Source organism: Pseudochaenichthys georgianus, chromosome 8 (assembly GCF_902827115.2).
Source record: "Pseudochaenichthys georgianus chromosome 8, fPseGeo1.2, whole genome shotgun sequence".
Classification (NCBI taxonomy): Eukaryota; Metazoa; Chordata; class Actinopteri; order Perciformes; family Channichthyidae; genus Pseudochaenichthys; species Pseudochaenichthys georgianus.
Window position 1 is genome coordinate 14,325,238 of NC_047510.2, and position 144,179 is coordinate 14,469,416.

General features: G+C 41.9%; 7 protein-coding genes across 7 annotated transcripts in view; all 7 read left to right on the plus strand.

Moving 5' to 3' along the window:
• The window catches only part of stat5a (signal transducer and activator of transcription 5a), a 79,912-nt gene extending 67,889 nt beyond the window's left edge, over positions 1-12,023 (plus strand). The window contains exons 5-6 of the mRNA XM_034089344.2: positions 4,948-5,057; positions 9,311-12,023. Of these exons, the coding sequence (XP_033945235.1) occupies positions 4,948-5,057; positions 9,311-9,760 (560 nt within the window). The 3' untranslated portion in view covers positions 9,761-12,023. The remainder of the gene's footprint in view (positions 1-4,947; positions 5,058-9,310) is intronic.
• Positions 12,024-13,154: 1,131 nt separating this feature from the next.
• Positions 13,155-14,954, plus strand: hcrt (hypocretin (orexin) neuropeptide precursor). The gene is made up of 2 exons (XM_034089345.1): positions 13,155-13,223; positions 14,595-14,954. The coding sequence occupies exons 1-2, from the start codon at positions 13,170-13,172 to the stop codon at positions 14,952-14,954; spliced, it is 414 nt and encodes a 137-aa protein (XP_033945236.1). The 5' UTR covers positions 13,155-13,169.
• Positions 14,955-18,164: 3,210 nt separating this feature from the next.
• Positions 18,165-43,169, plus strand: kcnh4a (potassium voltage-gated channel, subfamily H (eag-related), member 4a). Its single transcript, XM_034088616.1, has 15 exons — positions 18,165-18,240; positions 29,033-29,266; positions 31,280-31,411; positions 31,520-31,653; positions 32,168-32,420; positions 33,878-34,035; positions 35,049-35,256; positions 35,656-35,850; positions 35,941-36,140; positions 37,144-37,393; positions 38,466-38,680; positions 39,723-40,087; positions 40,178-40,257; positions 40,485-40,561; positions 40,891-43,169. Exons 1-15 carry the CDS (start codon positions 18,165-18,167, stop codon positions 41,833-41,835), a joined length of 3,522 nt encoding a protein of 1,173 aa, XP_033944507.1. The 3' UTR covers positions 41,836-43,169.
• Positions 43,170-51,750: 8,581 nt separating this feature from the next.
• rab5c (RAB5C, member RAS oncogene family) lies at positions 51,751-63,514 on the plus strand. The gene is given in 7 exon segments (XM_034089296.2): positions 51,751-51,852; positions 56,694-57,029; positions 61,097-61,248; positions 61,542-61,559; positions 61,562-61,666; positions 61,775-61,868; positions 62,318-63,514. Coding segments are annotated over 6 exon segments (663 nt in total). The 5' UTR covers positions 51,751-51,852; positions 56,694-56,863; the 3' UTR covers positions 62,446-63,514.
• A 1,343-nt stretch (positions 63,515-64,857) lies between these two features.
• On the plus strand, positions 64,858-75,346 carry kat2a (K(lysine) acetyltransferase 2A). The gene is made up of 18 exons (XM_034089235.2): positions 64,858-65,260; positions 65,609-65,732; positions 65,875-66,020; positions 66,129-66,218; positions 66,375-66,556; positions 66,676-66,867; positions 67,776-67,882; positions 68,444-68,548; positions 69,538-69,674; positions 69,755-69,963; positions 71,614-71,740; positions 71,906-72,016; positions 72,101-72,244; positions 72,333-72,447; positions 72,528-72,564; positions 72,881-72,944; positions 73,226-73,310; positions 73,442-75,346. Exons 1-18 carry the CDS (start codon positions 65,036-65,038, stop codon positions 73,633-73,635), a joined length of 2,394 nt encoding a protein of 797 aa, XP_033945126.2. The 5' UTR covers positions 64,858-65,035; the 3' UTR covers positions 73,636-75,346.
• A 1,709-nt stretch (positions 75,347-77,055) lies between these two features.
• Positions 77,056-82,687, plus strand: dhx58 (DEXH (Asp-Glu-X-His) box polypeptide 58). Its single transcript, XM_034089253.2, has 12 exons — positions 77,056-77,162; positions 77,370-77,560; positions 77,658-77,862; positions 77,961-78,151; positions 78,233-78,346; positions 78,787-78,919; positions 79,357-79,539; positions 79,666-79,916; positions 80,742-81,053; positions 81,137-81,327; positions 81,669-81,762; positions 81,875-82,687. The coding sequence occupies exons 2-12, from the start codon at positions 77,384-77,386 to the stop codon at positions 82,061-82,063; spliced, it is 2,040 nt and encodes a 679-aa protein (XP_033945144.1). The 5' UTR covers positions 77,056-77,162; positions 77,370-77,383; the 3' UTR covers positions 82,064-82,687.
• Positions 82,688-109,545: 26,858 nt separating this feature from the next.
• The window catches only part of znf385c (zinc finger protein 385C), a 159,737-nt gene continuing 125,103 nt past the window's right edge, over positions 109,546-144,179 (plus strand). The window contains exon 1 of the mRNA XM_034088464.2: positions 109,546-109,601. The gene's annotated coding sequence lies outside the window, so the exon portion shown is untranslated. The remainder of the gene's footprint in view (positions 109,602-144,179) is intronic.

Here is a 144,179-nt window from a genome sequence, read left to right on the forward strand (position 1 = left end):
CATACAGGAGGGGAAGAGAAACTGTGGTGTTGGGTTGCTATGGCTCTTAATTCCCTCCTCCCTCTCCTCTATCCTTCCTGTATTCAGTTTCTGCCCAGTCATTATTGCAGCTAATCAGTTTAATTTGGGCAGTGAAGCTGACGTGTTGATGAGGATGGAGAGGTGCAGCATGATCCCCCCCCCTGGGCATTATTGATGGCTCGCCATCAGACACACTGCTAATAGGAACCAGATAGACAGCTGGGATGCAAACTCTGGCACCTCCAGATGCTACCACGGTGTGTTGTGTGTGTTTGTGTGTAATCACACTGGCTGATGTGTCTGAACGCATATCCAACCTGTCCGTGCATGAAGTCCATGACTTTCACTCCATATGCTAACTAGCCTGTGCTCCACTGGCTACCAAGGATTTTCTCAATTTTAAAATTGTAACTTTGATTTGAATATTTTCAACATAATTTTCTCTAACAATGAGAAGATCCGGAGTAATAGATGCTAGTAGAGCTTCAACAATTAGTTGAAATAGTTGATCAACATAAAAGTAATCACCAACAATTTTAATAATCAATTAATCATTTAAGTACTTTTCGTGCAAAAATGGCAGAAAAAGCTTTTTTCATACTCAAATATTAAGATGTCCTGCTCTTCTCTGTTTCATATAATTTTGAAATTAATATTGTATATGAGTGTAAGACTGACAGAACAAAACAATAAGAAACATCAACTTCGACCTTGACAAAGTGGGATGGGCATTTTTCAATAGGCGCGTTCACACCGGAGTACTTTTCCCCGTACTTTTCCCATTTAGTTCCGTTAGTACCCTTGATGTCGCGTTCACACCAAAAAGAGTACTTAGTGCCGGGAACTTTTACCCCCATTGTTAGTGCTTGCTAGAGAGGTGGTACCAAAAAAGTACCAATTTCTATTGGCTGGGTGAATTGCAAACCACGGCCCGTAAAACATTGTATTTGCTAGCATTAGCATTATTAGCATTAGCCCCGCGCACAAACGCAGGGAGACTAACTTATGGCAACACAAAAAAAAACATGGGAGCGGTGGAGATGAGGTGTCGGCATTCTGGCGATTTACTCGGAAGGCAAGTCCCCAAGGCAGTCCCCAAGGCAGTCCCCAACTCTGAGGACTTCGGGTGGCAGTATATGCCGTGAAGTCTTTGCAGCTTGCCAGTAAACCCAAAGCAGAAGAAGACGAAGTGACGTCAGCGGCTTCATTTGCCTAATCCTCGCTCAGGGAAAAGTACTCCGGTGTGAACGCGATTGGTACTTAGTGCCCTGGGGTACTAAGTGCCGGCACTAAGTACGGCAAAGTACTTGGTGTGAAAGCGGCTAATAATTAAGAAAAATAGGCATATTGATCGATAATAGAAATATGAGTTAGTTGCAGCCCTAGATGCGAGCAAAAGAGTAGTTACCTTAAACAGGACGCAGGATTTAAATGGGCCATATTGTGCTCATGTTCAGGTTCATATTTGTATGTTGTGCCTCGACTGTGACATGTTTACATGCTTAGAGATGTCCCACCCCTTAGCCTATCACTTACAATGTGTTGGAGCGCTATAGCCAATAGAAGCAATGGAGTGTTACATAGTGATGTCACTATGTTACAGAAGTAAACACAGGACTCCCATTGAGGTGTTTCAGGCAGTGGGGGGGTGTGTGGGAGAGAAACTCCAGCTGGAGGAAACTTTGGGATTTTAGCCTTTGCAGACCATTTTCATGCACCAACACACTACAGGGCCCCTTTAGATTTCTTAAAGAACGTGCATCAATGTGTATTTTACACTTAGGTTGTTCATGCTGCCTTGAACAGGTGCAACTCACTGTATACATTTGTGAGCTGCTGCCTTCCTGCAGGACTGATTTATTCATGACTCTCTCTAGCTGACCACTCCGACTGTTGGTATGGTTTGACTCCATGTGGACTCCATTACCATAAAATCCAAGGGATAAAGACATCTCCCTCCCTTTATCTGCCTTGGCTTTGTACTGCCATTGTTTCCCCAGATCATCAGCAGCTACAAATCCCATTCTCCATTTGCAATGATGATATTCTGTCTAGGCCTCTGCAGTGGGAAACTTGATAAATTAATTAAATCCTGATCCGACTGTATCTCTTCCTCACCCCCTTTCCTATTTTTGTTTTTATCATTTCTTTCCATCAGATCCTGTTTGGATATTCTGTTTGATTTTTTTGTTATTTACTTACTTTCGTCTCTCTCTGCCTGTAGCTGTCCGTTTTCCTTTGCCTGTGTGTTTGGATGATAATAGGAGCTGCTGCAGGATTCATTACAAAGAAAAAAAGCTCTATGCAGGCACTGTAAATCTTACGGTGGTGTGTGTGTGAGCTTTTGTGTTTGCATGAATGTGTCTTGTGTTGTCCCCTCAGTCCTCCTGTCTTTCTCTTTCCAGTAGAGAAGCAAAGCGTAAGATCCTGTCTCATCTGAGTGTGCCATGGGGGCCACATTGTGTTTATTATTATTATGTTTTAAGTGACAGTAAGGAATGGCAACTGTGGGACTGTTGGGGAAAGGAAATGCTTAATGATTGGGAAATTAAATGCTTGAAGAGGCTGTTGTGAGATGTTTCGCCTCCAGCTAATTTCATCTCTCATTCAGCTCTCTGTCTGCCTTTCTCCCCAACTCCTGTGATCGCTGGGCTCTGCTCTGCACCAGCAGCGGCCCATTAACTGCCCCAGATTACAAGATCAAATCAGCCCTAAACCCTGTTAACACAACTTTCAGGCTCTGAAAGAGATATTCTGAAAAGGCCTCACATCACCTGGAAATTAAAGAACTACAGAGGTCCTGGGCTTTTTTGCAAAGTTGAGTTTCATGTGCACTGAAGGCCAGAGATCATATTTCCTGTATGAATTTCTTGATCTCTTGATCGTTTAAAGTCGGCTGCAGATTACTTACAATAACAATTTATAATACAAACATTAACCATTATGTCCTGGTGCTGGAATTACTATTTGCATATGTTTGGTTTGGTTTAAAAGGAAACTGTGTTATTAACGCATACAGTATAGGTAGTCTAGATCTGTAGCCTTAACAACAGGAGTTTGGTAATACAGGGATTTGTGGTGAAATGTAGGACTACCCTGAATACGACTTGTTTGGGCTTTGAAGCAATAATGAGAAATATCTTGAAACTTCAATAACCTTTACACGCACACACCTCTACACACATCAAACAACACCATCTCTAAAAAATAACTAATAATAGAGTCTTGATGATTTGTAATGAATAATGTGGGATTACTATTCCATATAGTGTATCATGGACTATTTACAATGTTTTAGTATGACATACCTATTTTTATAATTTATACATACAAAAATACATGGCAACATTCAAAGCATTCAGGTAGGACCTAATTTAAAAGTTAGAATTTGATTGTCTACACTGATCTTGCCTTTTAACATTAAATTAGATGAGGATGCGTTTGTATATCTATGTACAGTACATTAACTACCTTTTTAAAAGTCATATTTTGTTGTAGTGGGAGACAAAGCTACAGCACAACTAGTGTATTTTCTAAACAAAGCATTACCTATTAAGTCAAATATTGATTTTTTTTTTGTAAACTTTTGCGCAATATGTGTCTTCATAGAAGTAAATCATAGCTGGAGTAGGACACGGTCAGTTGTTAGGGACAGACTGGCAAGTCCGAGTCATATGGCTTTAGCCCAGAGGATTAGTTATGGCCTGCGTGGAGCTGGACTCCCTGATAGATTAATTAAAGGTTAGCCTGCCTCAATTGTACCCCATTAACAATGCAGCACATTGTATGGTAAACTGTACTTGAAGCCATTAAAGGGGCCCATGAGGAGCTGGCTAGCAGTCTTTTATTCTGCATACTTTGCACACTGCAATATTAAAAGGTGACTTAAAGAGCATAAACATTTCCTATTAGTACCTTCATTAAGGATTTCATGTTTTCACTTCTGTTTTTTGTATTATTGGTTAGTGGGATAAGTTGGATATGTGTGAACAGATTTCAATTAAACTTGGAGGAAAGTTAAGTTAAACGGGTATTTTGATCACATCTCATAAAAGAACAAATCAAGAAGCATAGGCGCGTTCACATAGCAGTACTTTTCCCACTTTAGTTCCGATATAGTTCCGAAATGTTGCGTTCACACCAAACAAATCTGGAACAAAAATTAGTTCATGAGAACCTTTTTACCCCCTTTTCCGTCCCTGCTAGAGAGCAGGGACTTTCGTGGGAGAAAAAGGTTCCTATTTCTGATTGGCTGGGAGGAAAGCAAACCACGCCCCGTAAAACTCCCAAAAAGTGTTGTGAAGCCGCCATTTTATTATCCTCGCATTAACATTATTAGCATTAGCCCAGCGCAGAAACGCAGAGAGACTAACCAGCCAGTCCCCAACTCCGGGGACTTCCGGCCGGGGACTTCGGGTGGCAGTATACGCCGTGAAGTTGTTTGCAGCCTGCCAGTAAACTCAAAGCAGAAGAAGAAGAAGTGACGTCAGCGGCTTAATTTGCCTAATCCTTCCCCAGGGACTTATTCCGGTGTGAACGCGATCTGTACTTAGTTCATGAGAACTAAAGAGTTCTCATGAACTAAGTTCTGATGAACCTATGTGGGAAAAGTACTGCGGTGTGAAAGCGCCTATTATGGTATCCAAATCGTTACAGCACATGCCATAGAACTACAACTTCCAGGCCAAATCCCACCTTCAAGGCATGGAAACCCCCCCAAACACACACACATACACATTTCTGCACTGCATGTTTTCTATCAAATAAAGGCGCCCTGGGAGACTTTCTTCCAATTTTACACATAAGTCACAAAAAATGAACTGATTAGATGTCGATGTGTTTTGGCTGTAACTCAATAATTCATATGCTGATAATGACAATTTCACACAAATGTCTAATAGGATGATATGGTGTGTCTGTACCCAGGTCTGGACTTCCATGAGGATCTGCATCGCATCGGAGCGAAGGAAGGTCTGAAGGGCCGCAAACTGCAGAAGGCGATGGAGAGCTACGCCTGGAACATCACCGTGCTCAAGGTGAGAAACACTGAGAAACACTGAGAAAACCACAGCAACAAAGGCCCTTTACTGTACTATACACACCTCTAGTGCTGGCTCATACGTTTGATTGATGTCAACATGTGAGATTATTTTCCAGACTATAATCAGAGGGATGCCAGATCTTGTCGCTGAGATTAAACAACATGGTGTTTTAAGAACGCTCTCTGGGCTAATTATATATGCCTCTACTCTAATCCCTTTATCTCTTAATTAAATGATGTTGATTTCTGACAGTGGTTTATTTATTTGCTCATCTCACCATCTTGACAACACACGATAGGATTGTTCACACTTGTTTGTAGACATGCACTTACTCCTCATGAGGGTACATTGCACATGCCCTGAAGATGTTGCTCAGCACTGACCCGGTGAGATAAAGTTGCCCATGCCTTCATTTCACCGCCCCGATGAACACTAGTGGTGATTGCAGCACTGATAAAAACAGCACATGCTGCTCAGACTGCCCCCTGCACAGTACGCCTGTTTTTCTGAGTAAGGAAAAAGCAGCCAGGATATTTTTATCTCATCTCATCACCATGAAATCATTTAGTATTGAGTGAAGAAGCTCCCTTGGCTGAGCTTTCTGCTTTGGTGTCAAGTTAGGTAGATGTTTGATTGCTTGATTCTTCTTTGCCTTTTCATGCCTGCTTTTTCGGACAGTGAAAAGACATTAGGGCTGAAAGTAACAATACGTTTAAGTGAGAATTAATCCATCAGTAATTGATCGATGACCTGATTAATAGGGCTCCATTTAATGATTGATTCCATTATGTAATACTCTGCAGATTCATTATTTTGTCTTAAAAATGTAAAAAGATATAAAAAATGTCCATCCCAATATATAAAATACAAGGCGATTGTCTTTGAATGTCTTGTTTTTGTTAGCTGGAAACAGGGTTTTATGGCGTTTTGCATGGAAAAATACGCTGTTGCTTATCAAAATAGTTATTTAATGATTATTTTTCTTTCAATTAACGAATGGATTAGTCAACCAATTGTTGCTGCTCTACTGATTTATATACAATTGAAGACATTTGTTTTAAAAATTCCCAGAAATCAGTGCGACATCTTTAGTTGTATTCCAACAGTCTCCATATCTGAATACATTTAATTAAAATGATATAAAACAGTGAATTATTAAAAGCTGCAAATGCTGATTTTAGGGCGCAGGAAGCAGAAGGTTGATAAATGAATAATTGTTGTATTATTAAAACCTTAAAAGTATTTCAAAGTAGTCAAGGTAATGGATATAGCTCTAATAAAGCAGTGCTAACTTTTGTAGCTCTTCACACATACAGCAAATAACATTGTGCTGCACCACGGTTTATCTTAATTAAGCTTCATTGCACCCTCTAGAATTGGGAAACCATGTGCTTAAGTAGAGCAACAGGTGGACCCGTGAACATAATCCCCTTTGCTACCCCCACCCCCAGTTATACCCATCACCCCTAAGCTCAGATCTCGTCTCATCCCTGCGCTGTCACTCCAAACACACACTACCCTCATTCGTCCATCTTTTTTAATATCCACATTCTCAACATTAATGCATCTTGGCGAGCACATTACCCCTCCTCCTCCTCTTCCTCCTCCTCCCATTCTTCAGTTGTAAGCCGTGTCTCATACTAAACATTTGGTGAGAGCCTGGTGCGTGTTATGCCAAGGCTGGCAGCCATGCAGAATTATTTCACTTGTCATCCTCTCCAGATCCTAGAAACACTCGCTGGTAGATGGCGGGGAAGCTGTGAGGAAGATAGAGCGAGAGAATGTGTATTATCCCTGTTTCCAAAACCACCTTAACAACATTAATTTGACCGTTACAGTCAGATCAAAGCTGTCATGGTGAATAAGGGTATTTGCCCATTTCTACTAGTCATACCTGTCACTCATCGTACCTGCTGTCAAGAGAAAAGCAACAACAGAGCGACAGAAAGAGAGGCTGTGAAGCATACCAAGTTACATTTTGAGAAGAAAAACAGGCTCCGAAAACATGGACTCTAGCTGTCTCCCACATCACTCCAGGCTATTGTCAGTTTTTACTGTAATTAACTATTGTTTGAGGCAGTTTGTTATATAAGTAATCTGCTAAAGTAGCTGCGATTTTTCACCATGACTAAGGCCCCTTTTATTCTGACAAGAAATGATTTATTCTGTTTCACTCTTGAGTTTAGTTATCTGTTCAAGAGGGAATTTATAGAGGCCATCAATTGTGAACCATAGCTGTCACTCTCGCTGATGTTCGCTACCGTACCACTTTATCTAGATAGAAAACCTTAAAATAGTCCACAATAAAGGCTTCTTTCAAGGGGATGGACTGATTTTGATAAACAAGTAGGCAATAAGGAGAGATTTTAATGAGGATATAGCAAGGGGATTTGCTCTTGCTCATGCTTAGCCCCCTGTGGTGAGCTTGAGGCCAGCTGTAAGGGTGAATGTGCTCAAATACGAGTGCCATCGTAATTTGGCTCTGGCAGCACAGAACCAGCTTTTCGCTGTCTTATTTTATGCCTGGTGAGTCATGACTTACATAATTCAAGTTTTTTGTTTTTTTTCAAGCGTTTGACTTATTCTTGCTCGTATGTTGCGTGCCGGAGTGGCTCAGGTAAAAGGCCACTTGCAGCGTATTAACATCACCTGGGAATAAAGCGCTGAGTGCAGGGCAGCACCTTTACTCTTTCTACAGTATGTCAGACTGGTGTGCCTCAATAAGAGGATGTTACCATTTTCAGTCAAGTCTGGTGCAGAGCGGTCAACTTCTGCCTCTTCAGGTGGATGTCACAGCGGGTCAAACCAGTCCAGAGAGTCCAGAGTAAAGTTCAGTGGGAGGGAGGGAAAGTATTCAGGTTCACAGATCAAAACGTGCCTGTGAACAGATGTTAAAGGGATGTCGGAGTAAAGACGGTGTCGGACCAGACGGGCGGAAAGAGAGGGGGGTGTGGCAGGCATGTGGTCAGATTCCTTTTTTTGTTTTGGCCAGTTCTAATAATATAAGCACCTCTCACACACATAAATGTCCTGCCTGTGGAGAAGTCGACCACATTTCCACATGGCAGAGACGGCTAGCTTAAGGTGGCAGGCAGCCATGGCAGCAGCCCACATTGACTTGACAGTGCTGTAAAGCAGGATGCCTGCCCTGACCACTTCCTCCACATATGGCAGGAATTCGTCTCTAGGGTGCTCCCAAATAAAGACTAGAACTGTAGTATAACATTATCACCATATGACAGCACTATCCACCAGCTGAGAAGAAGTATGAAGGGCTGGCAGACAACCAAAGGCCTTCCTTCTGTGGCTTGATACTGCCCCCTACTGCATCTTATGAGTTAATGCACCATGGAATAAATGTTTCCCTTTACATCAGCAGTACAATAAATATACAAACATTAAAGAATAATATATATTTTTTTAGATTTTAACAATGGCATTATAGAATATCAAGTGTTTTTCATTTGAGATCAAAATAAATAAATAAAAATAAAATCAATGAAAAATAACAAAAAGAGGTTGATTTGGGCAAAATATGAATGTTCTGCCAAATTCGGTGCAATGTTCATTCCTGAACCTTTTTTTACAAAGATTTCATAAATTATATCATACCAGTGCCAGTCCACACACCGTATTTTTTTATCTTATCGGGACTTGAACCGGCGAAACTCCGGTTCCCAAGCCATGTCCCTACAGACTGAGCTACTACCGCCACATGAAAGGCCTTCCTTCTTCTTCTTTTTTATCCAGCAGCTACAGACAGTATTAGAAACAAGTGTTTTCTGTTTTAATATTTGTGGATATTGAATGTTGAAACACAAACATGTGTTTGTCCCAATAAAGAAATGGTGTTACTTATTCTGTATATATCTTGTAGATACTGTACGACCTATAACACTTTTAACTGATATTTGCCTTTATTTTCATTTTAATCAACAGGGTAAAAGTCCTTTAGGGATTCAATTATATATGTTTTAAACAGACCAGGCCAATATGGTAACACAGAACTCGCTCTAGCTATCTAACTCGCACACTGAAAGCTATCATGAGGTAATGTATATCAAAGGTGTTTCCTGCTTATTTTGTCACCCTATAACCTGATATGTGTTGATAACCAAACAGTGTCTCTCCGTGTCTCCTCTCTCTCTCTCTCTCTCTCTCTCTCTCTCTCTCTCTCTCTCTCTCTCTCTCTCTCTCTCTCTCTCTCTCTCTCTCTCTCTCTCTCTCTCTCTCAATCTCAATCTCAGGGCCAGGCAGACCTGCTGAAGCACGCTAAGAGTGAGGCGCTGGACAACCTGCGTCAGATCCACTGTGCCGCCCAGTCCTGTGGCCTCAGTAAGAACGGAGCAGCTTCCCCACAGCTCCAGCACCATCCTCTCCGCCCGCCGCAGCAGCAGACACAGCCACAGGCCAAGACCCAGCCTCCTCCACCTCACCCGCCCCAAACCCAGCCCCCAGCCCCAACAGCACCTCAGGCTTATCACCATCTCCTTCCCCAGGAACATCCCCAGCAACACCCCCAGCTGCCAGCTCTCCCTTTGGTTCAAACTCTTTCAAAACCACCGGCCTACACCCAACCTCCGCCCCTAACCCAGCTCCAGTTTCAGTTTCAGAGCCAGCAGCAGAGGGCAGCAGGAACTCCGGAGGGCGTCTCTGACAAAGAGCTGGTCAGAGACGACCCTGTGGGATCCTGCTGACCCGCAGCCTGTGCCAGCAGAGAATCCTACCCAAAGAGAGACAGGGAGGGCAAGACAGAGATGGGGAAGCAGAAGGATGTAGTGGAAAAGAAGGGGGGCATTAATGAAAAGGACATGGAGGAATTGGCTGAGAGAAATAAAGAGATGATGCTGGGGAGGAAGACTCGCCGTGTTAGAAGCGAGACGCAGGTCTGAACGGGTTTCAGTTAGGGCTGAAAGAGAGAAGAAAGAGAGACCTCACACTGCAATCACACATCTCTAAACTGGAAAGACATTTTTACTTCTCTCTGTCATGGATGTGGAAAATATATTTTATCTGAGCCAGGAAGTTGAGGTCTCTTCTGTTTTCTCTCTTGTGAAAAGCCAAATGTACGGAAGCCCAGAAAGGCCGAAAACAGTTCTAGTGATCTGGTGACATTTTGTCAGCATAATCTACGGTTCTTAAAGTTCCTTTGTTGCCAGGTTTTAGTAGTAAATATAGGTTACACTAAATGTTTCGCTAGGCAACATTTTTTTACATTTCATTTAGCTGACGCTTTTATCAAAAGCGACTTAAAATAAGTGTATTCAACTTTTTATTTTGATCAGGATAATTTCTTATGTCTTTGCTCTTGTAATACTCGTTTAACCCACACGAGGCTGAACTGCTCTACTATATGTTTTAAATAGCACTCAAAGCATTCATGTTTTCTACCAGGTATGTTTTCTCTATGCAATTTTAACACAAAATGTAACAAGTTGTGTAACGTTACTCTCATTTCTTTCTTCCGGCTGAAAATGTAATTTAATCTTATTGACACATTGTTTTGATTAGACAGACAAAACCTTACCTGGGAGAAGACATGAATGCTTTAAGTATTATGTATAACATGTGGTAGTGGTACACTGTTGTAGTCAAATGAATATGACAACAAAAAACACAGCAGGATTTATCCTTAACAAAAACAGTTTGACATGCCAAAAAAAAAAATTCTCACCTCACCTGTTTCACAAATATAAAGGAAATGTAATTTTGTAATTTTTTCAAGTAAATAGTGTTAAAGGAACTTACAAATAAATAATCCTTGATAACCTGTTCTTAACTCATAAACAAAGGAGAATAAATGGTCAGATCATAATTAGAAAATGCACTAACAGATTTGTTCCGATCCTCTCAGGGCTTCCATACGAAAGGGTAACAGCTGGTGACAAACCTGTCGTGTGTTTCTGCAAAGGAATGTTTTGAAGTTGGATCAGTTAGATATCCCTGTCTCTCTCTGGGCACTGCTAGTTACATGCCCCTTCATGATGTACTCTAGCTCTGTTGGTACAGGCTTTACCTCACATTGGCACTTTCTGCCACAAATTTGCCTTTTCATTTCCAGAGACTCCTCGGCATGTCTTTGAGCTTTTATTTTTTTTAATGCTCACACTCCTTCTCTTCGATCGTAGACGTCATGCTAAGTGCAAACCCTCCTTTTGACGACGAGGAAACATGTTCATTTGAAGTGCACAACATAGAGCAGCTTGAGTAGGCTAAGCTCTGTAGGCGTCACAGATGTCCTTTTTAGCACAAACCAGGAAGCTGTAGAGCCAACATAGAAACCATCTGCAGCTGCTGATGTGTTCAGTCACATCGATGCTCTTCTCACATCCAATGCTGTTGTCCATCGAGTCCCACACATCTCCGGTGTCATTCCATGGGATTTCAGTTCTTCAGCATTCCTGGACTCTCCCCACAGGGTCTCCTTGTCTCCTCCCCAGGGGCTGTGTGTGTGACGTTACGTGAGTCGGTGTTTTGGTCCCCAGGGTGGAGCTAGCCCACCTCCGTAAGTGGCACAGCTCACCAGCCAATCGCAACTGGAATACCTGACCCCGCCTGTTAGAGGTCGGAGGTCAACCAGAATATGGTACTGCTGTCAATAAAAACACAAAATAAAGTGAATCTAGATGTAAAATGTATGTAAAATGTACGAAGGGAACATATATTGCTATATTAATTATTGCAGATACAGACATTAATGATTGATATTATAATAATTGTTGTTAGTTCTATTGATATTCTTTTTTTTAACATTACTTCCACATATACAGTGATTTGATTCCTGTTGTTCTGTGGTGCGGATAAGGACAACCAGTGCATGTAGGAGCAGAGCGAGGGATAACTGGTCAGCGCCACAGCTCCAGGGTCAGACAATAACCTGATGTGTGTTTCACTGCGAAGTGAGTGTGGATTCTGTGAGAGCTCCTGAAAGTGGCCCATTAAAACTGGCTTCATTGTTTATCCTGTCTCCTGTTGTTCATTTGTCTTTGATGACTTTTAAATGAGGATACTGCCAATTCTAAGGGATTCCCCTTCATGCTAATGCCCATTATCTGTAATTTGACTTTAATTTCAGCAATATTTGAATCAGTACCTGGAATTATATTTGCTTGAAAATAATCTCAGACAGTGACTGGGAGGTAAGTCACTTTTTAATTGCGTTCAAACGAATGTCAGCAGCACTTGAAAACATTTTAAAAGCAGCTTTCACAGCGGATCTAAAGCAATCAACGAAGCTTTCCAAAAGCTATTGATTGCTTCTTATGCACTGATGATGATACACTGTTCATTCTCTTTATCTAAAATGATTTTCCTATCAATAAATCAGAAGGATGCCACTCTTTTAGAATGAATGAGTGTGTTTATGTCGAGCAATGCTTCCCGTTGTCCATAAGATGGCAACATATAATAAGTGAATGAGGATCTGCAGATGAAAAGATGAAAAACAACAAGTCAATCATTTCTTTCTTTTAGTTATCCGGTGGTGTTAACTTATTAAAGTGCTGGTAGTCAGTAAGAGTTACAAGCTATCTTAAAAACAAATAATTCTTAAGGTTTTAGGGTCTTTTTATTTGTTGGTTGGATGTATCAAGTGTTCGTTCAGCCCACTGGTGAAATCTCTGAAGGAACAACACAAAAACAGGTCCTGATGCATCAGGATGAGACCTTTTGTATGTGAGAATAAAGCCAATGGAACCTCATTAGCATGACTTCCGAATGAGCTTCATTAGCATTTTGAAAAGGGCATCTGGGCTGTTTATATATTTATATTTTTAGAACTTGTAGTACATATTAGCTAATTGACTTCCATCTCTCACCAGTCATCACAAAGATATGTCGTCGTAAAACGTTGGCATGTGGCCACAAAGACATACCTGTAGTTCATTAAAGGTCCAGAGAAGTGCCTTGGAGACGGTCGGCTTCAGAAGACTAATTATGGCGTCAAACGTGACATCCATCCTTCAAATGAGCAAAGCACACAATTGGTGATAAGATGTCATGGTTTTTGTTGGCTTGGATGACGTCTTTTGGCTCGGACACCGCTGAACCATAAAAAGGCCTTGGACATGAGAAGAGTAGAAGACTACCCTCCACACAAGCCACGAGATGCCTTGGTTCCCCTCCAACTTGCAGAAAGCTGGGATGCAGACGTCTAACAGGGTAAGAGCTAGATTTGTTATTTAAAACTCAGTGGTTGATTTGTTTGATATCACAAATGTGTGTGTTCTTTAAACTAGCCTAAGGTTGCTTACATTTATGAGTTTGTTTGAGGTCTTTACGGTTCATTTTCTTATGCATCCCTTTTATATCCCCATCAAATCTGTTGTGTGTCCTTAAGTTTGATGCATGAAACAACATTTACATTTTATTTTATTACAATCGAGCATTTTATGATTGAAACCACAGGGCTTGGGTTGCATTGGCAGGTTTTTGCAGGGCGCGTTTCATAACAAAATATATTTTTCTATAATCAATCAATGGATCATAACTGAGTAATCTTAAAACCCACAAAGCTGATCAGGCATGTAGTCAAAGGGAAGCAATGTTTTTATTATAATTTCCCTAATAATATCATTTTAATTACTTTATTTTTAGCGTCCTTTATGTCTAATGACAAGGGTTACAAATGAGTATAGGCTATAGCAGGCTCTGTGATCTTATGTCTCTATTTGTATAAAACAAACGTTTGGGATTTAGGCAAAGGCCCACATGTGAATGCTGTTAACATCATTTCAGCTTGATATGATTTTGTTTATGTTGTATGAGAGATTAAGGTTAAAGCATGCGTATAAAGTTCAGTGAGTCATATCCTTTAAGAAGGGATTAAAAAAGTGTTTGGTACACCCCAGCACGTGCACTCCGCTCTGCATCAACCAAACGGCTCGCTGCACCCTCTCTGCGAAGGGGACCCAAGTTCCCATCAGCAAAAACACGTGGGTTTGCTATCCTGGCTCCAAAATGGTGGAATGAGCTCCCCATTGACATCAGGACAGCAGAAAGCTTACACACCTTCCGGCGCAGACTGAAAACTCATCTCTTTCGACTCCACTTCGAGCGATAGAACTACTAACAAAGCACTTATATACTAATAAAGGACTGGCTTACCTAAAGCCAGTTGAGTAGCACTTGAAATGTTTTTGCTCTATGAAACCTGATGTACTTATATGATTCTGTTTTCTTCAAGTTTGTATTTTGTTGGTCGAACGCACTTATTGTACGTCGCTTTGGATAAAAGCGTCAGCTAAATGTAATGTAATGTAATGTAATACCACTTCATCATCATGGTGGTGATACTCAGTATATCTTTGAATTTAGACCAATTTAGTATTTTAAGAATACATTTTAATTTGAAATTCTGTGATTCATCGCTTAAGATTTAACCAGCAACATTTTTAACATGATGTAAGCCATAACAATACTTAACATTTGAAAGACATGCAGATAAATAAATCATTTTGTAGCTTTCCCTGCCAACATACTATATTCTTGTATTGGTGTATTGGGTGTTAACTGATCTGGTTTTCCCTGCAGAAGGTCCTGGTGCTGGTGGTGATGCTGCTGCTGTCTCAGCTGGCCTGTGAGGCTCACAGCATGTCTGAGTGCTGCAGACAGCCGGCCCACTCCTGTCGCCTCTACATGTTTCTGTGTCGCCCCAGCACCAATAACCTTGGGAGACCCCTCACAGGGGACGCTTCTACTGGTATCCTCACTCTGGGCAAACGGAGGGAGGACGAGCATCGCCTCCAGAGCCGCCTCCACCAGCTCCTCCAGGACTCCAGAAACCAGGCCGCAGGGATCCTGACGATGGGCAAGAGGACGGAGGAGAGGCAGTTCATGGACTGGATGGCTCAGTCAGGAACTATCACAACGCCCCTGCCTGTCCTAAGCTAAATACTCACATAAATACTTATAATGGAATCTATAAAAGACTGGTAAAAATCAGAACACACCTCTATGGTCAGTGACATTACACAGAATGTGTATTTTTCTGCTCATATTAGAACTATTAGGGGGTTGTGTAATATTGTACATATATGGACTTGTGATGGGTGCAATTAAAAACAAATACATAAAGGTGGCAACACGTCTTTAATTATTCTTGGGTGGGTTTTCTGGGCTAATAATTAAATATTTCGTAAATTTCCATTAAGAAAGTGCTCAAAATCATGCCGATTACCTAATATTATTAAAAGATATAAATATATTAAATTATAATGCAGAAACATGCATTATATACTAATTATTTCCTATACAGTATGCAATCTTTTGGTCATACAAAACTTAATGCAAAATGGAATCAAAACTACACAAATCTTGTAGAACAACAAACACAGTTTGTATTACCTACATGTTATCTTCCTTATTCGTAACAACATTAGGGAGTGTATGAAAAGTGTCTTGGAAAGAAAAGGATATATTTTGTAGATCAAGGGAGAGTCTTTAAATTGCAAAATGCAAAACGTACTGAAAAGAAGATGTCCAATAAAGTGATATTGTTTATGTCCATCATAGACAATAATGGTTCTTTTTAACACATGCAGACGATAACTCTCTTGTTTCTTATTGGGGAGGGTGTGGCACTTTCTTTCTCTGTTTGCATGTTTACTGAGAGTCAAACTTCCGCCCCTCACATTCACACTGCAGAATGTTACGTGGGTTTTATATTCACAGTATACTGCAAGGTCAATTATTTTCTGATCATTGTACTCAACAAGGCATATACATTGATGTATAGGAGCATCATAGAAGAATAATGAGAAATGTAGGATAAGAATAGGATTCTTGAACTGAGCTCAATGTGCAGACAGAGATGATGTCATAGCTTGCACTCAATAGTTACTCTTTGGCTAATAATAACCCATGCTAACTTTTAGACGGACCTATTTAAGAAGGCCTCCTGCTTAGCAACGTGTTACAACTCATCTAAAGCTGGTTCATCGTACTAAAGCCATTACTGCTGGATAAAAAAATCCCACAAAAAACGACCAAATAGGTCGATTGTTCAGCAGCTTAATACGACCCAGAGTCACGTTTTAAAGTGTAGCACCTCTAGTGGTCGTGTAAGAAACAACATGCTCCTGTTGATAGCAAACGCTCCGGAGGGTCGTTTATTCACAAATAACCCTCTCTGGAAAATCCTAAATTGTGGAATAGTTTGGCCATTAAAATGCTTTTTGATTAGATTCCTAGCGAGAAGTGTATATTGTACTTTTGTAATCTACGTGGATGCGTAGGATCTATAGTTTTGATAGATATTACGAAGATGATTTGAGGTCTTGCCAGGAGAACATGTATATGCGGCAGCTTCCATGTCAAACCAATAAAATAAAACATTACACTAGTCACTCTTTTTCAGCAACTAGTGGCACTTTTGTCAGACTAGTTAGCACATAAGCCTTACTAGTGACGCCAGGAGCAGCACTATGACAAGGTTACGCCGAGCGTCAAACAGCTCTTTGAAATGGAATGGAACCACGGCAGACTACACATGCTGGCTATTGTGTTTCGCATGTTCTATGGCACGTCTCTACTGGGAATTGTAGTTTTAAAAGACGTTTTCGTATTTCCCACAATTAGAAGTTGCCAGTATTAAACTGTGTACACCCCTGGAGGTTTAGGGGATACGAAACACATTGGTGTAGCTTGTGTCCATAATGGGCAGCATTAATATATACCATTACCCACATGCCAGCTAAGGTCAGAATAGCTTTATTGAACAGCTGGTCTTATGTCTGTGACCCCTCCTGTTGTTAATTGATAAGCCTGAAACATGCACTTGTCAAGGTTCAGAGGCACAAAAGCTATTTGCAAACTCAAATACCTTTGATTAGAAAACTTGATGGCTGTGGTTTTGACCTTTTCATGCATTAGTGTTGATTTTAATAACCCATGCTTTAATGATGTCTCAGCGTGGTGTGTGCGGAGTGTGTGTTCACAGCAGCCTCACACTCTAGAAGAAAGGGAAGGGACAATTGGTAGGGATGCTGTACAAAGAACCAGTGTGTGCAGTAGTTTAGAAATGCCACCTGTGTGTGTGTGTGCGTGTGTGTGTGTGTGTGTGTGTGTGTGTGTGTGTGTGTGTGTGTGTGTGTGTGTGTGTGTGTGTGTGTGTGTGTGTGTGTGTGTGTGTGTGTGTGTGTGTGTGTGTGTGTGTGTGTGTGTGTGTGTGTGTGTGTGTGTGTGTGTGTCTGCGCGTGCGTGCGTGCGTGCGTGTGTGTGTGAAGGCTTATACAGCAATTATGTGTGTTGATGTACAGTATGGGTAGCAAAATAAATGTGATCTAGTGAAACAGACCCAGTGGGCTGATTGATCCTTCAAGCTGCTCACCGGCATCACGCTTGGCAGCAGATTTAACGTGGTGTCATTGAGCCAGACAGCCCTTTATTTAATCTGAATCCTGGCCATCATGTGTCCATAGAAAAGCAGAAGAAAGGTCCGACCCAACAAACACAAAAGAAGTCAAACCTTTGTCTTTTTCTCTGAGTTAGGAATATCCATAGCAACCAACACATGCCGAGACTCTCTTATATATCCCGATGATCATGGATTCAAAATATGAGCTGCCTGAGCAACAGTCTTTTAGTTTCAGAAAAAAACACAAAAATGGAAACAGATTAAGTGATTTCAAATAACTTCTTTGGGGATTGCATGTAGTATAGTGTGAGAACGGAAGAAAGAAGATGAGAGACATAACTGGTACATTCTCTGTGTGTTGGAAAGAGGGATGGTTCAGGATTTTGTGTGAGAGACAGCGGGTGGGAGGGGACTCTGAGATGGCAGGAACCATGGTTAGTGGAGCCAGACTGAAGAGGAGAAGCTGAGGAGAAGCTGTGATACTGTGAAACAGCGCTGAGAGCAGGGGGATGCGCATCTGAAAGCCTTGAAGAAGAAAAAGAAGAAGAAAATATGCAAGTCAGTGCTTTCCTCGCATCAACATAGAATAAAACGAACCTTCACTCCATCAGACATTTTTTTAAGAGTTTGATGCAAGCCCAAGGAGAGGCACCCTGCTATTCTTTCCGGTTGTCTTTGGGGAATGCTGAAAAACTGCTGGAAACTTCTATCTGAGAGTCTGTCGCCGTCCCCTTCTCTAGTACAAGATGCCTGTGATGAAGGGCCTCCTTGCTCCACAAAACACCTTCTTGGAAACCATCGCAAACCACTTTGATGGCACTCGTAAGTATAATCTATAATTCTCTGCAATTGTCTTTAATTTAAAAGTTAAAATGTCATTTGTGGGACAAACAAGACATTCCGTACATATTTTATTGTGTACAACTTAAGGCTAGTTGTGCTCGTTCTTTGTTTCAATTTATTTGTTACAATACTGCAGTCAATGTGTTTCAAACGTTTTGCCCCACACATCATTAAATCTGAATTATGACGTCTGAATATAGATCCCTCTCAGTTTTGAAGCTTCAACTGTACCAGTTGAGCTTTTAGGAGATGTGCCTTTGGCATTTCTGTAACCTACTTTAGGATTGTGACGGGCACCGAAAAACACTGCTGATGACAAATGTGTCCAACGGAAGTGAAGTCCAATGATTACACTGCGAGTTGTGACAGTAAACCATAAATACAAATTGAAACGAGCAGTGGGATGATATATATCTGAACTGATGAGCCACTTGTTGAGCCACAGAGCTGCTCCTAAGAATGGCTCACTATTGAGATTTGTGCTTTTCTCAGTCAAGGTCTTCCTTTAAACCAACAAATATTACGGCTGTACAGCTTATGTTTGCCATCTTTCCCACAAATAACCCACACACTTTCCTACACATTTCAGCTGATGTTCTTCTTCAACCCTTATTTTAAAAATATTTAAGACTCTTTTTTGGGGCATTTCCTTGATCTTAATATTTGCTTTGCACTCACTCTTGGTGTTTTTGTACCCTGCGTAGTGGTGTGAGGTTCGCAGGAGAGGCTGTGTAAATGAAGCAACACTGAGGTTGATATTTGGTGAACATTTTATTTTTTTATTTGCTGAAAATAGATTTCTCAAACAGTGCATTAATTGTGTGATTGTGACAGCAAGCACATACCAAAATGGAAATGTGAAGCAAATATTAACTGAAGTAAATATTCTGCAACTACAAGAAATGGTTGACCTTCATAAGAAAAGCTTTACTTTCAAAATATTTCACATTTGTTCTGCTTTTCTAATTTTAATTCCTCCATTATTGCAAGGTTGAGCTTAAAAAATTGGACATGACGGGACTTTCAATATTTTATCAAATGTAAATTAAGCTTTTATCAAAACATATCTGCGAATGTGTTCTGTTCTTGTCTTGCCACTCTGAACCCAGGCAGTAATATTGCTTATATGAAAGATTGGCTGTTTGTTTTAAACAGTGTTTTACTCAACAAAGCCTTGTTGCTCATCAATATATATAAAATAGCAGATGCACGTCAATACAACCTTACAGACTTTATCAACTATACCGGACTCTGCTTTTGCATTATTAAAAAGAGACTAACGATCAGACAGAGGGTGTTTATTTCCACACTTGGACAGTGTTGATGTTCACCCATTGTTCATTATTTCTGACCCTGGTTATTTTATCTTTGTGAGTGTAAACCATGCCTCAGTTGAGTAGAAAGTCATAAGGAGGCACTCGTCAGCTCTTATAGAACACGATGAAAGGTGTGAGTGTGTAGGGGTCAGACAGTCTGTGTCCTTTACATATTCACAATTCCCCAAAACAGTGCTAGGACACGATCTCTGTCAGTGTCACCCTATCACTCACTCACTCACACACACACACACACACACACACACACACACACACACACACACACACACACACACACACACACACACACACACACACACACACACACACACACACACACACACACACACACACACACACACACACACACACACACACACACACACTAATCCTCCATGCCTTCTTCGTGTTGTCTCGCCCTTGCTTTCTGTATGACACTTACACTTACACACACATATCAACACCGCAGTCATTTTCTCAGTCTTCGCTGCCATAATACCTCTGTATCAGATGTGCATGTGGGGCGGATTGACCAAGTATCTGAGTGGGAGGTGAAGGGGCCAACTGACAAGAGATTTCTTCAGAGCCGAGCACTTTTCAATCTGAAGACACGCATTGAACGTGTCTCGGTTTCAATTGAAAGCCTTTCTGCCTGAGGACGTATCCTTGAAGACAAGGGGGAAACTTCAAATGATATCTCGATAAAGGAGAAGCACATTTCCACAGAGTGTGAATTGATGTTGGGCTCAGGGGAATGAAGGTGGTGATCACATGGCACGGGCACTACCAGGACATTAATTGAAATCAATTATGCAGAGGCAATTCAAATATCATGAAAGGTCTTGCTTGGTCATTCTCTTTGAGAGCAGAACAAAATACTTATATTATTCATTCCCTCTTCTGCTAATTGCCGGGTTAGGTATGGATATTTATTTCCTCCTCATAATTGCTGAAATGGATAATGAGCGATGGAAATGATTGGGTTTGAGTACCTGCAATTAAAAAGAAAATAAACAAAGGAATGATGTGAGTGCCAACTAGAACTGGATACGTAACAATGAATAATAAATCCCAAAAATGTTTTGTTATATCATGATTCATAACATGCAACGATTCTCTATCAAAGCCATGAGTAGTTATTGACTAGAGATTACTGTGAGTAAGAATCGCAGATCAACAATGGTTTGGCCAGTCAGTGTGAGCGATACTGTTGTAAGCTTGAAAAACGTGAAACCATAGAAACAGGCTGAAGGAAGACAGACAGAGGAAAGTGAAAGAGTTTGAGTTTAGTCATCTGGCGGTATAGGATCCAGCCAATATGTACCTTTGCTTTGGTTAAAATAACAGTAGATCCTTACTAATGTATGCTGCACACACCTTAGCAATTTGAGTTATGCAATTGTTAATTGTGATGCATGACAAACAGAACAACGCAGATATTGAATATCTTATATTGGCACAGTGTCCTAAAAACCCTAATACAAATTGCATCATTGGCATATGTTTTATTTTTTTCTCGTTACAAATCACTATGGCAACAGCATGGAAAAATCTTGTGAGTTTCACTGTATACTTATCAGGTAGAGAATATCCATCACTAATTACATGTCTCTCTCTCTGAAACAAACACTTGTTAACACCCCCCTGTTGCCAGCTCTGTTTGGAAAATTTGGAATAGTATGAAATGGATCAGGTGTTATCTACAGCTGCATGTGGTGTTACCAGCCTGTGTTTATTTGTGCTTGCTTTAAGGGGAAAACAAGCATCAATCTCATTAAAACAGGATGAAGTACAGTGTGGTCTTTGCAGCTGTATCGACATTATAGAGTTTTGCAGCAGTTGAACAAAGACGCCTTTTTCAAATGGAATCATCTTGTAATCAGAGTGGGAATGAACAAATGAATAAAAGGCGACACCATTCAGTGGCCCCAGTCTAGAATATTGAAGGTATATAGGGTTATGTGAAAAACAAGTGAAAGCAGACATGTATTAGTCAGTGAATGAGGACCAGATTTTGCTTTTGTTTCTCTACACAAAAACCCTGAAGGGCATAAAACCTTGTATATCCTTACAAATCAATATGAAGCTTATAAAGTAGATCAAATGAAAACTACACTTTATTTACAAATGTCTACTTCTTTATTAGCAGCTAGTGAAGAGGATGATTACTGACACACCAGAGTGTTATATTGTGGTGGTTTTCTACAAGCAGAAAACATGTATATCAATCTGCTGTTTGTACATTTATTGGTAATAAAGCACATTAACTATGAAAACATGTGAAACAAACGCTTTGGTAGTTTACTGTTCTTTATTTGTATTACAAATTAGGCATACAGCCTCTTGCAGATTACATTCAGTGATTTGTTTAGTTGCAGTTGATTTACATTTTGTTCGGCTTCACCACCCACGCGCACTGCCCTAAGATGACTTTTCAATGTTCCAGCAGTAAGAAACAACATATATATATTTTTTTGAATTTATAAACTTTTTCTAGTGGTTAAAAGCATCATGGAGAGAAGCGTTTTTTCTAGCCTCATGGGAGCATTTACTGTTACCTTTTCATTTTTACCTTGTGGGTCTATGTGATGCTTTTTTGTTGTTTTGTTATCACAGACATTGCCAGAAAAAGGAATTCATCTGTGGAGAATCTTTTAAAAAAACTAAAAAGTGTCCATTTATCAGCAACCAGCATTGTAGCCTACTTTTTAATCAAACTCTTTTATTTGATATATTTACTTTCTTTTAAGCTTTGGATTCAGATAAATCAAAAATATATTTAATCAAGAAAATAAATGATTATGTAATACATGTTATGATGAACTTGATTGATCCCTCGGTGAAATTCACAACCTGTAAAAAAAGAAGAACAAAGAAACAAAAAAAGCACCGGCAGCAACATTCACATATTTATTTATATTCATAATGAAACCAAATAATATATACGTCAGGGTTTGAGGTAAAGCAGGACCCAAATGCAGATTGAGGAGAAGTGGGTTTCAATGTGTAACAAAAGGCGAGCTTTAATTACAAAAATCTGCTGACAATGATACAAAAAATAAACAAAACCATGAATCCATAAACAGGTAGCACGAGCTACGAGGTAGAATCCAGACAAAAACAGACAGTGACAAACATGGAGGGTGACAGGAAAGACAACGATCGAACATGGTGCACATGGGGAAGACAAGACTAAATACACAGAAGGGTAATCACAGGACAAGACATTGCTGGGCAGGGGAGGTAGAAGCAGGTGAACACAATGAGGCAATCAGACACAGGAGGGCAAACACAGGAAGGAATACCAGACACAGGCAGAACAGAATTTCAAAAATAAAACCATGACTAAACAGACAAAACTAAGATCGTGACAATATACTGTAAAGACACAATAACAACTCAGGAGGGAGCCAGTCTCGATTGAGGCCCATCAGCTCTGATCTGCGGCCACTTCCCCCCCAGAAACTGTATTTAAATCTCATCCTGATCACTGAGCTGCCAGTGTGCAACTCGATTTTGACAGGATAACAACTGGTGACTTCTAGAATTGTGTGAGTAACATTCTGTTTTTAGACTTCTCTGTTTCAGTGTGTGCACTCTGTATAAATGCTCTGTAGTTGATCTGACTGAAATTGTTATTTTAAATCTCAAAACCGCTACAGTATCTGTCAGGCAGAAACTTGGGACAAGTAATTTGACTGAAACCTTAAAACTGAAATAACTAGTGATGTTACGTATTGCGCCGAGGCCTCGGAGCGTGTGTCGAGTAATCCACGAAGCTTTTTGTGAAGCATGTACCGAGGCTTGTATCGTTTTGGGCCAGTGACGTCATCGATGACAAACGAAGCCTCGCTGCCTGTCGATACCACGTGACTGCTTCAGGAAGCGATTCAGATCGGTTGAACCGTTGAACCACAACGCTCATAATACCCATGGATGTATAATAAGAATCACATTATCCTTCCTGTCCCGGGCCCGGTGACACGATGGAATCAAGAGAGACCCTCACTTACATAGGTTGGAACATGTCAATAAGTAGCCTATAAATGGATGCAAGCATAAATAAATGTAGGAATAAAAACATAAACAAATAAATGAATAAATACAGGAATACATATGTGTCAATGTTTTCAGGAAGATTTAATGTGTGTGCTGTGGCTCAGCTGGAAAGCAGTTGACTCACGACGGCAGGGTTCCTGGTTCAATGACTGCCCAATACGTCTTTTTTGTTGTTTATAAAAGCTACTGCTAAATGAGATAATGTAGTTAATAAATGTATTCTTTGATATGGTTTAGCCTTTCTCCGGCTACAACATGGTTACGTTTATGAATATTATTAAGGAATACAAATCCCTCTTTGCAATGTTTACCAGACTCCCTAGGCTTTTCAATCACAATATTCAACTGGAATAAATAAAATATTGTTAACATGAAAATATGATTTAATGTTCGTTGTTTAGAGTTATTCTAAGGCTTTACTCATTGGGAACTCGGTATGAGATAGAGCACACTGTTGAGATGTCCAATCTGCCTGTTTTACACACTTTGACCAGCAGGGGGGGTTTGTGTTCAAACGAAGCCCATGATGAAGCCTCATGAGATGAACCCTTTTGCGAACCAATTGGCTGGAAAGCTTCAAAGCTTCATAAGGCTTCATCTCGCCATCACTAGAAATAACTGACTGCTAGGGTTAACTTTGATTTAAACATTTGTAGAATACTAAGAGCTTTATTGAGTAGGTGTAACTGTATTAAGGGTTAAACTCATAACTTTATAACTTAGGGTTTAATGTAATTGTAAAACCATTGGGCCACTGTAAAGACACAATAACAACTCAGGAGGGAGCCAGTCTAGATTTCCTTTTGAGGGCCACCAGCTGCAGAGAGTGAACTAATTAAAGGGACGTGGCCCCACGGCTGTGAGAACTCAGCAATCAGGTGTCCATTTTAGGTAGCACTTTCCTGGAGCGTCAGCTTCAGCCATTGGAGTCCTGCGGGAGTCTGACAAAGACAATAGAGTCCTGCTGGAGTCACGAGGGTGGCAAAGAGGAGGCAAATCCTACTTTGATTGAGATAAGTATCGCTGGTGTTTTATTTTATTTGGTTGTTTAGCCCCTCATGCTATAATCATGTGTATTTTCTCCATTCCTGTTTATGTGTCTTCTCGCAATTATCACTGGCCCTGTGTATCTCATAATCGATATAACCGGCCTGCTCTCGTCTATCCCACATGCTCCACTGACATCCAACATCTAGTTTCAGGCGGCCTGTGGAACTGCCAGTCAGCTGTTCCTAAGGCTGACTTCATCTCTGCAGTCTCTGGATTTCCTTGCTCTCACGGAGACGTGGATTACTCCATTCAACACATCCACCCCAGCAGCTCTCTCCACAGCATATTCCTTCTCCCATACACCCAGACCCACTGGCAGAGGAGGTGGCACTGGTCTCCTGCTCTCTCCCAAATGGAGCTTCTTCCCTCTTCAAGCTACCTAACTTCACTCCTTCCACCTTTGAATTCCATGCCATCACAGTAACCCATCCTATACACTTAACCATTGTTGTTCTCTACCGTCCACCAGGCGCCTTGGGGGACTTCTTGGAGGAATTAGATAATCTCCTCTCACACATCCCTGAAACTGGCCCTCCCGCTGTACTTCTCGGAGACTTCAACCTCCAGACAGGGAAGATAGACGAACTAACATCTCTGTTAACCGCCTTTGCTTTCTCACTGTCTCCGTCCCCACCGACTCATAAAGCTGGCAATGTCCTTGATCTCATATTCTCAAGGAACTGCACTACTTCTAACCTCTCTGTAAACCCGCTCCACACCTCCGATCACTTCATTTCATTCTCTCTACCCCTTTCCAAACATAAAAAACGAATCTCTTCTCATCCTGCACCTGTCCGCCATAACCTTCGTTCCCTCTCCCCCTCTACCTTTGCCTCATCGGTGCTCTCAGCCCTCCCTTCCTCTGACTCGTTCCAACTCCTACCTCCAAACTCTGCTGCGGAAACTCTCCTCTCTACTCTATCATCTCTCATCCTCTCTGGACTCTCTCTGTCCTCTCACATCTCGGCAGGCTCGTCAGTCCCCTCCTGCTCCCTGGCTAAATGACGCACTGCGTGCTAATAGAACCGTCCTTCGGACAGCAGAGCGGAAACGGTGGAAATCCAAACACCATGACAACCTCCTAACCTATCAGGTTCTCCTCTCCTCTTTCTCTGCTTCCATCTCTCAGGCAAAAAGCACTTTCTTTCAAGATAAGATACAATCTTCCTATTCCAATTCCAAAAAACTATTTTCCATCTTCGCCACCCTCTTGGACCCCCCCCCAAAGCCCCTTCCCCCTCCTCCCTTCTGTCAAGCGACTTTGTTAACCACTTTGAAAGAAAGGTTGATGATATTCGCTCTTCTTTTTCTGACTCACCTATACTCACCACTGGGTCACCAGACCCTCCTTTCACCCACACACTGACCTCCTTTTGCCCTCTCTCTCCAAGTGAGGTTCTTACCCTCATTACCTCTGCCCGCCCTACCACCTGTCCTCTGGACCCTATCCCTTCAAACCTCCTTCAGACTATCGCTCCTGATATTCTACCGTTTCTCACCCATTTCATCAACACTTCTCTAACTTCTGGTCACTTTCCAAACAGTCTCAAGGAGGCAAGAGTAAACCCTCTCCTAAAGAAACCCACTCTCAACCCGTCTGACGTTATAAACTACAGGCCTGTCTCTCTCCTCCCGTTCCTGTCTAAAACACTTGAACGCGCTGTCTTTAAACAACTCTCCTGTTATCTCCATCAGAACAACCTTCTGGATCCGCACCAGTCTGGTTTCAAGGCAGGTCACTCAACAGAAACTGCTCTCTTTGCTGTCTCTGAGGAACTGCACACGGCTAAAGCAGCCTCCCTCTCCTCTGTCATCATCCTGTTGGACCTTTCTGCTGCATTCGACACGGTGAACCATCAGATCCTCCTTCGCACTCCAAGAACTTGGAGTTTCAGGCTCTGCACTTTCCCTCCTCACCTCATACCTCAAATACCGTACCTACAGGGTAATTTGGAGAGGGTCAGAGTCCGACCATTGTTAATTAACTACAGGGGTCCCTCAGGGCTCTGTTCTTGGTCCCCTCCTCTTCTTCCTGTACACAAACTCGCTTGGATCTGTCATTAGCCCGCATGGTTTTTCATACCACTGCTACGCTGACGACACCCAATTAATTCTGTCCTTTCCACGCTCAGAGACCCAGGTCGTCGCACGCATCTCTGCTTGTCTAGCGGACATCTCTCAGTGGATGTCTGCTCACCACCTCAAGCTCAACCTTGACAAGACTGAACTGCTTTTCCTTCCGGGAAAAGATTGTCCCACTCTTGACCTGACAATCAACATCGGCACCTCTATTGTTTCCCCGACTCAGACTGCAAGGAATCTGGGTGTGACCCTAGATAACAAACTGTCCTTCACTGCAAACATCGCTGCAAAAACCCGCTGCTGCAGATACACGCTTTACAACATCAGGAGGATACGTCCCCACCTGATCCAGAAAGCGACGGAGGTTCTGGCCCAGGCTCTCGTCATCTCACGCCTAAACTACTGCAACTCCCTCCTGGCTGGTCTACCTGCATGTGCCATCCGACCTCTGCAGCTCGTCCAGAATGCAGCGGCTCGTCTGGTCTTCAACCTTCCTAAATGTTTCCACACCACACCGCTCCTCCGCTCCCTTCACTGGCTTCCGGTAACTGCTAGAATCCACTTCAAGACCTCTGCAGCTCATCCAGAATGCAGCGGCTCGTCTGGTCTTCAACCTTCCTAAATGTTTCCACACCACACCGCTCCTCCGCTCCCTTCACTGGCTTCCGGTAACTGCTAGAATCCACTTCAAGACAATGGTACTTGCGTACCATGCTGTGAATGGATCTGGCCTTTCCTACATCCAGGACATGGTTAAACTGTACACCCCAGTATGTGCACTCCGCTCTGCATCAGCCAAACAGCTCGCTGCACCCGCACTGCGAGGGGGACCCAAGTTCGCATCAGCAAAAACACGTCGGTTTGCTATCCTGGCTCCAAAATGGTGGAATGAGCTCCCCATTGAAATTAGGACAGCAGATAGCTTGCACATCTTCCGGCGCAGACTGAAAACTCATCTCTTTCGACTCCATTTCGAGCGATAGAATTACTAACAAAGCACTTGTATACTAATAAAGCACTGGCTTATCTAAAGCCAGTTGAGTAGCACTTGAAATGTTTTAGCTCTATGAAACCTGATGTACTTATATGATTCTGTTTTCTTCAAGTTTGTATCTTGTTGGTCGAACGCACTTATTGTAAGTCGCTTTGGATAAAAGTGTCAGCTAAATGCAATGTACATTTTGTTGTTTTATTTTTGTAAGATTTTTTTCGCTACAGCATCCAATCTGCCTATATACTGTAAGCAAATATATATTTATTTACTTATGTATTATTTGCTTCATCTGTATAAAATATGGCATTTAAAAACAGACTGGTGTTTTAAAGAGACTGATGTGCCACACAGGACCAGTCACTTCCTGGAGTCTCTGCTGGTTGCCTGGCAACTGCAAGTTGAATAGGTACACTAAAACGACTGCAGGCTGATACAACAAGGCTGCTTCAACATTACAGCCATTCTTGAGGATGTGCGGTTCGACTATTGCATTATGCAGAGGGTTATATCAGTGCCTAAATGGACTACAGTTTTGAAATGCCTTAGCATACCACAATAACTTGCACTAAAATGTGCAAACCCTCCAAAGTAATCATGAACTCTAAAACAATTTGGGAGTTAAATGCTTTATTTCATCTGGCTGGGAGGGTATCAGGATCTCCAAGGAAGAGATGGAAAAGGTTTAAGTTGTTTACAGTGTTTATCCTAATGCAATCACCACAGAGCCAAAAATAGATATCTTTAAAGATACTGGGTTCTAGCGTGGGTGTGTGTATATGTTTGTATAGGTAGTTGTTAAATACAAAAATGCATTGCGCACCCGGTGGCCGGATGAAAACTCACCAGCCATGCTAATTAAGGGCAATAACCCCCACTAAGGCCCCTGTCCCCCATGGAGCCAGCTGGAGCCCTGCATATCCTCAGACTTCTTGCACATCGCCGGCTTACTACAAAGCTCTCTCTGATGTACACTCGACTATTTTAGGGCTCCGAGCTGAAAGCAGACAGAATGACTCAGAGAAAAAGTATTTTTCTGTTGGTGAATGAACAAACTAATATAATCTGAATCAATGTTACAAGAGAGAGTGGAGAACCAAAAAGAGAACCTTGTTGCTATGCTTCAATGTTACTGAAAAACATTTTTCTTTCAGTGATGCAGCTATCTGACGTATTAAAAATAAATAAATCATGAAAAGTCACCTATTTTTCAATCAGTGTTTTCTCAGGGTCACTCAGTAGATTCACCTCTAACTTTTTGTTTCCCTTGCAGACAGTAACTTTCTATTGGGGAATGCTCAGGGTCGCCATGGTCACCCCATCGTGTACTGCTCTGACGGGTTTTGTGAGCTGACCGGATTTGTTCGGACCGAGGTGATGCAGAAAACTTGCACCTGTCGCTTCCTCCATGGAGCAGAGACCAATGAGAGCGTGATCCAGCAGTTAGACAAAGCTCTGGAGGGCCAGCATGAGTACCAGGGAGAGGTCTGCTTCTATAGGAAAAACGGTATGGATCACATTATCACCCAGGTGATGAGTCGATCATGCACCCTGTTGTATCTTCCCAACTACAGTTCTTCCTTTTAAAGAAAACACATAGAAGGGAGGGAGATGAGGCTAACAGTTGAGTAATATCTTGCATTTAAATAACTGTTTTGATGTGTTCCAGTCAGGATTTCGTCCAAACCACAGCACTGAGACTGCTCTTGTAAAGGTCTTCAATGACATCCACTTAAACACAGACAGTGGCAGAACTTCAGTGTTAGTATTATTAGATCTCAGTGCTGCGTTTGACACTGTTGACCACAACATATTAATAGACCGACTGGAAAACTGGGTGGGACTTTCGGCTACAGTTCTAAACTGGTTTGAATCCTAATTAAAATACAGAAAAAACATTGTTTCTATAGGTAAATACAGATCTGAGTTGACAAATATGACATGTGGCATTGTGGGGTACCACAAGGCTTCATCTTGGGGCCGCTTCTCTTTAACATCTACATGCTACCACTGGCTCAGATAATGAAAAACTACAAAATAAGTTACCATAGCTATGCTGATGACACACATTTACATAGCCATTTCACCAGGAGACTATGCTCCAATTCAAACACAGTAAGTGCATTGAACAAATCAATGACTGGATGTGTCAGAACTTTCTCCAATTAAACAAAGATAAAACTGAGGTAATGGTTTTTGGAGCCAAGGCAGAACGTATAAAAGTTAGCGCTGAGCTTCAGTCTGCAATGTTCAAAACAACAGATAAAGCCAGAAATCTAGGTGTAGTCATGGACTCTGACCTGAGTTTCAACAGTCACATTAAAACAGTTACTAAATCAGCCTACTATCACCTTAAGAATATATCGAGGATTAAAAGACTAATGTCACAGCAGGATTTGAAAAACTTGTCCATGCTTTTATCTTCAGTAGACTCGACTACTGCAATGGTGTCTTTGCAGGTCTCACTAAAAAATCTATTAGAAAGCTGCAGCTGATTCAGAACGCCGCTGCTTGAGTCCTCACTGACACTAATGGCGCATTTCCACTGCAGCGGGTAGTCACGTTTAAGCGTCCTTAATCGTCCTCAAGCGGCCAGGCCAGTCTTTGGTGGCCTTTCCATAGAGCGTAGCACCGGCTAGCGGGTACTTTTTCCCTCTTTTTCCGGCCCCATAAAATCGTGGTTCTATCAGGCCAGGGCCAGGGCTGAACTAGTGACGTCAACACTCTCGACTGCTGATTGGTCAGAGAGAATCGTCACAAGATCGCGCGTGAGATCATCCCTAGCGTCGCATATATATCTAGAAGCAAGCTTGCAGCATTTTTATACGCAGCATTTTTATACACAGCATTTTTTGATGTACCTACATCTCATTGGGGATGATAAAATCCAGCGGGAGCTCGACGGAACAACTCGAAATGTGAAAGTGTTCCAGGATGTCTCTGCACAGATGCCCCGCCTACACTGCGTTGCTACCCCAGGTCCTAAACTGTAATGGAAATGCGCCACGGCCTCGGACGGCCAGCGAGGCAGCCCGAGGCCTGAGCGAGGACGCTTAGGGACGCTTAAACGGGGCTACCCCGCTGCAGTGGAAATGTGCCATAAGAAAGTGGATCACATCACTCCTGTTCTGAAGTCTTTACACTGGCTTCATGTGTGTCAAATAATTGATTTCAAAATACTGCTGCTGGTTTATAAAGCATTGAATGGTTTAGGCCCAAAATACATTTATGACCTACTGCTAAATTATGAACCATCCAGATCTCTCAGGTCTTCTGGGACTCTGGTCATTTTAAGTTAAGTGGCTGTCGTCATGAATACAATTATTTTAAATCAATATTGTAAATCAAGTCTTTGGTTTATTCAGTAGGTAGCTGTGTGTTAACATAATAATTATCATTATGTTGGTGTTATATATTGTTATTCCAGCATTAATAGAAATCCATTTATCATTTTAGAGGAAAGAACTGTCAGGCAACACTGCTGGGTACCTCAGTTTAATACTCTGTTTGATATCCTTAGGAATTCCATTTTGGTGCCTCCTGGATATTGTGCCAATTAAAAATGAGAAAGGTGAGATGGTGCTGTTCCTCTTGTCCTTCAAAGATGTTAGTGAATCATACGGGAAGAGACATCACTACAACCAAGGAGATGGTGAGACCTTGCTACAATACATTTTAATTATATTTTCAAAATGTCCTTCTGTCACATATTGAATTTATGGGAGGCAGCACTGACAATAATCCACTGGTTTCTCCACAGGTATGTCAGAGGACGCTCAGCAGAGCAGGAAAAGCAATCGATCGCACTTTTCTCAAGCTCACGAGAGGGGGAGGAATATTCTGCAGCACCTTAGCAACCTGTTCTCTAAGAGGGGCCAGAGGAAGCTGACCAATGTGAGAAACACATTTATGATAAAATGGGATTAATGCATTACTTATAATGCATGAAATTAATAATTGTCATTTTGTTGTTTGTTAAATGTACTATTAGCTAAATGTTAATTACATTTGAATGTCATATTTATCAATGAAAGTTATTGTATCATATGAAAAATGTATGACATTAATAATTGTCATTTCATTGTTTGTTAAATGTACTAATAACTCAATGTTAATTGCATTTGAACGTAGGCCTACTATTTATCAATGAAAGTTATTGTAAAGTATAAAAACGTTACATTATTTGTCCTTTTTCATCTCTAAATCTGGTTGCATTTGTCCAAATAACTCGCCATACATCTGGGTTTAAGGTGACCGTAAATATAATTCAAGCCCTTCAGATTTGTATTTTAAATAGGTTTCTGTCCAACTGTGTTGACTCGGCACCACAGCACTGGGTTGGAGTTAAATTTCTTTAAGAAGCTCCCAGGATTTTGTTTTCACGATGTGTCTGTGTCCTCTTTTTCAGAGTGTGTTTCAGAAACCGTCCCTGCCCGAGTACAAGGTGGCAGCTGTGAAGAAGTCCCGTTTGATCCTGCTGCACTACAGCGTGTCCAAGGCCTTGTGGGACTGGCTCATCCTGCTGGCCACCTTCTACGTGGCCGTGGCCGTGCCGTATGACATCTGCTTTGTTAGCCACGATGAGGGCAGCAGCTACCATTCCCTGGTCAGCCGTAGCACTATGGGCAGTGACATCGCAGTGGAGTTGCTCTTCATCCTTGGTATGTTCATTTTTCATTAAACAATTTCTGTTTGCTAGGATTGCAGTCAACCGAGTCTTCCTCCACATAGTAGCCTTTTGTATTCTAACTTCTTTCTGTCACATACTTGGTAGTTTTATAAACTTAAAGTAACATCTTGGACACCGATTTCATGCTGCACACCAGCTGACCTTAGTGTCGAAGCGTCTTGTGCAGAGATATAAAGAGATGTGATATAACTATGTAACTATGTTCAGTTTGAAGAACAGCTGTATTTCCCAGTCACACTGGTTTCCCTGGCGATAGTTGACACGGCTACACCTCCTACCTTTTATCGCCCACTCAGGGTGTCTCTGTTGCCCCAGGTTATGAAATCATAATTAGATTTATCTCACTTCGTCCCACTTTTCCTCAACACTAAGTGTTATAGCACATCTCTCTGAACAGGTGTTTCTGGGGACAAAATTAGCTTTCCTTTTTTATGAAAGTAAATCTTTCTCACTTTAAGTTTCAGCATTAGGAGTGTAGTATGACTACAAAATATTGTCCCTGAAAGAACTTAATTTAAACTCACATGCACTCTGTGTTCAGTCTAACTGCAATAAACAAAAGAAAAGCTGAAAAGTGAAATATAGTGCCAGGGATTTATAACAATAATAACAAGGTCATTAGTTTGCTAAAATTACCGGTTATTTCATGGGTTTTCTAATCATCAACATGGAGCTGAATCTTTTTTAATTAATAATTCCTTTTTTATCATTTAAATCGGCATAACTTTAAAATACTGAGAATATAACATGATCTTTCAGCTACTCTATTTTGGCCTCTAATGTCATATATTTCTGGCTACCTCTATAACATTACTGTAGCTATTATTTGATACTCACCTTACTTATCTTAGATGTATACAAAGTTAAACACATATTTTACTTTTTCACCTTGCAAGCTTCAAAGGAATAACCAATTTTATAATTCGGAAGTATTATTATTGACCAATTGACTAACTAATTATTGTATGTACCTGAGATAAAGGCTAGTCTATTTATATAGCACATTTCAACACAAGACAATTAAAAGTGCTTTACAGAAAATATAAAATAAACGTTAAAAAAACTTAAATTAAATTGTAATATTTTTTATAACAAATGTGTACTTTATAAATTGTAATAACCTTTCATTTTAAATATTCTGTGCATACCCTTTATCTAATAGTGCTTTATTTGTTGTCTCTATCTTTACTTTTGCTGTAACAATGTAATTTCCCCCCCTGTAGGACAAACAAAGGAATTCAGATTCTGATCAAATTACATTTAAATATGATTAGAGACACTCAAGACAAGACAAGTCTAAATAAAATAGCTTAAACAGCCAAGTAAACTCCCAAACTCTTAGACCTCAATGTATCGGCTGATCATGAAATACTTTTCTTTAAATGTGTGTTTTTTTTAATAGATTTTCTTTACTTCTCTTCTTTTCAGACATAATCCTAAATTTTCGGACGACCTATGTGAGTCAGTCGGGTCAGGTTGTGTACGACGCCCGCTCCATCTTCCTCCATTACTGCACCACTTGGTTCTTTGTGGATCTGATCGCGGCGTTACCCTTCGACCTTCTCTATGCTTTCAACATCACAGTGGTAAGATTGTTACATATCTCTGAGTACACTGTGCCCCCAGGTTTTAGACTTTTCTGTCTCTTTAAGTGCACCAACTTTGAGACAGCCACTAATGTTTTAGTTGTGTTGTTCCCCCAGAGCACTAGACTGGACATGATTATCCTCTTCATTCAAACACTTCACTGAGCATCGTCGTTTGTTCGCTCGCTTCAGTTTTATCCTCCAGTTAAACACTAGTACTTCTCATGGATTAGTTTTACTTTGCCTCAGGCCTCAGATGACTTAAAAAAACATCTCTCTATCAGGGTTTAAAACTTTATTTTGTTTGCCACTGCATTTCCATTTTTATTTGCTTTGTCTTTATCCGATTGTATTTATTCGTAAGTGACACTGCATTGTTGCTGCACTGTAATTGTATTCTACTATTTGATTGGCCTTGATTGTACATTAGCACATTTTGATGTTTTATTTATTCTTGTTAGAATCTTTTTTTAAATACTCTTTATATATTTACTATACATTTGTGTTACTTTTCAAAACAACCTACTTATCCTTCAACCACATCCTAGGTTGCGTTGAGATGTACTATAGTTAAAAACATTTATGCTAATAGTCACATTCAATTCAGAGCAAATGCTTCAGAAAAAAAAGACATTAACTCAAGATTAGAAGAGAAAAGATAATGGCTTACTAGCAGAGCTGCAACTAACGACTAGTAAATAGTGAAGAGTTTCTAAAAGTCTCGGGCAATGTCGAAACATTTCTTGTTTTGTTCATTCAGAACCCAAAAAATATAATTTAAATGTAATATGTAACTGAGGATGGTGGGAAATCCTCGCATTTGAAAGCTGAAAACAGCCTTTTCTGCCATTTTTGCTCGAAAGAAAAAAAATCAATCATTAACAGTTTACCAAAAAACGTCCCAATAAATAACTAAATTGACTAGGCCAAATTATTGCAGCTCTAAAATAGGTTTTTAAATTGCTACAATTGGTTCAAGTTTCTATGTTCTTCCTTCCTGTCTGTTCTCCCAGACCTCGCTGGTGCACTTGTTGAAGACAGTTCGTCTTCTGCGCCTGCTGCGCCTGCTTCAGAAGCTGGACCGATACTCCCAGTACAGCGCGGTGGTCCTGACCCTGCTCATGTCTGTGTTTGCTCTGCTGGCTCACTGGATGGCTTGTGTCTGGTACATCATCGGACGAAAAGAGATAGAAAGCAGTAACCCCGTAACCTGGGAAATAGGTGAGCACATTGCGTGTGTGTGGTCATGTGTTTGAACGCTTCGTCACCCCTGACAAAGACATGTCTCTGTTAAGCTTAATGAGCAAAGGAGACATTGTACTAGTACAATGTCTCCCTTGCTCATTAAGCTTAACAGTGACATTTCTTAGTCTCTCGTGGCAACCCTAAAGGGCCGGAACTGCACATCCTCGTCATGCTTGAATGCCTGAATGCCTCAGCATCATTTCCTCTAGGCACGGAGGAAGTTTAGGTCACAGGATAATGCCATTATATCACCAGTGATGTATTATATCATTCTACATTAGATCACCCATCAAAGAGTCATCCATTGAAGAAGACTCGTTTGATTAGTCATCTAAAATGAATCTTATACAACCATCTTCTGGCCTTACTTTCAAGGCTGGCTTCAGGAGTTGGGAAAGCGTTTGGAGACACCATACTTCAACCGCACCTTGGGGGGTCCCTCCATCCCTAGCGCCTACATCGCCTCTCTCTACTTCACCCTCAGTAGCCTCACTAGTGTCGGATTTGGCAACGTGTGTGCCAATACGGACGCTGAGAAGATCTTCTCCATCTGCATAATGCTCATGGGTGGTGAGTTTAACTAGTGATCACTACGAAATTCCAAGAGTTATTACACATATGTGAGACTATATTAATGTTACTCCCCTCTCCCACCCCCAGCCTTGATGCATGCAGTGGTCTTCGGCAATGTGACAGCCATCATCCAGCGCATGTACTCACGGCGCTCTCTCTACCACACCCGGATGAAAGATCTGAAGGACTTCAACCGTGTGCATCGGCTGCCTCAGCTGCTGAAGCAGAGGATGCTGGAGTACTTTCAGGCAACCTGGTCTGTCAACAATGGCATCAACGCCAATGAGGTGGGCGTAGAATCTGAAATGTGCCAATTTTATATTAATTGAATTATTAAGTGAGAAGTTTTCCTATTAAAGTGAGTTTCTTTCAGTGTTTAATATGTAAATTGTGGACTGTGTGGGCTGTAAAAATGTCGTCTTCATGCAGAAAAATACATTTTGTGGTTGCGCTAGATTTGAGATTCAGAATTTTAAAATGGGTCCCCAAGTAAATGGCACACATTTAGAACTGCAGTACCAATAACAGAACTGATCAAGAGCAACATTCCTTTAATGATAGGAGTTGGAGTTGAAATATAGTGAGTATACTCATTAACACCCTCGCCGCCACCATCTGTAGTTGATGTATTCACTGTCGAAGGTAACAGACACAGCCACCGATTTCTGAGAACTTGTTGGCTTTAACACCTCGTGTCTGTTTTTACTGAGCAGCTTGGCACATCATGTGAGTGCATCAACCTTCAATACCACAATCTGTGCCCCTTTGAAAGGAGTATTTAAATCATTGCTTAAAGTAGCAGCAGATGAAAATCTCCAATTCCAATAGAAATCTTATCTCTGGGTATTTCAAAGTGTCAGCTTCCCTACCCAGCTGCTGCTGCAGTCGTGCCGCTTTCGCTATGCGGCCACTGTAGACAAGAAGTTAGTGTTTGAATCAACTAGTGACACTTTCTCATTTCATGGAAGCATTTGATTCAGTGTTAAAATTAAACTTCTTCCCAATAGAGCTTAGAAACGGATACAGAGCCTAACAGTGTACAAAACATGACCAAATTTCTTAAAATAGACAGCATGCATTCTGTTGCCCTTTAATGTTTTGTAATGCTGCATTTTGTCTTTTTCATGGACATTTGTGTGCAATAGCTACATAAAAGCATTCAGTCAGTGGGACAGTGTAAGGAAGCACACCATTGAAAAGAGATAGTGAGGTGGCGGTATGTCCTGAAGCACTGTAGTACTGTAGCTTCAAAAGCATTCCTTTTGCAGTGGTTACTGACCTTTTTCTTAGCTGCTGCATGACTTCCCAGATGAACTGCGAGCTGACATCGCCATGCATCTGAACAAGGACATCCTGCAGCTGCCTGTGTTTGAGCGTGCCAGCAGAGGGTGCCTGCGCTCCCTGTCCCTGCACGTCAAGACTTCTTTCTGTGCACCTGGGGAATACCTCATACGCCACGGAGATGCCCTGCAGGCCAATTATTTTGTCTGCTCTGGCTCCCTAGAGGTTCTAAAAGATGGCATGGTTCTGGCCATCCTGGGTTAGTGTGCAACAAGTGTAAAACATTTCCAGAGGTGGGAAGTAGTGGAGTACAAATACTTCCTTACTGTACTTAAAGGTCACCTATTGTGCAAAATCCACTTGTTTACGTCTTTTATACATCAACATGTGTCCCCTCTGTGTGAAGAGGTTCGGAAAGTTTCAGGAAAAAATATTTGCTCACTTTTTGTCCATTTATATAAAAACCTGTCTGGAAATGAGCTGATCAGATTTTGGCCACTTTATGTTATAATGGCTTGTATAAACATTAGCCAATCACCAACCGAGGTAACCCCCCCCCTCCCCCCACCTGATCACCTGAATCTCCTCCGAGAGCACCATTGTGTTCTTTTTTTATCTGAAGTAACAGACAGAGAATCAGCACTTTTAAAACGGGGCTGAAACAGAGGGGATTATGGGTAATGCTACAATGCGTGATCTTTTTGGTGTTTCGAGCCAAACACTGCAGAGACATGTTTTGTATATATCTGAGACCTATAATATATTGATGAAAAGCAGTATAATAGGGGACCTTTAAGTACATTTTTCTGGTATCAGTACTTTAATCCACTACTTATTTTTCTGACGACTTTTATTTTTACTTCTTACATTTTTAACACAAATACCTGTACTTTCTACTTCTACAGGTTTATTACTTTAGTTTTAATCTACGTTTGGTGGCGTGATCATTATTATTTAGAGTCATTGCATCCCAAACACGATCTGTGTATCCATGATTTCCTGGTCTTCTCTAAAGAAGAGGGACCAATGCAAACTTTGTAATTAGCCGTTGTTCAGCATCAAAACATTCATTAGCTAACAATGACATTATGGTTCTATTAATCTAAAGTGAGGTCAGTTACTCTATAAAACAGTTGGTAGTTATGGGTACTTTTTACTCATAGCCCATACTTCTTTACTTTTACTTGAGTAAAGAAGTTTAGTCAGTACTTTTACCAGAGTATTTTTTAACACGAGTATCTGTACTTCTACTTGAGTAAAGGATGTGTGTACTTTTGCCTTTCAGATGTGTTGCACCACAAGTAGTTACATCTCTGTTTTAACCCCTACAGGAAAAGGTGATCTCATTGGCTCTGACCTCCCGGATCGTGACCAGGTGATCAAGACCAATGCAGACGTGAAGGCGCTGACCTACTGTGACCTGCAGTACATCAGTGTTAAGGCTCTGAGGGAGGTCCTCCTGCTCTATCCAGAGTACGGCAGCCGGTTCAGCTCTGACATCAACAACAACCTCACCTACAACCTGAGAGAGGGCAGTGAAGCTGACGTAAGAAGACATTTGCTAACACAACACTGCAGAGACAGATATTTCATTGTACCAGTGTTTCATTTCTTTGCTACTGCTCATTAACAACAAGATACCTAGGCTACCACCAAATAAAGAATGTGAGTGTAATACCTTGCTAATTTTGGCTTTCAAATCTCTAGGGAGTAAAAAAGCTTGCATGGTCTTCAAGGCTTTCTCTGGTATGTGCACATCACTAAAGTAATGAATTGAGCCTTCATCTGCCGGATACATCTGACAGTCAGTTACAGCACAATTATAAGTCCATAGTGTGCTATCCTGAAAACTTGTAATGGTTAAAGTTGAGGATTGAACATTAACAGCCTGAACTCGTACACAAAGCTGAGATAAAGATGGATATTATGCTGCTAAAAACAGTGATGAAAACCGCTTCCTAATGATCGAAACCGATTAGATCATTTACATGTTGAAGAGATTCATCTTAAGATAAATTAAGTTAACTCAAGGATTCTGAAAGAAGAGGAGCCAAACATAAGCCCATAAAACAATGTAGAAATCAATCAGAGATATGGGAGGCTTTGCTACATTTGTTCATTCATGTTTGTGTGCACATAATGTGTCTTTCCCCTAGAGACAGTTTTCCTAGACCTGCTCTCCAGCTTGCATGCAGACACACCGTAGAAATTATAATGATATCTTAATTCCATTTACAAATGTAACAAGACTGTACCTGTTTCTATTGTAGTTTTCTGGTCTGTTACAGAGGAGAAAGCGTTGCTTTGAATGTAGATTTACCATTTTCTATACATGCAAATGTGTTATATCTTTCACAATTTTTCTTTTGAATTTATTTGTTTATACTAGTTTTCAGGAGACAGGAACAATATAATTTAGAATTAGCAAGCAGGGAAAACGAATTCCCACAATCTCATGATCAACCCATGTTTTAGTGTTCATTTGAAATGATGGGTCCAGAAAAGTGAAGTGTTAAGAGTCACTCAGCCTTAAAATGTTTTCCACAAATCAAAGACACATCGAATTTTTCAATCTATTGTCTCCTCAGGGTCATGCTATGGACCATAAACTGCCCTATATTGTTGAGGCAGATGATGGTGACCGTGGAGAAGACGTGAGGCACTATCAGCAGAGGAAAGTGCCCTTGTTATATGGAGCAGGCAGCCCTGTGCGTCAGCCCTGCCTCAGCACCATGTTAGGGGATGAGCTCCGCCACATCAGTGCACTCCGCAACTGTGGCTCCCCTCTTCAGGGCGGTAGAAGCCACAGCCCCTTTCATCAGTCATTCACCAATCAGGAGCTCTCTCCTTCTCCTGTGCCCAGTCTTGGCAGCGACCAGTCTTTGAACCAGCGGCCTGCCAATCTACTAATGCCATCCTTGAGCTGTGTTAGCCCACCTAGCCTTAGCCCCAGGTAACCTGTTAATAACCCAAATATAAATCAGCAATCACTCTTGCACCTTTTTCATGATTATGTAGTAACACTGATTTGTGTCTCTGCCAGGGTCGTGGATGGAATTGAGGACAATGGTCACACATTTCAATTTAATGTAGAGCAGAGGGAGACAAAGACTAATATAACAGGTAAGGTGAAATGAATTGGAAAAAATGAAATGGCAGACAATTTGATAAAAAATAACTTTCCAGGAACCTACATGTATGATTAACTAATCATCATCAGATATTTATACTGTACATAATTGCTCAACATTTAAGCAGTACTTATAACATACTCATTTGAGGCTAGATGTCATGATATATTATGGGTTATTTCAGTTCAGCTGTACTGCTTTGTTTTCATTCTTTTGTAGACCAGTTCCAAGTGAGTGCTCACCTGCTTCTGGAGACAGAGGAAGTGAGACAGAACATCAGCAAACTGAACAAAGAGGTACAGTTTTCAAATAAATGTGGGGTAAAAAGTACACTATTTGCCTCATAGATGTAGTTAAGTATAAAGTATCAAAATACTCAAGGAAAAAACAAGTACCTTAACATTGCTCTTGAAAAAGTCAAAATATATAAATGATCTGGCTATACAGAATTATCAGTACATTCTTTTGCCAAATGTGTTACAGTGTTATAGGGTAGTAAACATACTGCAATTTTTACTGCAATTCTCTAGGTGTATCACATATTTTTGTCATTGATTAGTTATTTCAAATAATTAAAAAAAACAGATATGCCCCACAGCAAACTTTTTTTTTCTTTTCTTCTCAGGTGAGCAACCTGAACCACGAAGTGTCCAACCTGGCCAAGGAGCTCCATGACATAATGCATTTCCTACAGTCTCATATGTCCATGCACCATGCACCTCATGCCTCTTATGGCATACAAATGGTTCCCAGTCCTAGTGTGAGTGCTTCCAGCAACTGGCAGCCCCACGTCCCTTTAAATATTGCCACCGGTCTGCACCTCCATCATGATGCAATTAGTCACCCTGCCAGAAATGTGTTGGGCTGCAGTGGTATCCCCTCTCTGGGTAGAAGTCCAACTTTGCAGTCTTCCAGCCCTGTGTCCTCCTGTGTACACCTGTGCTGCTCTGACAGGGAAGGGGCCACAGCCCATATGTTACAGAGCCAGTGTGGCCCCTTTCAAACTTCAAGAATAACTCCAAACTCTCCCTACACGACCCACCCACATCCATCCCTCCTAGGCCACAGCCCTTCCTTCAGTAGCTTCCCCGTGGTTTGTCAGGCTCCACAGGTCCAATACAATGCCTCTATTACAACAATGAGCAACACACACCCTCTGTGTTCCTCTGTGAATTCTGGCTTCTCCCATCCATCTCTGGATGTTCAAACCAACTCTGGTCCCACACAAAATCAGACACCCATCCATTCCTCCATGTATAACACTGGCCGGCTACAGTATCACCCTACCTTCAGCACTCTCACTCCGTCAGTCCACTCTTCAACATGCACAGGGCACAGCCAGTGCCACCAGGGCTCTGTCAATGGCCCAAGGCAAAATGACCTAGTTGGATCCAGCCCTACCCACCTCCCACAGGACCCTCCTTGTTCTCTGACGGGGCCGGAAACAGACAGAGACTGCAGAGCTTCACTGTTCCAAGAGAGGACGAACAGTATTGAATCTCAGGATATGAGTTGCAGTTCTCCAACTGTAGAAGTTCAATCACCTCTTTTGGATGTAGAGGACATATAAAGCCCATACTGGTGACCTCACTATAATTCTGTTAATCTGTTATAATGATGACTTAATTTTTCCTTCAGATACCATCAAATAAAATGCTCCCTGCTGCTCCCTCCACCAAGACATGCACCGCACACTTTCTCTTTAGGGTTCAATGGTATTTGGATACATGTTAGCAGGTTCACTAGTAAAGCATTAGCAAGAGATACAATTATTGTACATATTACATAACATAATTAAAGGTTACTCAGGCTCAAGTTATGATATACAGGTATGAGGCGCCACACAGTGGAGACAGTGTGTTACAAAAGGCTGATCTCTTATCACACAGAGGAATAAACACACTCGTTCTGAAACGGATAAATGGAAGAAAGGAGCACAACTGTACATTTAATGAGGATTATCACAATATTTTTGCTCTGTACACTTTCAGAAGTGTGTTATTTTGATAATATTTTTTTGTACAGGTTTCTTTGCCTTTATAGGAACACATGTACTTATCAGACCAGAGCTCGACTATGCTGTATGGGCTTTAAAATAATTTCAATGTTAAAGGGATATTTATTTATCTTATTTTAATTCATTTTTGGAAAAACTATAATGTAGTAATGTATTGTTTTAAACAATACCAGTGTTTTTTCACAGCACTCCTTCAAAAATTAAAACATACTCCAGCAAGACTTTATAGTAGCCTATATCGAGGAGGGGGCTATGTATACAGTATTTGATTTAGGTGCTCCAGTATTCAAGCAAGATAAGGTTATCAGGTCAAGAGAGTTGCAACTTTTTATTGCCAATTTATGTCTAAACCTCATCATTCCTGGGGGTGTGACATTTTTTATCCTGATCAACAATTTAGGCAACTGCGACTTTTGGTAATAAGACAATTAAACACACTGTAATCCCTCCCTAAGTGTCCTTTGTTAACCTCACTAGAAGTCCTAAACAACAAGAGCATGTGTTCTTAATAGGGTAAAGCACTGCATCCAAGCCCTTATGTAACCCTGTAGCATTTGTACATGAAATCCTGACCTCATTAGTGTATAACGGGAATGTTAGCTGTAGTTCTAATGAACATTAGTGTTAGGTAAAAAAACAAAAAGGCTAATGTTGAAGAAAGCATCCTTTTGTACAAAAGACAAATTACAGCTCATAAGATCCAACCTTCGACAACATCTGACTAGCTCATCAGACGAGAACATCCCTGGATCATAATGTTCAACAAAAAAATATGGATAAACACAGTGTCTGATTATTTACATTATCACTCTAATAATCTACATAATTTAAGGCTGCATGCATCATTGTGTCAATTTGCCATTGTAAATGTTTATCAGACTACATGATTGGAGTTGACACTCTTTTTGTTTGTTTTTTTCTGAAATAGATTCATTAAAGGGAGTCCTAGATTCCACCTTCAGACTCATCTTTTTTCTTTGTTTGTGCATGTTCATCAGGTCTGTAATTCATCCGCAGAACAATAAAGGAAAATTAAAACAATGTGAGTACATTCACCCACAAGTGACGAATAGTTACTTAACTAATGAAAATGGTAGATGAATGAAAAAGTACGAGTAAAGACTTTTGAAAGAGAAAAAAGGGCCAACCCTTTTAGTGTATGGATGAAGTACGCAGATATTTTATCTAAATACTATTAGATAATACTCTGCTACAACTTGTAAATGTATACCCCCGAACCCCCCTAGCATGTTTGGACCTCAATATTTAGGAAATCCTGGGTACGGGCCTTGTTACAAGTAAAGGCCCTTTACTAAAAATGTATCATCTATTAATATCACCTGTCAGTATATGTTTTGTTCATTTTGTAAATATGTATTTAAATATCTATATATCTATCCAACGCAGAAATGGAGATGGCTATCCATGCCTTTATTTCATCCCGGCTTGATTACTGTAATGCTCTGTTCTCCTGCCTCAACAAAACATCAATACACCGGTTACAACAGGTCCAAAACGCTGCAGCCAGATTACTGACTCGGTCCAAAAAAACATGCCATCACTCCGATCCTTTCTGCCCTGCACTGGCTCCCTGTCCATCTCAGAACCCAATTCAAAGTACTGGTCTTCACATATAGAGCTGTCCATGGCCAAGCCCCAGCCTACATCAATGACCTTATCCACCCGCACATCACAACCCGGGCCCTGAGGTCCTCTGAGCAAGGCCTCTTAAGGGTGCCCCGAACCAGGCTAAAGACTAAGGGTGACCGTGCCTTTGAGGCGGTGGCCCCAAGGCTTTGGAACAAACTCCCCCACATAATAAAAACCTCGGCCTCAATAGAGATTTTTAAGGGGCGGTTAAAGACCCACCTCTTCCGACAGGCCTTTGGGTCGTCGGAGGAGGTGAGTTAGTGGCTGTTTTCTTTTTTTATTATTGGTGTTTTGTCGTATGTTTTATCCTATGTATTACCTGCTGCCGTTTTATGCCTTTTATTCTACATTTTATAGTTGTACTGTGAATTGTGTCCTGTGTACTGTACTGTAAAGCACTTTGTACATCCGTGTTGAGAAGGGTGCTATATAAATAAAGTTTTACTTACTTACTATATAGCTATCAATTATCACATTCATTCATTCCTTTTACCTGAGTGGAGTTCCCTGGTTAATGGGGGGAAAACATACATAGAACGTTTTAATTTGCATTATCCAGATACACAATTAACAATCCAACAAATAAATAAATGTAAAAACAATATATGTTACTGTAAATACACGTACTCTAATTGTGTACTTAAAGAGCCTGTGACACCATCCCAACAACTGTTGTGCAATGAAATATTGGGCTACTAGTAATCTCGAACCGTCAGTTTAAAAAAGAAAAAGCAATACCGTTTCGTTAAATATCAATAATTTCGAACATCGCGGGGAAATTCCTTCACTCATTTTGAAGTTTTGGGGGAAGCCGGAAGTGACGTCAATGCGGGAACGCTTCGAGAGCCAAACATGGACAAAGTGTGTGTTGTCATGCGTAGAAATGGTGAATTACTGAGTTTAGGCACGTTAATAACGTTTTAATGAAGTTGACTACAGTATATTCATATGTGTCAGTGCTTTCATGTCAATTCGGCGACATAAACATAGATGATCGTGGTGAAGATGATGATTACATTAGGATTAAAAATCGGGAGTGAGAGCTGCTGAATTTTCTTTTTATATCACGGATGTGATATAAAAACAAATCGATTATTTTTGTGGTTATAAACTCAAATGGATGAAACTACATTTATTAGTGCTTTCATGTCAATTCGGCGAACATATGATACATTAAATGATGAGTGAGGATGATGATTAAAAATCGTTTGTTTGAGCCGGTCTGCATTTACTGATGAGAAAACAAACCGATGCTTTTTGTAGTTGTAGTAGTACACCAACGTGGATTAAACGTGTGGTTTTTTACCACAATGTTGGGGAAATTAATGGATAAAATGCACGGATTATTATTATTATTCCCACTCCGATCGGGACACTAGGTCCACCGTTTCCCCGCAGCGAGGCTCCCCCCGTTGACAGTTTACGTGGGCTGGGTGCAGTGGCGGACTGGCCATCGGGACGAATCCCGATGGGCCGGTACCGAAGTGGGCCGGTCGGATAAGTAACTAGCACATCCCCCATAGGCGGCGCGTGAGGCTCAGGTTTGAGAAGGCTAAATAACTTATTTTACCTGACGCTGCCCGCCTCCGGCGTCTAGAGAAAAGAGATTAACTCAGTGTGCGGAGTTTAAGTCTCTCAAGTCATATTACAGGATAAAGAAAATACAGTTTAAACTGCCGTATGCAGAGAAGACGCCGACGTGTCGCACTTATCATTCATATTACATCATCAATCAGATCATCGATCATATAATATCATAATATATCATATATTTCCTTATCTGAGTCAGCTTCTCCAGCCTCATCTGGCCGTGCAACACTCACAGTGTCACAGACTGGATGCAGAAGTATTATTTAACACATTATGTTGACGAAACACTCGAGACAAATGTAATTAAAGTCAGATCCACGCGTGTCTTAGACGTGAACGCGCTCTCAGCTGGAGAGAGAAACCCTGGCTTGATTTACCGAGTTGATAACCAGCGTCGTAGGACCGCTTAGCGAGATCTCGTTTGTTAGTTTGTTGTTAGTTTGTTACTCAAACATATCCAGGGTCTGTTGAACTGGCTTCGTAGTACAGGGCGCAGGTGGCTAGCAGCGCTAATGTCAAAGACACAGACATTATACATTATATTTGTATTTTACATCCCCCGCTCCCCCCGTTGACAATTTACTAGCGGTACCGAAGTGGGCCGGTCGAGAGTCCCGGGATGATTGTTAGTCCCATTCCCACTGGCTACATGACCATATGATCGCCCATATTGACGCACCTCATTCCTAAACTTCTAACAGATACAACATAAACCGATCCTTCAGCCTCACATGAGCTCTCAGACACGTTCAACATTAACCTGTCATCGCTGTCTGAGCTTGCTGCTGTGTGCGCCGTCGTGCGTTTACATCTGACTGTATATATATAAAGGTTTACATGCAGATGCTGGGATCCTGAACGGTGCAGCTGGAGCGCTGTGCCCGCAATGACGTCACCCATCATTTGGCGGGACTTGAAGAATCCGCGAGAAGATCCAGAAAATTGTCAACATTGAAGGGCAGATTAATGGTTATCAAAGTACAAATATCCAAAATCAGTTCAGTAACGGTTTTCAAGGGGACAATATGTACCCAAATTGATGGGTTTGGATCATGGGGGAAAACCGTGTCACAGGCTCTTTAAGTACAGTTCTTGATGTACTTAATTACATTATCTCTGTATTCAAGTCACATAGAAAGGTGCAGTTATCTTAAATATAAACCGGATTATGATCATGTAGAGCATATTGATGATTTGGTGCATTATATATTTCTAAATCTCTAAATCAAGATCTCAATCGCGAGTACACATGCTGCAGAGCAACTATTTCAAGTATTCTACGTCACAGAGTGGAGCAGAATGCTGGGCATTTAACATGCATTTAAACAGTCCTTCTGCGCCACTTGATGACGTAGTATACTTGCACTGAACAAAAATATAAACGCAACTGTGAAGCTGACAATTGAGCGGCCCAGACCAAGCAAGGAGGCAGAGGCAGCACGTCCCAAATATAACCCGGTGTGGGCATTTATAACAGCATGAACACAATACACACAGCCTCAATCCTGCTGCTGTTCAGGTGGGCACAGCCTGCAGCCACCGGGATCTCACACACACTACCAGCCTCCAGACAGGGCAACAGACCCTAAATACACACACTAATCAGCAATTCGACGCTGGGGGGGGGGGGTGCACCAGGTGCACACAATCAACAGCCACAGACATGGGGGAAGGGGAACGCTTCTATTTCGTATGAGGCTTCGCCCTCTAAGGCTATCGCTATTGGGTAATCCCACTGCACGTGTGCAGCGGGATTACCCAATAGCGATAGCCTTAGAGGGCTGCGCCTATACTCATAGAAGCTGGGTTACAGTACGTAACCTCAGTTTTAACATGAAACCAGGAAACAGAGACAGACAAACTAGTTACATAAATTACATATATTCCCATGCAATGTTTTTAGTGCTATATTACCCGTAACGGAGGCCAGGATCGATGGGCCCAGAGATCACTTCCGTTACAGCAACACTTTTGTTTTTGCTCCCATTTTTCATGAGATGAACTCAAAGATCTAAAACATTTTCTAAATACACAAAATAACCATTTCTCTCAAATATTGTTCACAAATCTGAAAAAATCTGTGATAGTGAGCACTTCTCCTTTGCCGAGATAATCCATCCCACCTCACAGGTGTGGCATATCAAGATGCTGATTGATGGGGACTCGAGTCTGCGACTCGGACTCGAGTCGCACTTAAATCGCACACACAGATACTTCAGACTTGACTTGGACTCGTGACCAAAAGACTTCAGACTCGACTTGGACTCGTGTGTTGGGACTCGTGAACAATCATTGTGTTTTCTATTTTTGGCGTATTAAAGGTGGGGTAGTATGAAGGTAGATATGGTGCAAAATGCGAGAGCGTGAAAACCTGATGTGAGCACTTGCAGAAAGAAAATCTGAGTTTGTGTGCATACATTTACACTTGTATAAAATATCCACGTAACTGTGAACCAAATGTACACACTTGTAAAACATATCCACGTAACTGTGAACCAAATTTGAAGTCACAGAAGAAAAAAAAAAGTTTTGTAGCTTGTAGAAAAAAAATGAACTTGGAGATGAAATGTTCACTTGCAGAAAAATACATATTTTTTAAATATATTTTCCATTACAACTGCAACTTTATTTATTACAACCTCTCAAATCAGTCATTACAACTTGACGAATCTGCTCTGTGGCAGTATAAATCGACGAATCTGCGGTCTTGACTTTTGCTACACTTCTTGCGATAAATGTGTCGCAAAAGTAATTTTCACCTGTAGATGTGGGGGGAGGGAGGGGGGTTGGAGCGAAGGGGCGGGGCTATCAGAAGGACGAGGCTTGGGTCAGTCACAGTCAGGTCGAACCGGATGACAGCGGGGTTCGCTAACGGGTCGTGTCGCTACTAGTCCGCTGACATGGCGCGTCAATCAACGGTAAATTTCGCCCATTACTTGCCCAGTATTACTTTGAATATTATTATTGTGATTGCGGATTAAATCCGCTTTGAAGACCACCGTTTTATATCGTGCAGTTTAGCGGCGAAATAACGTCAGTCAGCCAGCTAACGCTAGCTTTGTTGAGTTTATGCTAGCTAAACAAGTAGTGGTTGTAGTCTATACAGCAGTAATTCATATATTAGCCTACTGCTTTGGCACTAACGGTTGATAACCGTTTATGAAAATAAAACCAATTGAACTGTACTGAAATAATGACAAGTTTTATAATTGTCTTGGGCTCCTGCTGTGTTTTTAAAGCCTTTGTAAATTATCCATGCTATTTCCTACAAGCTACAAAACATTTTTTTTTCTTCTGTGACTTCAAATTTGGTTCACAGTTACGTGGATATTTTATACAAGTGTACATTTGGTTCACAGTTATGTGGATATTGTGTAAATGTAAGCACACAAACTCAGATTTTTTTTCTGCAAGTGCTCACATCAGGTTTTCACGCTCTCGCATTTTGCACCATATCTACCTTCATAGGGTAGGTACATTTGAGAGAAACCGGCTCGAGATCGCTAGAATTTGAAAATACACAACCGGAGATAATCTGCTAGAGGCTGCTACTTCCTTATAGAGCCCGCCTCCTCCAACACACACGAACGCGCACATGACCAATGAGGGCACGAGAGAAATGTGTGCCCAGATGGAAGGCTGACAGGCAGGCAGGCCATCCAGTTACATTAGCCGGGCTCATTACGCAGACGTGCGCGCCTCTGTTACTACCTCGTAGTAACACAATAGCGACCGGCGGCACACCTGCGGCTGTACCGCTTGTAATTAGGTTCAACTACAACAACTTCGAACAAAACGCCGGCGGCACCAACAAAAGGAGCGCACACTGCAAAGTCTGCAATATCAAAATCAAGGATGCTGGCGCAACAACGTCAAATTTCATCAGGCACTTGAAAACTCACCCGGAGAGGTCAGTCACATTAACGCATGGACGGTTAGCAAACATGTTTAGCTCAGCATCAGCTATGTAATGTTAACTTAGCTTGCTACTAGCTTTGTAACTGAATATTTGAAAAGATTAGTGAATTGCTTGTCACACTTGTTTGAGTTGAGTGGTGTTGACATCCAACTCTTGACATGACATAAAAAAGGTCGGTAACGTTAATCATTACCCGCTTTTAAGTACTTTTAACAGTTTCCCTGCGGGGGATTAATAAAGTATTTGTGATACTGATTTCTGATTCTGAAGTGTTTTGCTTATAAGTTGTTTGCATTTGTTACGGTAGAGCGAAGGAAGCAGGTAGGACCCAAATGCAGATTAAAGTAAAAATAATTCCTTTATTTCAAGGCTATATACACATACAGGCAGAACAGAACACTCACCGAGGACAAGCCAAATCACAAGACGAACCAACACTCAACACTGGGAGACAGGGGAATTTAAACGCAGGGTAACTAGACACAGGTGGGAACAATCAGGGGTGGGGCTGAAACTGAAGAGCACAGGAGACACACAAGGAGTGACAGGTGAAAACAATCAGGAAATTAGACACACCAGGGAAACTAACGACAGGAGGAAAAACACAGGGAAAAGGACCAGACAATATACCAAGAGGAAAACATGACGGGGAGAACAGCAAAACACCCAAACCAAGACATAGAAAACGTGACATAACACAATAATCGTAACAGCATTTAGCTAAAGTGTGATGTTTTTCCTCATATTGCATTGCAATAGCCTGTTTAAAGTGATCATATAACAAACAACTAATCAGTACTGATACTGTATGCTAATAGATATAGGAGTGATAATAACACAGTAAATGCTTTGAACTTCTTAGATATAGCTGTGCAGTATTCTTAACAGACTGGATAGCAGCAGACAATAGAAGGCTTATTACAACCAGAAGAGACATGAGACTTTTATTCGTTAGAGACTTGAGACTTGACTTGGACTCGTGACCAAAGACTTGAGACTTGATCAAGTCTCACCCCACAAAGACTTGAGACTTGACTTGGACTCGTGACCAAAGACTTGAGACTTGACTTGGACTTGCAAAAAAAGACTTGTGAACATCTCTGCTGATTAGACAGCATGATTATTGCACAGGTGTGCCTTAGGCTGGCCACAATAAAAGGCCACTCTGAAACGTGCATTTTTGCTTTATTGGGGGGGTCTGGGGGGGTTCGAAAACCAGTCAGTATCTGGTGTGAGGGCTAGGGTTAGGGTTAGGGTAATGTTGTGAATCGAGTGGCCTGTGTTCGTCGTCCATAACATACGCCTGCCCATACCATAACCCAGTGGTTCTCAAATGTTTTCTGTCAGGCCCCCCCTTTGGAGAAAAAAAAAAGTTGGGCCCCCCCAACACACATAGTCAGGCTCAGTGGCGGCGCCAGAGACTTCTTTTGGGGGTGCTGTGGGGTAGCTTGACATTTCATAGAGGGTGCTCAAACATTTAGGGTTTCCCATTAATGTACCGGGCGCTACAGTGGAATTTTCTACTGCAACACTCCCCACACGCATATACACAGTGTTCCCGCAACTGTTACAACGAAGGCTCGATAATCAGCTCACGGCATATAGGTGTAAGCAGGGGTCAAGTGCTATTTGTATAGGTGGTGTGTGGACCTCACATAGTGGGGTAATAGTGGGGCCATAGTGGGGGCAAGCTCCCCCGGGAAGATTTATTTGTAAATATTGAAGTTAAATGCATTAATCTGGTGCACTTTGAGAGCAAAATGAAGAGACCTATGGATACATCTCTCAACACCCATATGAAACAGAACTGTAAACAGATTTACTTTTTCTTTATGGATATTTTACAAATCACCCTTTTAAACTTTATTCTTGTTTCGCTGTCATATAGTATTTCATAGCTGTTTTTCATTTATTCTCTTATTTTTTTATAACTATAACGATCATATAAATGTGTGCCTCGGACATAATTGTTTACATTAATGGTGACCAAAACGTTTGAGACCCACAAATTATGATTTTTTTTTTTTCCTCCTGGTCTCTCGCGCCCCCCCCTGGCATGCCTCTGCGCCCCCCAGGGGAAATGGTTATTTTGTGTATAGAAAATGTTTTAGATCTTTGAGTTCATCTCATGAAAAATGGGAGCAAAAACAAAAGTGTTGCGTTTATATTTTTGTTCAGTGTAAAATAGTTGCTCTGCAGCAGTTTTACTCGCGATTGAGAAACGGCCTGTGTCCGGAGGGACCCTGAACGCCTCTCGGTGCGGCAGACAGTGGTGTCTCGTGCTGCTGCTGCTCTCATTGGTCAAACTGCCGCTGACGTTCCCGGAAAAATCGCTAACCGGAAAGGAAGGCCAGAGCCTCAGAAGAAGAAGAAGACAGCCGTCTCCGATGAGACCAACGAAAGAAGAAAAAGTACTGTAAGTCAAATAACTTAAACATATATAATATGTCTGTGAATAGGGACATTGACCGCATGTTGGACTTTCTTTTCGAAGAGCTGTTAACCGTATTTGGACACGCTTTGTCTCATTTTGGTCAATCGATCAGCCAAGTCCGGGTTCAGCCGAAATGTCCATCAGACAGGATCCACAGAGTGCCTATCCCTGTGAGACCACATCATATGTCAAATAAGCATTGACACACAACGTACTTAGAGGCATAAGACATATGTATCTGCCAGAAGCAGACACAATTACAAGTCTGAGTCCTCCAGTTTGTCCAACGTCATAAAGCAGACGACGTGGGGCCGAGAAAAAGGAAAGTTGTCTAATGACGTTTGCGCTGCTAACCTAGCTAACACCATCAGTAGCCAGTATTCGTTTCCCAGAGTTAAGCATTATTGTTTTGTCGGCAATTCACGCTAGGAAGCTAGTGCTAATGCTAAGAAACTGCCAATGTCAATACTGACGTTAGCTCGTCGACGTTAGTTAGTAAGTTGTTGGCAAACTGCTTAGCACAACTGACGTTATACATGCTAGTCAGTTGTATGCTATCCAAGTTATTGAGGGGCGCTTTAATTTGACCAGCTGTCATAGCTAACGATAAGCTAGATGGACAAACACATTTTGGTTAGCTTAATATTTTTTTAACATACAACGGTATTCAAACTACGTGCTAAATTAGCTTATCACTCTGCTAAGCTAGTGTTGACCACCCAGAGTAAATATTTGTAATTTACTTGCTTTTTACTTTTAGATGCAATTTAACTATGAAATACATATTTCACCTTTGCTATGATTCCTCTTAGCCCGCCGTCACAGATAACTGTCAAACTACTTGTTTTATTCAAGTAGATCTACAAAATAAATAAATAGATAAACTGCCTTTAACCCTATTTTGAAAGTATGTTATGGTTGAAATGTCTAATGGATTTATAGCATGCACAATTAGCTTTGCAGCTTTAACTGGGGTTAAAAGCCGGTTCACAGTTCCTCACACTCAGGTCAGTCAATACAAAATAAAGTCATTAAAATGTCATTATTGCTGACACCATTTGTTATTGTGCCAGTTAACATTGTTGAGATTATGAGTGTGCAGTTCTCCATGCATTTAAAAGCAAATGCATGTAAAATGCCTATATCTCCGTACTAGCTCCTCCTTATGGCTGAATAAGGGAAACAACGTTCGGACCTTTGAGACACTAGGGATTTGCAGGTACTTGCTTGAGTTCTTGTTTCGTTTATTGCGTATGGACCTTGTTCTCTTAAAGTGGAGACACATCTTGACTAAAAGGACTGTTCATTTCTCCACCATGTTTGCTGTGATTTCCTACTTGCCTTGCTAAATGCCAGTGATGAGTATGTTGGCTTTTCCTGTTATATCCCCAGTTTCCCTGTGACTGTTTCCAAAGCCATTCTTTCTTAGAAACCTGAACTGTTGTATAGCTTACCTTGGATCAAGAGCATTTCCTGTTTCGTTATAGACAGTTCTGCTTTTGTGTCTTTGTTGTATATGAATGTGATTTGCCAATAATGTGTAGGTTATGAATATACAGTTTCACTACATAGAAAGTTGCTACTTCCTTGCCAGAGTCTGACTATTAGGCATAATAGACAAAAGGAGGATGGCGATGCAGCCCCTCATATCAGACACCAACAGTTCTTCCAGGACCCCACCCTTTAAGTGAGCAGCACTGCACAAGTCCCTGCTTGTATTGTTAAAACTGGTATAGTGGCCCCAGCCAGTTTGTTTGACTACTATTTAAATAGATGTGTCACTGAGGGAAGTTTTTGACAATACACGTTGGCACACTGTGATGTTACTTCAAATGAAATGCATTTTGTCTTTAAATAGTTATGTTCCCTTGCGAATAACTTATTCTCTTATATGTTTTTTTTTAATTGCATGGCCTGCACTGGAGAAAAAAAAACGTTTGAACTTGCATGTTCACGCTAAGGATGAAGAGATTAGAATCCAAACTTTCTATCAATATCTAAAACTACACAAAATACAATACAAATGCTCCTCTTTACTTAGAAACAGGGAGTCATAAGAACATGTTGGGAAACTGTACACAGAATCTCTGACCATATAGTTTTATAGGCTTTTATCTGCTACTGAGAATTATCGATTTGCTTTATTACTGGCATTAATGAGTCATATCACTGTCAGTATGCTTTCAGTTCTTTTGACTGAGCAGTGAACAGAAATAAGTCATATGAATTGTATCTGTACTTTGTTTTGTACCGGTTTTGCATTTAAATATAACGTCAAAATAGAATTAGGTATTGAATTGGTGCACACATTGTTCTGTACGCAGGTGTTCAAAGTCAAAGCACTTGCAGAGCATACAGGAGGTCACGATGAATATTTCACAGATTCTCCTTCACGTTCGCGCCCCCCCCCCCCCTTTCCCTGACCCATGTGCCACAGTCTCTCTGTGACCCACTTTGCGGCAGAGGTCTTCAGAGCCCATTAGGGATGCCATCAAGGCATCCGTCATCGCAGGCTGCTGAAGATGTGAGCAGGTCTGTCTCAGAGCAACAAAGAGCCTTTTCATTGCAAGCTACACGGCCACTTCTACCTTTTACATTCTGTGCATAGATGTTACTCTGTCAACGCTCTGTGTCTTATCCAAACCTTCTATACATGTCGTTTTCCTTAGTCTACCAAATTAACAATTTCATACAAAGGCTTTCTCTTTTGCACGAGAAACGTGCATGCATGGAGGACATTTTCGAGTTGATCTAAAGCTGAATTACAGCAAGTTTTTCCGCACACACTCTGTTCAAGATAATCCGAGGATAAGCAATTGGGTTCCATTTTGCGCTTTTGCTTGTCAGTCTCTTTTGCCAAACGCATTTCGGCCCTCAGTACAGCTTGTCTCTCTCCGGTCAGGAATGTGAACAGGTGACGGCTCATCTCTGCTGCTTGCTATCAAATGAGTTCAGACGCTCCGTTTGACCCAGTGAACGGAGCGTCTTTATTCCGACTCTGCTGCCTGCTTTGAAGGATTCCCCCTGCTCTTTCAGCCCCGTGTGATTGTGTCAGTCTGTTGGTTAGAGTCCACTGTGGCCTCAAGTGCACTGCTGACGATGAAGTCTGATGTGTTTGCAGGTTTACTTCCATGCAGCCTCTTTAAAATCTATATCAAAAGTAAACAGATTTGGTAGCATGCTGAAATTACAGACTATTTCTTTAACATGTGTAAAGCCATATTTTGTAAATCTGAGTAAAAGGGGAACACTGCAAAATACCTGGTCTTTTTTCTAAAATGAAACTAACGCTGCCAAACATAATGGCAGAAATGTGTTCCTATAATGAACAACGCAGCACGGTTGGTACACTCCATCAAACACTCAGAAGTGGCATGCTTCATTTGACTGAGTCATGGTCTGTCACATGCTGAAGCTTAAGTCTGGCTCAGCACCGAGCTGAGATAAGGCCTCGCACAACCAAACTCTAAAGACTATCAGCACTGACGTCTTACTTTAGCGCTCCACATTTCCCTTTTCATTCAGCAAAGGTCTAACCTACTTTTCTTCAGTGTGCTTTTCTGCCCGAAGTTGGGTCAGTGACAAAGCTCAGGTTATGCCAAGTTTTAACGTGCTCAGCAGTAAAATGTCTTCTGCAATCTTCACTTCCTGCTTTGAGCGGAGTTGTGTTTCCTGTCCTTTGACCAAGCAGAAGCTGGCTGACCTCATGTGTATCCCTCCACTGCAAAAACAGATTAGGCAAGGTTTCATAAACGCAAATAGGCTCAAGTGAAGGGAGAAATCGTTGGCTCATTGCTATTGTCTCTGAATGCTGTTATCACGTAAAGTGTGTGGAGAGGTTGAGCTGCATTTGGCTGGATTAAATACTTTAAGTAAACCTCTGTGTTAGGCTATTGGTCTTTATAGCTATATTTCTGTTGGTAAACTCTCTATTTACAACAAGACTGTCCAAATACAGTTTACATTTACTAATACAACTTGAATCCATGACAAACAAGATGTGGTCACTGAAAGTTGCAGCGTTGAAAGTAATCTATTTTTGACTTGATAGTCATTACATGGAAACAGCCACAAAGATGTTCACACTATAAAGTCATACCTTTAACGTTGGCCTGATATCTCTGAAGACATGACTCACGGGAAGATATGTTTTAACTGTATGCTGGAAAGCACTCTAATGTCCTGCTATAACTGTTTGCTCCATTGAGTCACTCCAGTCTCTCAGTCCAAGGTGATTCAATGTCTTGTTTTGTGAATCCAAAAACAAAAGATGTATGTTAAGTATGAAATGTAACCGAAAGTAATGAGAAATATCCATATTTCAGAGGGTTTTGGGCAACTTCTGTTATTTGAATTACAAAAAATACTTGAAGGATTCATCTAATATCAATATATGAAGTGTGTACATTTATTTCTCAAATCTTTTCTGAAGTAAAGCCAAATCATGTGTTGTGTAGTGAACCATATACATGTGGGACGGAGCATGAGAGGAAACATGTGTTCTCCTCCAGCACTTGTTTACACTAAACATGGTTCAATGATCAACTCTTTATCCAGAGGCCCCGCCCACTGTTTCTGTGTCAACAACTTCAACTCTATAATTGTCAGCTGGTAATCTTGGCTAAACAAAATAATAAAAAAATAAAGATAGATCAGATAGTGTTTGAATGATCTCTTTTTGGAACAAAGAATTCCTCTCTGTTGAATTGTTTAGATGAAACACTGATTATAACATTCAGCAGACATCCTGTGTTTGTTTTCATGGAAAGCCTTTGTTCTGTTTAGAGCAAACTTTAACATACTGAATATGTTTTCCAGCTCCCACTGGTGAGGTCTCCTCTTCCTCCGGCTCATCTACCTGCCTGACCGAACTCCCCCCCCCCCCCGTCTGTCTCAGCCTCATCTACCCCCTGCACCGACCCAGGCCTCGAGTCAACCAGACCTCCTCCCGACTTCTTCTCCTTTCTCCTGATTAAGAGAACTGCGCTATGGCAGGGCGAGGCGGACCAGCACGGACCAACGGCACCGCAGCGAGCAACAAGATCTGCCAGTTTAAGCTGGTGCTGCTGGGGGAGTCCGCGGTGGGGAAGTCCAGCTTGGTGCTGCGCTTTGTCAAGGGCCAGTTCCACGAGTACCAGGAGAGCACCATCGGAGGTGAGGGTCCTGGTTGTTCCCATGATTATCTCTGCTGTCTAATGCTTTAAAGGTCACCTATTAGTGATGGGAATTTGAAAGCAAATGTATATTCGAATATATATTTTTTTACCCAAACAAATACATACATGTTCAAATAAGTGTAGAAACCAAGTCGAATTTGTCAAATGCATTGAACTGGTGATCACAGTTTGACAGCTATAGGCCTACAGCTTTCATGTGTGGAGGCGATTCACAATCAGGCCAGCTGTAGAGAAGAGCCTCTCAGCTGGAACGGAGGCGGGTATAGCAAGGTATAGCATATATATAAGTTTAATTTGGCATAGTTTGACCTCTACACCGCACTCACTAACCTGGTCGAAATATTTCCACACATTACTCCTTTTTGACGCCATGTCTGTTGTGTAGGACTCTTCTTGGAGTGTAAATAATTACCGTACTATGACTGGTAAAATATGTTGAATACCGGCAAAAATCTCTCCAGTCAAAATGTCTATGTACTTTGCCGCCACACACGGTTGCCAAGCAGCGCTTATTGTTGTTTAGGCTGGCCACTCGTGTGTTGCTAGTGTTGACAGGGGGCGGGGGAGCACGCTCATGAACCTCGCAATGGCTGCGGAGCGCATTTGCGCCACATTTGGGCCTAAGATGAGGTTTAAGTCTGCGTGATCTGCGTGTAGGGAGGGGCAGCAGCCATATCATTGGCTAGAACTAGCTCGATCTGATGGATTTGGACATAAACACGAGTGAAGTATAACCTGACGCGAGAGAGAGAGATCAGCACCTGCAGCGCTGCCCGCTGTGAGGGACCGGTGAGCGGAGCAAAACACACCTTTAGACGTCAACTAACACATTTAGCTACGGCACTGTCGTATATATATATACATTGAATTATTCAATTTGATAATATGTAATAAACTTAGGCAACCCTCCCAAAAAAAAAAAAAAGTTATAAAAATATTCATAATTCATATTCGAATTAGGGCTGTCAGTCAATTAAAATATTTAATCGCATGATTGTCCATAGTTAATCGCGATTAATTTGCGATTAATCGCGATTAACTATGGACAATCATGCGATTAATCGCACATTTTTTATCTGTTCTAAATGTACCTTAGAGGAATATTTTTCAAGTTTTTAATACTCTTATCAACATATGAGTGGACAAATATGCTTTATGCTAATGTTTGTTATCATTTGAACAATGACAAATATTCTCATGAATATTAAACACAACAACCTCTGAACATTACAAATATTCGCCTCAATTCAACCTGGAACCTACTAATTCGAATACCTGAATAATTTCGAATATTCGATTAATCGTTCCCATCCCTATCACCTATTATGCAAATTCCACTTTTCCATGTCTTTTCTACATCAACATGTGTCCCCTCTGTGTAAAGACATTCTGAACATTTCAGGAAAAAAGATTCGCTTACTTTTTGTCCTCGTCTGAAAAGGAGCTGATCAGATTTTGGCCACTTTATGATGTCATAACGATGTTTTGGCTTGTGTAACCATTAGGCAATCACCAACCAAGGTAACCCCCCACACACACCTAGAGCACCATTGTGTTCTTTTTAACCAAATATCTCTGAGGGGTGTGGGGAGGGGCTCCTTATTTTCATCTGAAGTAAAAGACAGAGAATCAGCACTTTTGAAATAGGGCTGAAACAGAGGGGTTTATGGGTAATGCTGCAATGCACGATCTGTTTGGTATTTGGAGCCAAACACTTCAGAGACATGTTTTGTATGTATCTGAGACCTATAAGATATTGATGAAAAACAGTATAAGAGGGGACCTTTAAGAAAACACAACTGTACATTCCTTTAGATGTAAATCACAGCTCGGAGGGATTCAAGTATATAATCAATTACATTGCAGAACTTGCTCTGCATTTTCACACCAAAGTAGTGAGGAGTCATTACACAATTGTAATTTAAGTACCCTTGTCATAAATGATCATGTGGCTGAACAGAATCTCCATTTTGAACATGTCCATAAGATGAATGCTGAAGCAGTGAAAACATGTCTCTGCCAGCTCCGAGCAGCTGCTCCATGTGTTCTGTTGTCAGAGCGCTGCAGGAGTGGCAGAACCAGTTATGTGTCAGATCACCTGACTATATTGTGTTGACAATAGAAGCTTGACCTGGACAGAACAACTCTTTAGATTGTCTTCTGGAAACAGCAGTTCCTTGGTAGCAGAGGAGTGAGGTTACTTGAAACAGGAAGGAATTGAGAAAACAATAGGGGTTTCCTGGATCTCCTGTAGCACAGCGGAGCTGGTTTCAAACAAGAGAATGATAATGTGTCCGTAGCTTTGACATTTTGCAAAGTTAGGGAGTTAAATGACTGGGATAGCTTGAGGGCTACATAGGCACACTTTTAACTTGGCTGTTCAGTGCAAATCCTCCAGCTGGAAAAAGCACAGGGACAGGTTTCCACTGGAGCGGCTGACTTCTGAAACGTGGCTTCATTATTTCATTAAAGCTAGGGAAGGTGCTTTATTTTTGGCGTCATTGGGCAAAAACAACATTTTCTCTCCATTTCTGAAATGCTTAGCCGATATTGTCAGACTTTATTTGTTAAGACTTTCTCTTTTGTCACTTGCTTTGCTGTGTGGACAGTTGTTGCTAATGCATGAATAGTATCTTCTCTGTGCTTTCACCATCAGAAAGTCCTGCTGATGCGGCTTTGTAGAAAACCCACTCGGAGCGTTTTCCTCCCGAAACGACCTGTGATTGGCCAAAGTCTTCAGTCACAGGCTAGACCTTCTACAAACTGAAAACCAAACAAAGACCATCGGCAGAAGTTTTCTTCTACATCCCTAGAATTACAATATGCTGAAAGGCTATTATTTACTCACATCTTTGATTCTTTCCCTCTGGCCTTAACACTGACTCTAAGGGTCTGAACACAACCTTTAAAACACTAAGAAATTGAATTGTTGAATAAAGAAATTGCTTGGATATTGAATACCTAGTCGATAAGGCCGCAAGAAACATATTTGTTGAGCCCAATATGATGTCTTCAGTTTGCTTGTTGTAGGAACAACAGTCTAAAGCTTTGTGTTGATGTAAAACAGAGAAAAGCAGCAAGTGGACGAGCGGGAACTTGTTTCTTCTTTAAACATTTGATGAATGGACTCATTGTCCGTCTAAATCGTAAACGTTATCTGGGAACATGTGGCGTTCACTATCTGGTGTAATGCTGTAAGGTCAGTTATATGTCATATAGAAACGGAACTTCTTTTGGTGTCAACTCTTTTTAATGTTGCGTTAAAAACAACCTTTATTTTCCATGTTTCCTTCATCCTATGAGTAATGTGGCTGGAGGATGTGGGGACAGGATGCTCAGTGCTTGCACACACCGAAGACTTACGAGTCAGCATGTTTTATACTGAATCCTGTGGTCAGCTGAATGCATGGTCAAAGATTACAAAGCTTTAAAGTATGTACAAGTTAGTGCTCAGGTTTCCTCTGTCAAGTGACAGGCTCCTGACTCAGCGAGGTGTATGCAGTCGTACCAGCTTGTTGTGTGACACAGTATGTGTTTACTACACATTTTCTCTTTTTTTTAATTTCCATGACACTATTCGTGTATTTCCCCGACAGTTTTTCTGACCTGTTTCCTACTTTTTGCTAATTCTCAGGGGCTTAGTTAGTCAGGACTTTCATGCCCATTTGTAACTGATAGAAACATTGCACCACTGCCTACCAGAGACTATTCCGCTAACAGTCAACTCAACAAAATAGCTTCCAACAAACAAAGTAACTTACAGTAGCCATCCCAAGGTAGCTGAACAACAAAAGTCAAATATATTGTGGAAACTCTCCCGTGCAAAAAGCCCTCATTAATGGGGGAAAAGAAGGTGCAGGGGGAGAGTCATGCAAAACATTCTTTAAGTTGGAAAGAGACCAACAGTAATAACACGGGAAAGCGGAAGCGAGGGGAAAGTTATGATTCCTTTTTTTTCCCCTTTTTTTAAATGTATCACTCCAGTGAGTGATCAATCTTTTCTGTGAGTTTCTGCTCTTATATTCTTTATGACTTTCTTTCCAGCTGCCTTCCTCACACAGACGGTATGTTTGGATGACACAACAGTGAAGTTTGAGATCTGGGACACTGCCGGACAGGAGCGGTATCACAGCTTGGCGCCCATGTACTACAGGGGAGCCCAGGCCGCCATCGTGGTCTACGACATCACCAACACAGTAAGTTGCTTTTAAGGTGTCTTTTGTTTGCCGACCCTCGTCTTCCAGTTTGGGTTGATGATCCAAGTTTCTTTAGCTACAGTGTAGACATGGCAATGAAACGCGTCACAGGCTCCTCCAGCAGTGCAACATGAATATATATAGGACATAAAATAGTGCAAGAGAATTCCTCGACTAACGACGGCTACAGACCTTCGCCCTTTTAACTCTTACAGTCAAATGTGACTTTTAAAAACATCAGGGATTTACATTTTAAAGGAGCAATGTCTAATTGTTGTTTTGTTGTTTTAAAGGATACATTCACACGTGCACAAAGAACTGGGTGAAGGAGCTCCAGCGACAAGCCAGCCCGAACATTGTGATCGCACTGGCAGGAAACAAAGCCGACCTGGCCAACAAGAGAGCCATAGATTTCCAGGTAAACAAGGATTTTGCTGTCTGATAATGACGTTTACAATACATTCATTACATGTTTTAATTAATAAATAAATGCTGTATATTTGTCCGTGTTCCATTTATATTTTAGGAAGCACAATCATATGCAGATGACAACAGTTTGCTCTTCATGGAAACTTCCGCCAAGACTGCTATGAATGTCAATGAGATTTTTATGGCTATAGGTAAGTGCTCCTCAGAACTAACAAGGCAACATTGATCATGATCATCAGTTACCGTTGAACCTACAAAGATTATTGAGAGGAGTATCTCCTATATCTGTGCAGATATTCATATTCTACCAACTAAAAAGCGAGATTACTCTAAACATGAAATGAATATTGAGATTAAAATCAGGTTGTGTGCTCATTCCAACATGAAATGGTTCAAACATGGGAATTAGCTTTACAATACAGTGAATATAATACATTTGGATTTGAACTGAGGGACTAATAAAACGGGGAATCAAATATTGAATGACGTCATCTCTAGAAAATGGTTTCGGTCATTTCTGATGTTTTAACGAGAAAGCTATCAGGAACATAATTGGAAGAATAATCTAAATGGACAATAGTCATTTGGTGCTCTGCCATGTTGCCTTTATGCAAGTTCTAATTGATTGTACTCCAAACAGCCAAGAAGCTTCCTAAGAACGAGCCTCAGGGTGGAGCGGGGGCCGGCGGGCGGGCCCGAGGCGGCGTGGACCTGCAGGAAGCTGCACCGCAGGGCAGGAGTGGCCAGTGCTGTGGGGGCGGGAACTAACCAACACAACCAATCAACAGCTTCGATCAACCAGACCAGAGATTAGCCAGCTGTCAAACAATGTCCCAATGGTCGAACCACTCCACGGTCGGACCAACCACCCAATGAGCAACACGGCACCAATTAACTGTTAGGCAAACGAGTCCACCGGCCAGTAACCTGCCAGACCCCTCTGGCGGTTGAACCAAGAAAACAACCCACAGGCCCATTTGCAGAATCATGTTTTAACCCCAGGACTTGCCAATCTATGACCTCTCGATCGATGATGGACACTTGACGTCACCTTTAAGGGGAAAAAAACAAAACATCCCAATCATGGATGAAGAAAAAAAAAAACGCCATCTTGCTCACCTTTTGTTTCTTATTTGTGTAGAAGATAAAAAAGAAAGCAACAGGAATGAATATAAACCGGCTCATTGGCCCCGTCCTTTCTCTTCTGCTTCCCCATGCTCCATAACGTTCTTAAGTGTTTCCATCATGGTCTTATGACACTGCTCAGACCTCCAGGTGCATGCAGCAGCCCTTCACTTTTCTGTCTTGTTCCTGGTCATCTTCCTAGAGAAGAAGAAGAGAGAAGATGGAGAACAGGAATGGACAGATAATTCCTTCTTGATAAAGATGTGTAGATTGAATTATTACATTGTTATTATTATTATTATTACTTCCACTTCTTATGACACAGGCTGTTCAGTTTGATTTGAAAGCCTTTATGGTCTTACAATCATCCATCTTTGTTATCAAACAATAAACAGTAAATAGTACTTTATTAACATCGTCACCCATAAGTAATGTTAGCATTAATGTAATGTTTTTGAATCATGAGCGTAAAATGACAAATACATAAAGCAAGATTTGTTTTCTTGACCAAAATCACAACTGTGTGTTGACTACATTGCTGTATTTGTATCAGACTTTTCAAGTTTATAATCAATCAGTAGTTATCGTCAAAACAATATGTTCCCAATCTCTACATGATTAACTTTAATTATTTTGTGATGGATTTTTTTACGTGTTAATTTTGTTTTCTTCTGAAATCTATGGTATTAAATGCACTGGTTCTGTCTCATCATCTTGTGTATTGAGATGTTATCGTCAGCTGTATTCCCTTTTCTTTTCTGTCTTTATTTTTACTCTTCATATCAAGGGAGGGGTTGCTTTCAACTTTACTGTCATCCTGTAATGGCATCAACAATTGGCACAACAGTACCTGCGCAGCAGCCACTGCTGTGAGGTGGGTGGGGGGGATAATGGGGAGGGTGGGTAATGAGTAAAGAAACAAGAACAAATATGTAATTTTACCAATAAACAAGGGCAGGGTATAATTTCTGTATGCCTGTTTAATCATTTCATCATAACCAATCATTGATGACTCAGTCGTTTTTATAGCTGCCAACCTCCAGTGGGACATTATGTTAACTTTTAAAACTGGGTTGTAGTTCTGACTTCAGTTTTCTTTAATATAACACTTTTTACTTATAGATTTTTCAGTGTGAAACCATTGAACAACATTCATAAATACAACTGACTTGTGTCCAGAAACTACTTTACCCACAATCACTGCAATCAAATCATGTTGTTTTCAGGTGCACTTTAGATGCATAAACAACCACGAAGAATAAGACATTATAAACCAAGGCAGATGTAATCACTCTTCCAATTACATTAAAAGAATACATGAAAAGCGATTTTATAATATTAATTTATATCAATATAATTTGTACTTACAATTATGAAATTGCAGTCTGTAAAAGCAAGTAACTGCCAAAATAATACTAAACACTATCATTTTAGAATGAAAACAGTTGCATTCGATTAGAAAAGAAAGCACTGAACCTAAAAACTTCTGTTTTAGTATAAAGATTTTTCTTAGAAAAAAAGCTGACAACATCATTTAAGGTAATTTGCAAACGTGGGTAACGAACAATTTACAGCGCAGAATAACATAACACCGACTAGACTTATATGCAAATAATGTTAAAGTTAAGCAATACATAGAGAATAAAAAATAAATATACAGGACATTAAATGACTACAATTTAGAGACGTGATACTATCTATCTAAACATCTATTTGAGAGTTAAGTCTATTACATCAGACCACATTTTATTTCAGTGTTGTTTTTATGGCCCGAGGTGTGGCTTCGCAATGTGACCACTAGAGGGCTCTGAGCGCAATGAAGAAAGCATATTTCAAGAGTTGGCCTAACAAAACTTCCGGTGAAGACATTCAAAATAAAACATTAAAATTACGAGGAGGTGTCGATAAATGCCGTAATATAGATAAATGTTTATGATTTATATAAGTTTGAATGAGATGTAATGATGCCAATTGTGTTGTGGTCACATCGTTTGGGAATGTTGAAGTGACAAACCGACACAATTTTACTTTGAAAGATTAAAAAGTCTACTTAAAGCGTAAATCAGTGATATTTGCATCGTTAATGTATGTTGTCAACACGTCAGTTTTCATGGGGGTAAAAACGGTTCACACTTCTTAACATTGCGTCGGTCCTATTAAGTCTCGTTTTGCCGACAGCACTTGAAGGCAGCATAGGAGGTAAACGGGAGCAGAGGAAGAGCAGCGCGTGGACATGTCGGACCCGACGGCGCAGGCCTTGCAACCCCGGCTTCTCCAAGCCCAGTCTGTCGGCTCAGCTGGGTCCAGCACTGCCGCCACAGTCTCCGGGTCAGGGAGTAGTGACCCGGCCAGACCAGGACTTAGTCAACAACAGCGTGCAAGCCAGAAGAAAGCTCAAGTCCGAGCTTTCCCACGGGCGAAAAAGCTTGAGAAACTTGGCGTATTCTCCGCCTGCAAGGTAGCTAGCTTGGCTAGCCAAAGTTCACCACAACAAAGCACTCCCCGGGTAGTATTAGCACCAGTGTATGGGGATAGAAAATGGTAGCACGGTCAAGACACTGCTATCACAAGTATAAACGAATAGCGTAATGATTTGAAGTGATTGTTAACTTTTGAAGCTAGCTAGCAAGCTATATAGCGAGTTTCCCGTACACTTGTACTATTCACATTAACGTTAAGTATTTGGAGATGAATGCATTATCAGCTAGCCCAACCTCACTGTCATTCATAGGCGTGCCATAACAGCAGGTTGTGTACTGTCTAAGTCGCTTTATTTGGTGTTGAGCATTCTTTGTGTTTATGTCAGGCCAATGACACATGCAAGTGCAATGGATGGAAAAACCCAAATCCACCATCAGCCACACGGATGGACCTGCAGCTGCAAGCCGCCAGCCTGAGCGAGCCCTGCCGCAGCTGTGGACATGCTCTGGGTACAAACTAACCGTCCTCCACATACACACCAGCATATATACCTACAGCAAATGCAGCTATATTCCAGGGACTTCTTGTTTCACAGTATTGATTGACATCTTACTGTTTGGACTTTAATTGTATGTAATGCCTTGCTTACAGCTGACCATGTGTCCCACTTGGAGAATGTATCCGAGGAGGAGATAAACAGGCTGTTGGGCATGGTGGTGGATGTAGAGAACCTTTTTATGTCTGTACACAAAGAGGAGGACACTGACACAAAACAGGTCTACTTCTACCTATTCAAGGTAAGCAGTGTGACAGGTAAAACAGAGCAACATATAACTTGTTGTAACTAGAGTCCACGTTTATTAAATGTCTTGCCCAATTTAACAACATGCAAAACTGTCCCTTAGCTGCTGAGGAAATGCATCCTGCAGATGAGCCAGCCAGTCGTAGAGGGATCCCTCGGAAGTCCTCCCTTCGAAAAACCCAACATTGAGCAGGTGACATAACACTTTAAGAACCTACATGTCATTCCCTGATCTAAAGCAGTCACTGAAAATGTGACTGGTCTATAATGCTTGTTTCATATTTCACAAATATCTTACTCTCTTTTTCTCTTGTGCCTCATTAACTTGCACTTTTCTTTTCCTCATAAGGGTGTTTTGAATTTTGTTCAGTATAAGTTCAGCCACCTGGCACCAAAGGAAAGGCAGACCATGTTTGAGCTGTCAAAGATGTTCCTCTTGTGCCTCAATTACTGGAAGCTGGAAACCCCTACGCAGTACCGCCAGCGCACCCAGAAAGACGATGGGACAGCCTATAAAGTGGACTACACCAGGTGTGTGGGTGTGTTGTTGTTATAGAAAGCAGGTACATGCTTTTACCTTTTTAGATGTCTCTGTTTGGATGTTGACATCAGTCTGTACATTAGCAGCGTTTCTTCTTTATTACTTCCAGGTGGCTGTGCTACTGCCACGTCCCCCAGAGTAACGACAGCCTGCCGCGCTATGAGACCACGCACGTGTTCGGCCGCAGCTTGCTCAAGTCCATCTTCACTGTGACCCGGCGGCAGCTCCTGGAGAAGTTCAGAGTGGAGAAGGATAAACTGCTCCCAGAGAAACGCACACTCATCCTTACACACTTCCCCAAGTAAGCAGATTCTTGAAATTCAGTGTGTGGGTTTTAATAATGGCGCTATTCAAAAAGCTTCCCTTATTTATATTTGACTCGATCGGCCGATATTCACTCTCTGCCGATCGGGTGAGCCTGCCCTATCACATGACGTAAAATACATGACACTTTTCTCAGTGCGCGGCAAAACAAGCTCGCCAAAATGGCTTCACGAGTCTGGCAGTATTTTTAGGTGTGCGAAAAAGACAGTAAAATAGTGGTATGCAACGTGTGTGAAGCAGAAATCCTGCAGCTCCGCCTGCTGTGACGGACCAGTGAGCGGAGCAACACACACACTAAGAGTTAGACCTAACACACTTGGCTATTTTATCTACCTCTGGAACTAGCTAAACTAGTTATAAATATATTTATTCTTCACTGTCGGGTCACTCATTACTGGATCAGCGAGCTGCATGAGACGATACTGACCGGCTGTCAGGAGGGAGAGGAAAAGAGAGCGCTGCCTTCCGCTCATTTCTCCCATGTTATTATCCAAAGTTAATGTACTTCATTTGTATGTAATAATGTTGTTTGTTGAAGCGCCAGGGAATGAGCCCCATTAACTGAGTTTTAAACATCACTTTTTAAATGCGAGATCCCCATAGCCCCCACCCACTCGATCGGTTCGGCGATCGGTATCAGCCGATACTGATTCCAGCGATCGATCCCAAAATTGCCGATCGGAGCATCCCTAGTCTCCATGATCCCTGCTATAATTAGTATCAAGGCGCAAGACTTTAAACTGTATACAGAATGGATACAGTGCTTATTTCTGAAACCACATCTAAGGTTTGATTCTGTAGCTCCTCTATCACATCCAGTTTTAGTTTGGCTTCCCCAGCTCCCTTATTTACCTTTGCAATAACATTTACCCCGACTGTCATCAGGTTCCTGTCCATGCTGGAGGAGGAAATCTATGGCGATAATTCACCCATCTGGGAGGCTGACTTCACGATGCCCGCCGCTGACGGCACGCAGCTGGGACATCAGACAGGTGGGGAGACTTCAAACCATGAGAGCTATTTGAACGGGATGAGACAAGTAGGTCAGAGTTTCTATAAACAACGGCTTATGATTCAGCCTTTGGACTGTTCGTAAAAGCTGCCATAAGTTCCTATCTCAATCACATCACAAAAATGATTTAGTATTGTTGTTAACAAATATTCTTTTTCTAGGGTTTAATAATCCCCAGAGGAGAAATGCACACTGTACAGCTTGCAAAGAAGCAGGGTACATGGTTATAAAACAGATTAAGAACAAATAACAGAAAGTCTAAATCAGACAAATGAAATTCAATAAGCTTTTTATTTTACAATATATATATATACATATATATATATATATATATATATAATATAGATTATTTGTGCATTGAGAAAATATACGTGCACAGAAGCAATTTGCCTTAGTAGTCTAACTGCAAAAATATAAATGAAGTATTACAACTTGTAAAGAGTGAAACAGAACGTTAGATAGGTAACTATAGTTTAATGTACACATTATATGTTTTTTCTTGGCTTTGATGAACCTGTTCCTTGGTGTGTCTCCATTGCAGTGATCAGTCCGGCTGCAGTCTCCGGCTCCCCCGCTCTGTCCAAAGGTCTGAGCAGCATCTCCTCTCTGGGCAGTGCAGACACCGGAGGAGCAGAGCCCATCACAGGTCAGCAGCTCGGCTTCTCTGATCCCCCACAACCCCCCTGCCAGACCCTCAGTGGATACAGCAGAACACTTAGAAAGAAGTTGCATACAGTTAGACCATAGGAATATTGTGCAACGTTAATATCCTGTAAAGCAACTAACACCCAGCCTCTGACTTCACGTTAGCGGTTGTTGATTTCTTAAACCCTCACAAACCCTGGGAGCTCTGGTCGCAAAGCTGTGTTCTAATTACGCACACAAAAATTAGCAGCCCTTTTTTTTCGAGAGTGCATAGAGGCTGTTCTTGCCTAAGAACAAAACAAATAAAGAGAATAAAGTCAAGAATACTCAAAAGATACCCGAAGAGGATGGAGCACAGGACTCAAAGAAAACTTCAATAATGATGACGTTAATGTGGTTCTGTAAGAGGTGAATGCCAGACAAGCTTCATTTAGAGTGGTGCAGTGACGCGTCCTAAAACCTGGAAGTAAGCTGCTGGTTCCCTCGACAAAAAAGAGGATTTCTCCACAGGGTTTTGGAAAATAGCTCGAAATAAGGTCTGTGGAAAACGAACCTGTTAGATAAATGCACGTTTTGTTCAGCCGGATAATATCCACGCCATGTCATTTTCGAAAGATAAATCTAATCGATAGATTTATGATTGGAAAATGATAAAAGTAGGGTAGACATGTGGAGATTATCCGGCTGAACAAAACGTGCATTTATCTAACAGGTTCGTTTTCCACAGATCTTATTTCCAGCTATTTTCCAAAACCCTATGGAGAAATCCGCTTTTTTGTCGAGGGTACCAGCAGCTTACTTCCAGGTTTTAGGACGCATCACTGCACCACTCTATTGAGGAGGGTCAGTAGTGGATACAAAAAAAAGCAGGATTTTTATCTCATTAAGAACCTAATGTTTTGTAAAATAACTATGAAGTTAAGTATTCTAAATGCATTGTTAGCTGTCCCTTTTCATTGTTTTAACCTTGTTATTGTCAATTATGATCAGGAGAGAAACGTAAACTTCCGGAGGTGTTGACCCTGGAGGACGCTAAGCGGATCCGTGTGATGGGAGACATTCCTATGGAGCTGGTCAATGAAGTCATGATGACCATCACTGACCCCGCTGCAATGCTCGGACCAGAGGTAAGATGTTGAGATCGTTTATTAAGGCGACATGTCTCTACATGTTGACTGTAATGCTCAGTTTTTGTTTATATTTCCAGACTAATCTGCTGACCCCAAACGCTGCCCGTGATGAGACGGCCAGGCTGGAGGAGAGGCGGGGAATCATCGAGTTCCACGTCATTGGAAACTCACTTTCCCAGAAGTCCAACAAGAAGATCCTGATGTGGCTGGTGGGCCTGCAGAATGTGTTCTCGCATCAGTTACCTCGCATGCCCAAAGAGTACATCACACGGCTGGTGTTCGACCCGTAAGTACATGTTATCACTCCACACGTACATGTTCTCACTCCACACGTACATGTTCTCACTCCACACGTACATTACATTACATTACATTGCATTTAGCTGACGCTTTTATCCAAAGCGACTTACAATAAGTACATTCGACCAGGAAGAAACAACCTTGAAGAAAACAGAATCATAAAGTACATCAGGTTTCATAGAGCCAAGTATTTCAAGTGCTACTCAACTGGCTATAGATAAGCCAGTCCTTTATTAGTATATAAGTGCTCTGTTAGCAGTGCTTTGTTAGTAATTCTATCGCTCGAGGTGGAGTCGAAAGAGATGAGTTTTCAGTCTGCGCCGGAAGGTGTGTAAGCTTTCTGCTGTCCTGATGTCAATGGGGAGCTCATTCCACCATTTTGGAGCCAGGATAGCAAACCCACGTGTTTCTGCTGATGGGAATTTGGGTCCCCCTCGCAGCGAGGGTGCAGCGAGTCGTTTGGCTGATGCAGAGCGAAGTGCACGCGCTGGGGTGTACAGTTTAACCATGTCCTGGATGTAGGAAGGGCCAGATCCATTCGCAGCATGGTACGCAAGTACCAGTGTCTTGAAGTGAATTCTAGCAGTTACCGGAAGCCAGTGGAGGAGCGGCGCGGTGTGGGAACATTTAGGAAGGTTGAAGACCAGACGAGCCGCTGCATTCTGGATGAGCTGCAGAGGTCGGATGGCACATGCAGGTAGACCAGCCAGGAGGGAGTTGCAGTAGTCTAGGCGTGAGGTGACGAAAGCCTGGACCAGAAGCTGCGTCGCTTTCTGGGTCAGCTGGGGACGTATCTTCCTGATGTTGTAAAGCGTGTATCTGCAGCAGCGGGTTGTAGCAGCGATGTTTGCAGTGAAGGACAGTTTGTTATCTAGGGTCACACCCAGATTCCTTGCAGTCTGAGTCGGGGAAACAACAGAGGGGCCAATGTTGATAGTCAGGTCAAGACTGGATCTTGACCTGGATCTTCCCGGAAGGAAAAGCAGTTCAGTCTTGTCAAGGTTGAGCTTGAGGTGGTGAGCAGACATCCACTGAGAAATGTCAGCTAGACAAGCAGAGATGCGTGCGACGACCTGGGTCTCTGAGCGGGGAAAGGACAGAATTAATTGGGTGTCGTCAGCGTAGCAGTGGTATTTAAAACCATGCGGGCTAATGACTGATCCGAGCGTGTTTGTGTACAGGGAGAAGAGGAGGGGACCAAGAACAGAGCCCTGAGGGACCCCTGTAGTTAATTGACAAGGGTCGGACTCGGACCCTCTCCAAGTTACCCTGTAGGTGCGGTCTTTGAGGTATGAGGTGAGGAGGGAAAGTGCAGAGCCTGAAACTCCAAGTTCTTGGAGAGTGCGAAGGAGGATCTGATGGTTCACCGTGTCGAATGCAGCAGACAGGTCCAGAAGGATGATGACAGAGGAGAGGGAGGCTGCTTTAGCCGTGTGCAGTTCCTCAGTGACGGCAAGGAGGGCAGTTTCTGGAGGGAGGAGAAGATGGAAAATAGTTTTTTTTGGATTGGAATAGGAACATCTTCTCACTCCACATGTAGATGTTCTCACTCCACACGTAGATGTTCTCACTCCACATGTACATGTTCTCACTCCACACGTCACCATCCTGTTCTGATGTCCTCCCATGTCCACAGGAAGCACAAGACCCTCGCCCTTATCAAAGATGGCCGCGTCATCGGAGGCATCTGTTTTAGGATGTTTCCCACTCAGGGCTTCACAGAAATCGTCTTCTGTGCCGTCACATCCAATGAGCAAGTCAAGGTATATAACGACCGTTCATGAGTTATTTGTTGTACCTTTATTTTTCCTGCACCATACCCTTAAATGCAATAGCAGTTGCGTATAGAAAGTATAACATAGTACGGAGATTCTGTAATGTGTAAAATCACTTTTAATATCTTTTCACCTGTGCTTTTTTAATGTAAGGGCTATGGTACCCACCTGATGAACCACCTGAAGGAGTACCACATCAAACACAACATCCTCTATTTCCTCACCTACGCCGACGAGTACGCCATCGGCTACTTCAAGAAGCAGGTACTGCAGCAAGGACCTGCATTAGCTCTGCTCCGTCTTCCCCCTCCAACTTCTCCTTTTTAGTCATTTGCTCTTTCCTCGCAGGGCTTTTCCAAAGACATCAAAGTGCCGAAGACTCGTTACCTGGGATACATCAAAGACTACGAGGGAGCGACCCTCATGGAGTGTGAGCTGAACCCCAGAATCCCCTACACTGAGCTCTCTCATATCATTAAAAGACAGAAGGAGGTATGCGAGACCATCTTATTAAAGCTCAATCATGTTTCTGCTTTGAATCTATGTGCTTAGAATAACCACATGAATCTTAATTTGTCAGATTATTAAGAAGCTGATTGAGAGAAAACAGACCCAGATCAGGAAGGTTTACCCAGGTCTCACCTGCTTCAAAGAAGGCGTGCGGCAGATCCCGGTGGAGAGCATTCCAGGCATAAGTGAGTCTTTGGTTTTTCTTACAATAAAAAAGATATTATTTAAATTGTTATCATATTTCTGACAAGTTTCTTTCTTCCAGGAGAGACCGGCTGGAAACCCAGTAACAAGGACAAAGGGTAAACCTTTAGCAATAATTATAGAAACAATTTTGTTTTGGTTATGCTTGGGTTCTCGCTGATGTAATATTCAGAAGCTGTGGTCTTTCCATTTTGTTATTGCCACTGGGGAGCGCCAAAGCATCACAAATTCATCAATTCTACACGCATCACCTTTTTGTTCCCATGTCACAATTACACTTTGCAGTAAGCAGTTTAAAGTCCACCGTTTGTCCCAAATAGAATTCACTCATTTAGAGACCTAAGTGTTTTTCTCCTTCTCCACAGCCTTATCTTGGTTGGGTCAGTGTTGTACTTATCATTGCACATTTTACAGGAAAGAGGTGAAGGACCCTGATATGTTATACAACATGTTGAAGAACCTCCTGGCCCAGATTAAGGTAAGACTCACCTGGAGACACCTGGCAGGAACACACACACATGTACAAGTAACAGTAGTTGTCTCTTATTTTAGGCCAACTTTGAAAAGTATGCAAAAAATATCTATCTACTGGCTAGGATCAAATCAAACTAGGCTCAGCAAACCGTACGTCCATCAGAATTGTATAAAGTTGTTCCTTTTTTTTTATACAGCTTTTCTGTAATTAAATCCTAAATGTGCATAGTAATATGTTACTGAAAACCCGGCTATGGACTTACCAGGTCTTTATTCCCTGAGCAGACTCATCCTGATGCCTGGCCCTTCATGGAACCAGTGAAAAAATCTGAGGCTCCAGATTACTACGAGATCATCCGCTTTCCCATCGGTGAGCAAGAATCTGTTTTAGATTATACAGCATCTTTTTAATTCTTCATGATTCTATTGTTTAGGCCATGATCATATCATACGCTCCTCATTCAATTGTTATTGTTCACATTGATGATGTTTTCCCCACAGACCTGAAAACCATGACGGAGAGACTGAAGAACAGATACTATGTGACCAAGAAGCTTTTCATTGCCGACCTGCAGCGAATCATCACCAACTGTCGTGAGTACAACCCTCCGGACAGCGAGTACTGCAAGAGTGCCAACACCTTGGAGAAGTTCTTCTACTTCAAATTAAAAGACGGAGGCTTGATCGAGAAATGAACTCGGAGTTATTTACCAAACTCTCAACAAATTGACGCTAGCTGTTGTCTTACGAGTTATTAAAAGGGTATGTACAAGACTGACATCTTGCAAGAGAATAGATGGGCAAACATAAAGGAGGGTTTTTCGGTAACACCAGATCAAGTAAAGCATTACAAAGTGTCAAAATGGCATTTCCATCCCCCCTTTAAGTTGTCATCTTCTCGTTTTAGTACTCGCAGTGAGTCAATACTCTGCATATACATGTTTCATTAAGTGTACCAAAGTTATAGGTCCAAGTTATAACAATGCCACACTTTTTACGAGTATTTATAGTATGATTTGAGCTGGTTTTGTCGCATTTATTGACGTTGGATCCAATTTGCTTAAAATTCGTCACTCAAGCAGAAACATGTAGTGTAGAAGTCTTTCACAGAAGACTGGACCTCGGGACCTAAAGCCGCGATGCCTTCCGCTACTGACAGACACTTGAACATCCCAGCCATCTTCATGGGTAAACAGATAGACGTTCTATGAGGAGTGAAGTTCCCGAAGCATTTGGGCCTCAAATATTCTAAAAACAACTTGAAATGTTGATTATTGAAAATGTAATGTGCAAAATTAATGAAATACAATTGGTAAAGTTGTTAATGGAGTGCAAATACTAAAGTTACTACTTAGATATCTGGATATCTTTGGAAGGTTGGTCAGAAACAAGCAAATTATTTATCATTTAGGCTATAACTAGATTCATTTAAAAAATCTTCTTTATTCTAAACAAATAATTAAAAACCTTACAGATTAACGGATAATACAAAGGGTTTGTGCAGCCCTACTGGAGTAGTGTGAGAGACTGCTGATGATGGACTGGGTGACAACTATTTCTAGCACTTTAGTGCTGGACAAAATAATTTCCCCAATTGTTGCCTTCAACATATGTTGACATCAACATAGACATTCTTATTTATACAGTAATTATGATGCAAACTGTTTATACATCCATTTTTCACTGGCAGGATGAGGTCACACATTAGTAAAGCTTTACCATGCTTGCAGGTGATACTGTCGTTGTGATTTATTTGTTGCGTTGCTAGACTCTAGTACAATTACTTCTGCACACACATGCTAAGGATTTAGTGTACAGCCACGTGTTTACTGGATAGTTTAAAAGATCATAACAGTGGTGGGGGGGGCTAACCAGCAGTCCTCATGGACTGTGGCCTTGTGTGGAGAAGATGACTGGTTTATTTATCACACCTCACACACGCTGTAGTTAGTGTTGATGCATGGTTGACAGTTTACACATTTTAATTCATAGAAAAACATCCAACTCATTTTGTTATTTTTTAACAGTGTTACAAACGGTGATATGTTTGTTATGGCGGTCAGTGTCAAACGGAGTGCTTCCTGAGATGCATCCACTTCTTTTATGCTGGTTGAGCCTGGTTGTTGAATGTTTCATGTGACATTGATTTGTGTGTGTGTGTTTATTTTGTACTTGAATCATGACTAGCTTTGAGTTTCTGAAGTGATGTCTGTTGCATTATTCAGGGTTGTCTATTGCGTACTCCTCCCACGATCTACCTATGCTGCATCTCAGATGTCCTTACACGGGTCAGTCTGAGTGAACTTTCCACCTGTTAGAGGACGGCTACCCTGTGTAGTTATGATGAATGCCATTTACTGTATCTGTAATACTATTCATGACAATAAAGGTTTGTTTTTGTATAAACAGGGCGTGGACTTGAGTCACTTGACTTGTACTGCAATGAGAATGTATCAGGATGTTAGACATGGCAAAGTAAAAGACCTGCAAGACAGCTTTTGACTCGTGATAGTGCCACCATATCTAATGAATCTCACAGATTAGACAAAATAACATTTATTATTTCTATAGACAGCTTCTATGTCATTTAATGTGTAATTATAGTTCCACTGTGGTGCATGCCAAAGTCCTGATAAGAATTGTATTCAAAAGTAAGGATTGTGCTGCTAAAGACATGCCTAGAGTTCTTCAATTAAAATTTGAATAATAAAGCTAAAATCATAATGTCCTCGCTACTACAATATCGGCATCATCATGTTATCACAATTACATTTCATCAAAATCATCCAGCTCTATTGGCTGTTCACAAATGGGTTATTAGTTATTTTCATTAGTGTCCTACATTACTGCCTTAAGACTGCTTTAATTTAATACCATTTAGTCCCTTTTATAAACATATTTTATACCTTGTTTTTGCATTTCTCGCAAAATTATAGTTCATCTGTGTATAATATTCTTATTACTACCAAAATGTACTTCTCCTGAACTTGTGTTTGAAGCTGCAGCAATAGGCTTTAGGTTTCATTTTCCAGTAACAAAAAGCCCACACCTTTTTTGTTTTTCTATCAAACAGCTGATCAAACAAGCAGGATTATTTGAATGCTGTCTACATGTCAATCACTTCAACGGACAGATTCTGGTTAATAATGTGTATTTTCTGTACTATAAGTGTATGTTTCAATACGTCCTGTGATTCCTCTTGAGCCTGGGTAGTAATCCCAGGACCTATCATTTGTAATATCTTGTACTTGTTCCTAATTATCATGTGAATCTTCATCTGTAGAGCTAATTCATCCAATATGTTCTACTAATGCATGTTCATTGATCCTGTAATCCTCCTTTTGCTTAGCTTTGTACACAAGTTGGTTGAGGCCAGAATGTATTCTGAATTTAGCATGTATTTTTCCTACTTGGGATATAAATATTTGATTATTACAGTTTAGTATGTATAGATGTGTATAGCTCTTCTGAAATAGTCAGGATATGAATATTGGTGTTCAGCTGCATGCATCTAGTTGCTTTGTTTATAAGCTGTTTACAAGATGTTATTTGTATTACTTTGTTGCAGTTAAAAAGGCAGTATTGCCACATGGACATTTAATCATTCAATGCTGCATATTGATACATTTACAGCTTTACTCAAATCACAAATGTTTGCTTGATTTACGATTGACTTTAACTAAGTCCTTCCAAACAATGGCTTGAAACTGAAATCAAAAAGTTGCTGAAGGACAGAGAAGATCCGGTTTCAAGAGTTCCAGTAAAAGAGCTGTGGGGATTTCCTCATGACAACAAGGCTACGGTAGGTTTTGTTTTCCTGATGGAATGAAGAAACTGATGGGGCCCAGTCAGGGAGTTCAGCACTCTGCAGAACCCCCTCAGCGCTGAGCCACTAATACAGTAAATAATACATAATGTACAATCATAAGTAACATATTAACTCAACCAGGATATTGACGTAGGCATGGCTGCATTTAAAACAGAGTTGTAATTTATCTGTTTTATGTCAGTTTTAGTCAGGATTCCTCTGTCATTGGATAGTGAGTTGTATCTGTCGTTCCTCAAGAGCCCCCCTCAACGGGCCCTCTTGTCTGAGTTCATAGGGCTTTTACTTTCGTTTTCGCATCTCTGCGTCACGCAGCTGTCCTGAACACAGTTTAAAACCCCACACCCATAGGTGTTAGTGGACAAGGAGAAGCCATAAACTACACACAGCTGACTGGTGAGTTAATAAACCAACTCTATAACAGCTTAATTATGCTATAATTCAACACGTCTCTCACAATGCATGTTTGTCTAACTACAACTGCGATATAGCCAGGCTTTATAATGTTAGTGATCACAGCTCTGATCTACTGGTACGAACTAATGTCTTTATTTTCTACCATTATATTTTATTTCTGTGTATTTTTGACATGTGATCTAATAGGAGGAAAGTGAAGCATGGAAGGTTTTGAACTGTATGCATACCAGAAGGAAGTGGCTGAGAGAGCTCTTCACAAAGAAAACATCATCATTTGGCTGCCGACAGGAGGTGGAAAGACCCGAGCTGCTGTCTATGTGGCCAAAAAACACCTGAAGGCCACCCCACGGGCCAAGGTGGTGGTCCTGGTGAACAAGGTACCCACAACCAAAAGGAAATACACACGTTTACGACAGACATGATGTTTTACATTCAGTGTTGCTCAATACAATGTGTTTTTTTAATGTACTGTAGGTTCACCTTGTAGATCAACATTACAAGAATGAGTTCGAACCTCACCTGGGCCGAGACTACAAAGTGTTGCCTGTCAGCGGAGAGACAGTGGAGAAGGACTTCTTTGGGAAAGTGTTGCAAGAAAAGGACGTTGTCATCTGCACAGCACAGCTTTTGCATAACGCTCTGATAAGCAAGGAGGAGGACAGACATGTGGACCTCTCAGGTGAGTAAAAGGGAGTGTAAACATCTGTGACTATAGAGCTGTTATGTAGAATCACATATAGAGATTGTACCCATGATAATAATAATGGTTCCTTACAGATATTACTCTACTGATAATCGATGAGTGTCACCACACCAACAAAGAGGGAGTCTACAACAAGGTGATGACATTCTACCTGGAGAAAAAACTAAAAGGAGAGAAATCATTGCCACAGATCCTGGGTCTCACTGCATCACCGGGGACAGGGGGTGCAACAGACTTACACAAAGCTGTGGAGCACGTACTGCAGGTCAGAATTTACCTATTTGCATACCACATTTCTGATCTCCCATTAGTCTCTTCTTCATGAGTTCCTTTCTCTATCTTACAGATTTGTGCCAACCTTGACTCAGCCATAGTTTCAACTAAAAACTTTGTCACTGAGCTGAATGAGAAAGTCCCCAGGCCCAAAAAGCAGTTTGACATTGTGGACGCAAGACCTAAGGTAAACCTGATTTATTTTTTTTGTAGCTGCCACCTGCAGCTCTATAGCCTGCTCTGGTGAAAACATTCGTCCCCACAATTTAGCAGCAACTGTGTTCAACTAGGAGGCAGACATTTGGCAACGAGGTCAAGTGATGGTTGGGTTTGTGCTGTGATTGCATGACATGTGGATGGATACATGCACGTTCAATGTGGCAGCTTTAAAATAATTGCGCAAGTTTCTCATCTTTTAAAATATTGAAACCTATTTTATTTTATATTTAAAAACATATGCTGTTGCAGACGGTAATGCACCCTGATCATTACTTCACACCCCAACTGACCTGACCTGGGAACATTCATTTATATCTCAATTGTCGTTTATTTAAAAAAAGAAAACTTCAAAACTATTTAAGAGATTTAAGTTCTAAGTAAACCAAAAACAATACTTTTTTCCTTTAGGATCCGTTCGGGGATCAACTGAAGTCCATGATGCTGATAATCCATGAGTTCATGAACATTCCTCCAGACTTCAGACTGAGACAGTGTGGCACTCAAGAGTATGAGGCAGATGTGGTGGAACTCGAGAAGAGAGGTAGGTTTCTTTTGTCAACTTCTTTACTTGAATGTAGTCATCACTTGTGATGGCAAGGAGAACACATTAGATTAAATGTAAAACAAAAGTCTACTGTTGACGCTTGTACATTATTTGTTTACATTTGCATCACTTCCACACCAACACTGTTGCATCACTTCCACACCAACACTATGTGCAATATGCATATAATTACCATCATTACAATACACTCGCTGCTATTAATATTTATAATATGCTATGAGAATGTGCAATTATGTAACTGCCACTACGTTTTATTTTTTGCACTGCTAATAATTGCATCGATTGTGTGACATATGTTTCATGTTTTCTGTAAATGTTTAATTGCTCTTTTTAGTGCACTTTTTGTGTACAGTTTTGCTGTTGTGTTTCTTGTGTCAATTTCCTTCGGGATAAATAAAGTCTTATCTTATCAGGAGTCAAAAAGGTCGACAGACTGCTTGCACAATGTGCACTTCACCTCCGACAGTACAACGATGCCTTGCTCATCAACGACACGCTGCGGATGACAGATGCCTATCTCTCCCTGGAGGACTTCTACAGCAAGATAACCAGAGAAATTGATGGAACAGACATCTTCCTGGTGGGGCTTTTCCAAGGTAGGAATCTGTTTGTATACATATCTCTTTTTATTATTTTAGTGTCTATTTGTATACACATCTCTTTTTATTATAACAAACTCATCATATTCTAGCATTGATTAATATGACTGTCCTTTTTAACAGAGAATCAGGTGGAGCTGGAGATATTGGCAACAGATTCTCGCTATGGGAACCCAAAGATGGACAAACTAAAAAGCACTCTGCTAGAACAGTTTGTTCCAAGTGAGAATTCGAAGGGGATCATTTTCAGCAAAACCCGTAAAAGCACCCACTGCCTGAACGACTGGGTCCTCAACGATAAAGAGTTAAAGGAAGCGGGTATCAAGCCAGCCATCCTCACTGGAGCTGGCAACAGTATCTCTCACATGACATTGGTGTGTGTATATTCAATCTGTGAGCTTAAAGGTCTCCTATCATACAAAATGTACTTTTTAATGTCCTTTATACATAAATATGTGTCCCTGGTGTGGGAATTCACCAAGTGTCAGAAAATAAAACCTTCTCTCTTTTCCTCCGTACCCTAATCTCTAAAAACGGGGGTACAACAGAGCTGATCCAGATTTGCGTCCGATATGACGTAATATCGGAAATGTGGGCTGGCTTTACGCCCACGGCCCTATCAGAAAAGCCGCTATCAGAAACAATGCGCAACGTATTTTGGACTTAATATGGTCTTTGATTACATTAGCAAGCATCGCTAACACTCAGAGCTAACCTCTACTGGAGAGTATTTGTAAAAAAGCAGGAAATAAATAAAGGAACTCACCTTGTGGTAAACCCACAAGTGAAAAGCATGAGCTCCATACTGTTACAGAAATAATCCTTGATGTGGTTTGGAACAGGATATGGCGTTTAATCAGGGCAGCATTCAGCTGTATCTCGTAGAATTCTGAGCAGGCACAAGCTCTTTCTCCGCTCTTTTTTTTTTTCCAAGCTAAGGACCCAGAATCAGCACTTCTCTAACAGGGCTGAAATAGAGGGATATGAGGGATGTCTAAAATGCAGGATCTGTTTGGTATTTTGAGCAAAACACATCATAGACATGTTTCTACATATTTTTATATATCTGAGACCCATAATATATGCCTAAAAATAGCATGATAGGAGATCTTTAAAGTAATTTCAATTCAGTTACAACTTATCCATAGATGTGTTTCTGTTGTACCTGACCAAGTCGTCCTTACATGCTTTCCTTGCAGAACGAGCAGTCAGAAACAATCCGCAAATTCCGCCGAGGTGCTGTCAACCTGCTGGTCTCCACCAGTGTGGCAGAAGAAGGCCTCGACATCCCTGAATGCAACCTGGTGGTACGCTACGGACTGCTTACAAATGAGATTGCCCAGCAGCAGGCCAGCGGACGCGCCCGAGCAAAAGACAGCCTGTATTCAGTGGTCGCCCAGAAAGGGGGGCGGGAAGTGAGGCGAGAGCACACCAATGATTATCTGAAAGAGCTGACAGAAAAAGCTATTACTAAGGTCCAAGAGATGAGCCCCCGAGAGTTCTCCAAAAAGGTGAGGCTCTCTGTCCATCTCCATCATTGAATCACGCTGCTTTGGGATTGTTCCATCACCTATGAAATATTCTATGTCTCCAGATAGCTGCACTGCAAAGGGAGGCAGCTATTCAAAGGAGTCTTGATGAGAAACTCAAAATGGAGAAGAGGAGTCGCTACCCTGCTGCTAGTGTCAACCTGGTGTGTCGAAGTTGCTTCACCTCTGTGGCCTCTGGCAGTGACCTGAGACTCCTGGATGGTGTGCACTATGTCAACGTCAATCCTGACTTTGAGTGAGTTGAATTCTTTGCAGTTTTAAAGGTCCACTTGTTCATGTCTCTTCTACATCAACATGTGTCCCCTCTGTGTAAAGAGATTTTGAAAGTTTCAGGAAAAAAGATTCTCTCACTTTATGTCCTGATCCATTTATATAAAAACCTGTCTGAAAATGAGCTGATCAGATTTTGGCCACTTTGTGATGTCATAATGTTATTTTGGCTTGTGTAACCATTAGCCAATCACCAACCACGGTAACCCCCCCCCCCCCCCCACCTTTAAGAGTTCATGCAAAACACATTAAAGGCCACATTCCTTTGTCTTTACTGCTCTTATCATGGCTCATCTTTGTTCTCAGGAAAAACTACAAAGTCGGTGGGCAGGTGGTGCTGGAAAAGAGTTTTGAGGACTGGGAGCCTGGGTGTAAGGTCTGCTGCAGAGAATGCGACAAGGTAAAGGCTTTCTACCAAATATTACTTTTGAACTCGGAAAAGATTTCCCTGCTTAACAAAGTTTGGCTTTTGGATCGTTTTGTGGTGTGATTTATATTCTTTGAATTCACAGGACTGGGGATTTGAGATGAAATACAAGGGAGATGTCCTGCTGCCAAATCTAAGCATTAAGAATTTAGCCCTGGATACCCCCAATAACGGCAGGCTCACTTTGAAAAAGTGGAAGGATATCCCTTTCATTGTGGAGGACTTCAGCTATGAAGAGTACTGCAATGAGAACCACCCCGACTTCTTCGATTGATACAACAACAACAACAACAACAACAACAACAACAACAACAACAACAGAGTGCACTACTAAACATGTTGTTTTGTATCTGTTTTTAATGACCGTCTATTGGTGTTGGGCTGTGCTCAGTTAGAGTGAGCATCATTGTATTGTTGGAGGTGCCTTTACATGAACACTGGCTTTGTCTTAAAACTCACTCCTCACATGCATTAATTTGTGCTGCCGGGTGCTAAAACCCATTAGCCATCGATCATGCTTGAAATGAGCATGACAGCTTTGTTTATGCCCAGGGTCTTTACCCCCTTTGCAAGTATTTCCTCTGCTTTCTCTCAAGTCAAGCACATACAAAGCAAACAATGAACTCTGCTGTAATATAAATGTTAACTATCATGAGCACTTTTCAAAGAGGATTCCTTATGAATTCTCTTTTTGATATTTTAAAACGTTTGTAAGCTTGTTGTAAGATATTGAGGGGTACTGATACTCTGAAGTAATTACTGATTTGAAGTTAATTGTGTTGCGTTGCTGTATTCTATTTATTGAAAAACATTGAACAACAATTATGGTCAATTTTTGTAAAGTAAAATTACATTTGCGATTACATTTTAATAAACATTCCTCTGGAAATGACCAACAGATCTTTTGAAATTATGTTTGCGTTTATGAACCACTAGGTGTCAGTGTTGGTTAGCCAATCAAGTCAGGCAAGTGAGGTAGTTTTAAAATGTTGCTTTTTTATTTTCACTTTTGCATTTCACTATGCTGCTTCTACGTCACAAGTTTATGTATTTCGTGGAGTTTTTATTGGATCATTTCACATTATTACAAAGTGAGGAACAGCTTTATCAGAATAACACAAGATACATTTACTGCACACTTTTCTTGATTTCAGCAATCCCCAAAAGACAGATTGAGCCAGCTAAATGCAGAACACTTTCCCTATTAACAGCAGATGTGTTTACATACATTAATTAAGCTTGATATACAGCATCACAACTTCAACTACAATGAGCAGTTTTAGGAAAACTATCCAGATTATGAAATGGCAGCAACTGGAAGCCATTACATTCAGGCTGGCAGCTGTATGAGAGAGTTTTACTTTTGATCCACAACACCCCTTTATGTGATGCTCTGGGCAGGACATGAATAGGTCGACCACACTGTGTCACATGGATCATAAGCCTTTCAAACTGAGAGCTGGAGTCAATGCTGCCGTGGACGTAATCACACTAACAGGCTCTGTTCCCGTTCAATGACTGATTCAGATACAGGAGGGCGGAGAGAGCCGTACAGTGTATGATTTACTCTGATCAGACTCAGGCTCTATAATCAACGCTGATTACTTCCTTTTACTTCTCAGCTCATGGATCTTAATTGCAATTAGCTCTCTTCTGAAATTAAAGCAGCTTGGAGCACTTGAGCAAAGGGTGATAACATGATGTGTTCACATTTATAGTGCTTTTATTTATTGGTATCTATTCTAGGCCATACATGTCTATCTGTTTGTCCTTTACTACTATACTACTAATACTATACCTACTACTACTGCTCTCAGTGTAACCATTCTGTTTCTAGCTTTTTTCTAGCAACTTATTTAAGATCTGAGCATTTGTAGGTCATGCAGTACAGCTTTGAACTCGTTTTTCATTTCAGTTTCTAGGTTTTGGTTTCCAGCAGTGCCGTAAAGTGTATTTTGGATCAACAGTTACTTAGTCATTTCACAATTCTGCATTTTAAGCAACGCTTTGCAATTTATTTTAGCTTTCAGAAGTCACCCTTTTATGCAGGAAATGGATTTCGGTATCTGGGACATACACGTGTATGGCTCTACTGCATAAGTGTCCCATGATAAGTCTGTTTATGAATTCCTTGATTTGGTGAGGAGAAGCAAGTCTCACGCAGAGGATCTTATGGTCATCATGTCTGATATTTACATTTGATAAAACTTAGAATATGGCATTGTCTTATTCATTTTCATTTACAATGTGGAAGCAACATGTATCTTTTATGCCTGTTTTATCAGAAGATATACAGATAGGCCTACCCTTGTTGGGGTGGGGGGGGGTCATGTTTAAACAAAACTAAAACTGTGATAACTCAGACATTAATTGTGTTAATTCAGAGTAGCCTACATACATTCTCAAAAGTATGTTCTTAGTTGTTTTTTTCCATATGATAAGTAGATGTTAATCTTGAATATTTTATATTGGAAAATTCTAATGGCATATACTCACTAGCTACTTTTAAGTCAGCAGAGACCTTGGAACTTATTTTGATTTTTCACAATAAAACAGGATATTCAGCGGGCATTCTGATACTCACAACTACACGACATGTTTAGTGCATGAGTAGTGCACGATCCGGCGCAGCGGGGCACCAGGTGAGTGTTTCCAAATGAATTGCTAATTTGCAGCTATTTTCATCTACACGTTTACTTTTAAAGTTGTAATTCTAGGCGTAGGATTTTACATTCATGGCGTTGCAGTGCATCATAGTGGTTTACGAGCAGGTCCACCTCAGGTGTGTTAATGGCAGTCTGTCAGCATGACAACAGTTTTCTTGATGTTTTTAAACATAGCTAAACTGCTGGGATTTTGATGGCACATTGTTAAACGCTCATCTCCCAGAAATATAAAGTTCAAGGCTGTGATTTTTCCTCATCAAATCTTATCTATTTGGCCCATGGTTCACATGCTATACCAGCAACACAGGCACATGTAGCCTACAGCATGTGGTTTGTTACATGCTAACATCAACGTGCTATGCTCACGATAACAGTGCTAGCATGAAGATGTTAAGCTGGTTTAGTTGATTAGTTAACATGTTCTCCTTTTTAACATTTGGCACAGTTTGGATAGGCTGATGGGAATGCCATTTGTTTTTGCAGAATTTGGTCGTACACTAAAGTATTGGGCACTCATTTAAAAAAATAAGTGATTGCATCATGCTGGGAACGTGAGGAAGCACCATTTGATTCATCCTCTGGTAACCATGAGTATGCCTATCTGTATCAAATGGTATGCCATCCATTTAGTGGTTGTTGAGATATTTAGGTCTGGACCATAAGGACGTTGTTACCATGGCTGCCACAACTGATAGGCAATGGTTCTGTAAGCCCTGTATTCAACATGTTGGATGTCACCACCCTGGGTTTTTGCAAGCACAAGTGACAGTAAAGGGTTTATCAAAATACACTGAATATAAAAAAACGTTAGAAGAATAACATGTCACGACTAACTCTCACAACTGAACACCCGTGGAGAAAAGCTGAATGTTTTAAGAAGAAAAAAGAAAGCACCCAGACTGGAATATGCCATGGTAGCAGCCTGTCCATCATAATGTGACCGGCCCTAAAGCCTGATAAGGCCATATCCTGCTTCTTCCTCTTTATTTACTCTAAACAAGACCAAAATTACATCAAGTTGTATTGAAGGGGAAAGGTTTTCTGAGATAGTAAATCAAGTAATAAGTATGGTAATTCTCTCTAGGACTTTTATACAACTGAACTTCTTATTGCAACCTGTCGAGGCTGCCCTTGATATTCGAGAGATTGCAAGTCTGTGGCTCTTTTGCATTGGCTTTATTGTCCAGGAACTCGGATGTCGCAGCTTGTTGTGGACCCACAAACAAATCCACATCTCCGCCCATAACATGTATCGTGTGATACATTGGGTTGTACCACCATTTTGGGAAACCGTGCATTACATTATACTGTATACTAGGTCTGGTACTGTAATAATTATAAATTGTAAATTTGACCCTCATTCGTTCATATAAATCAAGGAAGAACATATCTAACTTTCATCACCTTCTATAAATGAATAAAAACTGTATACATTCTGTACATACAATGAATGTGGAAAGCCTCTTCATAAGAGTGGACCACATAGCCCATCACTATATGTCCTGGCTGCAGACAGAAGTCACAGCTGTTGGGCCCGGGTCGCGTATGAAGCAGCAACACACTGTCAACGGGTTTAAACCACACAGTTGCTTTCTGCTTGTATAGTCGACGCACACAGATTCTCCCCAGGACACAGACAATGACCGACACACATATCTCGTATAGTCCAGTGAGCCGGTCACCAGAACGGGCATCTCCTTTGGGACCGGTCTGCTTGTCAGCCAGCTGTCTGAGAGCTTGCTGTGTTACTTGTCGGCCCTCTTGTCGAGGAGAAAGGACTTCACACGCTCTATTCTCCTGGCAATAGAAGAGGATTAGGTTATCTGTCAGTGACAACATAGGTGATGACATTTGCAGTGTCCTACTGTATGTTGTTATAGTCGTCTGTGCATTATTTGTAGTTCAAAGCGGTTATCAAGCTGCCGCCAAGCCTGTGTGGTTTGGACGGAGCGTGGGTATCTTTGGCATCTTTGTTTTGTATGCTATGTAACCATTTGGATTTGTCTTGGCAGAGCTTTTTACATTTTACACACAGCATTCCTTTCTTCATTTTAACTTCATGGTAGGTTACTGTATCACCCAGATGTTTGAAAACAAGTGTGTGTGTGTGTATTATTAGAGCAGCGTAAAAGCAATTATAGTACGCAAAGGGTGTATCTTTGGTCTCCTTTGATTGAGGATGTCGCTCTCTGAAGTGGACTGGAACTCTGCTGTTGGTGCCAGAGTCGAGAGTTACCCCAGCCTATTTCATGCTGTATTATAGAGCAGATAAAAGAGACACGTGTCTTTGCTGTCTGGCACTTTGTGGCAGGGCTTTAGTCTGCTCCTCTCTCTCTTGTCCCTCTTCCTGTCTTCCTCTGAACAGAACTGCCTGCTTGATTGTTTGAGTCTAGAAGCTCAAGGGTGATCTCCCAATACATTATCTATCAGGATCCTTAACTCCCTTCTAGATGATACAGCTGTTTCACTGGAAAATAATTCACTCTCAAAACCCAAAACAAGTGCAGCTCTCTGTTATTATTCCACAATTCATTATAATAAATCAGCTGTATAACCATTAGCTCTCAGATTGAAATGTATGGGAACGTAAGAGACACTGTTGACAGATTCATGTTCTGAAGTAATCATAGTGCTTTGGGTATTTATTGGAAGTGTGTCCATGTGCATAGCAGTGCGGGTAGGTTGGTTTGGACTCAAATAAATGCCTGTCCTCCCTCTATCCCTGCCATTGACTGCAGTTTGTGTCACTCTAATCCCTGTTATTAATCCATGTTGAGTCATACAGGCTGGTGGGGATTATTGTGGACTTGTATGACGGTCCACCGTTTTTATTTACTCTTCTGTACGCGGATCACTGGAGTGCAGACTTGTTTGCATGGGTATGTGTGAGATGTTTCAGGGTTACCTCAATACATTTTTTAATTGTCCCAAAAATGTTGTGTACTGGTCTGTGACAGTGTGTAATCAATACGCTGTATGGATTCCACTGTTTGGAAGTGACTGGCATAACTATTGTATGTGTACATAATGTTTTGCTTAGATTAAACATTGCTTTCCTACCTTTGTAACCACATGTTAAATAAAATGTAACAAAAAAACACAGATATAAACTAATACATTGTTTAATTCTTCAGCATGATGATTCCCAAGGGGTTTGATTTAAATTGTTGTTGTATTTTGCAGTGTTAGTTTGTTACACAGTAGAACACACCCGTGTAATTAGATGTAGACATAGAATTGATCAGCCTCATTATTAAAAATACCGATCGGCGTTTGAGTCAGTGTCAGTTTACTGCTTCCCAATATGAAGAGATTGCTTTTGTTTCTGGAAAATGTGATTTTCTGACATTTTATTGACCAAACGATGGTAGAACTTTTTCAGTTTTATTTTAAATATATGTCAGAATTATCAATAATGAAAATAAATGTTAGAACTCACAACTCTGTATGAACTGTACATTTGTGTTTGTAGTTTATACGTGAGCATTGCAGTGTGTGACAGAGTCTTTATGATCAAGGCAAGGCCAGGAGCACTTTTCATTGGCTGAAACAATTGCACACACAAGAGGAACCCAAACGCATTTGGCTATCCCTGAGGGGGGTGCTGAGGGTGATCACATGCCATGCAAACCTCACTAACATGAAGCAGGCGAGGCTTAGGCATGCAACGTCTGTTATTTCCAATACCAACTTTAGAAATTAGAAAAAGTGGCCAAGTAAAAAAAAAGCAGCCTTCAAAAAATGTAAGAGAGAAGATGATGAAAATAGAACAAGAGGGGCACAACAAGGAAAGACATGTTGATTATAGAAGGGAGACTATGGAGAGCTATGAATACATGCATAGAGGGTAAAATGAGCGAGGTTGAATTAGAGAGGAGGAACAGCCGCATACAGTATGTCCTGAAGAGAAAATACTAACGTACGAAAGTGAAGCCGTTCATCATCTGCAACCTTGCCAGGACACATGACAGACTCAGAAATCTGATGTAAACTAAATAGACAACAACAACACAAGGATCTGAACGGACTGGTTGATGTATAATGTTACAGTCCCCAAGCAGCCCAATCCAACCTAGACAAAGCCTTGCTTCCGTGTTCCAGTTGGAGCCAGAGATAAGTAGAGGGCTCCTCCTATAGCATAAAAAGATTTCAACAGATTGATGTGGCTCTGGCACAGCAGCAAGGTATTGATCCCTCTCCCCCATCCAAAGCCAGTTAAAGGAAAGTGGAGGCTACTGCAAACCTCACTATGGTTTACTTCCATTTTATGTTTTGTGTTTAGGTTGTGCTCATCTTCAGAGTGACTTGGGAATATGAGATTCCCAGAGCTACTGTAAAGGGCAGAGGGAAGTCAGCAATATGGATTCTGAAGCACCATCAGTGTCTGTGGATTATTAATAACAATATTAGGACTCTGTAATATTTGTTGCTTTTTTTGTGTGTTTTTCAGTCATTCAAGAGACATACATAATATCCCACTCACCTTTTATTTCTGGGTGGCAACAAAGCCTTTACCCACAATTATCTCTTGGTCAAATTCGAACCTGATCCGAATAGGCTACACAGGGGAAAAACTAAACATATTCTTGTTCTCAAACCCAGAATTTAGTCATTTGTATCTATTATTTTCTACAGAAATGATTTGTGATTCAACCAACCTGACGCAGGACTCTTACAGACATCCCTGAAAGTGAGTGTAATATTAAATCCTTTAAATTAAGATTTGTGTATAAAGAATTAGCAAAAGACAAAACCCCTTTTTAGGACAGCTGTTGTAATACCATAGAAACTGTAACATGCCTGAAAAGCTTTACATTGTATTCACATTCTTGGCATTTAAATTATTTGAAAGGTGGTGTTTTTGTTTTGTGTCTTTCCAAAGCACAACACACAAGGATTTAGTCAAGAAAACACCAGGGCCGCCCCTCCCTACAGGCAGATCACTCAGACTGCGTGGGGCCACACCTCGCGGAGGGGGCCTCATTTTACGGAGGGTTCTTCATTTTGCGGAGAGAGCGTCATCTGAAGCGCAAATGCGGTGCACCTACAGTGTAAGCGCGCCACAGTTTCGCCGCTGCGAGGCTCCACTAGCACCCCCCGTTGACGCTCGCGACACAGAGGGCCTCATCATATAACTTTGCGTGGGGCCACAAGTTGGCCAGGGGCGGCCCTGGATAACACTGCTACCCCAGCCAAAGTATATTATATAATTAATCAAATAAGTTAGACCTCAGCCTTTATATCTTTTGTAAACAAGAACAGTCCTTTACACTACTGGATAAAAGACCATATATCATTTTTTTTTTAACCAACAATGTCAAAATCTGTTTGCTACAATTTATCAACGTCAGCCCAGTCAGAAGCCTGTTTTTGACTACTGCTGACTGAACCAATTTTGAACCAATTGCTTTGGAAAATTCTATTATCCATGTGGTCATCGGCATCATCACCACCAATAAAAAAAAACAGCAGCAAAATAACAAATGGAGCCATCAATCACATGTTGAGAGCTGCAGGTCATGGGCTGCAGCTTTCCTTAATAGAGGCAGTACATTAACTGGTGGAGAGTTCTGACAGATCCAATTAGAATGAGCTCCATACCTCTGCCCTGCCCTCCAAGCCAGCCTCACACCAGCAACTGTACGGCATCCATGCTCCGGATCATCCACAGTCTATTTAGTCTCTTTTATTTAGCTTTTGTAGGTAGACCAATAGCAACGAGCAACATTCCACATTCTTGTTTTTGTGTCTGTTGTTATTCTCGGCTTTGGATATTCTCCTAAAAGATATTATACACTGACTACATGCATGTTACTAGAAAAGTAATGTTTCCCCACTGAATACTTTTCATGCTGCTACCACACCCCCCGTTTCCATAGCCCTCAAAATGTCTATTCCTGTCTTTGGTAAAGCTGCCTTTCTTTCGTCCATCCACAAATGTCCAAATGATAGGTTTTGTGTCAAAGGAGAAAAGGGACTCATGCTTCACAAGATGGAGCAGAGTATACATCTGACTTCTGCCAAGGAGAGGAAACAAAGCAGGCTAATTTGTTTTGCAAAATCTATTATTTTGTTCTGTTCTGTGGCCCGTTTTCTTTTGTGTATACCCCTCACTCTTCCTCCAGCTGCAGTCCTCCCTCTCAATTATTCCTGGGAAACAACGCATTTGTCAATCTTTTTCTCTTTTGTAATAGCTAATGGTCTATCTATCCCTCTTTGCCCAACAGTCAAGCCAATTAATTCGATCAAGCTGTTGAAAGTCATTTTCAGCCGCAGCGGGAGTGCAGTGCGAGACTGACAGCATTGACTCACTGTATCCATTGTTATGAGACGAACAACACTGAGTAAACCGAGGTAAATTAGCCTGAATGGATCCAGAAGTAATTTTATATCTGGACTATTCAATTATCTTTCTGTGTGCATCATTTCAGTAACACTTTACGGTAAGGGTACATGAATCATCATGAATTCACCACTTTATTTGAAGGGGCACAAACATGATGAAGTAATGACAAAGTCATGCTTAGTTAATCATGATTACAACACTTGCTGTGACTGGTCAGTTTTTTGGCCTGACACTTTAATTGCAGATCTATATGAAGAAGACATGAACATCATTAATAACTCAGAAGTCATGATGATTGAGATCCCTTAGTTAAGCATTAAGTAAGGTATTGTTCCTGCATTAAGTCATGCATGAGATACCATTAATACCTGTACATTACTGATAGTTCATGAGTACTACATGAATGGATTCATGCATGGATTCATGTACCCTTACCGTAAAGTGTTACCGTTATTTCTTCACACAATGAATGTGTGAATATGTGTATTTTGGCAGTCACAGTCAGTGTGAAACCCAGTTTTAGTTTGTTGCATGAATCAATATGTCCTGTCAGTGTGAGCACATCGGAGACTGTGAGAAATGCTGTTTTTCAGTCTGTCCTTGATACCTGAGAGATGACATGTGTAGAGGGCAGTTTCTTTTTCATGTCATACTGTACCATATACCTTATATTTTGTCACATGTAGAAACCGATCAAGCACTCTTGAACAGCTTTCCATGCCTCAGTCTCAAGCTTTTCTTTGACTTTCCCAAAAGAGAGAGTATAACCTCTGTCGCAACAGCAGAGAAAGATGATGAGTTGTCCAAATACTGTGGAACGAGAATTGTGTATGAATGATTTCTTTCCTTCTTCCCTTTTCTTTTCATTTTTTTGCTGATGTGAGCTATCAAACCCCTCATGCGGGCCTTTGATGTAGCTCTCCATTGTCTTGCGGAGCTGCAGGAAATTGAAAGGGAAGATCAGGGGAGTGAAGTAGAGAAGAGGTGGAGGACGGGAGTGACACGCAGCATGACAGGGTTTTCTAGGACATTGCACACGGAAATGAACAAACCTTGCATGACCTGCTGGAGCGTGCTCTCCAAGTGATGGAGATATACCTGGCAAAGAAGCAAGAACAGTTGTATGAAAAAACACCAGATCAAAGAAGTGGTTTTTTTGCTGCTAAAAAGACTCCAAGTAATTTTTTCTGTAGCATCGTTCCAAGCCCACGCAGGTTCTTACCAGTACATGCTATTTATTTAATTCAACGAAAAAGCGAAACCTTTGGAGAATTGCACAAAACACACTCGAACATCTGTAAAAAAGAGCGTTTGTCCCTGGAGTGTTAAAAGGGAAGTTTTAATGGAAGCACACTTTGATTTAAAGCTCTCTGAGAAGCTTCCTTTCTCCGTCATTCACCTCCACAATGTAAGTGCTTTCTCTCCGTCTGTCAATGAACACACACTTTCCCCTATTGCTTCTCGTGCAAATGAATTATAATGAATGCACGAACAGGCTGTTTCAGGTTGGAGAGTACAAAGTGGTTTTAGGCAGCGTTAATAAATCAATTTCTGCTCTTTTGTGCGTTCCTGGAAAGTGGAATAAGCATTTCATTGCAGGATGGCTCCTGCATATTTGTGTGGCTATATTAGAATATTTCCTCGGTCCATATGGTGTACTTCCATATTGAGTCTGTAAATACTTAAAAATCGATAAAACATTTAATTTGCCTATACTTCAGCTGGATAAGATGTAGTGTCTGTCCTAATAAATACCACTTTAAAAAACAAACTTTTTAAAGAGGCCCTATTATCCTGTTTAGGGTATTCCAGTAGTGTGTTAAAACGTTTTTTGTGCATATAAATGGTCTGCAAAGGCTAAAATCCCAAATGTCACGCCAGACGGAGTTTCACACACTTGCCATCTGAAACACCTCGATTGGACTCCTTTGTTTACATTGGTAAAAAAATGACATCACTAACACTTGCTCTGCTATTGGTTAGCGCTCCAGCGCATTGTACATGATATATAGCAGGGGTCGGCAACAGGCGGACCGCGATCCGGACCCAGACCTATACGGACTCTGACCTATAATCAATACATTAATAGGGGCTTTCAATTTTGACGGGGCGATTCTAAACAAAAACTAGGGCCAACAGGGTGGGTGGAAGGGGTCTGGAGGACGGGCTTGGGCTGACAGCCCAGGGGCACAGCGGAGGACCCGGAAGGGGTCTCGGGCGGATGGCCCGGGGGCAAGGCAGAGTTCAAAAAGGGGGACTCGGCCGGACGGCCCGGGGGCAAGTCAGAGTTCAAGGATGGGGTCTCGGCCGGACGGCCCGGGTGCAAGGCAGAGTTCAAAAAGAGTCAGGGGGTCCGGGATCGAGGGCGAAGACCGCGGCTCTCAGGGGGCAGGGCTCGAGGGCGAAGACCAGACAGCTCCGGAGGCCGGGCAGGAAAGCGCTGACGGGACAGCTCCGGAGGCCGGGCAGGACCCGGTGTCGGCCGGACAGGAACCGGAGCCGGTGGGACAGGCTTCGGCAGGATCTACCACGGAAGAGGACCAGGAGTTGGCAGGACCCCCGGCGAGACAGGTGACGGCGGGACCTCCAACGGAACAAGACATGGGATTGGCAGGACCCCCGGCAGAAGAGTCGTCGGCGGGACCACCAACGGGACAGGACATGGAGCTGGCAGGAACCCCAGCGGAACCTCCAATGGCACAGGACATAGGGTTGGCAGGACCCCCGGCAGAAGAGTCATCGGCGGGACCCCCAATGGGACAGGACACAGGGTTGGCAGGACCCTCGGCAGGAGAGTAGTCGACGGGACCCCCAACGGGACAGGACATGGAGCTGGCAGGAACCCCAGCGGAACCTCCAACGGCACAGGACATAGGGTTGGCAGGACCCCCGGCAGAAGAGTCGTCGGCTGGACCCCCAACGGGACAGGACACAGGGTTGGCAGGACCCCCGGCAGGAGAGTAGTCGGCGGGACCTCCAACGGCACAGGACATAGGGTTGGCAGGACCCCCGGCAGAAGAGTAGTCGGCGGGCCCCCAACGGGACAGGACACAGGGTTGGCAGGACCCCGGCAGAATAGTAGTCGGTGGGACTCCCAACGGGACAGGACATAGAGTTGGCAGGACCTCCAGCGGAACCTCCACAGCACTGTCATTGGAGGCAGTCGCAATTTCTGCAGGCTCGCACTACCTGTTAGCATCTGGCATCTGTTAGCATCTAGCTCTCCTGCTTACAAACGTTTAGCCATCCCTGCTTATACAAGTAGTAGTTTTAGTTGTCTGTGATCTGCGGAGGCCTACTCCCACCTGTCGAGTAGGGCTGTACTGAGGTGTTTTTCCTCCAGAGACGTCGCAAAGAGACGGAGCGGCTCCACCTGTTGCTGCCTGCGATCTGCAATCTACGGAGGCCTGCTCCCACCCGTAGAATACGGCTGTACTGGAGAGGTTTTTACCCCGGAGTCGTCGCGGAGAGACGGAGTGTATCCACGCTTCGGGCTTGGCCTGCTTCTACCGGGCGTGTGCTGCTGTGCAGAGGATGATTTTACCATGGCTGGGGCCTGCTTTCCACCTGTCCTGGTTCTGCTGTTGCAGAGGCCTGCTTTCACCCCGGGGATACCACGGAGGGACCGGAGCGCTTCCACGCTTCTGTTTTCGCCTGTCCTTTGCTGCTGTGCTGATTTTGCTCCAGGAACATCGCGGATACTGTGTGCTGGTCTGGGAAAATGGCCCATATCGGGATTCTGCTGTGCCTGTTAACTGTTTTGGACTATGAGAAGATCTCTAGTCATTCTGAGAAGTCTACTGGATTCAGATCTGTTCTGCCACCCGCAGTGGGCCTCCCCTGCAAAGGTTTGGATGTGTTGCTCAAACAATTATCGGTTGCCTTGTCACAGACAATCTGCTCGACAAAATATGTTTGTCTTTTTTGTTTTCCTGCGATGATGGTTCTTCAGGACTGCTTCTTAAGCTCTAATCACACTCTCGCAGACTTTTCCGGTGTTTCTAAAGTAGATGACAATGTATGTGTGTCGTTTAAGAGGAAAAGATGCCTGGTTTTGTTGTTGTTATTACTGTCAGGAAATGTACAACCTAACCCTCGTCCACCCAGTAGTAGTAGTCAGATCGCTACTCCTGCTGATTTTAAAGCTAGGTCTGGGTTGGGTTTCATCCACTTGAATGTGCGCAGTCTGTTAGGTAAACTAGATTTTGTCCGTATCTGGGCGAGCTCGACTGATGTTTTATCAGAAACATGGCTAAATAAATCTATTTTGGCCTCTGACATTGCCTTAAATGGTTATAATGTGTATCGTTCCGACCGGCCTAATAAAGGTGGTGGTGTTGCCATTTATGTTAAGAATAAGTTCAGTGTAACCACATTAGTTTCCAAATCTATCAGTAAGCAATTTGAATTTGTAGCCTTAAATATAGAAGTGACAAAGGGGAAACAGGTCATGGTGGTGGGCTGTTACAGACCCCCCTCAGCTGGCAAGGACTCCTTGTCTTCGCTAGCAAATCTTTTATCACAACTAGACTACAAGGAAATAGTGCTACTTGGAGATTTTAACTGGGACTGGTTAACTGCAGTGTCAGAGGATTTTAAAAACCTTTGTATCTCTTTGAATGTTACTCAGATTGTTGACAGTCCTACTCGCCCTAACATTAAGTCCCCTAATAAATCCTCCCTAATTGATCTCATTTGAACTGATGCTCCCTATAAATACTTATCTGTGGGAGTATTTGCGAATGATCTGAGTGATCACTGTGTTGTTGCCACAACTAGGGACACTAAGGTTCAAAAGGTGAAACCTCGTATTATTATTAAGAGAGACATAAAACATTTTGTGGAGCAGGGTTTTGTTCATGATCTGTTTGGGTTTGATTGGGGAAAAATCGATCTGTGTGCTGATGTAGAAACTGCATGGTCTTATTTTTATCTTGGTTTTATGGAGATCATTCATAGACATGCACCCCTGCGTTCATTTAGAGTGAAGGGACGAGACAATCCTTGGTTTTCTGCTGAACTGTCCAGTCTCCTTCATGAGAGAAACAAGGCCTGGGCAAAGGCTAGGCAATCAGGCTCAGAGGTAGAATGGCTGCGTTTTAGGCAGCTAAGGAATAGCTTCACTTCAAATATCAAAAGTGCAAAGTCGAAGTACTATTTGTCAGTTACCACAGAAAAGCTAAATAATCCTAGGAAATTTTGGAAAGCCATAAAATCGATATCCACCGGTGAGATCCGTAATGAGCTACCTCCGTGCCTTACCACAGCATCTGGCTCGATATCGGACAGGGCTACTATGCTAAATTGCTTTAATGAGCATTTTGTGTCCTGCGGTTCTATGTTTGATTCTGTTTCTAACTCTGCTTCTGTGAACACCCCAATCCGTGACTCTGAACAATGTGGTCTGGAAAACCCTTTCAGTTTTACTCCTTTTACTGTCAATGTTGTTCATGAAGCCTTATCTAAGCTAGATCCTAAGAAACCGACTGGCCCGGACAACGTAGAACCTTTCTTTTTAAAGATAGCTGCAGATTGTATTGCTCTTCCTCTTACTACTCTTTTTAACCTCTCCCTCAGCACAAATGCAATTCCAAAAGTATGGAAGTCTGCTTATGTCTTGCCTTTACTGAAAGGAGGGGAGGCAACTATTTTAAATAACTATAGGCCAATCTCTAAATTGTCAGTTCTGGCGAAGGTGCTCGAACGCCTAGTGAGTGAACAGGTAAAGGAGTTTTTATGTAAAAATGATATCCTGTCTAAACATCAGTCAGGCTTCATAAAGCAACATAGCACCATCACTGCCACAATGAAAGTGGTGAATGACATTACTAGTATTTTAGATAATAAGCATAGTTGTGCAGCTCTATTTATTGACCTTTCCAAAGCGTTTGATACCGTCGATCATCACGTCTTAAAGCAGAGGCTACTCAGTATTGGCATATCCAGCCATGCAGTGGGTTGGTTTGTGAACTACCTCTCTGAAAGGTCCCAATGTGTTCACTTTGATGGGCTGTCTTCTGAGTGGTTAAACATTGCTAATTGTGTTCCTCAAGGTTCTGTTTTAGGTCCACTTTTATTCTCCATATATATATCAACAGTTTAGGTGAAAATGTGAATGAAGCTACTTTACATTTTTATGCGGACGATACCGTGATGTACTGTGCAGGTCCCTCCATTAAGGAGGCTGGTGTTAAATTACAGGCTGTTTTAACATTATTCAGACTCAGCTTGCTGAACTTAAGCTTCTTTTAAATGTTGATAAAACTAAGGTAATGCTATTTTCAAAAGCTAAAATGACACCAGAGCCTGTTTTGGATATTGTTACTATGCAAGGACAAGTACTTGAAGTGGTTACCTGTTATAAATACCTTGGTATCTGGCTTGATGATTGTCTTACTTTTAAACTTCATGTCAATAACCTGCTTAAAAAGCTGAGGGTTAGACTAGGTTTCTTTTTCAGAAACAAGTCCTGTTTCTCGCTTGAAGCCAGGAAAAGGCTAGTCACTGTGACCTATTTACCTGTGCTGGACTATGGTGATTTGTTGTATATGAATGCACCTGCCTATTGCCTGAACAAGTTCGATGCCGCCTATCACAGCGCACTGAGATTTGTCACAAATTGTAAAGCACTTACTCATCACTGTACCCTGTATGCCAAGGCAGGTTTGCCATCACTTACTGTAAAGAGGCTCAGTCATTGGTACACGTTTATTTATAAAGCTTTGTTGGGTAAACTCCCGTATTATATCTGCTCTCTGATAACACAGAGAGTTGCAAGCAGCTATTGTCTGAGATCTCATGATGTAGTATTGTTAGATGTGCCAAGAGCAAGGACTGTCTTAGGTAAGACAGCTTTTATATGCGCAGCTCCACTTGCTTGGAACAATCTTCAGCAAGAATTGAAACTGAGCAATCTCATTCCTCTGCATGTTTTTAAAGCTAGGCTAAATGAAATGCTTGTTGATACTATGGGCACTTGTAAATGTCTATAACTATGTAAATGTATCCTGTAAATATAATGTATAATGTCCTTTATTGTTTTATGTTTCATGTGGAACCTATATGCTGCAGGTCTCCCTTGAAAAAGAGATCTATGATCTCAATGGGACCAATCTCGTTAAATAAAGGTTTGAAATGAAATGAACGGCACGGACATAGGATTGGCAGGACCCCCGGCAGAGGAGTAGTCGGCTGTGCCTCCAACGGCACAGGACATAGGGTTGGCAAGACCCCCGGCAGAGGAGTAGTCGGCTGTGCCTCCAACGGCACAGGACATAGGGTTGGCAAGACCCCCGGCAGAGGAGTAGTCGGCGGGGCCTCCAACGGGACAGGACATGGAGTTGGCAGGACCCCCAGCGGAACTTCCAACGGACCAGGACATTGGGTATGGACTTGAGACGTGACTCGAGAGGGGACTTGAGGAGACTCGAGAGGGGACTCGAGAGGGGAACCGAGAGGGGACTACAGGAGGGACTAGACGGGGGACTAGACGAGGGGACTCGAGAAGTGACTCGAGAAGTGACTAGGGAATTGACTAGAGGAGGGACTTGAGAAGGAACTCGAGAGGTGACTCGAGAAGTGACTCGAGAAGGGACTAGGGAATTGACTAGAGGAGGGACTTGAGAAGGAACTCGAGAGGTGACTCGAGAGGGGACTCGAGAGGGGACTCGAGAGGGGACTTGAGACGGTCGGTTCGCCAACAGAACACGGGGGGCTGGAGTCGGCCGGAATGCCGACAGGGCACGGGGAGCTGGCGTCAGCCGGTATGCCGACAGGACACGGGGAGCTGGCGTCGGCCGGAGACGAGGGGCTGGAGTTGAAACCATGGCTGCTGGGGCCAGGACTGAGGCTGGAACCATGGCTGCTGGGGCCAGAACTGGGGCTGGAACCATGGCTGCTGGGGCTGGAACCATGGCTGCTGGGGCCAGAACTGGGGCTGGAACCGTGGCTGCTGGGGCCAGAACTGGGGCTGAAACCGTGGCTGCTGGGGCCAGAACTGGGGCCGGAACCGTGGCTGCTGGGGCCAGAACCGTGGCCTGTACTGGAGCCCAAAGCATGGCTTCTGGGGCTAGGGCTGCTAGCTTGGACCTGCGACTCCTTCTCTTAAGAGCCTTTTGGAGGCTCCGTGGACCTCCAAAAGCCAGACGAGTTCCAGAGAATGGCTCCTGGACAGGAGCAGGAACTGGGGAAGAAGCAGAGGCCGACTCCAGACGGAACACACCGAGGCATACGGCGCCAGGTTGGGAGTTGGGAGGCAGGGTGCTAGCATGCCTGGTGCTAGCAGGCCGAGAATCACACACCGAGAGGAAGTCCAAAATCCAGCCAGGTAAGAATTTCACTAAACCTGGAATCTCCATAGCCATCTGGTGTGCCTCAGCCAGAGCAGCCTCTCGCTGCTGAACTCCAGATGCTCCCCTCCACTTATCAAAGCAGCCAGCCAAAGAAAAATAAAAACTGAGTAATTCCAACTCAAAAGAATCTGCTGGGCCCATCCTTGGTGAGTTCCTTCTGTCAGGGATGAGTGAAGCAGGCAGGACCCAAACGCAGATTTCTCAGAAAAAACACCTTTATTCCAAGGCAAAATTAAACCAAACAGAACTCTTCCCCGTGAACAACGTCAAACTACAACAAGGAACTCACAAAGACTAACAGAAAACACAGAACCTAAATGCACACAGGACTAATCAAACAAACAAGAGACAGGTGAGGAGGGAGAAGAAAACACAGGGGCACCAGGTGAACACAATCGGGTAATCAGGGAGGGAAAACAGACAGAAAGCAACAGGCAAGACAGAAGGTGAACACTTTTCAAAATAAAACGGGAAACCAAAGACAGAAAAAGACAAGACAAAACACAACACAGACAGATCGTGACAGATACAGGGAGAGAAACACAGAAGAAGAGACGAGAGAGCGGCAGAGAGAAGCGGAGAGGAAAGTGAGTGAAAAGAATAATTAGCGATACAGGGAGAGAAGCGGAGAGGAGAGTGAACAGGCGTGTTAGCGGCAGACAGGGAGAGACAAATGATTACACATGGCGCTCTCTAAGAAGAGGAAAGTAAACAGTGTGAACAGAGCTTTTAACCCTGAGTGGACGGACTCATTCATGTTCATCCTGCCCACTGGGAGCACAGAACCAGTGCGTCTCATTTGTTCAGAGACCGTGGCGCTCATTAAAAGTCTTTGACCAAACATTCCCTCTCAAGTCAGAACTGAGGTCACAAAAACTAAATCGTTCCAGGCCAAGCTAACCGAAGCTAACCAATGAGCACCTGCATGTGTGTATGAGAATGGCCCTGATACAATTTCAGCCCAGATTTACACTCCTGGCAGGACAAGCTCGAGCTCAATTCTCGCACTGAACAAAAAAAGTGAGGGACTGCAATATAAGAGGGAAAGAAAGAGAAACTTAAAACTGTTCAATTGTTATGATGTGTAAAGACTGATATTGTTCTATAATCGTCTGAAACTGTTAAGTCATGATGTGAAACAGTTAACAAAGAAAAAGGGAAAGTCAAGCTGCTGCTACACTTTATTTTATTTATCTAAAATTAACCACTTTTAAGATGCACACATTTTCAACACCTATTTTATTTTTAAATGCAGCTCGAGAGGAACATTACACATATCCACAGTATTTTACTGTATATCTGTATCGTTCAATGTTAATTGACAATAAATATTGTTGTTTATGAATTGTACTTTCTTTATTTGACAGTCAGTTGTTGATTACATGCAGACATTGATAAAGCTACAGGCTACTTCAATATATATCACACTAATTAATAAAGCAAGTTAGACATTTTGATGTTCCGGACCTTTGCATGGGGAGATTTTCTCTAACTGGACCTCATTGAAAATTAGAGTTGAATACCCCTGATATAGGCTAAGGGGCAGGACATCTCTAACCAATCAGAGCAGACCGGGTTCTGGCAGTATGAGAAAAATAAAGACCCTTTTGAACACCAAAGAATGTAAACATGCAGTTAAAATAGAGACAGAAAATAAAAAAATGAACCTGAAAATCAGCATAATTTAACACCCTTTACCAGAACATGGGTATTTATGGTTAAAAAAGAGCTAATAACAAAAGGAATGGGGAAATGTGTGGCGCAGTGGATAGAGCATTGGTGTTCGGATCAAGGAAGCACAGGTTCAAACCCCACTGCAGTCAGCATGTCGTTGTGTCCCTGGGCAAGACACTTCACCCCAAATTGCTCCTGTGGGGATTGCCCACAGTATTGAGTATGTAAGTCGATTTGGATGAAAGCGTCTAACATGTAAAATAATGTGTAGCCTATAAAGTTGCAATAATTGTGTTTCTATTTAATATTCACTGTGTTTGGAAGAGGTTGATTAATAAAATATTGTGAAGATATACACTTTATGCATCAAGAATAAATCACATTGTCACAACCATTTCATGAGAAGAGGTAAACATATTTTATTCCAACTTAATGGGCAACAGTGTATATAATATGATATACATTTATAGCAGAGCTTCTCCCATGTGAGTCTATTTGTTTAAATGGAGAACGAGAGGGAGATGAATACAGAGGACTGAGTAAGCAGCCCATTATATCGAAATGACTGAGCGCTGTTCATTTCCCCCTTGCTATTGTGCTCAGGTAGTGCAGCGAAAGAGGTGGGAAGTGTGATGTGCAACATGGCAGGTCAGACCCGGGAAAGTGGGTTTGCTCTGGCGGGAAATGGCTATTTACGTAGCTGAAAATGGAGTGGGCCTTTCTGACATTTTCATAGCCCTGCAGGCAAGAGTAACCTTCAGCAGAAAACAGAGCGATTTAGATACGGGATGGGGGGAGACAGAGGGAGAGGTGGGGCAGAGAGCAGGTGAAGTGATTGCATGGGAGAGTCGAAAATGATTGGAAACTGAATTTAGGAGAAAGATGTGGAGAAGGAAATAAAGATGGACAGAAATAGACAAAAGAGGTTTGGAGATCACGCAGAGCTGTGAGGAGAACTCGCACAGATTGACAGGTATAAAATAAAGGGAACAAATAAGGGTAATGCTGTGCAAGGTTAGCAAAACACTTTCATCTAATTTACAGGTGTAAAGTTCAATAAACAACACATTTCAGCCTTTTCTTACAGCTTCACACCTTGTTGCACCTCTTGAGCACTGCTATCAAACCATGCACATCTTTCACGCTTGAAACGTCTGTGCTGATGTGACATGACAGATAAATTATGCATGTATAAATCATAATAGCCACGCACAACAGCGCAAGATAATATTTCAGTCTGAAATAGATTTGACATGATAATGTGCACCGTAAAGTGTCCTCTTCCCCATTATTGTCTTGTTTGAGTGAGCATCTGATCACAAGCAGGCATCTCTGTCAATTACTTGTCACTTTCAATCACAGGTCCAGTCAAGGTTTGTATATTTCTGTTGCACAAATAAAATAAAGAAATACAAATAAAATAAAACCTTAAAAAATGTTTTAGTCGTAATATTAACAACATTCAATTTTTAAAGAAATACCTGCAGGCAGAGTTTTCACTCCATTGGACCTGCACGTTTTAAGACTGTGTGTATACATCCAAGCATAAACATGCACAGGCATGGCACGAAATAAAACAAACAAAATGGGACCTCAGAAAAAAATTACTATTATTGTGTAAAATGTTTTGAATTTCAATTATAGACAAACTGTTTGAGGCTTTTTGCCGTTCTTCTAAGTATCTGTCTCCTACACATTTCCTTTAATAATTGTGAAAATTACCTAGCTTCCTGATTAAATGTTAATGCGTTGCTAGGAGAACTTACCAGGTGATCATCAGACAGACAGAATTCAGGAGAAACTGTGGGAGAAATGAAAGATTTTCATGTGCCTGTGTAGCCAAAAGAGAACGGATTATATCATGCTGCTAATAGACCATGATTATGAGCAGCCTCATTTCCTACAAATGACTCTTGCTGAGCCACGAGTGCTGGAATATATTGTCTTTCTTTCACAGCATAACAATGGGCCCATGATGAGAAACTTTGTAAAGACGGAAATGTGTTCAACCTATGCATTTCTTTCCTAAAATCTGTCTCTGCCATGTAATTATTTAAGGCTACGCGTTCATGAGCTATGACTCTTTCATTACTTCTCAATAGGCTAAGATGTGCTGATATGGGCGAGAATGAGATATCAATATATCCACTATTATTCAGGTCTTTATTAATTTTATTCCACCATTCACTGCATTCTTCTCATTCAGTATACCCCCAAGGCTATACATGAATAGAAAGTGTTTTTACACGATACCCATTGAAGTGTTTGATTATATAACCAGGAGTTTAGACAAATATAAAACATCAATAATGATAATTTCCTGTCTCTTTATAATAAATGTGGAGGTATCATTGGTGGAACAAGTAATCAGATGTTTTACTTAAGTAAAAGTAGCAATACTACTGTATATAGTAAAAATACTCTGATACAAGTACAAGTCCTGCATTACAATCTTGAGTAAAAGCACGAAAGTATTTGCATGAAAACATACATAACAAAAGTCCAACAAGTCCTCAAATTCATACGACCAAATAGGTCGATTGTTCAGCAGCTCATTACGACCTAGTCACCTTTTGAAAGTGTATCACCTCTAGTGGTCTCTAGAGCAGGGGTGCCCAACCTTTTTTGAACCGAGAGCTACTTTTAAAGTTGCCAGTCTGCCGAGATCTACCAGGCCAAATAGAGAGGCGTAGCCATTACTGACAGCCTACTACCAGGTAAATACACACTTCTACTTCTATAAAACTGACCTTTGTACGATGAATACTTCATAAAATACTGCAGATCCTTTATCTTACGTCTTTCTAATCTACACACATACAAGTATTTAACTGAAGTTACACAACAGTGTTGTTGATACAGAGTTGGAGTTTATTCACACGTCACTACAGTGGGTAATGTTTTCAAGAAACATTGAACAGTGCTGCCACATATGACACAGGAAAAAAAGAAAAGACTCTGAACCCTTTCTTTGCCATTATATAAAAATAGTGTTGGTTATTATACATCCATGCTGTTGACACGGACAACGTCAGCGAACTAGTACACTGCCCACCAGCCACGCCCCGACACATGGGGTCACGCCGGCCAATCACAAAGCTTTGATGCGTTCAAGTGCATTATTCTGGCACAGGAAGATTATGTTATAGGACATAATAAAACAGAATATTGTTGTTCTATTTTTAGACGCATCTCGCGATTGACTGGGAATCTCCCCGGTCGATCGCGATCCACTGGTTGGGCACCCCTGCTCTAGAGGGTTATTTGTGAATATAGGACCCTCCGGAGCGTTTGCAATTGCCGCAAATTGTTGTTTCTTACACGACCACTAGAGGTGCTAAACTTTAAAACGTGACTATAGGTCGTAATAAGCTGCTGAACAATCTACCTATTTGGTAGTTTTTTGGAGGAGGACAGGCTGCAAAAGTCAAAGTACTTGGTACTCTAAATGGCATATTTCAGAATCATAAATTACTATAATATTAATGTGTAAGTGTGTTTATCACAGCTGGCACATGTAGAGCTTGAATTGCTTTATATACTGCTGCTGGATACTAGAACTTATATGTCAAAATTGAATTAACAGATTTTATATTTTCATTTAGCTAATTATCTAAATCCAGAAGGTAATTAGTAATTAAAGTTTTTTTTACTGTGGTTAAAAGTATGTTGTTGGCTTTCAACATGTAGTGGAGAAGAAGAATAGAGGACCATAAACTGAAAATACTCAGGTTAAATACAACTCAATATTGTACTTAAGTATAGTAGTTGATTTACTATCCACCACTGGAGGTAACATTGTGTTGAAATCAATATACCAGTATTTAACCATGGTCAAAAAGATGAAAACTGTGTTGCATTGTTTCACAGGGAAGGCTAAAATGACTACATTATTCTTCCTGTTTGAGACATGGTCATGTATAATGTAGGTTCAAGAGTAAAAAAAAATCCCATTCTCTACAAACTGAAGTGCTTTTCTGGACTCTCCTGAAGATTGGAGCTAACAGTTTAAAAATATTTCACAATAAACAGTCTTTCGAGGTTGCACAAAAGAGTATACTCACATAAACTAAACACACCAGAGGGTGGGCTTCCTGATAAACTGACAGTGCCTCAACACAGCCGCAGACACCTCCGTGTATAAGGTGGGGAAAAGGCATTTCTACTTATTAATATGTATAGCTTTTGCTTCCTCGTCCTCCCTGTGGAATAAAAATCTGATAGCGTGTAGTGAGGTTAAGCGCCGAGTTATAAATCACACAGACAGTTTGGTGCTGTGAACATATGGCTGCTGTTACTCTCCTGCTGTGCCTAGAGGTTGTCATTCAATACCCTAGTATAAGATAATTGTCATATTCCAGGTGAACAAAACCAAAAGAAAAAACACATATACTGAAAATAAAATGGGACCCTCCTTCCATTTGCAAGTGTTGTAGTGTGCATATTATTCTAAATCCTTCAAAGATTAGTCTTCAAATAATTTTATTGAGAAACGAGTGGGAGAAAAGGTGCATTTTACCCACACGTCTTTTTTTTTGTGTTCATGAAAATAGCTGGAATCTTCATCTGACGTATACTAATACTCAAAAAGTAAAGGTCTTTTGGAACTGCCACTGAGTTGAAAACAATTATTTAATTGTATGGAAACACTTGGTTAAAACACTATATTGAAATTAAAGGAATACTTTACGACAAAAAATAATTATTTTTGTATTCATGACTCATCATGTGTTACCTTGAATTCTTGAAGATGATTTAGGTTTTCTTGCTTGCCTCCATGGTAAACAAAGCAATTCAAAAACTGAGAAAATTCCTTCTGAATTGAGGTAAATAAGGCTGTGTGAAACTAGGCAATCTAAGCATCTATTTAAAAACTCTTACCCAACTCAAGCGGTATAATATCTACATTTCTCTAGTCCTTAGCTCACTACTTCCAAAATGTTCAATTCAAACATTTAATACACTTAAAAAGTAAGTTTCTCGCATAAAATGATTTCTTTTTGGAATAGTGTGCAAACATATGGATAAATGAGACTTGGATTAACCTGCTTGAGCTGTGTGAGTTCAATAATGCTAATACTTTGATCTAGTTTAGCTTTTACTTAAGATATTCCTGTGTTTTTGGAATTCTTTGTTCACCGTGGATGCATGCAATAAATACAAAGTTATCTTTTTGATAAAAAAAATCATTTGATAAATGTACTGTATGGGGTATATAGTGTTCATGGAGAAGCTTTCTTTAAGTTCAAATGTATATGAACATAACACGCACTGACCAACGTGTGACGTAGGCCTAATAAAACACTATAACTTTCTATTTGTATATTTGTCAATTTTTACATTTTGCACTTCTCTCATACCCGTCTTCTTCTGTTCAGTGATTCTTCATTTGGTGACTGTCAATCACACATGAATGTGTCCCTCTGCAGGAATCTAGACTCTAGAGAATTGATTGAGCCCATATGTCCGAAGTCTGACAGACAGTGTCTGTGCTGCAGATTATCAAGCAATTTCTCTTCCAGGAAGTCAATAAAATGTGTGAGGAAGCTGTGACACAGTGTCTCCTCGACTTAAAGTTGTTTTTTTGGATGAGTCTTTGCCTTTTATCATCTTAAGTCTGTGTGCTGCCCTCTTGTTTCTACCAGCCTTTTGGCCATTAGTGCATCAATGGTCAGCCAACATAATTAGGTGATCTTATTGTACGCTTCTAATTAAAACCGATGCCGAGGGCAAGTGACCATGCTAAGAAAGAGCACAAGTAAACCATAAAAGATGTTACAATGGGTTATGGGATTTTAAGTAGCTTCACATTTATTTTACACAGCTCAGTGTGTTTACAATGCAGCAAACAGGAATGCAACAGTCACATTAAAGTAGCACATATACAAAACCATGAAAACCGAGAAATGCCTTCTTGAATAAAATGAGCCCTTCAATTGGAGGTTGTTATTATTCCTTTAAGACCAAAAGGCAAGTAGTGTTATTTTTAAAGAAGATGCAGTGTATATCTACACATTTTAAAACATTTTGTCTTTTAAATAATCACACTGAAAATTCAAAGAAAAGGATCGCTGTTTTCATGCATTACTGTCTTTTCAGCCTTTTTTTATAAACCTCACATTTCCATATTCCATTATTATTCTTTGTACATGCCACTTTGTCTGCATTCACGCTGAAGTTAATCAACTGCCTGAAGTGCCATCGTTCCTTCACCCGCCCTTCCTTTGTTTCATTTCCAACTGCACTTACTCTGGTCCTTCAAAGGCTTTATTTAAAGATATTTTTTTAAAGTTCACGTTGGATGGACACAGCTTGCCACTTTGGTTGCTGTGGAAACCATAGTGACACATAGACACTAGGTAGTTGAGAACAGTGGGAGAGGGAGTTTATAAGAGGCTATAGAGGCCTGTCAAAATGTATGGATTGAACTGTACCGTTATAGTCCTAGTGTCAGGTATCCACCAGAGGAAGGGAGAGAATAGACCAAGAAGAAGCATTACTCAAAACCAAAGGCATTTAACAAAAATAAAGGAGTTTTCAAGCATACAGATCAGACTTATTTACCTTTTTTTAAAAAAATCTTATTTGTGAATTGAAAACTAAAATGTGAAAGGTACTGTGCTGGACTGTTTCTCGGACAGAGCAGCTGTAAAGCAACCAGCAGATCCTCCAGAAAGTGATAAAGCAATATTTCATATAAGTTTGTACCACTGAACAGGGCTTGGTTAACTGTTTCCATGGCTGGAGTTAATCATTATTTATATTTCAGATTAATCTGACATGTTTTTTTTCTTGATCTACTTTTGGTTTGGTCTTTAAAATGTCAGAAAATTATGAAAAAAGTTATTCTCAATTTCTCAGATTTAAAAAAAAATGTATTCTGATATTCTTTTATACAATATAAAAACATGAAATCTCCATATTTGAGATGCTGAAAAATCCTTTTTGACATACTTAGTGAGATGGGTGTCTAAGTTTCACATCTAACATTTCCTTAATGGACAACAGCCTTCATTTACTGTTTCTATCGTTTGAGGAGTTGATTTAAGACACCGCACAAAGGTCACAGTTTATCCACCTCCTTTATTTACCCCTACATTTAAGTCTATAATCAGCACTGTCAGCACTCAAAGGGCACGTTGTACCAGCAGTGTGGTGTGGAATCTCGTGTGAGGCAGGTGCATGCTGGGTTGAATATGGTGTAGGGTTTGATGTTGAGCAATCAGATGATTCTAGCTCTGAATCAGGCAAACATCATACCATTCAGACATCCCCAGGGGCTCTGTGCACATCCAGAGAGATCTAGTAATGGTGTTGGAAAACCAAATAAATTAGTCAAATGAGAGAAAGGTGTCATGCTTTTAGTAAGAATTTGTAAAAGGCGGCACTATACCACGAAAAAGAAACATGTTATGAATGAATTAAAGACATTTCAGGCATCTTAGTGAGAGGTGCTAACGGCTGGTGTTAGTGGCAAGAAACGATGGTGTTGCGTTTCATTCACTGTGGTCCCTATGTTCTTGACTGGGTTATTTTTATGGTCACTCCTTTTTCGAGAGCCAGCTCATTTACATGAAGAAGGACATGTCAAACGGTCATAAATAAGATACCTAGTATTCATCACCTCCATGGTGACAACCTGCTCCTTGCATTAATGTCACGCTACTTTAATAGCCCCCAGCAATCATGGCACTTGACCTTTCAGTTAATCATGTCAGAATACAATTAGTATGAAGCCAAAAGGAAAACTGAATGGTAAGTTTAAAAAGGCACTAAAACTGGAAGTTTTTGAATCCCAAAATCAACAAATAAAAAAAACTAAACAATGTTTTTGTTAGATGGCGAGGACAAGGCTGGTGCTGGGGAATGTTTATTGTTCCTGCAGTAACTATTTTTGAGTCTGGGAAACTGTTCAAATCTGCCAGCATAAACACCTCATTGACTACACTATACACTGTCTGTCGCTTTCAATTTGACCAATAGTACCGGATGGACATTGCACTACACTTCAGGGTTCAAACGAATGATATTAATAATTATAATAACTTGCAACCACATCAAGGTCCTTTTTAGAAACAGTTTTTTGCTAAAAATGATTTGAAAATGTTTTTAGGGAGGATTGTGATATAAAATGAACCCATTTTCATGATAGGGTTATCCTTTCAATGCACATGAGGTTATTACGTCAATATTTGTATTGTTAAAGTCACAAATGTAAAGAAAAATGTAAATCCGTGATGTGCTGCTGGATTTACAAGACCAGCGGTCAGTTTGAACTGACCAGCACCACTCGTAAAGAGAACAACGACTTCCGGTCATGCATTTCAAAATAAAACTCACTCAGTTTAATGTCTTGTGTGATAAAATATAAAGTCGAAAATAAAAATACCTATTCATCATTTAAGTGTTGAGCTATGTTGTAAAACAATCTTCAAACTTGTTTTTCATAGTAACCATATGGTCAATAAAATGTGTGTTGCCCAATGCCATAATACCTAAAAACAGACAAGTTAAACTCATACTGCTTTGGGGACTTTATTGTTTTTCATTCATTGATTATAATTGTTTTGTACTGCTGTTGTATGATCGCTGCTTCTCCGCATTTATTATTAAAAGGCGTTTCCGGCCTCAGTTAGTGTAACGATGTCTGACTTGATACAGCGCTGCCCTGGACATATCTGCTTCTCCTGTGTTGGCAGCCAGTCTGTGCCAATCTGTTTCCACTGTTGCTGGGCACGGACGATCACCGGGAAAGTCGGAAACAGAACGGGACCGGTAAGCGATCTCCCGTCTGCTTTTATTGTCTCACGTGAAGAAGAGCTCTGTCTCTGCAAAAGTTTCTGATTTCGCTGGAATTGATATTGATGCCACAGTTTAAGGTGCATCGTGGAGTTCTGGAAGGCTGGAGTTAATTGCATGTGTGGTGTCGTAAAGTTTTTTTTATTGTTGTCGTGTTTCGGTTTGGATTAACGGCACCTATGTTTGGATAACAGATCGTAGGTTTTTAAACCTTATGCGTAATTGCGCATCAGGAGCACCAGACTTCTAACCCACTTTCTCCACACTTGTCATCCTGTCAGAAAAGCCGTTTTATTTGATATTATAACATGGTTTACTGGATAAATATTACAATTCATATACTCATAACAAATGTCCCTACATGTTTTTAGTGCGGATGATATATCAGTGCTTCCCGGATATGTTATTTTTTTGGTACCTGCTTAATACATCCTATCCAAAAATGAGGAAGGACTTTCTTTAACAACTATTAAAGGTTGTCATATTTATAGTCAGCTGAGTGATGACAACATTCATATGAACTCAGTCCTCCTCTGTACCCAATAAATATGCCCCCATACCGACTTAGTGTATCATCTTACTTAATGGGATTTTACCTGACAATTTTCAATGAGTCTATATCCTGGTTATTTATTTTGATCTGCACTGCAGCCTATTGATTCTCAGTATTAACTTTGCTCTTTAATTGAGTTTTCTTTTTCAAACTTTAAAAGATGAACAACATTGTAGTAACCTCTGTCTATTATAAAAGGGAATAATATTCAGGAGATAATAAATGTCGTAATTTTGTGAAATGTTTATGCATATGTATTCTTTCCTGCTGATGGCAATGAAGCTACATAATAACTGGCCAATGTTTATTGTCCTTAAAGTGGCCAAAATGTGACTTTGCATTTAAGATCCTGGGACATGTAATGTAGGATGTGTTTTCATGTGTGCATTCATTCTACACACTCTAGTGCTTTGTGCTTATTCTGAGGTTTGACCTGTATATTTCATCAGCGCTAGCATTGCTCTGATAAGAAAAGTAGATTTTATAATCACAACTGTACAGAGAGAAGGGTGTGTTGGTATACAGATGTTGGGATTAGCCTGTCCTCCTTAAGTGGTCAGGCTCACAGTGGAGAGTGTGTAACTGTCACTTGAGTATATTGGATTTTCTACTGAACACCTCTTCTGCTGCAATCTTGTTGCTCAGTAGCTGTTACGAGTAAGAGATCTGATAAATCAAGTGAAATATCGCAGGCTTGATGTAGAGAAATTGACAAAGTGCGGCTGTTATGTACAGACTTTATTTATGGATAGCACCTTTTAGAACTGGCTTCTCCCAATGAATAGACCTGTCTGATAAATGCTGCAATCTGTCTTGCTGTTATGATGAAGTGTTCAATGACTTTCTCACAGTCATTTGTATTTTTTATTATCCTTTTGTAAAGGATGTTTGGCATATAAGAGTTTTTACCTAGATTGGAGGAGTCAGAGGAAGAGGAAATGGTGTTTTTTGTTGCAAATATTTGTCACAAATTGTGTTTTTTGTTGCAAATATGACAGCTCATTGCTGGATTTTGTCGCCTCTCTATTCCCTTTATGTCTATATGTCGTGAATCTACTAAAAGAAAAACCCCAAAACATAATCTTTCTTTTGAAAAAGTGCGAATTGTACCTGTTAAATCTTGTGTCTGTTGTTAGATTTGATCTAAATCGTACTATTACTTCTTTTGTTATGCCAGCGACATCGTTGTAGCTACTGAACAGAATAAGAAAGCAAATATGGAAAAACATCCTTTTTTATCTACATCCCCCTTTTGGGTTATTATTACTGATAAACCATAACCCTCTCAAAGCAGTCATTGAGATGAAAACAGCATTCTGACGTTCTCCTACCTCGAGCATGAAGTGCTTGAGTGTCTCATGTTACTCATACTGACACACTACTGTACACACTTCATTCTGTTACAGAGCATGCAGATATCTAAGTGTCCTAATTTGAGTTGCAAAACCGTGGAAAAGGCTTAACCACCTCACTCAGGTTTAGCAGACTGCAGATTCTTCTGAACAAATCAGAGCTCGTAGTGTAGCTGTCAGGTATTTTCTCTTTGTATTCATCATAAGCAAGAACATAAATAGAAACCAGCTGCACAGTTGTAATGTTTGCAGTCACTAATTGGATTTACCGTGTAGAAAAAGGGTAACATCGCACGTGTTTTGACACCACAGGGGAAAAGAAGACGTTTACAAAGATGATCAAGATTTTGAACATCGTGCTCTTCCTCACCAAAGAAATGTCTGTCTCACACAACCTCAAAGCCACCTAGAAGGCGGTCAAATTGTTTTATTTTATAATTACTCCTAATCCTTACAAATTTCATGTTTTTTCAACCTTACATTTTTTTTATTTTAAGGCCAATTTCAGTTATTAAAGGGATTATGAGCTGTTTAGACTTGAGATCATTCGTTTACATGCACTGCTAAACCCATTAAATGATATTTATATAACACATGATCAGCATATACTCCCCAGCTGCATTGTTTTATAGTAAAAAAGGGTTTCTTCCACTGACCCTTCTTTATGGAAAACATACACAACTTATGAGACCAACACTTTTTAAGCATCTTTAATACTTTGACTTGGTGATGCTGTGTTACAGGACCGATTCGAGCCAGTGTTTCAGTTTGGAAAAATAAGACTTTATTTACTTAATGTGCAGAAACCACAGTATGACCTGTAGGTGTTCATGTATCTTCACCCTGAGACGATAAATAGGTATGTGTTTGTTTGGGAGTTATTGCTTAGCTTCTATTAGTCTCTTGTTGGCAGTGCTGATAACTGGCAAGAGACAAACAGCCTCAGTCACTACATGTTGTTGAGGTAGATACTCGTGTTGACTTCCACCTCAAACATGCCATGGCAAAATCCGTTAAAGTGGCTTCATGCTCTTTACGTTGCTCTCTGCTGAAGACACTTATTCATCTCGCTGGGTCATTTTGACAGAAAGCATACATATTAGATGTGAAAGGGGACACTCTGGGGCTTCCCGCCACATTCTGACCACTTAGAGAAACGGAAGGGTTTTCTCTTTTTTGTAGACGTTATCAGAGAGTGTTGGCGTAGGATTGCGCCTCGCATGCAGGGGGAATTGTAAACATTAACCCCATCCGTGTGTAAAGGGAAAAGAGTAGATACAGAATGATAGAGGTCAAATATAAACAATAAGAGTGAGAGGGCATGATTTGGGAACTAGGGAAGCATCCACACCCCCCTCCCACATATCTTGATGTAGTGTAAACTGTTTCCGACAGGTGGAGTGTAAGAGTCCTTGTAAGAGTCCTTGTAGACGTAGCGCTGACACCATCATCATGAACACGATGTGGGCTGAAGCACAACGGCTCTCCCTCTCTGTGTCTTGACAACAACTATTTTCCTTGAACTCAGCGCCTCCAGCCTTTTTCTCGTCTCCTACAGCTCAGGGTCAGGTTGCTTGCCTGGCCTTCCTGTGACTTAACATCATGTCTGCACACAAATGAATATGTCTCTGTATCTTGAGCCTTCAGCCATGCTTACTGCTACTGCTGGTCAAGAATCTATAGCACATTATCTACATGTGCAAGGTATCTTTTCAAACTCTCACCAATGTGTGTCTTTTTTAATGTTGTATTGTTTTGCTCTGGGCCTCTTGCTCATACAGTATATCGCTTCTATATAGTTCGCTGCTATTCGAGTGACCTCTCACTATTTTGCTTGGACTTTTCTTTTGATCCTCTTCTTACTGCTGTTATCTGTGGTATCATCGCCTGCTGAGCCAAGGTGACCGGCCCGCTCACACACAGCTGGAGCCCGCAAGGCCTGAGTCTTATTTATATACCTTTTGTTGACCTCTCTTGTTCTTTTTCTCCCTCTGACTCTGTGTGTGAATATTACCCTTGATTTCATCCAACGCTGAAAATAGTGAGTAGCAGCTCGGTGACCTTCAGTTGAATTCTATGAAAAGTTTGCTTCAAGAACTCTGACGCACTTGCTGGTCGCTTTTCCTATTGTCAATAAAAGCACACAGTTTATTTCCAATTACCTGAGGAAGCTTGGCACTGGAGGACATCACTGTCAGGCCGACAGAGAAGCACCGTCACAGCCGACGCTATGCAAACTAAATGTATTAAAATGAAACAAAAACACTCTGACCATCATGCATTTAACATCTATTTGTGGGTTGTGCTTTCTGAAATCACAATGATTCTGATTTCTTTTTATTCTAAAACTACCACTCATTTTTATAGTTACATTGAAATACCAATGCTTCTACTTGTTTTGTTAAACATGTCTTTTGGGTGTGCTCAGAATAAATCAGAAATATTCCCAAATGTTTTATTTATTCAGATTTTGTACCTCAAATGACTTTAACAAGCAATCTTCATAGATTATACATTCCTTTGCCAGACTCCAGGGGTTGGGTGAGGAGTGACAGGCCAGGTAACAAGCTGTGCAGAGCTTTGCATGAAATAAAAAAGGGACATCTCTGTAATAAAAAGCCATAATCACTGGTAGTACCCTTCAACCCCGGAGTCCATCCTCTGTCCTGGGTTAGTCCTCTGTGTGAAGCTTGAGGTGGCAGAGAGAGGGCGGGGGTCACTGATTATGACAGATGCACGAAGCCTGACTCAGGCCTGCAGTTGCGAGCCCCCCCCCCCTCTTCTCCAGCGCCCTGCCTTGCAGACTACCATGCCCAACCAGAGGTGCACAGCCTGGGGATCGACTCTTCAGGCTCTGCAGTGGCAAGCTGGAGAAGTGATACTGCATAACCCTGGTGAGGAAAGGTTTAGGTTTCACTTTCTACCTACCCCCGCACCTCCTCAACCTCCACTCTAAGTGCCCAAACAGGAGGTCACCTGGCAGCAAGAAGTCAGACAGAGGAGAAAGGGGGATCAAGAGTTGGGTTTATCCAAAGCAGAGTGCACCCCCCCTTCAATTGTACATTCACCGTCTGTGTTGAGCTTCATTTGATCCCATTTTGATTCGTTGTTATGAAATCATTATCCTCATTAAACGGAAGTGGCAGAAGTCTGCATCACCGCCATGAGCCTTGGATACACACGCCCTCACACTCACAGATGTGTAATGACTCACACTGACAGTGGCCCTAGTGTTAGTGCGGTGCATTCACTTACACAAACACATGCGCACACACACAGTGGTGCGTTTATGCTGCTGAGCTGCTGGTGAATGACGGTGCTCTGGGGTTAACACTGGCTCAGTGTGCTGGGCCAGGTAACCCTCCTCAAGCAGCCGCACAACAACAACATGCGATAAATAGGCCGTCTGTTTGGGTTGGACTGCAGGAAGGGTGGCGGCTACAGTCTTTTGATCAGAAACATGCAGTTACAGTATAGATCGCAGTCATGAATATGCAGATATTGTGTGTCTGGTATTGACTTTTACATTTATTTAAGTAGGTATGCTTGGCTTTTTTCAAAAACACCCTGCTTCACATACTCATTTATTCAGTTACGCACATCTGCACAGCACAACCACAGTCTTTCAGTGGAGTTATGTTGCTGGAGCTGTCAGTGGTTAGTTGCATTGCTCAAGGGCACAATAGTCATTAATATTGAGGGGAGAGTTTTACTACTTTTATTTATTTATACCTGAGAAGACTGCTTTCTTAGTCTCCACCATGCGTTGAGCTCTTGTTCTCATGTCTTTCCAGGATTTCCCATACCAAGATTTATTTGAGCAATGTAGGCAATTCATTAAATAAGATCATATTGGAAGTCAGTTTAAAAGACATTTTACAATGTGAAATTTCAGGTAGTGCTGCAGTAAAAGAATCATCACAGGCTATTTTCCCGATTGTTTTCTAAATCAGAATGAATAAAATGCATTTGTTAAAGTAAAATATATTCAGCTGAGGGATTATTTTGAGGCCACATTTCAGAATGAACCTGCACTCTAAAAGCTTTTGAATGATATTCTATGTTTAAACACAATTTGTCCTTACTTAACTTTAGCTTTTGTGTCAACATGTTGTATGTTGAAGAGCTACGTAAGCTTCGTAGCTTTCTCCACTAGTCTGTCTTGATAAAAGCTATCTTTGAGGTCATTACTTCCAAGGATTTGTGTCACAATAATGTATATATAAACTCCTGCTTTCTTGTATCATTCTGAAATAGGACTTTAATATCACTGGAAGTATGAAGATAAAGCTTTGAAGAAAAATAAACACTGTGGCTTACTGTAGCATTAACGTTTGAGTCGGGAACATGGTTTCGGAGTAAATATTAAGATCTGAAAATCATAAAGAAATGTCATCTGCCGGCTGCAGACATTTGGCTGTCACCCAGATATGAAATAGTAGCACATGATAACACTAGCAGCCATCAGCGAAGACAGGCGCCCCGCAGATACTCGGATCAGCTATGTGTCATCTATTTTACATTCAGCTAACGGGGGCTAAAAGAGAATTTGTAACTGTCGGTACCTGTGATATTCATCATCCTATCGCAGTTAACATTTTTGCTCCAACGAAATATTGTAGAAGTTCAAAATGTTAACAGCTCCCAGAGCTTGTTGTTTTACAGAGATGCTTCATGGCTCTGTCAGTAAAGCTGTTGGGGGATTCAACAGTCACACGCTTGCACTTGACCTGAGTCCTCTTGGTAAAACACAGCGTGCTCAGCGGAGGATGATGCTCACACAAACCTGTTCCATCATTAATTTCCCAGGCAATCAATTTAGAAATGATCTTTTCAAACTTGAGGATGACAACTTCATTTATGAACTGCATTTGTTTTTGTGCTTTTACGTTGACATCCATTCTACCGTCCTTTCGGAGCATTGCTGTTTTGATCTCCTGCACAGTTTACGGCTCCTCTTCTGCCCCCCCGCTGCTCCACTATCAGCAATCACAGTCATTACAGCCCGCAGGAGGTGGCACTAAAGCTTCCTCCCCCCCACCAAGCCACCATCCCCCCCGACTCCATCTCTCATCGATCGGAGACTGGAAAGACATGTAATCCATGCTGATCACAGTAACCTCCAACGTCTGGGGGAGGGGGGGGGGGGGGGGGGATGGGTCTCAGACACACACTCTCATTTTACTTTGTCTCTTATTGAACCGTGCTGGCTGTGAGCGCAGGAGGCTGAGTATCGATAGGTGTGGTTCAGGTCGCCCCAGATAGCCTGAGCGTTGGTGGTGATGCTGAAGATGGACCTGTGGTGCTACTATTGACGTAGCCGCTGACTCAGAATTTCTGATATCATTCAGCTTCATTCAGGTCTGCCTCCTCTTCCTCCTCACAATGAACTAGGGCTTAGTGAACAGGCGCGGCCTGGCCTTTTGATTCAGTCAGATTATCACTCTTAAACCATATGTGGGCTAAGCAGCTCTAGGAAACTGACCTTGTTTATCCTTTGAACAGTCTTAGTATTATTTAGTTTGTCATCTATGCATGTTTAAATATCTTCTTCCTTCATCCTCTTTTTTTCCTCCAGCTGTGGGGTTTTTCGTTTCTAGGCTGCACGAATGTTCGCTACAGTATGCCCCTTTGCACTCTGCTTGGGGCCTCTTATCATGTGTGTCAGAGTGGTGGGCTGAGAGTGGGAGAGGAAAGCAAGGACAGCTCTCTTCTCTTGAGAAGATCCCACATTCCACTTCCTCCAGTTTAAAATCCCTCTCAGCCCTGCAGCAGCCGAGACATCAGCTCTAAACTCACATCTACTCACTGATCCACTAAAGCATTGATTCGCTGTGTCTCTCTCCATTTCTTACCTGTTTGGTGAGTCACTGCTTCTACAGTACATCCGGCATGTCCTTAAAGTTAAATAAGACTTCATCGACCAGTGATTCATCGACTTTTCACAGTCAAATTAGAATTGTGTTGATTTTTGAATTTTGTCCTACCCTGTCCTACCCTGTCTCTGTCTGTCTCGGTTCAGTCCATCACAAACTCCGCCTGCCTGACAGCCCCTATAATTGAACCATATATTTTTGTTCCTCTCAGTAAAGAGAAGAAGGGGCATCTTTCAGCGCTCTGCTCCTGGGAACATTTTTGCAGACAAAACAGGTGCTGCTGAGGTTGGGTTTACAATTGTAGCGACACTGCTGTTGGAGTGGGGGCACAGCAAAAGATAAAGGGAGGGCAGGATAAACTCGGTTTTTGGAAGAACCTTGAACAGTGGGAGAGGACAGAGGACAGTACAGATGCTGACTTTAAAAGGCTCACTGTAAACAACAGTATTGTGTTTTCAATGAGCATTTCCTTTGCACTAATACATCCCTGCCTCACGATTCAAATCTTTATTTAAAGGGATGTGTTTTTCACATCTGATTGAATAGATTTGGACACCTTAAGTTGATCATCCTTTTTTGTAGTGCTTTTATTGAAGATGTTTCACTCAACCCATCTTTTCTTTCAAGTATTTCTCATTATGCTTCTTGTTACATCTGTGAAATACATTATAGATTATTTCCCAAGTATTTATGTACTTTTTCATGGCATGGGACCTTTATAAGAAAACATTATTACCATTATCCTTGCTAAAATAATTGTGATTTTTGTTCCAGTTGACAGACTGGCACACAGAATACCAAATAACCTAAAGGGAGCTTATCGTGTCTTAATTCCCCAAGGAAATACTCTTGCTAGCAGCTAGCAGCCAGGAAGTTTAGCTTAGCATAACAGCGAGAAACAGCAAGGATGTCTGTTTGTTCCTGGTGTTTCTATTGATTTCCTGAAGCTAGCTCTCAGCCAATAGAATAGAATAAAAATGTAAATCTTAAATGTTCTTAATAAATATCAGTACCACATAAGGACAGTATGAACTCAGATGCTTTAACATGTTCCTTGTTCATGAATGATATCAAAGTAGTCATTTTGAGTAACAGGAAGACTCTGTTTTCACAGCTTTTCATACACTGGCTTGAAATCCTCTTGACAGCAGGATGGAAACGTATCAAGTGTAAAGAATTCATTTAATATTCCTAACACTGTGCTCAGTCATTGCCTTTTCCCACTTCACAGCCTCGATCAAGGCACTCCTCCTTCACTGTAAACTTTTCTGTGGCACATGAACACACGGGCCTCCTCTGGTTGGGGCTAACGTCTAACCCCAAAAGCACACAGTGAAACCTGCCTGCAGGGCGGCTGACCCCTCACAAGGTAGGGGAAACACAGAGAGGAGCCCTGTTCCCCCTCTGGCCCGGGACACAGAGGCACACTGGAGCCTTCAGAAGGGTGAAGGCAGGAGGACACTAATGGTGGAAAGGACACACATTGGAGCTCTGTGTTTCTGTATTGAACTTCCACCTCCCTCTGGCACAGCCCTCTCTCTACACCATCCCATTTCCCTCCTGTCCACACATACGCCTTTGAGATAACTTGCCCCAGAGTTGCGTCTGATTTTGGCGGCTGCTATACAGTACGTCCTGCTTTCTTGACTGTTTTTATAGTCTGCTTTGTGATCGCTGAAGCCCACAAGCTCAAGCCAAGTTGAACCATTTCCCTCTGTACCTGTGAGCCCAGATCTTCCTTACAGCGTGGACCTACAGAGACTTTATCAAAGAGAGAGTGAGCGAGAAGTGAGAAGTGAGAGGAAGCCTGTCTTTCAAAGAGATGAGTAATGGGCCCTGAAGGTACTTCTCAGCCCCCGTTGAAGCATGCTAGCCCTTGCTTTTTTACATGCCAGAGAGATGTTGCATAAATGACAGAACATCCTCGATGGCCACTTTTTGTATACTAAAAGCCTTCTCCCAGGTCGCTGTTTATGTTAATGACTGTAGTCAGCGTTTGAAGTGCCTGGATGATGAGCAACTGGCCTAGAAACTAAGGAATGAATTTGACCTTGGCCCACTTCAGGGAAATGCTCTGGTTTCTGACTAATAGAGATGCCCTATTCTTTCTCCCACAACATGCACTCAAAATAGCCCTGGCAGGCCCCATTAAGCAGCATTGTAATTGTTAACACGGCATACTCTGTCCTTGGCACACATTAAGTACTTCATTTAAATGTCAATCCCAATTAAAGAAGGGCAGAAAAGATGGTCGTTTAACAATCGCCATTATCAGCTTTTAAGGGAGTTGGAGTGCAATCTCAAACATGAACAGTGTTTTTGGTTATCACCTGATGACTCAGAGGAAACCATTAACACTTTTATTTTTTGTGGTTAAAGCTAAGATCTGTTTCATTAGCCATGTGTATTACTATTCACCCCTTAAAAAGGTTTGTTTCTTCTCGGGTTCTGGAGGAGCTTCATTAAAGGTGGGGTAGGTACATTTCAGAAACCGGCTCGAGTGCACTCAAATTTGAAAGTACACAGCCGAAAAGAATCCGCCCCTTCATTCAGACTTCCTTACAGAGCACCTCCTCCAACACACATGAACGCGCACATGACGTCAGCAGACTGGTGAAAGTGGCCGCCTGTTGCTGGCGAGTCATTGAAGTACTGCTGCAATGCACGTCCAATGAGGGCACGAGATGGAAGGCAGACAGACATGGCGGCAATCCAATCGTAATACTGTAAAAAGTACAACCAATCCGTTTAGCCGGGCCGGTTAAACGGATTGGTTGTGCTTTTTACAGTATTACAGCTTCCACAGATGACATTTTTTGATGGATTTTTTGTCAAAGCACTTAAGATATTCATTGCTATCGGGATGTTAAGAGCATTCCATGGAATATAACAAAACGTGTATCTCAAGCCGGTTTCTGAAACTTAACTACCCCACCTTTAAGCAAAGGGAAAATAAATATTATCTGAGCTAGGGATAAGAGACAACGGAAAGCCAATATTACAAACAGCGAGTAACAGTTTAAAATGTATTTGCATTTACCAAAAACCAAAGGTTTTAAAGACAGTGTTATGTTTGAAAAGAACACTTGTATGATGTGTTGGCTGACCAAACACCTACACTGGAAGTTTGGGTGAAAAGCTATATTAGATTGCTTGAAAAGCCGGGCTCTGTGGGGTAAATGCGGTGCGATGCATGTCACTACAGTTTCCAGTCCCAGGCTGCTGCAGTGCTTGGCATTAGAAAAAAAGGTGATCTTAATTGTCGTAAAGCGGTGACAAAGCAGAAGCTTGTGACGGATGTTTGTTTCCCAGTGTGTACAGTTCCTCCCTTCCTTCCTCTTTCTGTCGCCCCTGGCTTTACCCTCAGTGAAAACTTCCAGTTGGCACAGCCCCCAACCCAGCCTGTAGCCTGCTCAGCTGGGACACAAACCCCATTTCCCCTGGAGAGTAATGCTAGCATTAGGTTCTGCACGGAGTGGTGTCAGCCCAGGGGCCGGGCATGCAATCGTCCTCTGCCGCAAACAGGAGCACACAGACCCTGAATGCATTCCCAGCGCTGCAGTAACAGATGGATGGCAAACAGGGATGCTCCCAGGTCCAAATCAACTCCTGCAGCTGGGTGATGGAGTCCCGCAGTGTTGAGAGGCAGTGATGGGACCTATCGCGTCTTGTTTTCCCCCATTAGCTGCCAAATAGGTCTTTAAGCTGTCTTGATTCTGTATTGTCTTAGAATGTGCGTGTATGCTTTGGTGGATATTTTTGTGTGAGGGTCTAGCTGCTTGTTATGCACCATCTGATAATGGGTAATGCATTGGTGGCTGCCTGCCTAATGACTTAGATAGGTAGAGGTACTCTTATTGGCAAGCAGGCGCAGTGTTGTCATGGGGATGATGTGTGGGCCTCCCCTCCTCTAGTGGAGTGAGCGGTGCTTGATTGCCCATCACAAAAAGGCGCAAAAACGCAGCCACACACACACAAGTGCTCATGCAGAAGTACCAAACGTTGCAGAGTGGATGAATCAGTGAGCTCTAGCATCTCAAAGAAGGGGGGGGGGGGGGGTTGTCTGGATTGATCTAGTCTGATAATGCGAGCAACAATGAATCACAGTGTTACCCCGGGTTTTAATCAACACACTTAAGCTACAAATGAGTCACTCGTGGAAAAGCGCATCATTTGCACTTTTGGTTGTTTGCTATTTTAATGCTAATGTTCTCCCGGGCCCACCACCCTACTTGAAGACATTTCATCATTTACTCTTTTGTTTTATAGCCTCTCTCTTTCTGTATCTCTCTATCTCTTGCGCTATCAACCCCTCCACCCACCCACCTTTTCCTCCCCTGTCCCGCAGCCCCCCTACTTCTGTCTGCTGCCATGCTCCCATTAGGAAAGGAAATGAGGCGAGGTACCGATGCAAATATCTTGGACCCCTCGCAGCTCCCTGACTCACCAACCGGAGACAGAAACCAGGACGGAGTGAGGAAGAGAGGAGGGAAGTGAGGGAGGAAGAGGTGGTGGCTCGCAGCGATATAGACATAGAAACAGACTTACACATAGTCGTTGATTGGTACACAATGAAAAAGCAGAAAAGAGGCGTATGTTGCTTTATGAAGACAGACTATCATCACGCAGAAATCTTTCTCCGAGGGTAGAACAACAAAGATTGTACAAACCATTGGACGCTGCATTATTTCTTTCCATTCTCCAACCTTTTTTTTGGTTTAACAGTTATTCAGCATGCAGTGCTATTTCAGCACTTCTGAGGGGGTCATTCCTTTTCTCTGCCTCGTGCCTGTCTATCTGTAGTGCACTTGATTGTTTTGTAGATTATAATACAAAGGGCTCAGCATTGCAAGCTCACAGATTAAAAGCACAGTTTGGGAACCTACAAGGGAACCAACAATGCGTTTCTGTTTCTCTACAATTCCTTGCTAGAGACAGATGGGGTGATGGGGAGAAAAACGAGTCATACATTTAGCACAAGAGGGTGACAACTAAAAAAAGCAGTTAATGTCACAATTGCTACAAATTTGGCAGCCTTCACACTCTGAAATGCTCAGCTCCATCAACCAGCTGTGGGTGGAACAAAATTCAGCACATTCATTGTGTGATTATAACACACTTTTATAGCCACACTATTCAGTGAAGAAAACTTTAATGATTTTCTTGGGTATATTAACAGCCACTCCCCTTATCTACAGGATTATGCAAATGTAGGAGGATATTGCTGTGACATATTCACAGGAGTTCGAGTTGCCCCAAATATAACTGCATCTTGAAGTGGCAGCTACATACATTTTCTTTGTTTGATCTCAGGAAATTGTCTAGATGCAAGGACAACCACAATTTAACCATGAACGTTGGAAAGTTCCAGGCAAACAACTCAAGCTTTTATACAGGAGGTCAAGTTGTCAACAAAAATCCTCAATTCCAAACTAAATGTATCAAAAGCAAGATTTACATTTTAATATAACGCAATTCGATCAATTGAGCTACATTTTAAGTCCCAAGTAATTAAATAATAATTTTGATTAGGTAGTGGTGATAGCTTTTTAGACAATTAATCTAATGGGAAAATGGTTGACAAAATGAATGGCTATAGATCTATCAAAGGTTTTTCAGCAATTTCACCTAAAACTGTCGACATAATTGTGGGGCAAGATATAAGTCAAGGAATTGCTAAAGTCTGTAAGATTCATCATATGGTAACTCTTAATTCCTGTAGATGTTGATTTATTCTAAGTGAGTTTAGTAAACTAGTGGCGCCAGGGGATCACCAAAGTCATTTAATTGTAATGTCTGCACAAAACGTTATCCAACAGGTTTTTTTTTATATTTCTGTTAAGACAAACGTGTCAGACAGACCTACGTACCGATAGAGGGGTCGGTAAGATTGCCACAGAGCGATCCACTAGCACGTCTAAAAAGAGGAATGAGCTTGTATAGAAAACTAGAATCTGGCTTCAAGTTTTGCTGTTCTGTCAATAAAGAGACAATGCACCGCCATGTGAAGACATTTGTCTCAGCTGGGTGTCTGGCCCACAAAGCTCAGCCATGCCTCCAGCATGAGCGTTTTGCTCCAATAGCATGGGCATCAATGATTTTGACGACGGCACAGTGGAATCGTAATGAGTGTAATGATTATCTCTGTGGCCAGCTGAGCCATTTACCCCGCTGGACTCTGACTCTGGTGGATCTCCTGCACCATTCATGCTGTTTGATAAGCTATATGAACAGAGAGGGGGAACATTTGTCTTTGTCCTCGAAGGGGAACATTTGTATCATCCAGATGAGAGTTGAAGCGTCTGTTCAATGCAGTGCCCTCTGGGAGCCCAGTGTGTGCCAGTGTGGATTTGTGCAATACACTTTATATCAGTGTGAACTCCAGCCATGTTGCTGCCTCATACATTTGCTTTGAATTATTTTACTTCATGTCGCTATCTCTCTCTGTTTTGCTAATAGGCTAATTACTAAAAAGTAATTAGGCCATAGTAAGGCAAGGAAAGTTTATTTATATAGTGTAGTACCGAGAGACGGGAGTCGGAGGCGGGGTATCAAAGGTACAAGCTAGACTTTTATTTAGCATCTGAAAACACATGTAAGCAACTTCATGCCCGGGAAGCAAAGACCGGCAGAAACAGGAAGTCAAGTTCACTAAAATGTCCGTGCGGAACAATAATCCAACCCATAGATCCGTGGGTGAATAATGTCAATCACCACACAAGCCCCCCCAGTATTCACCCATAGTCAAAATCCTCGTGCCTGGGAGGAAGTACCACCCGACCCAGGTGCATACGGACCACAGGGGCCAAGGAGGGCGGGGCCGCAGGCGAGGGCAAGGGCGCCAACAAGGGCGAGGGCATCACCACAGGGGGCGGGCCATGGGAGGGCGGCCCCGACGTGGGGGCATAGCCAACCTCAACGGCATGGAAACGTCCACATGAGCAGGCTTAATCCAATCAACGGACACAGTCTCAGGCCTGCCACCAACGTCCACCACCAGGCTCTTGTCCCTGAACGGACCGTCGTAAGAGGACTGCGGTGGGCGTCGTGGCGAATAAAAACAAAATCCGCCGACCGTAATCCGGGGGGACACCCGGAAAGCTGAGTTGCTGTGCTGCTACGTGAGGACGGGCGTGAAAACAGGTAGGTGAAACCGTGAGAGGGGGGAAGCGGACCTACGAGGTCGACATTGACATGGTCAAACCTCGTCTCAGGAACCACAAAAAGTTCAAAAGGGGCACTAGTATGGCGGTGAAATTTGGCCCGTTGACAGGCCACGCACGAGTCGACCCAGGACCTCACGTCCTTCTTAAACCCCTGCCACACGAACTTCTGCGACAACAACTTCACGGATGGCTTCCTACCGGGGTGGGAAAGATTGTGAACCGCCTCAAAAACGGGTCTGCGCCAGTCCGCAGGGACCAGCGGTCGAGGCTGGCCCGTGGAGACGTCACAGCACAGCTTCGCGCCAGAGTCACCGACCGTGACCTCCTCCAGGCGTAATCCCGTGACCGAGGCCTTGAGAGTCTGGACCCCGTGGTCAGAGGCCTGGTCAGCGCCCATGAGGAGGTAATCGAGGCCCAGCTGCACAGCTCTGATGACCGCTCTGGAGAGGCAGTCCGCGACCACGTTAGCCTTGCCAGCGATGTGTCGTATGTCCGTGGTGTACTCAGAGATGTATGAAAGCTGGCGTTGCTGTCGGGTGGACCACGGCTCTGCCACCTTGGACATGCAGAAGGTCAGTGGCTTGTGATCCACGAACGCAGCAGACTCCCGGCCTTCCAGCAGGAAACGGAAGTGGCGAACCGCCAAATAGAGACCAAGGAGTTCTCTGTCGAAAGCACTGTACTTGTGCTCCCTGGGAGTCAACTGGCGGCTGAAAAGGCGAGCGGTTGCCAGGCGCCGTCGACCCATTGTTCATGCACCGCGCCCACTGCGTAGTCAGACGCGTCGGTGGTGATAGCGATGGGGGCCCTGGCGGTGGTGAGCCAACATGGCGGCTTCGCTCAGGGCGGCTTTGGTGGCGTTGAAAGCGACCTCCGTTTCAGCCGTCCAGTCTATGGCCTGGCTGGGGGACTTGTCCTTGAGGGCCTCGTACAGCGGGCCAGTGGCGGCTGGTGGAAAATATTTTTGGTGGGGCTGTTGATATAGTGAGTAAAAATTTTTATTTTTGGGAGAAATGACCCCTTAAATTAGGACTTCTGGTGATGTAATGGCGCGTTTCCAGTGCAGCGCGGAGCTCGCTTTAATGCTGCGTTCAGACCAGACGCGATGCGAATATTCGCTTCGCTCTAAACGCTCCTATCGCATCACTCTAGTCGCTCGAGTTTCACCGCGGCTGCCAGTTGTGTTTACTCGCATCATTCAAACAAGACGCGCTGGCTCGGGAGCTACAACTACAACAACATGAACATATTTTACCGTGATTAAATTGTAATACACGTTTCTAAATGATGCCGACGTAACAACATACTGATACCGGTTAGTAAAAACCATGAATTAATGCTTTGACAAGTCTGCAGACAGACGGCAGGCAAAAAACCTTTTAGAATGCTTGTTTTCTGAATGGAGATTGGGTCGACCAGGCTAAGCTAACGTTGTATATGCTCACTCCACACTCATAACAACGGCCTACAGACATAAATAAACCAGCGACTGTATTCGCCATGACACCGAGCCGTGCGGGGCCCGTTTTTGGTTGCGTTTCCACTTGGCCTAGTACCGGCTAGCGGGTCCTAATTCACAGTTTTTCTGGCCCCATAAAATCGTGGTTCTAGGGCCAGGAACAACCAGGCTGAGTCGGGCTGAGTATGCTAAACTAGAGAGAGAATCGCTGGCAAGGGGGCTACAACTACAACAAGATGAACATATTTTACCGTGATTTAATTGTAATACACGTTTCAAAATGATGCCGAATTAACAACATACTGATACCGGTTAGTAAAAACCATGAATTAATGCTTTGACAAGTCTGCAGACAGACGGCAGGCAAAAAACCCTTTTAAAATGCGTGTTTTCTAAATGGAGCTTGGCTAAGCTAACGTTATATATGCTCTGACCGTCCACACTCACAACAACGGCCTATACAAACATAAATAAACCAGCGACTGTATTGTCCATGACACAGACAGTTTGTGGTTTGTACTTGTTTACATTTTGTCTAGTTTCTGAACAGATCGTATCTGTCCCCGGCTGTTTGAAGAGCAAGCATGGGAAACAAAAGACAGCATTTACCTGCATCCAGCTAGCCATGCCTTTCTGGTGTACCAGCTATGTGAGAAGCCTCGTTGATACGTTTTGTCTTTTTCACGAGCTTGCTGCGATATATACAAATCGGGTTGGTCCGGTCCAAGGTCTTTAAGCAACAATTTATCTCCCAAACTTCTCCTTTCGAAAGGATTGGAAATTAGCTCTTGAACGGAATTGAGCGGGGACCGAGGTCCGGCGACTCCACCTGCACACGAAGCCATTCTCATCACCTTGGTCACTCACGAGTCTAAAAAACAACTCACGTCAACGCACGTAAGCAACGTGGGCGCCAACATGAGCGCCCTCGTGACCAAAATATTTGACGCGCTGATTGGCTGAAATTATGTTTCGGCGGCACAGTTTACTATTGAGACTTTTGCAACGTGCTGGTTGCTGCTGTTTGGCTCGGGGGCTCCTTGCACAGCACCCGGTAATGATAAACTAATGCCACGGGCAAGGCCAGGCAGGAAACATGTGACTTATCAGTAACTTTAGACATCGTAACACCATTTTAAACGAGATTTTATTGTAGATTATACATTTTACTGATACCAATTGTATGATATTTACCTTGTTCATTAAAAATTAAAATATATATATTTTGAAATATTGTTTTTTAAAAAAAATTGTTTTTCATTTAATATTTTTAAAAATATATATTTGTATGTGGGAACAGGTGGGGCGGCGCCCCTAGCGCCCCTATGGGCCGGCCGCCACTGCAGCGGCAGGGTTTCCGTTAGCCGGTAATTACCGGTTTTTATCTGGTAACATTTATAAAAAACCGGTAAATTCAAAACCTGACGGTCAAAATGTCTGGTAATAATTAGGGAGGCTGCGATCGATCGGCCGCCGGTCATTATCGGCCGATATTCACTCTTAATAGTTTGATCGGTGCTCTCTATAAAGGCCGATCAGGAGAGCTGGATCTGATCGATATGGACATAAACGCGAGTGAAGTGTAACCGGACGAGAGAGAGAGATCAGATCAGCTGCTGAGTCTGACCGAGACACGCAGCTCTGCAGGATCACCTGAAGCCCCGCCCTCTGTTTAGCGAGCTGCAGGAGCTGCATGAGAAACTGACGTGCTGTCAGGAGAGAGAGAGGGAGGGAGAGGATCCGTTTCTCCCGTGTTATTATTCAAAGTTGATGTAAACTTCTGAATAATGTACGTTATCTACTACAAGTAGTTTGTTTGAATGTAATAATTATGTTGTTTGTTGTTTGTGGAATCATTTATTGAAAAATGAATCTGAATTTTTCGATCTGTTACGATTATAAACTGAAGCAATATAAAAATGAGCCCGTGAACTGAGTTTTAAACTGAAGCATATCTGCTCATAGTCCGGTAATTACCTGCTAACGGAAACTCTGCTACACAACTATTATTATTATTATTGAAATATGACCGGTAAGTTTCAAATTAGTCCGGTAAAATAAATTCTGCCCGGACATTTGACCGACGAGAAAAAATCCTAGCGGAAACCCTGTGCAGCGGGTGCATGGTGTGGGCCGCCTGGCGGATTAACCGGTCTGTCTGAGCGGCGGATGATGCCCAGACGCTCCATGTTGACGAACTCCGACTTGGCGACTGCCAGCATGTCAGGGTTGAGCCGCCAGGCCCTAGCGTAGACAGGGGGGCCTTTAGTGTCAATGTGGTGCTCTACCCCGTGTTTGGTAGTGGCAGCGGAAAAGGTGGGCTGCGTCAAGTCGGGAAACTCACTGAGAAGGTGCTGAAACTTGTCGCCCTGTGAGAGTGAGCTGGAGAGCCCGCTGAAGGACTCGCCGCGGGTACATGTAAACGAGGCAAACGTCAGTGCGTCCACAAGGCGGCTGTTCTTGACGTCCAGCAGCAGTCCGTGAGCGCACAGGAAGTCTGCGCCGAGGAGGGCAAAGGAGATGTCAGCCGTGACGAAATCCCACTTAAACCGCTGACCGTCGAAGCACAGGTCCACTGTCTTTGTGCCATAGGTGCGAATAGGGGTGTCGTTAGCGGACGTTAAAGGTGGGCCGTGGCCCCCACCGGCGGCGTTCTCCACAGTAGCCGGCAGGACGCTCCGCTGGGCTCCTGTGTCACAAAGGAGTCTGCGACCAGAGAGGGTGTCCCTGATGAACAGGAGTCGGTTAGATGTGCCCACGCTCGCGGCCACTACCGAGCGCAGGCCTTGGTGTTTCCCGTTACCTTGTAGGCACAGGGGGGACGGCACATCTTCGCTTTCGCCCTGTAGCGTGCATGGTAATAACACAGGCCAGGGCTGGAGTTGCTGACATCGGCCCCGGGGGTTCTGCTAGGTGGCATGCCTGTACCAGGGAAGGTGCCGCTGCGTGTCGGGGCCAGCACCTCAGGGGCAAAACGCTGGGTTGCCAGGAAGAACCGGTCAGCTTCTTCGGCCAAAGCGCGAGGCTCAGTAATAGCCATGTTAGCGAGCGCTGTTTGTACATGCGGCGGCATGTGCCGAAGAAACAGTTCTATGAACAAAACATGAGATTCTTCCGTACCCAGCAGACTGAGCATCATCTCCATGTGATCAGAAGGCTTGTTGTCCCCCAGGCTATGAATAGCGAGCAGGCGCCGGGCCCGTTCCGACCGTGACAGCTCGAAAGTCTTTAGCAGGAAAGCCTTGAACGCTGCATATTTATCCTGGGCAGGAGCAGATGTAATAAAGCCCAGTGGAGCTCCCCAGCGCCGAAACGACGTGAAAATAGCGTGCTGTGTCGTCAGTCACTCCGCGGAGGGCGAACTGAGCCTCCGCCTGAATAATTAATTAATTCACAAAGGCTGCTAGATCCAGAGAGATTTGTTGAGAAAAATGTTCGCTAATGCCGTCCTGTTAACTTCTCTCTGAAATTAGATTTTTCACTTTTTGTTTAGTGATCTCTACCTTCATTTCTGCCTGAATATGAATGTATGATATGTAACTTGTATTGTGAGTCCAGGTGAAAGGCACTAACTAGTTATGGTTCTGACAATAACATAATTATGTTTGACTGTTGCAATGGTCAATGGACGATTTCTTAGTAGTGGAACTCTTGACTTGACTTGACAAAGACACTTTGAACCAAGACCAGTCAACGCTTGCTATCTTTCTTTATGTTTGACAACGCCTTAGAAATAGGTGAAAATGTACTGACCTTTCCTTGGCTTTACAGTTTCCTATGCAACACCAACATCGTTATGTTTCGCATCATTGATCTTTCACTTCACCATGTTTACAGTTGAAGAGCACTCCAACTGTGTTACTACTGTTCAAGGTCAAGGTTGTGAGGGAACATGTTTTGGAAAGCCAGAGCAATTCTTACATGCTAGTTTTTCTCTCTTGATGGGGTCCAAGATGCTGCATTGGTTGTTGTCTCCTACACAGGATTAAACGAGGCAGCCAACGCTCATTGTCTTTCCCAATCCAAGCCAACACAATGGCTAGCTCAGGCTTTCATCTGTCTGATATGGGGTAGTCTGAACCAGGCATGCATAAGATGATGAGAGTGAAAGGCAACTCAGGATTTTCACACCAATCCTCTGAAGGAATCTTATTAAAATCCCTTTTGCTTGAAGGTTTTACACTCTTTTTTTTTCTATGGCGAATGTTTCCCCTGCTTCCTCTGCCTTTTTGAGTGTGTGCATCGTGAGCAAATTAAGACCTAGCTTATTAAACAAGTGAGCCAGTTACAACAGACTGGCCTTACATGCATGGCTGACTGTCAGACCCCTCTCCCCTCCATCTCCAGCAACAAACTAGCATAACAGGGAGGGTGTCCATTCTCGGAGAGTGGCCTGATTTAACACCACTGAGATGGAGAGTGCTGTAAGGGTGATTTAACATGATGTTGATGTACTGAGTAGTGTGTGCCTGCTTCTTGTACTTTTGTCTGCTTATTAGAGAGGGGTAATGAAGGCGAATGTTGGTGCTATTTCAAAAGCTTTCCTCCCTCAGTTGAAAGTAGTTTTTCTTTGGCTTGATTATGTTTGAATCTTGACAAATGTAGAAGCCTAGTTTCTGGCTTTCATAACTTCCTGATTGCCTTTGATGCCCGGTACTTATTGTGTCTCGCTCTTTGTGTGTGGAAACAAGATGCTGATAGAAATAGTTTTATTTTGGAACAGCTGAGAGGATGTAGCTGTAGCTGTAGAGTTTTGTTTTCCGAAAACTGGATGTTTTTCTTTAGTAACGGCAGGGTCTACATTTTGTCTCACTGAGGATAAACCTATTCTCCCTGTTATGTGTAATACTTTATGGTAAAACTTGCATTTATAAGACGGATTTCTAGTGTTCGAACCACACAAAGTGCTTTACCACTTCTCAGTGTTCAATCATTCATAGAACTGGGTGCCTGCTCATACATTTAAACAAATACTCAATGCACTAACCGGTGTTCTATCCCAGCCTGCTCAGCCACCCTGCATGTCTCACTGGTTGTATCTAGGGTCACCAGATGTCCCACTTTGTGGGTCCCACTGCTCAACATTTTTATCATTTTTCCTGTGTCCCACAAACTGACAATATCCAGCATTTGATTGACAGTCGCTCTGAAAGTCGAAACTTGGCTTTAATCCAATGGCTGTTAAGGCACGGACACACCAATCTGACAACAAATAACTGACACAGACGGACCTGACTGTTGCGTTGCCTCGCGTCTCTGTGTTTTGGCCATGTGTCGCACTGGAACACACCGCAAAGACTTCAGCCGACGGCCAAGAAGCACGTACGAACTGCGCATGCGTGAGTGGCAATAACTCTCCTTACCAGCAGGTGTCGGTAGTGTGTATTCGTCATTCAAAAGAGGCAACAACCGGAAGACAGACTGCGTGATACACCGAGAGAAGAAGAACAGACTGCGTGATATAAACAAACAACAAATAGCGTGTGCGTTCAATTTTCACTCTACAACGAGAAGCTCATGGGGCTTTCCCGAACCTGTGTTGAGAGCTGGAGTTAACCCTTGTGTTATGTTCACATTTAACACCCTTTGGTGATGTTCGGGTCAAATTGACCCGGGACATATTTCAGGGTTTAAAAAAAATACAGAATTGCACAACATGCACAACATGCACAATTCCTTATATATATTGTCTTTAACTCATTCTCACAATATAAATGAAATATATGATTAGTTTTTTTAAATACTCTTTGCTAGATCAAATTTAACAATGGAAGTGTCCATCGTTTTTTGTGATAAAAATGTAATTTATGTTAAAAAAAAATACACTGTAATAAAAACTAGGTTTACATTTTGCTCATGCTTTTCTAGGACACATGTAAATGAAACATTTTTTCATTAATGTTTATTATTTTTAATCTGTCATATAATAATCAAAGCCCTGAAGGAAATAAAGCAATTTATCAGCAATTGGAACACAAGAACCACACATCCAAAAGTATTTGGCTGTGAAATATAGAGAGAATGAAACATCCATATAAATTACATAGAACAGATATAAACACAAAGCAAATAAAAACAATTAACAGTCACTATTCATAAAATACAGTATATCCGAAAAACATATTGATGAAGTGACGCTGCAGAACATCATGTGAGTCAATGGGCAAGTCCGTTTAGGAAACACATGATGTACAGAACTTCTTCGTGTGTATAGCACTGTACTTGTTGCAGTTGCTGCATGTAGTCTGTGTCTTGGAGTCCTTTGAGGGTCCACAGACCTCACAGCTGGCTGTGGGGGGTTTCCAGAAGCTGACTGTGGGGGTCTTCTTGCGGCTGGCTGTGGGGGTCTTCCAGCAGCTGGCTATGAGTCAAGTTCATCTTCCAATTTGCTGTCAAATTCTGAGTTTACCTCCACATTATCCTTATCTTCAGGAATGTCTTCCTGTCCACTTCACCGTGTTCTTCTAATGCATTCCACTCACTCTCATCCATTATTAGCTCCAAGGCTCTCTGAGCAGAATATGTTTGTCCATTTTGTTGGTAGATAATTGTAGTTCTGCACTACACTGTAATGTGAGGTTATGTCTCTGTTTAGTCCCTCCTCCGGCAGGCATGCAGGTGCGAGGGGGGACAGTGCGAGAAAATGTAAAATGTTTATACATTTCTGGAAGATCTAAAATGTTTATAATGTTCTAGGATAGTTTTGTGTACACACTACACAGGGTAAAGATCAAGGGAAAACAGGATCAAACAGCTTCTCTATGCATACCATTTTGTGTGTGTGTGTGTCTTTAGTTTGTGTGTTTCTGTGTGTTTTTCTCTGTCTGTCTGTCCTGGAATTGTATCCGGGTCAGATTGACCCGAACCTCTTATGAAGGACATAAATGCGGGTGGGCATTTTTTCATAAGTGGAAAAAAATAAAAACAATTCCACATGTCCTTCACAATAAATAAGACCCGGCCATTGAGTTTCAGGTTGAACGAAAATATCCTTATATATTTTTTTATTCATTGAAAATGGAAAACACCACACAAGGGTTAAATTAAATCTCAGATTTGCCTTCTTAATAGTTTGTTTGGGTCCCTCACTTCCGTTTCACTTCTCATGCACTGACTCGCTAGCTGAACAACCAATCAGAGTGATTCATTTGGCCGACTGCCTTTGGCCGACTGCCCACCGATTCAACATGTTGAATCGGTGGGTTTACGGCCGAAAAGGCGTCGGGTCGGCTGAAAAGACCCGACGGTGCGGGACACACCAATCCGAGTAGGGCGTGTCGAGGCTCATCGTCGGCCTGACACCCACCAATGCCGATAATCGGGTTGGTGTGTCCGTACCTTTTAGAAAGCAAAAGAGGCTATCACCATTCACTGTGTCAGATGTCAATCAATCAACAAAAGATGTATTTACTTATGGGTTTGGCCGATGGAGTGTGGATTTCTAGTGTTCTAACTATACAAGGTGCTTTACCACTATATTCAATCATTCATAGAACTGGGTGCCAAACTGCTCATAATTCAAAAAAATACTCAATGCGGTGTTCTATCCCAACCTGCTCAGCCACCCATTATGTCTCACTGGTTGTGTCTAAAACAAGTGCAAATGTAAATGCACGCTGTTGATCACAGATGAATTTAGCTCCTTGATCAAGAGGAGCAGTTAAGGTTATATTTGCTCTGTGTTTTAATAAAAAACACAACATCTCAAAGTAATTCAAAGCATGACCAGAGAACAAGTATCACATTACATTTCATGTTGAGGTTCTTTATAATTAGTTGGCCAATTATTCCTTGAGGTTGAGAACCAAATCAACAATTTGAATATGAACTTTCTTGTTAACATATTTTAGATTTGATTTGACAGAAACATCAACCTTTTGCATTACATCACACTGCATTATTGCTGAGTAACAAAATATTTTGTTTTAGAAATATGTGTGACGTCATTAATTGACCACTCCCTTAATCAACGATCACTGCTATATGAGCATGTTCTGGTCAATAATGACCTCTATTTTCACACAGCATCTCTGTAGCATCTGTGGTAAAGGTATAAAGATTCCAGTTACAGGACTTCTCGCTCCATATCTTTAAATATGGTTGTGGTCGATAGGTCCTTTCAGCAGAAGTGCAATATCTCTAGGGCACAATACAGCAGTGGGTATTGTGTGAACACACTAAAAAGGGTTTAATCTGTTTGAATCTGTAGGGCATCTACCAAAAACACATACGTTATCACATCTCAAAACTGCTGAGGAGTTAGACTTTATCTTCGAAAAATGTCATGATTTATAGTGTTCTGACTCCCTTGAGGTGGATAACATCTTTGGGTACTGTAGGCGGTGTTTAGAGCACTTTCCTTTGTCAGGCGAGCGTGGGTTGATTCGATGGAGTGTTTCTGTCTAATTTGAAAAGGAGCAGGGGGCTAAGGAGGAGAATTGGTGTGGGAGGAGTAGAACAAGCTCTCAGGTCTGCTCTGAGCTCTCAGGGGTCTGGAGCAGCAGAGTGAGGATGAATGGACACCTTTCCTCTTTTGCCCACCACAAATTAATTAGGCACCTGCAATTACAGTAGGATGCAGTTCATATTTAGACCTACTCAAGCTAATTATGCACTACAGTAAATGACTGCAGTTGGGTAAATATTTATCAAGAAGTCGAGGTTAAAATGTGGCAGAAAAGTTAAATAAAAGGTTACTCCAGAAACGTTACCTCTCACATTCTACCGTCAGTCAGCTGTGACTTGTCAACCAGAAGATTAGACTGACTCATTCAGACATGACATCACCATTTTTTTTTTACTTAAGGACAAGAAATGTCAAAAAGTCTGCCCAGTGTCACATCTCATGTATTTCTCTCTTCCTCTTCTGCACTACAATCTTCAGTGACCTAGCTCTGTAGCCTGTGGTGTGTGTGATGCAGCGAGCCGCTCTCATCCCTGTTGAAGGGGAAACATATGATGTGAGAGAGCCCTGAATGTGCACTTCAAAAGGTTATGTTTCTGACATGTGTGTGACTCAGACATTTCATCTGTGTCGGAGACTTTGCCAGTCTAGATTTAAAAATGTGTGTATGGGTTTATTTCAGACTGCCTCAGGCCATACTCTGTATCTATAAAGAAAGAAATGTTGTTTTGTGAAATATTTGATCTTGGTTAGTCTTAGTGTTTGCCCTTGATATAACATCAACATCAGGTATATTGTGTATCTCATTTTAATCTAGCTTCTATTTTGTATTGTGTTTTCATGTAAATGTGTGGTCTTTTGGTAGTTCCTGCATTATGCAAACCAGATACAAATTCTGTGATTTATAAGCAAAACAAAGACAATCAAGTATTTCGTATGTTATTTCTAATATTTTTAACTTTGTAACTTAATCAGTGAGTTTTTAAAATGTACTTTTTAAAATGATGTGTTGAACTCAAACATTTGAATGATTTGAATCAGAAAATAAACCCTAAATATATGTTTTTCTGAAAACTGTGCTTTAGTTTTGGGAAAAGCACAAGGACAACCACTTTAATGTAATGCACATGATGCTGTGTTTGAATGGAGGTCCCTGCTAGTTAACTGGCTATAGCAGCATTTTATAAAGGTTGATACACAGTGTGCTTATGTATATGATTCAGAACACCATTTTGAGGGAAAACTGAGCACCAGTTCTTGTATTCAACAGTTTAAGACACATACATGAATGCGCTCCTGGGTTTTACAAACACCCATACTGATTTTGGATAAAAACCCACAGTGACAAACTATAAGGCATACAAACAATTTATATCAAATTAAAACTCATTCACAACTATGCTTTAATAAAAAGCACTGTTATTTTCTACACCCTACTTTTCAGACACATTCAAGTCTAAATGGTTTTGTCTGTCGTGATTGTCATGTTGTTACAGCTAGTGCCACTCCAGATTCTTGCCATAATGCGAGCAATTATCTTTTGACCTTTTTTATTGTTGTCATCTTCCAATATGTGAAAGGCCCATTAGCTGACTGGGGTCACGCAGCCCCACATAAAGCCCTAAGCCTCCATAATGTAGATGAAATGTAAGCGTAACATAGAGACATGCTGGAGTAGGCTCTGCCTGGGAAGCCATGACCAATTTCCCACAAATTCTTTCTCGTACTGTATCTAAGATACTCACTGGCTCGAGTATTTGTAGTGTGTATATATAGAGAGACCATTCATAAATAAAACCAGTGAAAAGCTTCTTAAAATACAGCCAGGCTCATCCAGGAATGTCAGCAGGCTCATACAGTAGTCTGACGTTTCTCGATTTCTGATTCTGCCAAATACTCAAACTGTATTAACTTTGAAAATGATTGGAGTGACGTTCTCCTTATCTAATCCCTTGTGTCCGCGCGTGCGTGTGTGTGTGTGTGTGTGTGTGTGTGTGTGTGTGTGTGTGTGTGTGTGCGTGCATGCGTGTGTGTGTGTGTGTGTGTGTACTAAAACTAGAATAATCCACCAGAAAATGCTGAAATGCAGGGCTGTGGTTTGACAGTAAGGAGGAGTTGAGCATGCATGAGCCACATAGAAAAGAGTCAAGTATTTTATCTCTAACAATTGTTTCTCTGCTGGTGTGTCAAATGACATAAATGAAAAGGGACAGGGTGAGTAACTGCAATAACGAATATCCCAATGATTCACAATAAACAAAAATAAATACTGTGATTTAAAAACTAGCTTTTTTATCAGATACAGTTCCTTTTATACATTGATTGGACTAAAATTACAACTTAATGTCTATTATTGCAGCCATAATGATGACAAACTGATCCACTTTGATTTAGACTTGTGTGTGTCACTGTTTCTGACCGAGTCAGTACAGCAGGTGCCTTCCTCATTGACTGGCATGTTAATCAGGTGGGATTAGCCCTCAGTTGAGTACAAAAGTGATGGAAAATGGTTTGAATTACATGCTAAGCCCCCACTGGCTGTAATCCTCCGCCCTTCGCTTGGGAGGGTCATAAAGTGGGATAAACTGTGTGTGTTTTCATCCACGTGCCAGCGTGGGCCTTAGTGTGAGACATACAAATATGGGCCAATCTTAATTGCAGAAACATCCAGTGTCAGAGTTTTACCCCTGGGAGTGACTTCATTTGCTTTTTTTGGCTTTTCTGAAAGGACACATTAGTCAACTAAAAGGCCAGGCTGAGATCTCAGACCCTCACCAATGCCAATGACATAAGTGAAAAATAACTTGTGTATCAGCCCTGTAATCCCCAGTTAATGGGTTCCTCCTTGTCCCATGCTGTACCCTTCTTCCAAGTTTCATGATAATCAGACTTTGTGTAATTCTGTTTAAAAACAAGTTGATGTGTGGAGGGATGGAAGAAGTTGAAAAACATGGACAGGAAGGGTCTTGCTGGCTCGAGGCCCCCCCCTTGGTGTTTTTTGAGCGACATGTAATCATCGTGTTTGTCCTCTGAGCCACAGACGGCCTTGATGAAAGAAGTCATGCCAAAGCAATAGATCAGTATCTCGAGGACAGTTTACCCGCATCACAAACTAGATTGTCTTTGGGACAATTACTTTTACCCCTTTCCTGTCAGTCAGTTCTCATACCACCTGTTATCCCCCTCTACCACAGAAACATTCAAAAATCCCCCACCCCGAAGTCGCTCATTGCCCCTCTGCCAGGTGGTCCAGGCTTCATTATCATCAGAAATCTGCATCATCTGCACAGAGAGGATGACATCCCTTCAGTGGATGAGGGAAGGTTAAATGTTTTAGACATCCAATAACTGGGTTTGTGTCTGGAATATGTGAGTAAGGAAAAGTGAATGTTAATAAAATCTGAGGATCTATGCTTCTCAAATAAACCAACATCTGATAGGACACTGTGATTGCACTTTTCTTTAAGATCAGTTTACGCATTCTTCAAAATTGAAGCCTTCAATGCTTGAGTTAGACTTCAGCAGTGAATTAAGCAGTGTCAGAAGCTGTAAACCTGAAACAGATGTTAATAGTTTCATTTTTATCAATACATAGATCATTAATATTAATCATGCAGCTGCCAACAGTGAGTCATCATACCAGCGTAAAGTTAATTGCAACTCTTTGTTTGCCCAGAAAATGTCTTATTCAGTGTTTGGTTGCATACTTTGGGTCTACCCTCTCCCGTCACTTCTGGTTCCATTACATGGCCTCAGCCAAAAACCAATATGGAGACCGCTTAATTCCAAACTTGAGGCTTACAAACCATAGTCCACAAACCAAGGGTTTGACATCATAGTGGCTACATGCACTTGTTAAATAGAGTCTATAGTGGGAAAGCTGTTCCTGTAGATTTTCCTTTGAATTCAGCTTGCATTTTTAAGGTTTTTAGCCCCAAAAACCAAATGCCATTGGGCTCTAAATTTTAGGGTGAAGCTATCTCAGGGACAGATACCCAAAAAAGTAATTGCAGGCCAACAGACTCAAAATTAGAGGCATACAGGGTCCACAGGTTGTTGGCCTTCTTGGTTGAACTAACTATTTAATAAGAATCTGTGTGACTACAGATGCGAAACAGGGAGTATACAGTTGATTTTCCTTGGATAAATAAATGTCTATGTGATATATTTCCACAAGCTAAGATACCGATCTCTCTGCAGTGTTCCCAGAATGTGTACACACACACACACACACACACACACACACACACACACACACACACACACACACACACACACACACACACACACACACACACACACACACACACACACACACACACACACACACACACACACACACACACACACACACACACACACACACACACACACACACACACACACACACACACACAGATGCTTCATGAATAGAGAGTAGGGTCATTTGAAATACGTGTTGTCCATGCGCCCAGCAAAGTGACTGTCCTGAGAGGGGTAATTCTCTTTCACGAGTCATTAACCCTCCTCATCTACCCGTGTGTGTGTGTGTGTGTGTGTGTGTGTGTGTGTGTGTGTGTGTGTGTGTGTGTGTGTGTGTGTGTGTGTGTGTGTGTGTGTGTGTGTGTGTGTGTGTGTGTGTGTGTGTGTGTGTGTGTGTGTGTGTGTGTGTTTTGAGTATCTGCCGCAGCCAATGAGAGGTGTTCATCAGTCTTGGATCGCTCCAAATCCAGCGCACTATACGATGGCGTCTCTTGTCTGTCTCTTCTCTTGTCTTGGGACCAGCCCTCATTTCCTAATGTTTCTCCTCCTCCTTTATGTCATTCTTTCCTTTTCTCTCCCTGTCTCAGTCTCTCGGTGATAAAGAGGCACGATCACTCTAGTTTTTGGCTGATAAACCATTTGGTGGTGGAAACCTGATTTAATTTCCCTCCCATTCAGCACGCTCTGCTGCTGTTATCATTTGTTATGCAAAATAGGTTATAATGGCATGAATGAGATCATGACAATGGGATGATTTGTTAAAGAATAATGTGTGCTCCCTGCCTATGTATGGTTGTGAGCTATAGGTAGATGTAATGAGTGTACCTTTTCCACTGCTGTCCCATGTGTCATCATTATCATCAACTGATTATTTTGACAGCCACAGCCATCATAGTGATGACTGTGCTAGCTGTGTATCAGTAATCACACACCATAACCTTTGCCTGCTATCTATCTGTAATATGTTCCATAAGTAATAACAGATACATATGAATCCTGACATTTTTCAAATTACATTATACTAATAAATAGAGCAAAGCTGTGAGTCAGTTCATAACAACTTGTCAGATAGTGTATTTGGTCATATTTATACAAAAATATTGAGTGTTTGGAACATATTGGCTGTATGGATCGACAGCAGATAAGTGGATTATACTGAAGGGGCAACTTCATGTTTTTATGGATGCATGAATGGTGTTGCTCCGGGGGAAGCTCTTTTGGGAAACTATCCTGTGCTGAATATAATAATACAGAAAAACTAGTGTCTCTTTTAGGAAGTATCAACACATTCACTTTTTTCATCATAACAGCTTACAACAAGCAGCTCAGTAGGACGTTTCACATTTTTATTTCAATCAGCAGTCTTATTTTGCTTTAAGAAACATTTATTGACGTGTGAACAAGATGATATAAATGTGAATAGTCTTAGACCCCAATCGTGCTATCATACGCCTAAAGGGAGAGTCGCACCCGTAAGTTGCACCCCCCTGGGGTCTAGGCACTGGTGGTTCTGTTGATGGGATTGGATTTGATGAGAACATGGGATGAAGAGGATGCTGAAGATCTGGATTTGAAGAGGAGTGGACTTCTGATCAGCTCACGCTGGTCACTGGATATGATGACAGGAGGTGGGCCACAGCATTAAAGCCTGAAATGACAGCTGACTGCAGGAGAGAGGAGAACAGATTTAAAGTTTGACTGCAGCACGATGATTGGCTGTTGGAGATCATGGCAAAATGTAGATTGGTTAAGAGTGGTGCCTGTTATCAGCGGATTAGATGCAGCTGAGGAGTGATAGTTGTCAAGCTGGTATTCATGACTAAACTTTAGCTTCGTGTTGTCACTGTGGCTGCCCAGATATGGAATTAGCTGTGTTTTAGAATATTTTACCTACAGTAAGGCCTTATATAACCTTAGACTGTAAGCACAAACATCCTTACTAATAAAGTGAAGGATAAAGTCGAAACCCATTTAAAAGATGGTACAGCAGGAGGAGAAATTGTGATCCTTTTTAATTCGCACCAGCATGGGGGGTGGACAATGCTTTATTTTCATTACAAACATCTGTAGGGCAAAAAGACTCATGCCACACTTCATTTCGTCCATTTTTCCTCTGCTTTACAAACTACATACCCACACATGCTTGCTGAAAATATACTGTCATAGTCCTCTTGAGTCAGAAATCTTGAGGGATGGATATTAACTCTATGACTAACTTATCACCCAATAAGAGAGTGTGTTAGCTTGAATTTCTCAATTTGTGCTCTCTCCTCCTTACAGCATCTCTCATACGTCATTGTTTGATATTTAAAAAAAGGCAACCATAAAACTGTCCAATACTAGTTGATAATCCTCTGCCAGGTGGCCTGCAGGGTTTAAGCTCCAGGGTTTGCTGTTGTCCCAGGGAGAGAGATTGAGCTCTGACAGTGAGGCTCCACTCTCTTATCTCTGCGTTTGCCAGAATTTAGTTTGTTACAGTCTGTCTGTTTCTCTGTGTGACCATCATGGCATCAAGCTTGTGGAGCAACAGTTGGATCAAACTCCGGCTTAATAATTTTTCCAGCAAAACACCTATAAAAAACAATCAAAATAAACTGGACAGCTGGAGTGAATGTCTCCCTGTTCAGGCCCCAGAAGTCAGTCACAGTTTAGCTGGTGACTGCTGTTGATTTTGAAGTTGCACTTGTCAATAATTCAAGTGGACAAGGCCAACGTTCAGAGTGACTGTACAACCATACATCACACAGCACCTAAGTATAGTGCTGCTGTGACACACAGGGACATACTCACCGTATCCACTGATCTGTCACACTATTCTAAGATTGTATCCTGTAAATGGCCAAAGTGGGAGAACAACAGCTTATCATTGTGTCACACTGACCCACTGGTGGGTAAACTTCTGATAACTTCTGGTAAACAGCCAGGTTGGATAGGTTACTTTGAATAATGTACTTCTTTAAAAATGTCTCATTGTGTTGTACTGCCATTGTTATAATAGCATACAGTATCCATCAAAGGGATAACTCAAATTATTCCGATTATATTTTTTGCAACAGTACTTTGATATTGACCCTTGATTGTTGGTTGTATTTTTCATTTTTAGTTTAATTTGGATTATAAAAAAAACCATTTGTGACTTTAACCGGAAAACAATAATCAAGGACCAGCCTGAACTCCAAAAACAAAACATGTATAATAATGTAGCAAAATATGGATTGCTCAAACTTTTCTGATCATCTTTCCTGCAACCGTACATTCATTGTTACAGTTTTATTTTAGAAAATATTGTCGCCCCGATCTCCTAAAACTCCATCCATCCATCTTCTCCCGCTTATCTGTGGTCGGGCCGCAGAGGTAGCAGTTCCAGCAGAAAGCTCCAAACTTCCTTTTCCCTGGCGACATCAACCAGCTCTGACTGGGGGATCCCAAGGCGCTCCCAGGCCAGTGAAGAGATATAATCCCTCCACCTGGTCCTAGGTCTACCCCTCGGTCTCTTCCCAGCTGGACGTGCCTGGAACACCTCCCTAGGGAGGCGCCCAGGTGGCATCCTAACTAGGTGCCCGAACCACCTCAACTGGCTCCTTTCTACGCGAAGGAGGAGCGGCTCAACTCTGAGTCCCTCCCGGATGACTGAACTTCTCACCTTATCCCTAAGGGAGACACCAGCCACCCGTCGGAGAAAACCCATCTCGGCCTCTTGTATCCGCGATCTCGTTCTTTCGGTCATGACCCATCCTTCATGACCATAGGCCCGGTAGACAGAGAGCTTTGCCTTCTGGCTCAGCTCCCTTTTCGTCACAACGGTGCGGTAAAGCGACTGCAATACCGCTCCTGCTGCTCCGATTCTCCGGCCCATCTCACGCTCCATTGTTCCCTCACTCGAGAACAAGACCCCGAGATACTTGGGGTAAGGACTCATTCCCTACTTGGAGTGGACAGTCCATCGGTTTCCTGCTGAGAACCATGGCCTCCGATTTGGAGGTGCTGATCCTCATCCCAGCCGCTTCACACTCGGTTGCGAACCGATCCAGTGAGTGCTGAAGGTCGCAGACCGATGAAGCCATTAGAACCACATCGTCTGCAAAAAGCAGTGGTGCAATCCTTAGTCCACCGAACTGCAGACCCCCTCCCCCACGACTACGCCTCGGAATCCTAACCATGTATATTACAAACAGGATTGGTGACAAAGCGCAGCCCTGGCGGAGGCCAACCCTCACCGGAAATGGGTCCGACTTACTGCCGAGGACCCGGACACAGCTCTCGCTTTGGGAGTACAGAGATTGGATGGCCCTGAGTAGAGACCCCCTCACCCCGTACTCCCGCAGCACCTCCCACAGTAACTCCCTGGGAACTCGGTCAGACGCCTTCTCCAAGTCTACAAAACACATGTAGGTCGGATAAGCGTACTCCCAGGCCCCCTCCAGGATCCTTGCGAGAGTAAAAAGCTGATCCGTCGTTCCACGACCAGGACGGAATCCGCATTGTTCCTTCTCAATCTGAGGTTCCTCAGGTTTTCTCCTAAAACTAATAAACCTAAATACTGACTCTGACTTGTGTTTAAAAATACAAGTCAGAGTGAAAAACAGAATTTCCCCATAGGGGGATTAATGAAGGTTTATCTTCTTCTATCTTCTTCTAAATAAGGTAAATAACATAATTTAAAAAAACGGTACAATGCAGTATTATTTAAGTGTTTAGCCAGTATTGACTCCCAAAGGCCTGCTGTCTACACCTTGCTGGTCTCTAGAGCGTCTCATGTACTGTAGGTCCTGTGTGTTCGTGCCCTCACTGTTAACATGCTCATTACCTTGCTCAGCTACTGCAAGGTAATCCTCTGCTAACAAAGAGCTAGTAGTACGTTTATCCCTCTGCAGTTTGATCGATGAACACCAGTTGGCTCTGTCACTACTGCCAAGATGATGAAGAGTGATGAGGAAGGCCCCTCAATGTCGCTTTCAACCCGAAAACACATTAGGAAACAATCCTACAGTATAACCAACAGTGAATTGCTGTACACTCATGCACAATCTGTTTTAGTGCCCAGTGCTCGTTAATTGATACGGTGATAAAACTATTTTCCTTCAGGAGTCATTCCAGCAGTTATGGCTGATGTGGAGGCAGCAGCGAAGTGTTTTGTTATAAATAGCCCGTTAATTGAGAGTGGCAACCTGATTGATTCCCTTCACTTCCCGTGAGAGCTATTGACGACTCAGACATTATCACACATCACACACAATCATGGAAATGGCTCCTTTCTCACAAACGCTTGATTCATACGCACACACATTGTCTCACACGGTGATATAAGTGTCTGCCACCTAATTAGCCTAGTTTAACAGTGTTAATGTGTTCCTCTGGGTCTTTTACGTGCTGTTACAGTAAAGCGGGAAGATGTGCCGGCAACTGCAAAGAGGGAGGGCGAATAGTGTCTGTGCTGGTGATTGTGGGTGTGTGTTGTTGTGTATTACAACTGGTACTTCAGCACTACATCATTTCATTACA

Coding starts and splice junctions, on each gene's coding strand:
- hcrt (XM_034089345.1), top strand. CDS start 13,170: ATGCCTTGGTTCCCCTCCAACTTGCAGAAAGCTGGGATGCAGACGTCT. Junction 13,224..14,594: donor GGATGCAGACGTCTAACAGG/GTAAGAGCTAGA, acceptor TTTTCCCTGCAG/AAGGTCCTGGTGCTGGTGGT.
- kcnh4a (XM_034088616.1), top strand. CDS start 18,165: ATGCCTGTGATGAAGGGCCTCCTTGCTCCACAAAACACCTTCTTGGAA. Junction 37,394..38,465: donor CATGGTTCTGGCCATCCTGG/GTTAGTGTGCAA, acceptor TAACCCCTACAG/GAAAAGGTGATCTCATTGGC. Junction 40,562..40,890: donor TCAGCAAACTGAACAAAGAG/GTACAGTTTTCA, acceptor TTTTCTTCTCAG/GTGAGCAACCTGAACCACGA.
- kat2a (XM_034089235.2), top strand. CDS start 65,036: ATGTCGGACCCGACGGCGCAGGCCTTGCAACCCCGGCTTCTCCAAGCC. Junction 67,883..68,443: donor GCAGCTGGGACATCAGACAG/GTGGGGAGACTT, acceptor TCTCCATTGCAG/TGATCAGTCCGGCTGCAGTC. Junction 73,311..73,441: donor GATCATCCGCTTTCCCATCG/GTGAGCAAGAAT, acceptor TTTTCCCCACAG/ACCTGAAAACCATGACGGAG.
- dhx58 (XM_034089253.2), top strand. CDS start 77,384: ATGGAAGGTTTTGAACTGTATGCATACCAGAAGGAAGTGGCTGAGAGA. Junction 77,863..77,960: donor CAGACATGTGGACCTCTCAG/GTGAGTAAAAGG, acceptor GGTTCCTTACAG/ATATTACTCTACTGATAATC. Junction 79,540..79,665: donor CCTGGTGGGGCTTTTCCAAG/GTAGGAATCTGT, acceptor CCTTTTTAACAG/AGAATCAGGTGGAGCTGGAG.